The 144,179-nt window shown below is 42.0% G+C and overlaps 1 non-coding gene across 1 annotated transcript; it reads left to right on the plus strand.

Annotated features, from left to right (window-relative positions):
* The first annotated feature begins 141,054 nt into the window (after positions 1 to 141,054).
* On the plus strand, positions 141,055 to 141,128 carry TRNAI-AAU (transfer RNA isoleucine (anticodon AAU)). The gene has a single exon. It is a non-coding gene; the product is annotated as a tRNA-Ile (tRNA).
* The last annotated feature ends 3,051 nt before the right edge of the window (positions 141,129 to 144,179 follow it).

Here is a 144,179-nt window from a genome sequence, read left to right on the forward strand (position 1 = left end):
GGTTAAGATGAAACTTCCTCTAGCCTCAGCACTTCCCTTTTAATGAATAATCTGTCTTGGAACAGATGTATTTTAATATTTTCACTAGGCTCTGGTTAAAAATGGTTAGAATATTCCATTAAAGCCAACAAAATTTGGATATGGAAAAACTGAATGGTCTTGCCAGTCTGGGGGAACAAAGGTGGAGTGAGATTTAGTAGCACAGTATATAAGACATCTAGCACTTGAGACTAAATGAGAAGATTTTTGGCCATAAACTGAGGGCTTACCAGCTAGAGGTGACAAAAATTAAATGAGTAGAGGATACCTGTGACCCATAGTATGATGGGAAAGACTAATGTGGTCCCACAGTCCATGAGACAGAGAGGGAGGTCTTCCAGAGTAGGTCAACAAATCTTGATGCCACTGTATGAGACCCCAGTGGTACTTAGGGCCACCCGAAATATTGGTGGTTCACGTTTGAAAGAGTATCTCAGGCAGGAGCACATGTGAAGAAAGGCCACCAGTATGATCAAAGGAAAAGATGTGATGCACTAATGTGACATGTGGTAATGGGGGATCATAGAGCAAGCCTTCCAAAAGAAATAGTAAAGGCAAGACATCTGCTGGTTTCTCAGATGGATCTTGGTACATTTATGAGTGTGATCATGATATGGCTGCCTGCAATAGCAGGCAACAGACTTGATTTCTCAAAGTCCATTCCGGCCATGTGTTTCTAAGCAACCCAGGCGACAGGGAGGTGAAAGGCCATTGGTGCACAATCAAAGGCAGAGCCTAAATGCACCCTTATTTCGCAGATAAATTTTCCAAAGGTATTATAGCCCACAGACTTGTTGCCACAGACAAAGGCCATTGCCACACATTACCATTACAGACAGCGAAGCTGTAGGAATCGGACACTGCATGATCTAATCTGCAGTTGAAGGCTGGAGAGTTGTCAGCGTCTTTTCCTTTTATGTTCCAGTTTCTGATTATTCAAAATAAAAAGTTCAAACAGACTAGTATCTTAGCCAGCAAAAAAAAAACCAACCCAACAAACACCCAAAGAGCAACCTCCTCTGAGGATGTCAGAACTTTAAATGATAAACCAAAGAGGAACAAGTGCATAAATACTTAAAATAAATCTGAACTGCAGCCAAGTAATGTTCTATAGGTAAGAACATGTCGTACTGTACCAGGACTTCAGCATTTTGTGTTCAGTAGATACCAGTGTTGTTGAATCTTATAAATCATAACGATGTTTTCAGAAAGTTAAACTGTGAGTGAATGTAATTGCAGAGTAAGAACCATTTGGCATTTCCATGTGGTCTTAGAGGTAAGCTTTTGTTGCTACTGCCCTAGATCACAAATATTAAAAAGCAGGTTTCATGAAGGTCATGACCATCCAATTGAAAAGTTTTTAGGTGTTACTAGTACGAAAGGTACAAACTATAATCCTTTTTACCGCAGAAGCCCAGCTTTCTACTGTAATGCAGGTGGAAAGTTCCAAGTAACATAGGTAACAAACTTTATTAATAGCTTTTCCAGATAAGAAGACTAGAGGCAAAGCTTCTGTCCAACACCATCTTTCCCTCTCCCTCTCAATTAGCCATCTATCCAACTCAGAACTCCAAGTTTTTGCTCCTCAAATAGTGCAATTCCCTGATTGTTATCTTTTTTTTTTTTTAACCTCCACTTATCTTTTCCAGAAAACTGATGATAAGGATTATACAGATTAATTTTTCAAAGTACTATGAAAGACTCCTTATGGTGGATTTATTATAGTTGTAGGTAGAAGCACTTGAGGAAGTTGGACATTAATGTACAAAACTTTGTGGTCAGTCATTGTAAGGAGTGGGTCTTCTGCTATCTGCACTCTAAGAAACTGGAATGGAGAAAAATTAAAGGGAAAAACTAACTTTCATGATGATATTGAAGTTTTCATTGCTGTTAACGTAGGTTTTTCAGATGATCAATGTCTCCCTGTAAGGAAAGTTGTTTTCATGCTTGAAGCAATACAGAGCAGACATTGCAGTCTGGAGACTCCAAACTTCGGTATGGGATTGAATGACAATAGCATGAAGGAAGAATCGTTCTGACATACCCCTAACTAATCAGTCTGTGAAATAAAGGGACTGGAGTGTAAATACAGGAAACGGACAATCCTTACTCTCTCATTTGGATCTTAGATCTCTCACTGATGCCACTGGCATCATTCACTGCCTGGTATTCTTTGCTGGGTACAGCAGCGTCTTTCCTTCTAGTCATCCCTGCCAGTAACTGCTCTGAGCTTGGTTACATTCATTCTGAAATCTCTGCAGTAAGAAAGTCTGGAGGAGAAAATTCTGAGGCAATTTGTGTCCTTTACGGTAACAATTATCACTATTGTGTCTCCCTCTCAAGCAACAGCCTCTTTAAAGTCACTTTCCTTTTGGAGTGTTAGGATTGAAGCTTTTCCCTGGCACCATTAAGTAGCACTCAATAACCTACTTCTTCCTTCCTGAAGAAGTACTGGTGTAGTCCTCGTTGAATCCTATGTCTTTCCTGGGCTCCCTCTGTGTACCTTTTTCCTTAGCTAGGATATCTGCACACAGGTCTGCTTGTCTTATGGCTTTGCTCTCCTTCTCTATTCCCTTTATGATGCTTCTCTTCCAGATAAACATTTTTGTCTCTTTTAGGGATGTTCTGTTAGGGGGTCTTGACAATTACATTTCCTCATTCATTTGCAGTTTGTGTATATTCATATTCCTAACAATCCATCTTTGACAGCATGGGGGTTGACAAAGCCCAATGCAACACAATAAAATACATGAGTAAAGGCCACCTCTCTTCTGTTTGTAAGTCCTATGTGGTTGACAGGCTTTTAATAACAAATGCATGCTCTCCTGCTAGCTTTTATGGATCTTCATTGTACTACTTCATACCTACACCAGAAACTAGCTGGCACTCTTATACGAACGTTAGGATATTTTTCAGGCCTGCATAATTTCACAAGATGTTTAACACATGCCTCCTGCACATCTGCTCCACTGGCTGGAACGGTTTCTTTCCCACCACAGCACTGCATGCAATAACATGATGCCATGGAGAGAAACCTAATGTTGGTAACATTACATTTACAGTGGAGCACCTTCAATTAAAGAAGAGCCAGAACTTGACTGAAGTGAATAAACAAGGATTTTGTTCTGAGGCTGGAGAACACAGACAGAATTCAACATTTACTGTGAGCTACTTTGGGTCTCAGATGAACGAAAAGCCAATGAATCGCTGACAAAACTGCATACTGCAGAGAGCCATAAAATCAGGTATGTGATAGTGTCCTGGCTTGTTCTAAACACTACTAAAATTTGGATTAAGTATATAACTTGAGTTCTGTTAGAATACTTTGATGCACATGAATTAACAAAGACAATCATGTAGACAGCCAAGATTTATTGCCAGAGTATGTTGAGTTGTTACAGGTTTGATAGATGGTGGTTGTGTTGGTTTTTTTTTTTTTTTCCCTCCCTGCCCCCCCGCCCCCCCCAGTGCAACAAGCTGTTTCTGAAACTCTATACTTTCCAAAATACTAGATTCAAAAGATTTAAGCTTTAGGAAGTATACAAACTTTACACACCATTCCTGTCATTTTCTTCCTGTATGAATCTTTAATTTCCATGAACGTGTAAAAAGTCTTTGATAAGAAGATAATTGCTTCCAAAGACTTGGTCAAAAGTGATGAAAAGGATAACTGTATAATACAAGGGCATCTGAGATGTATTAATGTTGAGCGAGTATTTACATATTTTAACTGACACAGCCAAGTAGTCCGAAACACGAGTCAAAGATCAGACTCTATAGATTGAAGTCACAAATATTACTCAATAAATGCCAATTAGCACCTTAAGCTAGACCCCCCTCCAAAGCAGATGTCACCTTTGACACTATGCAATGCTCACAGTGACAAAGTCTAAATATTTCGTAACATTTTCAGTAGTTCATAATGCCACCCGCTCACATTTATGACAATTACTATCTGATGAGCTCTCATTTCTGTTCAGAGAGGCAAAGGGCAAGGTCGTGAGAATGGTTAAAACATGGAGGAGAAAAAAAAATCCAAACCCCTTTTACTTTCATCTTGAGGGTGGTTTCTTTGGGGCCAGGTGGAGAGCCAGGTTTTAATGTAACAACTGTAACTGAACCCCAGACCTAGCAGAGTTTTCAGCAGTTACTTTATGTGGGCAAGGTCTCTGTGAATGTACTTGTCCTAGATTGTACATTGCAAGAAAGGCGGCCGAAACCCTGAACTGACAGCACAAGGTGAACCCTGAGCCCTTGCAGATGAAGGTGAAATGGAACCCAGCACTCTGTCAGCAGTCCCTGATGTTCCAGATGAAGGGCACCTTCATGGGAGGGATGGAAGAGATAGGATAAGCCACACACTCAGAGCTGCAATTTTATTTGCCTGTTCTTCTGTCTTGTGATACCTGAGAGTAGAGGCAAGCATTGTTTGTCCTTTGTTTGTTTGACAACAATTTATGTAAAGGCAGTTTCCCTCAATGTTTGTGCAGACCTTTAGTTCAGCAGTGGGGAAGATAACTTACTGCAAAACAAAAAAGGAACAAAGTAGAAGGTGACTGTAAAACTAAAAATATTGGCAGGGGACAGACTTATACCTGAAAGTACTCAGGCTTTTTAAGGTACAGAATTTTGGGCTGATAGTATCTGTATCAGTGTCTCTACAGTAAAATAAAACCATATTATACTTTTTGTGTGGAAAAGAAAAAAAAAAAAAAGCAAAACCAACTTCCATGGAATACCATCCTGACAGGATGGAGTGGAGACCCTTTGGGAGGGCTTGGCACGAAACACAGGCTCTCTGAATGAGCAAGATGACGTTAAATGGCTCTGAAATCTGCATGACACTGAAGTGACAGTGCTGCAGAAAAGGAACTGTGTAGAGTAGCAAGTGAACTGCACACTTTTTCTCCCTCTACACCTCTTTGCTTTGATGACACAGAGAGACTTTTTAGGCTGCCCATGGTTGTTAGGCTCACAAAGAAATTTGCTATGTGGGAACTGCAAATATGTCCTTGTGAGTGGCTAAAAGAAGGTCTGTGCAGTCACTGCAACGGGACCCGAGGACAGGAAAAGCACTTTACCATGCTGTGCAGCCACATACACATAACTGTGCTGTGCCCAGAGTGTGATACAGCTGCCAAGTAAACCAGAACAGTTAAGACAGACCAGGTTGCAAGTCCCACACCTGAGCAAGTATCTTCAGATCAAGCAGATGTGACATAGTAGACCAAAACTCTGTGCTGGAGATTTGGGGAGTGGGGGTACTTGCCTGCAGTCAGTCGCTGCATTTTCCCTTGGCAAGAAGTAGCTAACAGATGAGACATGGTAGCTCTCTAAACTGCTGCCTATCTGGAAGTGCCTCTGGGAGCACCCTTGCAATGCAAAGGCAGACGTTAGTTTTCTGGCTTCCCCTCTCTCCCCTACTCAGAGGTAGGTTGAAGGGTACCCCAGTGAAGATGGCTTGCCCTACGCTGTTTGATAGAAGCAAGTTGGGAACATTTGTGCAATGACTTAATGGCAGGAGTGTACTGCAGGAAGCTACCGATATTTTAGGCATTTCTCCTCTCAGCTGAGGATTGGTACCTGACTGAGATAGTGTGGACTATGAACTGATGGAATAGACATAAATGCTTATAAGGTATGGTGGCAGGCTCTCTATGAGTAAGCTTAGAGTTCAGAGCTCAGTTGTGTAGACACTGTTTTAGAAATGCGGGATGTTGTCAACGAGGCTGTAACAAAATTCCCTGGGAGATATGCTTGTAAAACCTTAAAAATCCTTTGAAGATATGTTGCTAATGGGGAGAATTTTTCATGTACTATGAGAAATTAAACTTTGAGGAGAAGAGTGTAGACTCAGCTTTATTTTCTTTTTCAGTGGAGATTGACAAAAATCTTAATATATTTTACATTATATATACATATAATGTAGGTAATTGGTGGCATAGCAGACTGACATGTGCTGTTTTACCTTGAGCACTGATAACAGAAAGGATGTTACATAGGACATTAACGTTATCTGCTTAGTTCTAGGAAAGAATAGCAGTAGCTTTCTTTGGTGTCTGTACCAACGGCAGTATCTGTGGGAGGTAGGCTGCCAAACACACCACTGAGCACTTCACAGTTTTCATGCCACAGTGGCCAAAAAGGCCACTGCAGGTCTTCTCACACTTTAAGAAGGTTTGCACCTGCTATTTCTGGCCACAAAGTCATGCTTCATTAATTGTTTCTCTGTTTATTTTTCTACTATGAAGGAGGCTATGGGAAGGGGCTTGAACTGTTTAGCTGCTGTCATCTGAACATGAAGGTCTAACTGAGATACATCATTGATATGCAGTTTTGGTTAGGGTAATTTAAAGGATGATTCAGAAGCTCCTGATGTCAACTGCTACACACGTAAACGTCTCTATTAGGTAGACTTTTGACCCAGTCTATCAATCTCAATATCATTCAGAATCTTTAATCTGAAAAAGCCTACTATTTAATAAGCCAAATGATGACAATGCCATAGATGCTTCATGGTGTCATGACTAAACATGTTCGTGTTCAAGAGTATGGAACTGTAGCTACTGCTTCTGTGCTTAACAAAATGTCAAGAAACATAATTATACTGATAAGTGTTGCCATGCCTCCTCAAGCATTTTAGGTCTGGATCAGGCACCTTTTGCCCAACCTTCTCAAAGTGAGCTGTTTGAGAGGCTTTGAAATACATATAGTGAGTTGAGAAGGAGAGGATAGAATTGCTGAAGCCTAAAAGGCCAGATCCATCAATATTTTGAAAGCTTTCTTTACCTTAAGATCAGCTATGAGCTGAAATGGCTACCTGAGATCTGTTGAATGAGAAGTCTTAAATCCCATGTCAGCAGGAAACTTCTTCCTGCCAGCTGATCTGCTATGCTTTGGAGCATGAATATTAGAAGGCCTCAATATGTATCTGCCAGAATAACTTGGCAGTCCATCCTGAGATGCTTTCAGAGGAAAGACTGCCATGTTAACTGCAATCAATTTAGACAGATAGACAGCAAATAAATGTGTTTCCTTGACATTTTTTGTCACAAACATAAACTTTTTATTAAGTGCGTTCAATATAATTGTATAATAGCATGTAGCATGCAGTATCACTCACTCATTGGAGGTAATCTTAGTTCTATTTTTTGGCCTTAAAATAACTATAATATTGTAACTGTAAAGCAAAAGTCAGCTGAGAGTTACTTTTTGTCTGTTGTGGATGTGTAATGAAAACCCTGAGAGCATCAGAAATTGAATGTTGGCAGATGCAAGATTTCATTTTACTCATTGACGATTGGATGCAAATGTGAGCCAAAGCGACTGACACAGTATTGCTCATATCTCACATGCCATTGCTGAAAAATTGTCATAAAAATGAATCACCTCTGCCCTGACATTATTCATGTAGTCTATAATCCCCATGCATACAAAAAATAAAATCAAAATACACAGAAAATGAAACCAAGGGAAAAGACAACATTTCTACTGCTCTGGACTGCTTATCTCTAACACTGGTGTGCAAGAAACTCCTAATAAATGTGATGGGGGTTACCAGAGACCTCAGGAGAGGTGTTATGAAGACTTTCCTGAATGCATGCTAATGTTCCGTGTAATTTTCATCTATGTGCATCTGGGGTTACCTTCGTTCCCCAGCAGGAGTCTTTTAGCGCTAGAGAGAGGAAGTGGAGGGGATAAAGGCTGCCCGTGGACAGCTGAAGTTAAAATACTTCACGTGGCCCATGGTACTATTTCATACTGTGTTTGGATAGGTGTGATTTAAAATACATGTTGGAGCCTGACAAAGGATAATTTTAGGAATAAGGTCTATTCTATTCCAGTGAACTATTTTAACTCTTCCAGGGGTGACTGATGACTTGTGCTGGGTTCCTTCTCCAAAGCACTCTGGAAGGAGTCTGTTTTTCCACACTTACAGTGGACACGTAGAGCTAGTCATCCCTAGACCAAAGTCATCACCCTTTGCGAATGGGCACTGCCGTGTTTATTCCACAATGAAGGGAAGGTACAGTGCAGAAATTGTGAATCATGGAGGAAGGATAAGCATGGGAGGCAAGGGATGCACTGGTGACACTAGCTCAGCTCTGATGCAATCACACTTGTCCCTCAAATTATGAGGAACTCATAAAATAGACCTCCAAACATAAAGGATCTTATTTTTCAGTAGAATTTGTGGCTGATCCGTTCACATGGATACTACACGTTTACTCAAGAGATTAGTTCATGTCTAGAGGCATAATGCTACTCTGTCTCTCTGAGCTCTCAGACAAAATGCTCCTGAAAAGCCACTTGTGCCATGGTTGCAGAGCTGAGTCTTCCACAGCTGGCGGCAGCTCTGCCAGCTGCGAGTGGATGCGATAACAGAGAGACTTGCTTCTGAAGTTGGAACCAAACTGCTCAATTACCCTTTCTTCTTTTGTCTTGCTGTGTTTGGATACCCACTGGTTTGCTCAGCATTGCTAGGAGCCTGGATGTATTAAGCCTGCGGCATGGCTTTCCAAGTTTTGATAAAATCATTTTGGTGTGTCTAACCTTATCTGTCAGGAACTATCTTCAGTGCTGCAGGATGCTGTTCTGTGTGCTGACATACTGCACCAATATTACTGTTCTTTTCCTTGCTGGTAGTTTTAATATGTATGTCTTCAATCTTGCTATTTAGCCTGTCATTGGAAAAAAAAGATCTACCACAATATAACCAGAAATTATTGAATTTTTCCTTTTTGAAGATACATTCATACTTTCCTCAACTCTGTGTAGCCTACATACAATGGAAAACCAATCTGTAGTATCATTACCATGACAGACTCTAATATCTGTTCTTGCATATTAGAATAACTTTTTGAACACGCTGTCAGATTTACTGTTGCAAATTCTAAGTTTATGGCTGCTCATCCGAACACTGTTAGTCTTCCAGCATGTGGCCTAATTCACCCTCCCTGTACAAAAGCTCTACCGCATCATTATCGATTTCACAACCTTTGGCTGTCTAATAGTTTCCTTTCCTAAACTATCAGCATTTTCTTTGCAGGCCAACTGTGCGTTGGTAGTCATTCAAATATTACATCAGAGGCCTTAAATGTCGATTCCAACACTAAGTGAACAACCTTGTCATACACAAACTCTCAGTGTAACTTGACCTTCCTATGATAATCCTTCACTGAATACTGAAAAGTCTACTCAGGCATGCATTGTTAATTCATTAAAGAAACACAACATTTTAAATTATTTAAAATCCTATTTTAGAGCTCTGAATCTGGTCTTTCTCTGCAAATAATGTCATACTGGATTTTTTTTCTTCTAATGTTTAGGATTTTAATCACAAAATTTCTTCTTTTGTTAACTGTCATCAAATTGTAATGGGCTCGGGCTTTTTAAATGCTTAACAGTAATGATAATTGTGGTGAATACAGTCCATTTTCATGTACATTTTTAATGCCAGTAGAGCAGATTTCTTTGCGATAACAGAAATTATTATAATGCCGGCTGAATATGAATGTATTTTCTCTGTCGTGTATGTGCTAATACATTCCTAAAATTAAATTGCAAGCATTTCAGTCTTTAAAAACTTTTAAAAGATTGAAATGTAGTGGATAATACAATATCTCTTATGCATTACAGCATACCAAAAATGCTCAGGCAGTCATATTGCTCAATAAACTGAATTTACTAGCCTTATAGAAAAGCACTATAGAGTTTAATAGAAAATGGTAACCTTTTAACATGCTTTTGAACCTTTCTATATGATGTAGCAAAGAATGAATGCTTGTGGGGGGATGGCTCATAGCTACAGATAGGATGGGATGGTGCCTGGAGTTTTACTCAGCAAAGTGTTTAAGCATGTGCTTGAACTGCTGTGCAAGTTCTCCCGATGAGCTTGGATGGGACACACAGAGCCCGAATGGGAGATGCAGGTGTGTGCATTTCCTATTGGCTTTCAGGAGAGAGGGTCATGATATGCAGTGGAGATGCAGTGCTGCTTCCTACACAGCAAAACTGAGAGAAGAGAATATTCTGGCACTGTGATGAGTTTCATGTGAAAAACTGGGATTTTTGGAAGCTGTAGATTCTCTGCTGTCCCATTCCATGCCCTTTAATTTTCAAGCAGTCTGAATTAGGCTCTTTCCTCTCAATGGCCGCTGAGGGAGCAATCTTGACTCAGTAGTTCTCCTGTGGCCACAGTGATTCCTCTCCATCTGCATCTTATGGTCGCAGAACAATTTAGGTTGGCCTAGTTCAACATCTGGCTTCAAGCAGGGCCAGCTTCAAAGCTGGATCAGATTTCTGGGGGCCCTGAATATTCACTATGAAATGCAAAGTCAAGCTGACAGCATTTTTAGTTCACAGTAGTTGGCACAAAGGGAAAGTCATTGCTGGTGCTTGTTCTCAGACAACTGGAAACTTGCATGAAGGCTGAAAATGATGGATCTAACAGTTTTCCAGTTATTGAATTGGGTTACTAAAGCCTAAGCTTCATAGACTACCAGAGTCTATTTCAAAGAGAGGATTTTCATTCTAAGGAAAACTTGCAGTTCTGTTTAAATGCAGTGTTTGAGGGAAGGCTTTTTGCCAAAACTTATTGCTAGAAAAATGTACTTCAGCAAAGACCTTCTCCCACTGAGACAACCAAATCTTCTGTGGAACTCGCTGTGTGTGTGAATATTTGATCTAATGCTTCCTTGCAGGCTTTCTGGTCCCAGGCCTGGCTATCCTAAAGGTGTGTTAAAAGGATAGCTGGATATCATGTATATTGAAGATGGATAATGGAGGAAAAAAATCTAACCCTGCCTTGCTCAGCTTTTTGTCTGGCTTCTCTCACCCTGCACTTCATCCTACATGCATAACAGCAAATGGCTTGAATGGCACCATGCAAAGTGCCCATCCTTCCAGAAATTTGACCTCGGCTGGGATAGCTGTCATCTGCCTTTTGGAGGAGCTTCTCAGCTGCTTGGAGCCATGGAAGCTGTACAGTAGGACCACACCAGCACGCTCAGTGACGACATCATAGCAGGCACATGTTGTAAATGCAGCGCTGTGGGAAACATGGCACACGTTTGCTTTGAGAAGTCAGTGCTCACTTGTGCGAGGAACTGGTCTCCCTGCTTAATTATGGGACCCAGCACTGGAGGTAGGAAGTGGGGGGAGAGAATACATTTAATTCAGGAAAAGTGCTGGCCAAGTCAGTATCTGTGTAAGTGTTATGCATGGGTGTTTTCTTTCTCCAGTGCTGACCCAGTGTAGACATCTGCCTTCACAATCTTCTATAGAGGGTCTATTGACTAATTTGCTAAAATATAGGTTTAACAATGTTATAATGCACAGTACAGTGTTGTTTACTTATGAAAATATCCACTCCTTCTGCAGCTCATTGTGGAGAGCCACAGCCCAGTGGGAAGGAAGGAAGGATGAAAACAGCAGTGGGCCAGCAAGAGTGAAAGAGGAGCAGCTCTGGCACAGGGGAAGGATTTTTGAAGCAGCCATCACAGAGTAAATCATGCTCCTTTGTCTCCCTGATTCCATGAGTGTTTTTACTTACTGTTTCTCTTGCTGACTTCCTGATCAGAAGGAAGCACATATCTGCCTCTGTCTTGGTGGAGTTTAGCCTCGGGCTTAAAGTTAAGTGCAGGTGCTTAAGTGCTTTCCTGAATTCCATCAGTAGAAGGGCTGATCCAACATCCACTGAAGTCAACAGAAAGGTCTCAGCTCAGTCCCGATGAAGGCAGATTGAGGATGATTAGCAGTCTTAATGGATGCTGCTAACTGAGCATGCAATATTTCAGCTTGTATCCTCACTCATAATGCTGAAAAAGTTATTCCCAGTGGGGAACAAGGTAAACCCAATACTTCTTCCTGTATTTTAGGCATTCAGCTTGCATTAGTTACTGATAAAGATCCTGCATTCTGATGGAAATTCTTCAGAACGGTTTTTAAAAGATTTTTCTAGAGAACACAAACAACTATATTCTTATCTGGCAGCATACCCTGTGTGCAGAAGCCAAAAATAATTGTATTGACTCCTCCTGGCTTCCCTTTTGAAACAAAAAGCAGCAGCCTATTGTCTGTTCTTTCTCAGAAGTCAGTGGGAAAAGTTTTTGAGATGAGGAACACAGTATGCACCAGCACACTGCTGCTCACAACTAACAAACGACAGGATTCTTGCTTTTCAATTTTGTTTCCAGGAGCAATTGCTTTCAGAAGTGCCTTATTTAAATGGGCCCACAGTGGCAAATACAGCATAGATAGCAAGAGCTCGTAATCTTTTAATTTGTCCAACCTTGCAACAGGTGTAGTGTAGATGATAGTCAAGGATTATATGTATGTGAAGCATGTGCATCTCTCAGAGTAACTTTATCGTGCCACAGTTTCAATTATTTTTAGAGCAAACAGTTTTATTCAATTCTACTTCGTAGCTAGTATGTTTATGCTAAATACTCTGAGAAAACAGAAGACTCTATCAGAGCTTTTCTAAGATGCCAAATATTTGCAGTGTTTATAAATATGCTTACTGTGTAAGTATATATATATATATATATATGGAGATGTGTGTGTGAATGGAGATGGGTCTTAAATAGTAGCAAGAAAGCTACTTAATAGTAGCAAGAAAGCCTATTCCTGATTTTCTTACTGGCAAAGAAGAAAGTCCGTCAATTAGCCAGTGTGATGGAGCTCTGCAAGAATACCTTTGAAAATGTAAGCTGCTGCTAATTTCTAGGCTGCCTTCAGAGGCAGGTTTTTAAATGTTCAAAATCCATAATGAAAATGATGTTCCTGCTCCTAGCTCTCCCCTTATCCTTCTTCTCCACTGCTCTCCCTGCAAAGGGAACTACTTTCATGTTTTATTTATTTGTCAAAGAGCCTTATAGTAATGGGTCCTTTGAGTCCCCTCAATGCTGACATCTTTGCATCGCTTCAAAATAGCATGGAAAAATGATAGTGTCCTCTTGGTGCTGGGGCTCAGTGTGAAATTCCTGTCACAGCGTTTGTTGTTGCAGCATTTCTCTGAGCTTAGGGATATCGGCTGTCAGGAGATTTCCTCTCTTAACAGAATTTTTAATTTTGATGCGATTGAGAGGTACACAGACAAGGAGTCCCACTGGTGCCTGCATAAGGAGGAGGGCCTGGCTCAAACTCCAGGCTAGCTCAGCTGCTGCCACCACAAACTTCTCAGGAAACATTCAGTAGTTGGGAGAAAGGGGAGTGGGAAGGAGGAGGAAAGCATACTGTCTTTGCAAAAAAGTTGCTTCCACTGAAGCTTCTCACATGGCTTTCTCATGGTTTATGGGAATTGCTGTGCCTCTGCTTTGGGTCTTCTCTCTTCTCCATCAGTGTTAGCTTCCTGTTCTGCTTGTCGGCATTGGTGAGGAGCTAGCACAGGCAGTGTCATTTAACAGGGAATCCTCTACGCAGCTGGTTTCCAGTGTGCTGAGTAACAAAACACTGTGACAGGCAGTAGGGGTAGGGATTTTAATTTACTTTTATTATGTGCAAGCTTTTCTCCATTGCATCAGGCTGTCCTTCAGGGGTAATTAAGCAAATATATTTCTTATTCTTCTTCTGTTAAAGGAGTACCTTTGAATTTGCTGTCAGGCCTTCGGGATAGGTTTTATGTCTGGAGCCCAGACATTTTCAGCCATCCTCAGAGACCTCCCTTAGTTACACTGGTGTAACACCATTGCATCTGATGCAGTTCCTGGTGATTTACCCAGCATGAGAGGAGTGTGTCCTGGGCTCTCCTCTCTCTCTCTACTGATCTCCAAATGAGTCAAATAAATGCTTTGAAGCAGAAGTAGTAGCCATTTGTTCATCAACAGTGCCTATCAGTTTCTTGCAACAATGCACATGGGTGTTGTTTTTTTTTTCTTTTTTTTTTTTTTTTTTTTTCTTCCCTGAGCAGCCCTAGATCTTCCCATACCAATAAATGTGAGTTATACGTCCATCTAGGATTGGGAGAATATCAAAAGCGCCTGGTTCCTTATTTGCTGTATCTGGCTCTGTTCCAGGCTGCTGATTAATTTTGATGATTCAGAATCTTTGGCAATAGAGCACTGAAAATGTGAAAAAATATACAATAAAATATGTTGAAAGCAACTTGAGATGTAAGGTAGAATCCAGTGGAAATAATGCACCCATCATGGGAGATTAATGGCATTTCTACACAACACTTCACCATTTCTGCATTCTAGATGGGCAAATAACCCATTACTCTCACAATTAATCATGGCTATAGGTATGGATATTCTTTGCATCTGACAACCTCTGCTCTTGTGCTTTTTCCATTGGGGTGTCCCTTTTAATTATTTCCTGGGGTCCTTCGAACTGCCCTTTTACCTTTGGGCATCTCCAGTTTGCCAGTGTCTTTTGCAGGTGACTCTTCCCTTTCTTCAGTCCTTTATTTTGTAGCATGGAACATGCTTATTTCTGAAAGGATTTGTTGGTCAGGCAGGGTTATTAACTTTGACTAGGATGGGAAAGAAATTGTGTTCTTGCCTCACAGCTGAGGTTTTCAACTGGCCTTTATATGAGGGGTACCTTTGACAGAAGAGGAATCAGAGATGATTCCTCCCTGGTATGGTGAGGATGTCAGGCACGGGTGGTTGTGTCATGTCTTCATTTGGTCTTTAAGGCTATCCAAAGGATCAGAAGAAAAGTAGATTATCTCCTTACCAGTGGGTGGACTTTGGTAAAGAAGGTTCTCATGCCAGCCTTGGATGTTTCTTACAGCTGGTGAAAGCGGGCAAGGATTGCTGAGGACTAGCAGACTGGTGTTGGATTAACCTGCAGGTGAATTTCGCTGTGAAGATCCTTGAAAAGCTACAGCATTGTTGACAACAAGTGGTTTTGTCAGAAAATGCCTGAAGAATTTTCTGTTCTTTTCCCTCAGAGATGTGGTCCCTCAGGCCATGGAAGTGTTTCAGACTTGCCATAATGCATACATAATGACCCTCAATATAAGGTAAGATTACATCTGAAACAGCTCTCACGTAAGTGGTGCTAATAATCTGGCTTTATTGGGGAAATGTAGGTCATCCGTAAGAATTGAGCTTGTAGCCTCAAAACCAAACTCCAGGATTTTCTGGTGAGGGACAAAATGATTTTGCCCTTTGCTTTATCAGCTGCTAGTTCAGAAACACTGGTGGGCTTGTATGTGACTGGGGCAAGCAGAGGCAGAGCGAGTGTTGCCCTGCCCTGGTACCTGCTATCAAGCCTACCAGCTGTGACACTGTGCTCTTCAGCAAGCCCATGGGGAGAGCAACTCCCACCTACACTCACCAGGGCACTCAAGTGAAACAGCAAATCCCAAAGAAGAGCTCTACACTGCTTATATGCCACTTTGCAGTGAAATAGGCTCCTCCCTTTCATTTATGTTCCTGCTGTCCCCAGAGCTTCAGAGAAACTTGATCTCCTTTTGCTTTACTTCTTCCTGCTGCCTCTTGCATTTTGGCTCACATTTGCCTTGCTTCCTGTTCCTGTATTTTCCTTTCCCTCACCTATAAATTGTGCTTTTTGCTCATTTTCTTGTCGCTTTCCTTTACTATGTGTGTTACAATATGTACTTGTGGACGGGTGTCCTTTTCTTTTACAGATGTTACTTTGGCTCTGGGGCTTTCCCTGGCTTTAGTGCTCTCCTACTTCTTTCTCTCATCTCTCCTTTTACTTGCTCCTTCTATTCCCAGCAATGTTCACACTATCCTCTCAACATGTTTTTTTCTTTTTTTTCTCCCCAGGTCTCTTCATCCTCCCACCTACAGCTCCATTTCTTCCAGTTTCCTTTACTGGAAACTTCACACAGATATCCCAGAGCCTGCTTTAGTATTTCATTTCCAGGAGAATTTGAGGGTGCTGTCATGTCTTAAGATTTACTGCAGGTCTGAATAGTTTCAAAGAGCAATATTGCTGGATTCTAGCCAAAGCATCAAACCCTTCATTGCACTATGCAGTCTGGGTAGATGAGGAGATGAGCGTCATCACCAGCTCCACATCTCAGTGATGAAGATTGAGCCTGGATTTCCAAAAGCCCCTGGAGAATGTTTTCAGCTGAGACCCAGCCAGAGCGATGCACTAAAACTTGGTAGAGCTGCTAGTGCAGGAACACATCAGGTGTTGGTTCCTCATTTGTCTTTGTGTGAAATGTCGGGCACAAGCAGCCATGCTACTGCAACAGGTCACTGCATGGTGTGCTGCCATTTTGTCCGGCTTCCAGGGTCTTGGCGGTGGGGCAAATCCATTCAAATAATGAAGTACCTTACCCAGGCTCTGCACGTGCTCTGTAGAGGAGGCTGGAACCAGGCCTGTCCTGCTCCCAGGGTAGCTGCTGTACTGTGGAGGACAAGGCAGCTGCCTTTTCCCTCCTCCCTGCTGTGAGCAGCCTGTAATACAGGCTTTCATGTGAGGTTCTCGCTCAGAGAGTCAGAAGGAGTTCGTACAAGCACCGGTGCACTTGCCAACAGATTTTGCAAGAGCAGAGCTCTGCCTGCGGGGAGCCGGGGAAGTGACAAGATGAGAGCTGAGCGCTGCCGTCCGGTGTGCTGTTTTATTAAATACCCGCTTGCCTGTGCAGGGTAGCGGAGGCGGAGGGGAGCCCCCTTCCCACTCCCTCTGGGGATGCCTGGGAAGGAAGGGCAGAGAGGACAGTCTGCTGCTGAGAGATGCTTCTGGCTGAACGACCTGGCATTTGGGAAAGGTGGGGGGAGCGTGAGTTGTATAAGGGTTGTGATGGTTGGTTGACTGCATGTACAGTCAGCTGCTGGAGGGTTTCTGGGAGTGTGTGTTGGGCTTGGGGGCAAGCTACCATGCTCCCTGGACCCTGCAGGCACCCTCCTGTGCTAAGCTGTAGCAACTGGCAAGCTCTGCTCTGTGTCTGCAGCCGCTGCCTTGATTTATCTCTGCTGAAGTCCTGTTAAGCAGTGTGGTTTTAATTGAGCGGGGGCTGGGAGCAGCAAGAGGAAGCTGTGGTGAGGAGCACAGAGGCATGGACCCAGCACGGATCTTTACTTCCCCTCCCAGATGCCCTCCCAAAGCCAAGGCTGTGTCCACTCAGAGAGCACCCTGTGGTGCCCTTGTTCTGTCCTGCTCATACCCACGGACCAATGGGGATCTTGTGCGGGGGGAAGACGAGCACTCACAACCATGGTGTGTGGTGCCTGACCCGGGGGACAAGTCTCCTCAGATTCTTTTCATAAAAAAATAAAAAAAAAATTAAAAAAAAAAAGAAAGAAAAGGCTTTCTCAGAGTCTTCCCTCCCCATTGCCCCCAGCAGGCAGGCAGCTCACCTCCCTCCCCGCCTCTGCAACCCTCTGAGCTGTCTCCTGCACCGCCTCTTTCCCTAATCTCCAAAATTTCTTGCTTTCAGGCCTCCTCATTCCCTCTCTGGGGTTCTTTCTTCAAATATGCTTCTTTCAGAAATCCTTCTGATAGCTTGTTCTCATTATCTTAATGAACAATTAGAGACTGAATCCATCAATGTAATTCCTGTGTTCTTTCTCCTTGTCTTCAAGCAGCATGAGTTTTGCCTCTGCTCTGTGATGAGCTGGGCCAATATTCTGTGGCCGGCCCCAGGTTTCCATGGGAGGGGAAACTGTTCAAAGGCACAGAAAAAACTTCTGTACTTCTGGCTTGGAGACCATTTAATTTTTTTTTAGAGGAAATTATTAAGTCTGGCTGAGGGAGATGTGTCAAATAACAAATGCAAGAAGGAAAAAATAACAGAGCTATTAAACTGGGCTATTTTTTTCTCTTGTAGGAGAAAAGCAACCAGAGGCATTGTGAATGAAAACATTTCCTGATTGCCAGTTGGTAGATAGAGCTTACTGGACGCCTCAGTCCACTGCCAGCAAGGAAAGGATTGGCTGTCCATAAGCTCCATTTCCAGCAGAGCTCTGCTTAACCGAGGCACCAAAACTACCTGTGATGCTAGTGTGCATTGTACAAATGTTTAAAATAGGGTAATGCAGGCTCTGCTGATACCCATTGAGGTTCTGGCTGGGCTGCTTTCCAGTCAGGCTGAAAAGGATGCCACCTTGCACAAAAGGCATAAACCAAATATTTGTATGCAGAGTCTTGGATAGTTCTGCGATGATATTTGAATTTAAGCATTCATTAAAACTGAAATTGCTTCAAGTCAGTGGGTGAGCTGGGAGGGAAAGACAGATAATGCTGCTGTGAATGGGGCCATATAGCGATGCTTTGCTCCCAGCAGATTGCACAGATCCCAGTAATGTTTTCTCTTTATGTGTTTCTCACCTTCTGTCTTACCTCTTTAACTTTCTGGAGGAGTAGGGAAATAATTGAATGCCATGCTGACTTTCTAAGCTGTTGTAAATAGCCACGAGAGCCAGTGTTTCAGGATAGTAAAGTCAATTTCTTGCTACTCTTGCTATCCATTGACATAGGCTCTCAGGAGGCTGAAGTAGACAGCACCACAAGTCCCACACCTTGCTGCCTTGGCTCCCTCTTCCCGTTTTGAAGGTTAAGGTCCTGGAGGGTCAAGAGAGCTACACTTACTGCCTCAAAGCAATCTGGCTGTGTTCAAACCTCACGACAGCAGGAGCCTGCTCAGGTTTCCAGAAGGATTCACTGTTTCATCATTTGCCATCTTCTGGCAGTTTAATAATAGCACCTGGTACCTCTCACTGCCAGCTAGAAGGTGCTATATTTAGAGGGACCAGTATGGTGATCCCTATGTTCATGTCAGTGGGCCATGCTAGAAATAGCACTAAAATAACACACTACATAAAGCAGCGCCAATATTAACAAAAATAGAGAATTTTATTCAGTTACAATAATTACTCAAATTAGAACCTCTTGGCATTTTATGTTTTTATACCAAATTGAATTTATTCTATACCACTCCTACCCCATTTTTCAGTCTGTCTTTTTTTTTTTTTCCCCATAGATATCACCTGTGGAAAATGATGTAGGCAATACAGTAAGAGGGAAGTTGGCGTATCTGAAATTGAAACAATAGAGATAAATTTGTGTCTGAGAAGGAGTAAAAGTAGCTTTCTGGAAGGATCTGACAACCACGGTATTCAGGTATTTCTGCTAAGTGCTGAAGAGTGGAATAACTTTTAGAAGAAATGAGAACATATCCTTTACAGATTCTCAAAACTACCAAATTCCGGAAGACGGAATTTGCAACTTGGAGCTCCCTTTTTTTTTTTTTTTTTTTTTTTTTTTTTTTACTCTAGAACACAAGTAGAATGCAGTGTATTAATTGACATTTCATTTATATTTCTGATATTTTTTACAGCCAGGACTGATAAAGCAACTAATTAAAAATCATTACTATCTGGATGAATAGTATCTGTGGCAAACTGCATTCAAAAAAAAACCAAAAAAACAAAAATTACAAAATACAAAGTCCTCACTAAGCTAGGTAAAAAACCCCACAACAACCCTGTGAAAGTGTCAGTATTTTGGATAGAAATCTGTTTAGAATGACCTGTTAAAAGTATTTTTCAGCAAATTGGCAATGTGAAAAATGTCTCATATGTCACATTGGATTGTAAAAATTTCAAAAAACTTATTTTCAAGGTTCAATTTTTTCATTTTTAAAAGGGAAATTTCATTTCAAAACTGAAAGCCATTCCAAACTCAAGACTGAAATGTTCCATGAAAAAATTCATTGTTTTTAAATGTTTTTAATAAAAATTTTGCTAAGTTGATGGCTTTGCAGAATGTTTTGCTGTGTTCAGTTCTTCATTTTCCAGCAAGGCAAGTTAATGGTGGAAAAACTTTCAAAGGAAGGTAAGGCAGAGCAGCTTCCTACCCAAAATCTTCATTAACCCATGATGACAGCCAGTATTTTTGTGATAGTCTTCAACAAATGTTCCTCATATTCTTTGAACACTTAATGAGCTTCTTGTTTAACTTTAGAGGTTTTGCTTCCACTGTGCATTTCCTGGGTAAGCTGCAGAGTAACCCCAGATCAGAGTTTTGTGCTTGGAGGAAACAGAGACACAGTTTGGGTTTTCTAGGGTATGTGGAGTTGCTTTTCTCCTTCGTTCTCTTGGCAAGGAGAGTGAGAACTTCTCACTTTGTAGGTGGAAAGGTGGAAAAAAACCTTCCTCTGTTGTTGAATCAGCAACAAATTGGATGGGTTTCTGTGGGCTTTTTCAACACTGTTGATACTATTATAGCTCATAAAGAGAAAGAAAGGAAGAAAATCTCCCATGTGTTTCTCATGGAAAACACACTGTGTCTCTTCCTGCTGATCCTCCTGAAACTCTTACAATGGAGCAACCTCCATATGGCCATGGCAGCATGTAAGGTAGAACACCATTTTTCCCCTTGGCCCAATTCCCCAGGTGACCAGGCCAGGCTACTGCCTGAGGCAGGGAACTATATGAGTTACCACCTCCTCACCTGGCACCCTCACTTCCCCCCAGCCCTCTGGCAGTTTCCTCTGGCCGCTCTTCCCTGTTAGGCTGGGTTGTTCCCTCAAGGCAAGTTCCTGCCTGGAGCTTAGGGACAACATCTCTAGCATCTCTGACTCTGTGCTCCCTCTGGCTGGCCCACATCTCCCAACAGGACCTTCTTTTGTCTCAAGCCTGGTGCCTCTAGGCGCTGGCAGAGGAAGACCAAGGCATATATCTAATATGTGCTCCCGACTTCTGCTGGAGAGACAAGGTCGTGGGTAATGGAGTGTGTGCAAGGCTAATGTGACCTCAGAGCACTTTAATGGGCCGTATTCTTTCCTTCCATGCCAAAGGAAGAACTATTGCAGGCAATTTGGCAGGAACTAGCTGGCGATTAATTGAGCAACAATTTCAAATACTGTAAGGCTTTATTGTGAGGGTATTGATAGCAAAGTGATTGATGCCTCTCAGGCTGCAGGTAAATGTGATTCCTGGTGCTGGAGTCAGGCTGACTGAGGGGGACTCAGTAACGACAGAGACAGACTTTTGTAGCAATAAGTAACAGCAATATATAATATATTTTATATATTGTATGTAATATTACACATATCTGTGTGTGTTTCTGGATTTTTAATAAGAAACAGTCCAGGTCAAACCTAGACAGACAGAAGCTGGCTGGCTGTTGATTTTGGCTGCTGATGTTGCTAAAGGCAGCCCAGGTTGGAAATGACTCATCCTTCCCCTTTCTGTGCCTTGGTCACCCTATCTGGAAGTCACTATTAATGTGGGTGGTGTGAGGAGTAACGCTTCTGGGGAGGACTGAGGAGGGAAGCATCCCCTTTTGCTGTGCTGGATATCCCTGTACCTCAGGGCTCCTTAGCAGCCTTGCTTCTCAAGTGGGGCTGGGTCCTCCACAGCCAATTACTGGGAGAAAGACTCCCGAACACGGAAAAGCAGGCTGCAGTGCTTGAGAAAGCTGCCAGGGTACGCTGCTGTGCCTGGCCTCCGTGAGAGCGTGGGATTTGTTCAGCTGTCAGTGCTTGTGCCTCTTCAGTCATGTTACAAGCCTGGGAGGGGGAAAGAGATACACCGAAGCAGACGATGAACATTATTCATTATCCTGATTTTGTGGGAGGGCTCAGCAGTTCAAGTGCTGTGAGGGAGTAATTGAAGTACTAAAAACAAAGAGCTGACTTGTCATGGTTCTTGAGAGAGGAGTGAAAAAATAAATGGGGAGAAGGGAGTTCAAATGTGTGGGAGAATGGCAGTGTGGCTGAAATTTAAGCTTGCTTGAGAAATCGACTCTCTTCTTGTACTACTGTCTCAGCCTGAGAGTGGGGTGCTGCAGCTAACTTTCAAGCTGAGTGAATTTGACAGAAGCACAAAAGGGAGTTTTCCTTGCTCCTGTCCCAACATCTGAGGGGAGGGAGTGTGGGAGACATTGCTCCCATGGAACATGGGAGGTTTCCTGCTGCCTCCAAGGAAATCTTTACTCCTCAGTGGTCGCCTCCTCAGCATGCTATGGTAGAAGCTGTTTGCAGTGTAGCCTCCTAAACTCTGATTCACCTCAGTCCTCTGTTCACCAGATCTAGAGAGTGATTTTGGGATAAAACCTGCTTATTCTCCAGCTCTTTCTCTGGTGATGGGAGTTCACAGGGCACTGTAGTGCGTGGCACTTTGCTTAACCTTCCCACTGGTGGAAGACATGAAGTGGTAAGTTATTCATCTTTCAAATGAGATATAAATCCTAAATCCTTACTAATCCTTGTATCCATAGTACAAAACCATACAAATGACAAGATGTGCAGAGCTTCAGCTCAATAGGAATTATGCAGCCAACTGCAGCTCTGGGTAGTGGTGGGTAAAACTCAGATCTTTTATTTGGTATGGAAAAAATGAGGTTCAGAACTTGTGTTGTCTAATTCCCAAATTTACAGGCCTGCCAAATGTATCAGGGTACTGCTAGAATGAGTGAGTTCTGTTTTTAGCCAGAGTAGATAGTCTCTGTGTTAGCATAATCCTCTCATTTCCAATCCTGGGTGGATTTCGAGTGGGACAAAGAAGAGTTTTAAGATAAGTTGGAAAAATGATAGCAGGAAGGTGAGGAAATGGTATGGTCTCTTCTGGCTTCATAAAACACCCAGTTCCAGATGGATCTGGGCCATGGGTATAATCTAATTCCCATACTCCTGTTTCCTCCTATGTAGTTTCTCTGTATTACTAAATATTTCTGTAAGGCAAATGGCTGTACTAGGTTGGATGGGAGAGATTAAGCACAGTAGAAAAGCAAAGAAAAACTTGATACATTCAGAGCATCTTTCATGGTTTCAGAAGCCTTTCCCTATCCCTTGCTTTGATATTCCTGATGGATGCAGCCTATCTGGAAAATGGACACACTTACGTTACTATATAGAGTGTATTTTGAGTGAGTCCTAAAAGATTTTAACTCATCCATCAATTGATTATATTGTCATTGCTACGTAAGACTGTTCAGCATAGAGGATCTATTACTGGGGCTGTGATTGAAACATTGCCCTTGTTGTGCAGAACTATTTAACTTGGTCTCTTTGAAACAAAATGTGAAATGTTTCTTATCTCACAAAAAGACAGATTTATTCTCAGCCTCTTGAAAAACAGGTACGTGAATCTGAAAACACTTCTTTTAGCCAGGTACAGCTACAGGTGCCGAGTTTTCACCAGTAAGGCTTAATTTCCTCTTCGGCTCCAGTGAAAATACCACACTGAAGTCTGGTGCAATACAAAGTGAAATGCATGTGTCCTTTTCCTAGAAAGTTCCCATTTTGGGGGTTGCTCAAGCATGCCTGAGGGCTATATGGAATAAGCTTGAAGTTTGGATTTTGTAATTTTTTTTTCCCCCTTTCCTGAAAGTTTATTAGAAACTCACAGCTCCCTTAGTTTTTCAGCAGGGGCTCCCATGGCTTTCGGATGCTCAGCCCTCAAGTGCCCAGGCTGGCGTTGACCTCACCATTGGCATTGGCCCCGATGTTGGCCAGGCCACCGCGGGGTGACAGCGCAGCCCTGGAGCACCCAGCCCACTCCCGCCTCTCCCTTGCTCCCTGTGGCTTCTTGCTCATCTCTCCCTCTACTCCAGCTTCTTTTCTTCTCCCTTTTCAAATGCCCTCCCCTTTTGCTTTCCCATTTAAATGCCGGGAAAGTCACTACTTCTGGGCAAGCCGTGGGACTCCCTGCCCAGCCTTTGTGGGCTGTCACAACAGTGCCTGGGTGGCTGTCTGGGTTAAAGCAGAGGCAAGGCAGAGCAAACAGTGAGGACATTGAGCCTGAGCTTCCTCTGCTTGAAGGGTTTGGATGAACCTGGCTCTTCCCTGCGTCTTTGACCTGGAAACTGTGGGGAGGGGAGTGGGGCTGGCAGCAGGAAGGGAAGGCCATGCTCCTGTGAGGTGGCTGCTCTTTTCCATACTGTAATGTGTTTTTTCCATCCTTGCAAAGCACGGTCAGTGCTGACAGGCTGTGTGGGCCCCTGATGGATGCCTCAGGGAAGTATGGTCGTTCTCCTTGCCTCCTTGTGCAGTTCACCTCAGTTGTCCCTTAATGCAAAGCCTCTGAGGCTGGAAACAGCCAAGGCTGGGGACATGATTGATGGGGATGACTCAGACGACCAGGAAAGGATTTAAGCTTTCCAGGTAACCTGGAGCTGTGGCTGTGGGTGCATGCTGCTGCCCTTCAGCAGTGCTGAGCATTTGACTGATTTAGTCCAACACCTCTGGTTTCAGCAGAGGGAGGAACAAGAAGCGCTTCTTTCTGTAAACTGCCTCCCTTTAGGTTGTTTCAAGTTGGACAGTTCAGAAACCAATTGTTGACATCAAAAGGCAAAATTAGAGGCTGTAGATAAGGATTCCTAGAGAGTTTGTGAATCTGACAATGATAGTTTAGTACTACTACAGCGCTTTTTCACCCAGGAACTTCACAGCTACTGCACTGGTGTCCATGAGGCAGAAAAGTACTATCTTCATCTCCAAAATAAAAGTAAATGAGCTGCATGAAAATAAACTGGCCTTCTCAAGTAGCACAGGGAATTCATAGCAGAATAGGAAAAACAAGGCTGAACCCCTAAATCCTGCATGCCACTGGCTACCTAGAGAAATATATAAACATAACCGTTAGCACAGCTGTGTCAAGATATTGCTAGGTGATCTTCTGAAAGTTATTACCTCTAGCCAGTGCTGTGATACTCCTGAAGCTAAGGATCATGAAGCTGCTGTTCAAAAGCACCTCTGCACTCCTGGAAATTTTCCCTCCATCGGATAGTACATTTATTATTTTGTTTTGACCAAATCACACAGCCTGATCAGGGGATCGTGCTCAATGCAAAGTTGTGTTTCTTCTGCAGACTGAAAGCCTGGAGCCTGCTGTCCCTGAAATGGCTGTAAACATCTCCTAATAGTGCAAAGGGCCATAGATGGGCATCAGGAGGAGCCCAGGCTTTATAAAGAAACCTGTCACTGGGGCATCATTTCTCCAGGAGCTGTCAGGAGGACCGTGTCTTTTGAATGGCTCCTGTTCACAAAAGTGAAAAAAACATGTCATTATTTTGTATTCACAGAGAGCCAAAAGGAGGCAGTCCCTCCCCAGGCTGCCTTCAAAAGCAAAGATCCTGTGATCAGCAGCGGCAGTGCTGTGAGAGCTGAAGGGAGACGTGAGGGAGGAAGCAGAGAGCTGTGAATGATGGATGCCACTCAGGTGTAGATTTAAAAAGTGCCAGTGGAAATGCCTCTTGGCGGTACCTGCATGATAGAAGCAGGTGAAATCAGGCACGTTCCTGACAGCGTGAAGTCATCACCTCTGTCTTACGGGCATCCTACTCTGAAGGGGAAAGGGGAAAGGGGAAAGGGTAAGGGGCAGAAAATGTTTAGGCACAGCTACCCAGGCTGGTGTCCTTTCCACGAGGCCACAGGGGCGAGTGTGTGAGGAGGAAGGAAGCTCTTGCAAACCTGATCTGAGCCTCAAGTTTCATCCCTCTCTGGAATAAACAAACAAGCCTCTTTTCAGCTCTCCCTTTTCTTGCCTTGCCCAGTCTGTCTCCAGTGTCTCAGTACACAATATCCTTTTCCAGGAAACACCACATGCACTCAGTGTTAAAAAGCATCAAGTTTCTTCCAGTTAGTACCCAAATAATGCTAATTCTATTTTCCTGCCTAATTCTATTTCCCTGCATTGCCTTTGCTGGCCCTGCTGATTATGAAAATGTTTGTGTGTAAATACAGGTGTTCTCCCCTCTTTTATCATCCTGATTCCTTCAGTGATGCTGTGATCTAGTGCTTGTGACATCACAATTCATCACCGGTGACTGCATTACAGATGCAGCCGGAACCAGGCAGTCTTTAAATCAGGCAGTGGTAGCGGCAGGCGCCTGATAACAGAGCAGAAAGCAGAGGCTTGTGTGTAGGCGACGTGGCGGCTGCTAATCTGCGCGTGGCACCGGGAACGTAAAAACTGTGGGGTGCCTAAAACATAACACCAGGCGAAGTTTGCCTAAGCAACATGGAGTGTATACTGGAAGGTGACCTTGGTTGTCCTATACAGACAGCCCAGTTCCTGAAATGGCCATTGCGTGCCAACTGATCAACTGCTGTCACTTCTTGCACAGGTCCTCTCTCCCATCAGGTTTTCAGGACTGGGATGGGGGTCCCCTGGGAACCCAAGTGGCCCTGAGGTAGGGGGCTTGGCCCTGCGGTGCCCTGCTCTTAGGGTGAGTGCCAAAGTGCTCTGGGGACTGCTTGTCTTTGGCAGCTCTGATGGGGAGCGAGAGGAAAGGATGGCGAGAGACAGAACCTCTAAGACGCTGAACTGCATTGCCATTTTGAACTCTGAAAAGTGAATGTGAATTGTGAATGTTAAACACCGTTTCCCAGTAATGAATATATTTTCCATTTGTGTATCACAATCTGTTAACACCTCAGTACTTACATTCCCTCTTCAGCTCTCTTTTTTGGTTTTTCTGAATTGATGTCTTGCCTTTCCCCCCACCCCCGCCAACCCCCATTTTGTAAGTGTGCCTAAGTAGCTACAATGAGGGGAAATAATGTTTTCAGGTAGGAGAGGAAGTAGAGGGGAGAGACCCCATGTGCATCACTGTGATAACAGTGGCAGCCCTGGTTTATACTTGCAGGTCGTCAAGATCTGAGGTGACGATGAGCACTTGCCTGGATGGAGGAGACTGGAAGCAAGGTGGGTGCTGACTGCGTGTAACGAACCAGTGTTTTGCAGCAGCACCAGGCTACTCGCTAAAGTGGGTGCAAATGTACATGTCTGAGCTGCTTAAACACGCTGGTTGTGTGGCCACTGCCAGGATGCCTTGGGGTGGCAATGGCAATTGCAATGACAACTGCCACCATCAGGACAGAGAGAGACACTGGGCCTGTCCCTCTCTGAAGCAAAGGGCCTCAGCTGCCAGCTTAGTCCTCTCTGCTCCTCTCCTTGTCCCTCTTTGCCCCTAGCAGGAGTTAGTTACCTGCAGCCTCAGTGGCTGTTTTGGAGGTTGCGTGCCATCATAGTTTTGAGCACGAAGCAGTCAGACAGGGAGCAAGCCTGCTTGCACCGGTCATGAGGCTGCCTCTCTCTAGTGCATCCAGGCTTTGTTATGTGCCATCGAGGAAGCAGCCTTTGCCCCACCACCGATCCAATGGCCCCTCACTTTGCACAGGCGAAGGCAGCGCCTCTGGGTGTAACTGCATGGACTGGATGCTCTTTCTGGAGGACATGAGCTATGAAAGCTGTGAGAGATGCAGCTGTTGCTCTTGCAGGGCCTCCTGCCCCAGTGGGAGGATGGGGAGAAGGTAGGGGCCGGTGGGAGGTCTCCCTGGTAGCCAGTGGGTTGCCCTACCATTTCATTTTGACCAGGGTAAATGAGAAACAAAGGGAGAAGAGCCCTCCATGAATGTGTGCATCTGCTGCTACCCTGTCCTTCAGCTGGCACACCTTTAGGAGTTTGTCTTTCCACATAGCACAGTACCAGACAATGAGCTGAGCTCTCCGCTCTATTCCTCTCTTTCTTTCCTGTGCCCCTCAAAAAGAGTAAATGGTAGCTCAAACTTTTTTTTTTTAAAAAAAAACATTTTATTTGGCCTCTAAGAATTTTGGTGATACTTGGGCCATGTTTTTCCAGGTTTGTCAGCAGCTAGAGATTTGTCTCCTTATTGTCAAATGAGGCTGTGCGTTCAGCTTGTGACTCTATAGTTTAGGCTACCGGGAATAGCATCATGAATTGCTGTTGATGAGAATGGCAGGGCTGCAGCCATGGGGCCATTAACTAAAACAGAGGTTTTGCCCAAGACATGTAGAATTTCAACTGCTGAGAAAGAGATTTGAAAATTCCTGGTTATGTCAGATAACCATGGATCTGGTAGTCTCTCGTAAGGACAGACTTCCTTATCACCAGTGTTGTTTTATACATAGCGTGGACCTAGGTTTATTTTTTCAGTCTGGGTAGATGAAGCAGAACTGGGAACGAGCCACCAGTTTGGCTCTGCTGTGGCACTGTGGTGAAAGGGTACATGGCTCATGGGGCTCCTTGTGTTGGAACTTACTCCCAGTCACACATTTTGGCTTGAGGAATAGACATATCTGCAAAAAGAGATTGATTTTTCTCTATTGTTTTCACTGGAGTAAACCTCACATCCCACTAAAGTCAATGCTGTTACATCAACGTGAAAATGAAAAGAAAAAAAAAAAAACACCACCAAAAAAAATCCTACCACAAAGTTGCAAGAAAAAGGAGGCAATGATTTTGACATTTCTTTTTCTGAAAGCTAAAACTCTTTTTTAATCTTTGAAAATGGAAATAGTTCTGTTCATGAGTGTTAAAACTAGGAGCATTCAATGCCTTTTATCAAAGCTTAGAGTTAAAACCAAACCTTTTTTTTTTTTTTTTTAATGGACGTTTGTAGTAAAACAGACTGCAGGGCATGCAAAATGGAATGGCTGGAAATTTTTATTTCCTGGTGACTGTTTTAAGTCACATGGTGATTTGGTCCTTATTCACTGTGCCAAAATGTGCTCACTTCTTAAAACGGTGCAGGGGGGACAGACAAACAGTCAGAGTAAGGGCATTAGTGCAATGTCAGTTTTCCAGCAGAGATACAAAGGTATTAGCTCTATCTATGGATATGAAAAAAATACATTATTGCCTACTGCCTCTTAAAACTAGCCAATTTATTTATATTCTTCATGGGTTAGATGTCTATCGCCAGAATTTATGGCAAACATCTGAACTAAAGGTAGTTGTAGATTTGACAAAAAAAGTGATAAAGAAGCAGTGGAGGGCAATGAAAATTGATGAGGAGAGAGAGTGATGAACAGCAAAAATACCATTATGGTCAAGTGACCGGGTAGAACGGGGAAAAGAAAGAGAAATGGGCTGTTTGCAGTAATTTGTGTACCTTCAAACCACCTTGTTCAGTTGCCTATGAGCGTCTACTTACTTTATTTACTGTTGCACTTTATTTACTGTTGCACTTCTTGCTAATGTCTCTGCAGTTGAGCAAAACATCTTAAGGGCTTATGCTCATGTCCTTTTGTTTGGGAGATGGAATTTTATTCTTTTTTTTTTTTTCCTCACTTTCCCAAGAATAAAAGAAAAATATCCCCAGTGCAAACAAAGCAGGACTGTAACTGCTAGGACAAAGAGCTAAAACTTAATGCCAGCTTTAAACTGAAAAAAAAAAATAATCTCTTTCTGTAGTGAACAGGGCTGATGTGCAAAAAGTGGTCTTGTTTTTGTGGACAGAAGAGGGAAACTGTTTTAGAGGGTAAGTAAGTGGATTGTTCAATACCAGGAGCAAAACTCACAAGAAGGGCTTGCATGTCTATTATTTTAACACCAGAAGAGTGCAGGTGAATTGGTTTCTCGTGTAGTTAATAAAAAAAAAACAGTAAATGTTGTGACCCCTTTGCACACACAGTGCTTTTACTTGTGGCTGCCTCTGATGATAATGCAGTTACCTGTGGAGGCAGCTGGTCTTTGGCAGCTGTAACGTAATCAAAATCCAGCCACTAATAAAAATGAAAGAAGAGGTTAAGAGAGAAAAATATAGCAGCCTCTCATATCACTAGTGAAGTTTTGATGACTTAAAATGTCAAAAAGATTGGATGCAGCATTTAGGAAGAGTTTCTAAAAGCTTTTCCCCCAACCCCCTTGTAGCTTCTGTGCCTGTGCCACTGCTGCCTAGTGCTGGTAGTTGTAATAAAGATGTGAACTGTGTTCTTTACCCAGGTTAAGATATGGAGAGAAAGTGAGCATACGTGGTGCTGGAAAGATAATTAGAGAAACTCCAGAACAGGGAATACTTTAGACTGAGAAATGCTGTTAGATTTGGGAAATTCTGCTAGCTGAAATTCTGTTAAACTCAAAACTCTGGATAGCACCACAAGAAAAGTCTCCTTTTTGCACATTTCCCATTTGATTTGTTTTGATATAAAAATCGCCAGAGAGGTAGGAGGTGGACAGATGCACTCTGTCTGACATAGTGGGAGTGGGTTATGAAACTTACGTGAGTGCTCCTTGTCTGCTTCAGCATAAAGTCAGCCAGCAAATTGAAATCTCCTCCAACAAGGATTTAAATTAAATTGACTGCCTTTGCATTGGGGCAAACCGGGAGCATTCACATAATCAATTAATGTGGCTCAGCTTTGGGGATGGCAATATCCAGTTGAGACAATAATGAACAGATGGGGCTCGTATCTTATTAAATTGCTACCTGCATGGCATCTGTGCCATGGACTAAAATGCAGGTGGGGTCATGTTTTGCATAAATATATTGCATGACCTTGGATGAGTCTTTCAATTGCTTTCTGCCTCAGTTTCTCTTATTTGAGAAAGCATTTAAAGCATGAACTCATTAGTGCCTGTTTAGGAAGACAATTCTCTCCCAGTGGCTCAGATCTACAGTTGGAATTGCTGACAGTAAAATAATGTTGGTTAGATTTGTTTTTTTAATAATGCTTTTATGCTGATGTAAAGCCTTAGTTTAGATGCAGCTGTACAGGAAAAAAAAAATGCGGTTTACTGTTGGTTATCTAAATTCTTTTGAGGAAGTGGTATTTTTTTCCGTGGAAATGAGGGAGTGGTATTGCCTGAGTGATGTGCCAAAAGCAAATGTCGGTGTGCTTTGCCTCAAGCTCCGAAATGGCCAGCAGTGACATGAACAAATGAGCGCCTCGCTAAAACTGGGGCAATAGATATTGCTGAGAGGAAGAATGTATTAGCTGAAGTTTGGCTCTGTGGCCATTCAGCTTATAGATGTGCAGCTGGCAGAGTGAGCTCATATCTACGGCGCATACCATGGGAAGATGTATCTCAGGTCTCAGCTAGAAGGGTTTGCCGGTATAATCACACTTGAAAGTCTCTTCTAGCACAGACTAGGCGTGAACAGATCTCTCATGCTGGCTGCGGTACGTTCCCCATCTCACTTGTGTCTTTTAACTGCTATAATGTAATTGCTGCTATTAATAATAAACTGACAGGCTCTCTTTAAATAACTGTAAGGCTGATAGACTGGTATCGGTTGGATGCTTCAAAGTTTTGACTAACAGCAGGGAGAAGAACAGCTCCATTCTCAGCTCTTCATGCAGAGAAGGGCTGGCATTGGGAAGAGGCAATAGAGGGCTGACACATTGCACCGCGACGCCTCAGGGACTTTCTGCAGAGTATTTGCTGAGTGACTTGCCTGGTCTCTGTAGAAAAAGACACACTTTCATGCTGACAAGTGAAGTTTTGGGCTGTGCTAGAAGTCTTGAAGAAGGATTTCAGCTGGTATAATTTTTTGCTCTCCAATGTCTGACGGGAGGCCAGCAGAGCTGGAGCTGGAGAAGATGCCCAAGTCCAACCTGCCCCTCCATTCCCTCTCCTTCAATGAGCCAGGCTGCCATTCCAATGATGAGACAGTCTGCAGAGATCTTCTGGCAGGTTAAAGGGATGTTGTAATGCCATGAGCAGTACCTAGGGAGCTGTGGTTTAGCCCAGGCCCCTCAACACCTACTGCCAGGATGGCTCAGGGCTGTTGATCCTCCAGATCCAGGGCACTTTCACCTGCCCAGATACCCATTCCTTCCTGATATCAGCTGAGCATCGCTGACATAGTGCACCCCTGAGCCCAAGTTGGCTTTGCCCTCAACTCCCAGGTAGTCTGGGGAACTTCTGGACTGAAGCCTTTCAATTTCTGGAATATCTAGAGGCTTGGGAGGGTGGTGGAGGCTTGCTGCCTGGTACATCATTGCAAAGGGGCCTGGATGTGGTGACCAGGATGGTCCCATTAGTCATCAGCTGGTGATGGAAGGACCCAATTCACCTGCCCAAGCATGGCACATCCACAGTTGCCCTTCAGGATGAGGGCCTTGAAGGCTGTTCTGCCATTTGTATTGGTTTAACCTATTTTAACCCTACATGGAGCATCTTGAAAGTGAACTTAGGCAGAAGATTGGGACCCATGGAGGGGAGACCTATGATCAGAGCAAAGATCTGGAGGAGCAGAGAAGAGAGAGGCCCACGGGGATGCAAGGACACCTGTGCTTTAGTGCCCTGCAGGTCCCTGACTGGCAAAATCCACTCACTCAACAAGGTTATTATGGGGTGGTGGTGGAGAAAATCCAAATCAGACATATCTCCAAGGCTGGGACCTAATGTCTCACTTGCAAGGCTTCAGTGGGAAGTAGTTGTTTCTCCCATTCCCCAACAATGCCAGCTGTAGCGTGCTTCTGCAAACTGAACTTTTTAGTAGAAAGCGTGGCTGCATCAGTGTGTGGACGCAGTGCTCTGATATTCAGTAGGCTCCCCCATCAAACGAGAGGGGGAGAACAAGGAAATGAGCCAAGGAGAGAGAAGCCTGGCATGAGTATAAGCTGTAAAAGAACTCAAGTGTTACCTGTGCATTTTGACCCTAGTAGCTGAATTATTTTTTTGGATGATCTGGCACGTTTATACGAGAACAAAATAAGCTTCTAGCCAGTGTGGACATCTAGAGTCATTCTGAATCCCTTTCAAAGCTTCATTAATATCTGCAATTACAATCATCTACAGTGCACTTGACTCAGTATGCCGGTGTCACCAGGCTAACCTGAATGAATCAAAATTTTTTTATCACAGACTCTTACCCTGCTTTGGCTACAGGCACAGGGAATGAGTAGAAGAATCTTCTACCTTCACCATGCAACCAAATCCACGCAGCAGTGTTATATATGTTCCTCTTAAAATAATTTCTGTTTGCTCATAAATGTCTCTAATACTTAAATGTGATTATGGCATTTCTGCCGTATTTAAATTGTTAAATTAAATGATGGTTTCCGGTGATGAAGACAATTAAGCGCACAGGGTATAATGAAACTTGATAGAGCCTCGGTGGCTGTCCTCCCTATTCGTGTGCACAGCTGCGCATGTGTGTGAGCGTTTGCAGATTAAAGAAGCAATTAATCCGAGCAGGGTGAACGTGAAACTGTTACTTAACACAGCGGCAGATTGTGAGCCTCGGTTTCCGACTTTTTTTTGTTCAGGTCACAACTCAAATTGCAACCATCTATAAGTCTGTTCTTCTCAAATCCCACATTTCTAATAAAATTTAAGAGCTGATACAGGTGAATTACATTCCGGTGTCATAAATCCATTGCCAGAGATTTATGCACCCAGTGTTAACTGACACGATGATTCATATCTGCTACGATTAAGAGCTGAATGGCTCTATAGATCTTGATATAGTTTCCAAGGGGTTAGATTACTAAAACAACAAAATGTCAAGGAGTAACGTTTAATATTTTTGCTCATGAACAAGCCTTGTGTGTTTGGACAAGCTCACAAACAAGTGGTTCTCAAGCATTTGGCACGAACAACACTGATAGCTACAGCAATTGGTGTACATCGCCCATAGTACAGGGACTATGGATTTGCAGAGCGTGTTTGCAGGAACTGTGCCTCGTGCTGTGCAAGCAGGGGCCGCGAGGTCCTTTGAGCACCCTTGTGCTCTGTCTGAGGTGGGAAGGAAGTGGGACACGGAGTTGCCTGTTTAATTTTGTTTCAAAAATCGTATGTTAAAGATGGTGCTATCGATGATCTACCAAATGTACTGACACTTAGAAAGAATGGAGAAAGGTGGTTTATAAATCACCCGATATCCACTTTAGTCTGCTTTTCAATTTTCATTTCTCAGAAACACAAATTGCAGCTGTTCCTTAAGGTGTCTGATCTATCCTCTCAAGAAGCCAATTTCTTTTTTAATTTCCTCTGATGAGACACAGAAGATGCTGGATAAAATACGAGGTGAGTTCTTTTATTTTTTTTTATTTTCAAGGCAGCCTTCTGTGTGAAACACACCATGGTTTTCTTCTTTGCTGCCAAGGAAAGTGCTCCTCTCTTAAAGCATTCTTGACGGAAGCGTTGTCACTGAGGAGGGTAAAGCAAAGAGGGCCTCCACTCTTGCTGGGGTAAAGAATCCAATTAGTAAAATGAGTAATCAAAGCAGGTGCAAGACTTGAAATTAACCAAAACATTTTTAAGGGGAAAGCAATAGTAAAAAGACCTCACCTGCAAAGGTCCTTACTGGCATATTTATTCCACACTGCTAACCTGCAGGTAGAGAGGTTCCAGGTCTAATTCCTAGCATGCTCTATTATAATAAAGGTATTTTATTAAAATATTAGCGACTGGGGAGAAACTTTGCAAAATGCTGTAAGAAAAGCCCTTCCTTCATAAACAGGATTACGTGGAAGTTTTCAGTATGGTAATTCAGTTGGGTTTTTTATTATTTTTTCAGTTGCCATGGGACTTTAAAGCCAGGGATGTAAAAAGAGAAATAAAATTTTTGGAACCAGCAGCTGTATTACACATCACCCGTCATTGCTGTCATGCAAAGCTCTCCTGTCTGCAGTAAAGACAAGGAACTAGAAAAGCAAAATGAGAATTCCTTTACGTGGCAAAAAGAGACATTATTTCCTAATAGTGTACTACAAAAAAAATTGAGGAGGAATCTGATGGCACTCTATATTATTTCCCCATTTTTTTTTGTGCAGAACTTAATGTATGGTGCAGACTATTGATGTTATTATACAAGTTAGTATAGAACTGAATTTACAGAAAGTATGTAGTTGACTTTTGTATAATTTGTTAATTACCTGTACAAATACTCCTTACTCAAAGTGTATTTACTTGAAACTACCTGAGCAGATTTTGAGGATACATTTCTGTTTATGGGTTGTCTGGGAACTATTTGTTTAGAGTTTTCCTTGTTCAGGCATCTTTCTGCTTTTGGCCTGGTGCTTGCATATAAAGTGATCTGCTGCTGCTTCCCCTCTCCAATGGGAGGTTTGACAATTCCTTTAATAAGAAGGGTGTCTAAAATGACCACCCAGACCCTTCCAGGGAAAACCTCCCAAAGACAAGTTTACCACCTTTTCCCTTGCTAGGGATGGTCTTGTGAGTGCAGTGTGTCTCTTTTTGCATGGAAAGGATGTGTAAAGGGTATGTTTGACAGTGTAATAAGGGTTGGGGGTTTTTTTTGGGGTTTGTTTTTTTTTTGGTGGTTGTTTTTTGTTTGGGTTTTTTTTTTGTGTTGTGTTTTTTTTTTTTTTTTTATTTGGCCAAATGCTGCTGCACAGTCTAAATTTTGTCTGTACCAAATATGTTGTCCTCTCCTAGCTCTGGATCGTGTCCTGGGCCCATGTCAGAGCCCAGAAACAACCTGTCATCAGTGACTCTTTATTATTTGCTTGTTGCCGATTCTTAATATCGCTCTGGTTTATGCTTCTTTTCATATATGGGCAATTTTAGCAGCAAGACCAAAGCTTTCAAACTCATTTTCAGAGGAGATGAGGGCAACTGATCTTGTGCTCAGGTTGAAACACAAAATTTGCTGCTTTGACTTAATTTCAGTGCAGACCACAATGAATTACAGAGCAAGAGGTGAAAAGGAGGACAAAAATATAAAGGAGGTGAGGAAATATAAATAAGTAAAGAGGACAGGGAAAGAGATGGGAGAGGAAAACGGGATGAGGAAATAAACTCAACTGCTCAAACCAGCAGAAGAATACTTATGAATGCCTTGGGAAGAAAATTAGTGAGGAAAATGAGCCTCTTGTGATTTTTTTTTTTTTTTTTGGTTACTACTACTGGGAAGGTTTCAGAAACCTTGTAATGATGGATGCTATAAAATAAGCCCTTTCTTCCTGTAAGCTCTTGAAAGGAAATATGTACTTCTTGTTTTAGCACATATACAGGGCAGTTCACATTCATGGACAGTTGTAGATAACCACTGGAAATAAAGTAATGCTTTCTCTAGCTGCTTGGAGGTACCTAATTATCGTCCGTCATTACTGTTGTATCTGTGTACCTTTTTTTAAACAGATTTGCCTTCTGAAGTGCCTGGGGTGGAGTAATTCTGCCTGGAAAGGAAGGTAGAGAAGTGAGGCACTCACCTCCTGGCAATCAGTAGGACTTGTCCATTTTTCCAGAGGAAGTCTGTGGTGTAGCAATTATCCAAAATCAGGTCTTCTAGGCTGGCAACTTGATTACCTACAGCAGTACTTCCCTATGCCTTTTGTACTAGCTTGACATGAGTTCATCACTGTTATGTGTGCCAAAAATGCACACAAAGCTCCTGAGCAAACTTAGTTAGGCTGAATAATGTGGTTTTATAATCATGTTATCAAGGCTTTGGGTTTGTGGCTGTTTAATAGAGAGTGACTTGGGAGTGAGTTGTGGGGAGGTAAGGCTTCAGCTGCAGAATTGATAGTGTTTGACCCTATAACTCTGTGCTCAATTGTGCTGTATGCTTCTGTACATAGTGAAAAGGATAAATATATATAAATGCAGCCATGGCATTCTTAAGGCCAGAATGGCCATGACTCTGGCTTGGAGTCAAGCATTTGAAGTTGTATATAATCAGGCAAGAATGTAGAGCCATCGTGTGGCTTTTCATACAGTGACAGTTCATTGACAGCAAAGACGGGGGGGAAAATAGGCAGTCTCAGTGAAGTGTCTGGTTAACCATATTAGAGTGTGGGGGGTTTTCATGTGGGTGGGAAGCAAATGAAATTCAGTGCCCCAAAAGTTGGAGCCACTGCTGCAGAAAGTTTTGTAACAAGTACCACAGGAGGCAGGGTATTGTGTCTCCCTGTCTATCTATTTCTTCACTTCCCTACTGGGACTTCCAATTAGATCTGGTTCTGATGGTGGCTTTTTGACACTTCTGCTCACTGAGAAATGGGCTCAGACTAGTACTTCATTGCATTTAGGCTTTTAAACAACATCAGAGAGAAAAGACTTTCAGCTACTCTGTCTGAACTGGATGTGAGCCAGCGCTCCACACAGAAATGGAGAGAAGGTCTCAGTTTGACATGACCGTTCCATAGTGCATGACAGGATTTCTGCAAATGTGCCGGGCACCCTCATTTGCCTATATCTAGTAGGAGTGTGTGCATTTCAGATTATTTTAGGCACTGTCTCTATACTTTCAGCATTCATAGACAAAACCTATTAGAGGTGAAAAAGAAAATCAGAAGGGGAAAGGATATGAGATTTTAACTGAAAAGAGTTTAGCATCCAGTTCCCCCTGAAAATGACCTTTGAACAGCTGAATGTCCTTTGTACCTTGTAAATTTGACTTTTGATCCTCACAAAAATGATGCTACTATTGAGACTTTAGGCTAAGTGCCTTTTTCAGACATCAGTTGATGCTTTACATACCTCGGGGCAATCCCAAGCACAAATACAGGCTGGATGGAGAATGGATCCAGAGCAGCCCTGAGGACAAGGACTTGGTGGTACTAGTAAGTGAGAAGCTCAGCATGAGCCAGCAATGTGTACTTGCAGCCCTGCAAGTACATCTGCATCCTGGGCTGCATCAAAAGAAGCGTGGCCAGCAGGTTGAGGAAGGTGATTCTCCCCCTCTACTTTGCCCTTGTGAGACCCCACCTGAAGTACTGCGTCCAACTCTGGAGTCCCCAACATACGAAGGATATGGACCTGTTGGAGTGGGTCCAGAGGAGGGCCACAAAGATGATCAGAGGGCTGGAGGGGAGAGAAGATGATCAGAGGGCTCTGAGAGAGTTGGGGTTGTTCAGCCTGGAGAAGAGACTGCTCCAGGGACACCCTACAGCAGCCTTCCAGCACCCAAAAGGGGCTTGTAAGAAAACTGGGGAGGGACTTTTACCAAGGCCATGTAGTGATAGGACAAGGGGTAATGGCTTTAAACTGAAAGAGGGTATATTTAGATTAGATATAAGGAAGAAATTCTTTACCATGAGGATGGATGGAACACTGGAACGGGCTGCCCAGAGAAGTTGTGGATGCCCCATCCCTGGAAGTGCTCAAGGCCAGGTTGGATGGGGCTCTGAGTGACCTAGTCAAGTGGAAGGTGTCCCTGCCCGTGGCAGGGAGGTTGGGACTAGATGACCTTTAAAGGTCCTTTCCAATCCAAACTATTCTATAATTCTATCATATACCTATACCTGTTTGTATATGCTATGTGTATGTATGCGTGTTTTACATTGTCTGTGCTTTCTGAATGTTGCAATTGTTGAAATATATTGTAGTGAGCCCTAGGATGGGATGTAACCCAGGGATGTTTCTCTTAAAGACTTCCTCTTAGAGTTTTCCAGTTGCTTATCTCACGACTTTCCTTGCACAATTTAAATCCATTTCCTCTTGTCTGATCTCCTGCAGACATAGAGAACAGATTGTTCCTTTTCTCTTTGCGGCCTTCATGAACTTGAAGACTGCTGTCACCCCTCCTTCTTCTACCACAAAGTGTCTTCTTCATTTGGGAGAACAGCCCCACTTTGCTCTGCTTGCAACCTCCCATCAGAGGATAGGTTTTCTAGGCCACTCATGGTACTCTCCTATGTTGTGCCCAGCTGGTCTGTATTTGCCTTCAGGCCAGGGGTTCACAGCAATGCATACAGGCGTCTGGCAAGCTGCAGAAGCCAAAAGTTTTGTCACTGTGCTTATATACCTTGGTATGCACTTTCTTGTGCCAGCCAGACATCATGGACTTGTGCTCTGCTTGTGAGTGGCATGAGCCCCAGCCCATGCTCTGCTGAACTGCCACCAGCAGCTCCTTCCTAGCTGATGTGCTGCTGCCTACGCGTCGTGCTTTGCTTGTTTGTCCCCACTATATCCTTCTCCCTTTTGCAGCATTCCTCCCATTTGTCAGGACAATTCTGAGCTCTCCTTTACAGCACTGGCTCCCTGCTGTGGAGGATGGCGTGGTGCCTCTGTGCTGAGGGCCAGCTCTACTTACGGAGCTCTACTTACGGACCACAGGGAAACATAGCTGATGTTTTTCAGCTGATACGTATGCATGCACATCCACACCGGGCAGTCTCAAAACTCCTGCATTTATATGTAGACTCACTAACGGGATTTCTGCCAAACTAAGAAACTCTTCTATTTACATTTTTAAGATGTCTGTGTGCATCAGATTCCCTCACTTCTTCACTTTCTTCTGTTAACTGAGAATAGTATATTAGTACGTTTGTTTTTTTTTTTTTTAATTTTAGCCTTTTCCAACCTTTCCTTTTCAAAAATTTCCAGTGGCTATAGTGGAGCACATAAAACAAGTGATGCCAAGAGCAGGAGAGAGAAGAGTTAATAGTGTGTGTGAGGAGAAAAGACTTTGATATAGCTGTCTGTATGCTCATTAGCAGGGTTTTTGGACACAGTAATTAATACTGCTATTTGCTTAGCTTATAAACAAACATAGTTTAAATTTTAATTCCAGAATCTTTTTTCACCCTGTTATATAATTTTTAAAGTCACTTGGCTGTAGCAAATGAGCTAAATTGATGTCTGTCATCAAAGGGACGTAGTTTCAGCCTTGGGTGAGGTGGAGATGAGCTGCTCCTGCTGAGGCACTGCACTTCTTATCTTGATATAGAATCATAGAACAGTTTGGGTTGCAAGGGACCTTTAAAGGTCATCTAGTCCAACCCCATTGCAAGAAGCAGAGACATCTTCAGCTACATCAGGTTGCTCAGAGCCCATCCAACCTCGCCTTAAAACTTGGCCCTTCTACTTAGGGACTATGTAATCTTCCAAAAACTTCAGTCGAGATCTGAGTTTTCACTGAATGAATGAAGAACAGGGACTCTAGAAACTGGCAAGGAGGACTATAAGCTTATTGCTTTCCTGTGCATCTGGATGTGTAACTGGAAGCAGTGTAAGCAGAAGGTTTCTAAACTAGGGTGCCAAGAGGATTAGAGAAACCATTTCTAAGTGAGGTGAGAGCTCTCCTTGGCAGTGGTTTTTTTTTTTATTTTGGTGCCACTACCCCCAGTAAGTGGTGATATGCACCAAATCAAACCAAAAAAATCTGTTCGTGGGTTTACACGGTTTCCTTCCTACTAGCTTGTGAGACCTCCAGAGGCCACAGTTCCTGAGAAGCCATGGGAGCGTATCTATATCAGCTGTGAGCGTAAACAGGGATGGGTTGCAAACAGTAGATGTTTGACTCCCACTTCCTTCTGTCATACTACAGCAGGAATGACACAGGCTTTATACATGGGATTTGCCATGGCTTTGGGAAGATTATACTCCATGTCTGTAAAATAAATCCATGTCCTCTCTGAAAGTGCTTATTTTGGCATTGGCTTAAGAGGTTGCATATTCTTGATGAGCAGATCTCCCTCCACAGTCGTGTGCCATCCAAACTTCCATATAGCACTATGGTTCTGGATCAGGGCTGGACATTTGGTTTGGTCTGGTAAATAAAACAAAGGTACTGAGAATGCCTCATCAATAGGGAAATTCTTCAGACTTTTCAATCTCTTGATAGCAGCCAAGTCTGAAAATTAGACATGAACTTTCCTAAAGCTTATTTTTGCTGTCATGAGAGCTGCAACAGAATGACAAACAGCATGCTGCTTTCTTTATTGTTTCAGTTCAAGGACTGTCTACAAAGAGTCAAAGCCTTGTGCTTAGCATTACACAAAACTATTCATTTCCTAGCTATACACAAAAGTGATTATATTGCAGATGATTAACATATGTTGTATTTTCTGTTCTAATGCCTTCCTGTCCTTTCATGGCATACCTTGGTAAATGGCATCTGAACACTTTGCTTTAAAGGGGACGTCTCCCTCAGAAACCTGTTATCAAGGCGATTTCAGAAATGTTGCTCTTGCTTGGTACATCTGGTAGACTGTCTCTAGAAGCCAAACAGATCGTTGCTGCAGCAACTTGACCCCTGCTAGTCAATTTATTCCAGCTCCTAGCTATATTCAAATAAGTTTTTTCAAAGGAATCCTCTCCAGAGTAGATGCAAACCTCGACACTCTAAGCAGTTGTGCTAGGATAAAGAACCCCGTAACACTTTTCCTTTAGAGATGCTTCAGTTTCTTATGACCATATCTCATGAACACACTTGATCATGGTCAACAGTATAGAGATTTTATCATCTTGTGTTTGGCAGTTTAGTATTACTGCTGATGAGCACACAAGTGAGATAGGCTGGTTATACCAGACTGTCATTTAAGTTACCAAATTCTTCTTTGTCTTGTTTCTGCATTGTTATAGAGGCGGGTACATTTAGAGACAGGTGGTGATCTTGAGACTTTTGTTCTGAGACTGAGGCCAAGACTAACTCAAGACATTCAGCACTGCTGAATTTTAGGCATTTTCAGGTATTTTTCAGGTATTTTGCAATGTTAATTGCCTGATCATCAGAACAGCGAATGTCAGCTCATATAAAAGAACAGATGATAGAGCCAGAAGGTAATATTGTAATAATTTTGTCTGAGTTACTGCATGACCTAGGCCTTAGGACTTTTTATATGAACTGGAACAAGAGTTTAAAAAAGACAAAAAATCTGATCTTGATTTAATCATCAGCTGCACAGAATTGTGCAACTAATTGCTGCCACTGTTAAACAAATAATTGCACTGAACTTCATTTCTCTTCTATCCCCTTTCAAACTGGGTTGTTTGGTTTTGTTACACTTTTGTCTGATGAATTTACAAGCACTTTAATAATGTTGCATTCCCTATCTTGGTCCCTAAGAATTGTTATTGAACTTCATCTTTAACTTTCTCCTTGATAAACTAACTACTCCTGAAGTCTCTATCTCTAATGGCAGTTATTTTGTCTTTTATAATTATGATGGCCTTTTTCTCAGCTATTTGTAGATGTTCATCCAGTTCTGGGCTCACCCGTACAAGAGAGAGATGGAGAAAGTCCAGCAAAGAGCCACAAAAATGGTTAAGGTACTGAAGCATATCTCCTTTGAGGAAAGACTGAGCAAGCTGGGACTGTTCAGTCTGGAGAAGAGGAGGCTCAGGGGGATCTCATCAATGTGTACAAATGCCTGAAGGGAAGGTGCAAAGAGGATGCACCCAGGCTCTTTTCAGTGGTGCCCAGGGACAAGACCAGAGGTCATGGGCACAAGATGAAGCACAAGGTGGAGCACAGGGTGCTTCTTCATCTCTGAAGATTCGGAAACACTTTTTTTTCCTGTGAGGGTGACTGAGCACTGGCATAGGTTGCCCAGAGAGATTCTGGAGTCTCCCTCCTTGGAGATATTCAGAATGCATCTGAATGTGGTCCTCGGTGACTGGCTCTGGGTGGCCCTGCTTGAGTAGGGAGGGTGGACCATATGACCTCCAGAGGTCCCTTACAACCTCAATCCTTCTGTAATTCTGTGATTCAGAGTCTTTCTTACATGGTAGACAGCAAGATTTAGCACAGTATTCTGGTAGGAGGTGCACCAGGGCTAAATACCACAAACACAATTAATACCACAAACACAATTAATACCACAGCAGACATAGGAAATGAAGGCAAAGAGGGGTGAGTTGAGTCACAGAGGAAAGCGGTGTCAGAACCAGGGTAGGACCTGCTGCAGTACTCCTTACTCTGGCCCCATTGTGTATGCACAGGGCTATGTTTCTAAACAGGTGGGAATCTGAAGCAGAAGAAGGTAGAGTGACTTACATGATGTCATCCAGCAGCCCAGCCACATACCTGGCTACAGACCTTGGCTTTTTAGAAAACCAGACGTAAAGTTTCATCCATTTTCCCACCCCTGCAATGCAGGAGCAGGCTTACAGAACAGCAAACTGTATTTACAGAAGTACTTCTGAGTTGGGTTGAAACCAATCTGGACTGGATGCAGAAAAATTCCTCCAAACTCAAAGGACAATGATGGGAAATGAGAGAAAAAGAACTTTAAAGGGACTTAGGGTTCACATTTAACTGAGATACTTTTCTGTGCTTGTCAGTGTATTTTGTTGCAGGTTACTTTTTAGGTAGGTGAGTGGTTTGTACGTATCTAGTTAAATAAGTGGCAAAGTTTTGCTCTGAATGCAATGCTTCAACAAACCTCCAGATTTATGCTGATATAAACCTCTTGGAAACTGTGCTTTCTCTGCAGACCTAACAGAGGTTACAAACAGTACTTCTGAAATCAGCATTTAAATAACATTTCAAAACCGCTAGAAACCTCATTATCCTGAATATATAGTTTTAGCAGTCATACAAGCAGTGAAAACAGTGGCAAACAAATGTGCGACTTGTAACTGGGGAAAAAACAATAGTGCTGCTTAAATACTGCATTAATAAACATCCAAATAGCCACTAGGTACCTTTACATAACAGTGCGTTTGCAGAAACTTGGGAAGGTAAGAGCAATCCAGAAGTAAGTATCCATCTTGTTGTACAGGGATTTGTTTCTGAACTTGCCACAGATTGTGATAAATACAGCCTTTAACAGCACAAGAGAAGACATCTTGTGGTTACCCAGGTTTATTTAGGAATGTAGAGCAAAACATGTGACCATCATTAAATGGAGTCACATTTTTTCCATTTTAATTCTGGAAATGTAATTTTCAATCCCTGTGAGACTGGAATGCATGTCCTTATGCACATGTGCATATATTGCTTTCCCACATTCCCCCTGACCACAGGTATGCCAATCAACTCTGAAAACAATTCTTTTTATGCATATTTTGAAATACTGCTGTCTGCCTATTCCTCATGAAGAAAAGCAAAGTGTGGGGGGCTGTAGCCTGGCCTGGGGCAGGGAAGGGACCTGTAGCACTTCTTCCTCATGAGTCCTGTCCATCCCAGTGTGGGGACATCCTGAACCATATGGCAGTGATGTGGCCATGTCCCTGGAGAGCCTCCACCCTCTTCTCCCTGCCTTCACCATGTGACGGCATTATACCAGCACATCTGCCATCAATGAAACCTGTTCATGGAAACATAGGAACACACAGTACTCTGGTGGACCTGATGGTGATACTTAATGGTGTGCACCCCCACATCTGCCAGGTACAGAGGTTTGTTGGATGGCACTGTGCAGGTAGCGATGTAGACAGGGTGGAAAGCATGCCTCCACATCACCGCTGAATAGAGCAATATGGTCCTTTAAACCAGTGAAAGTGTGGAGCTAAGGTGTGAGGTGGGCTGGAGTTTGCATCAAGGTTGCTAAAGCATGGGCACACTCTCCTTCTCCCAGTGTGTCTTGTGCAGATAACAAGGAGCTGGCAGGGATCATGATTTTTGCAGTGCTCTTGGTCAGTGAAGTACTCTAACTCCAAACACATCACTCCCAGCGAGGCAGGGCTCCTTGCCTAAATGAAACTGTGCCTGCCCCTGGGTGATCACACATTTTAGTGAGGTATCTCCCACCTGTCCTTCCCACTTCTTTGAAAAGACACTTGCATGTTTTATAATTGATGTTTTTATAAATTTGATCAATTTATAAATTGATGTTTATAATTGATGTTTTCTGTGCCATTTTCTTGTTTTTCAGGGACAGATGGTGACCCATGACCTATCTCTTCTTACCTACCTTAGTGACTCTGTGACTCTCTGGCATCAGGGGAAACAGCTTCTGTGAGAAGACATTCTGTAAAGTTGATGAGCTCCCATAGACTTGGCAAAAGTGTTTAAATCTTCTTTGTTGCCATTTTTATTTCTTTATCCTCCCTCCTAGGTGTTTTACTGATTCTTTGCTTTCTCCATCTCTTTTACTAGCAGTTTCTGTAGGTTGTGGGGGTTTTTTTTGTTTGTTTTTTTTTTTTTTCTTTCACCTTCTGTGTAAAGCAGTGTGATTCACTTTGTAGCTCCTGCTTATTGACCTCTCCTGGTTCCTCACCTCATGTTCTCCACTGATCAGACCCAGTGGTGATTAGATGCTCAGCAGAGGTGATTGCACATCCTTTGACACCTTGCATGCCCTGCTGCCTGGATATCAAAGAGATAATCAGTCCCAGGGACCTGCCACTGACCCTTTGCTCAAACTTTTGTCTTTCACCTTTTACTGTCTCTTTTCTTAAAGAGCTTGAAGTATCTGGATTCTTCTGCTATGGAAAAAAAAGGATACATGCACTGAAATCTTAATTATTTTACCATTCTTTCAGAGTACTTTCACCCAAAATGATGTTGGATCCTACCTCTCTGTCACATCTTTAATACCTTTTGGAGTGAAATCTTCAGCTCCTGTTCAGACATCCCATTTTTGTTCACTCAGAAACATGGGGACAGTCAGTGAGATGAAGAGGTGGTTTAGTTGAATACCTGTCCTTTTTAACTTGGTACTTACTGGCAGTGGCAAGTGGAGTGAGCCTCATTGCCAGACAGTGTGATTTGTTTTCAAAATTCAACAAAAATTCAAAAGGACTTGGGTGCAGACAATTAAGGTATTCACAGTGTTAGCTGTGAACAACCAAAACAAACATGAAGCTGAGAAGGAAGTTGGAGCTCTCCGCCAACCTCTGACTCAGAGATCAGGAGGAAACTTTTTTCCTGGTATGATATATGGCTTCTTCAACTGAAATGTCTGATGCTGACCATGAACTCTAGGCTACTATTTGGAGGCAGTCTAGCTATCTTTTGCCATGAATTACTATAACATCCAGCCATAAAGACTGAGAAAATATTTTTGCACATTTAGCACACTTTATTTTAATCCTTATGAACAATAAAAAAGCAGCTAAGACTAAGGAAACATTAGTCCTATTTAGATTACTTAAATGGCCATGCTTTCTTCAGAGAATTAAAATTGTGCATCAAAAATCCTAAAGGCTATGTTAAATCAATTGCAAACACAGAGAAAATTGACTTTTAATAGTATAAAAGCAAAAAGTCCTATAACTCCCCCAAAGCCCCCTGATATGTCTTTGATGAATCCATCTGAGAAAAGAGCTGAAAATTGATTTCCAAAAGCATAATGTACTTTTTTTTTTTCATTTTTGCTTCAATAAATGATACATTTGAAATATTTCCTTTGGGTTTCACAGTAAATAAACGAAGTAATGATGTTGCTATTTTTTTTTTTTTTTTAAATCTCTTGGAGTAAAGCAACTTCTGGATTATCTTAAATGCACTGGCAAAGTAAGTAGCAACAGTCTTCCAGATGCAAAACCCTCTGTGGAATATGTTAAATAGTAAGCAAAACTTGGGTGCTGAGATGTATGAAAGGTGTAAGAAAATGAAATTCTGCTGCTTTGGTGACAACATGGCTGTTTACATTTTAAATCCAAGGCTGGCTGCACTATTTTTAGTGAATTTAACCTCTCTTCCCCCCCCCTCCCCCCCCCACTCCTCTTCAAAATCCTTCACAAACTGTGGTATTTGTACCTTCATTCATTATTTGTAATTGTGCTGGGAATCATTTGTCTAAAAAACCTGCATCTTTTGGATTTGCTATAAATCAAACGTTGTCTGTTATTTTTTTCCACCTGGTCACCTGAGTTACGTGATGCTCTTCCTCTTCTTCAGTTGGATGAAAAACTTTATGAACTGTTGACTGACGAACTGTAAGCCTCAGATAAATTCTCATGTTTGAGGTACAAATGTACAAAGATCAGAACAGATACGGAGCAGCTGTACAAGTGCAGTAGTCTTTGTATCTGCTGAATAAAATGGGAGTGAGAGTCAACTAATGCATTTGTATAGATATGATTTTATGTTAAGACTCCTTAACCTACATTGAGAGCTTTTTGCAACAAGAAGCCTTTTCTAGTCTATAACAGTTTCATCAGATGTGCATATGAAGAGCTATATACAGTATGGACTGCTAGATAACTGTATACCTATTAATTAAACATGTACCTCCTTAGCCATGATTCTCTTATTTAAAAAGAAAGAAAGGGGCTGGTGAGAGGTTTTTTCCTGCTCTAGAAATCCTCAGAAATTTAGAACAGAGGAAGCCCAGGCTGTGTTGCTCAGAGCTCAGCAAAGCAATGCTGTTGCACTGACTCGCAGGGAGGTGAATGATGGACTGGGAGTCCCACGGCAGCAGTATGCCCTCCTAAGGCTTCAGGCCAACTTCTTCTTGTAGGCTTATCTGTATCCTGGGTCTGACTGGGGCAATGACTTGAAAGTGGGTTAGTCAGGCTAGTATAATGTTGTGCACAGCCTTGGAAGAAGCACTACTGTGAAATCTTTGTCTTACAATATCTTGCCATTATCAGTCCTTGGTGAAAAATCAAATGGATTGTGTTCAAGTCTAATGATGGGCAAGAAGGGCTGGTAATCTCAACTTGGTTCAGATATCCCAGAGGTATGCGCATCCATCTCTGTAAATCACACAATTTTGCCTGGGAATTCTGCTGTAAGGTACCCCCTCTTGCAGAGGTTCAGGGAAGGTCAGGAAGAAGTATCTTCTGGCAGGCATAGCAGCGCTCACAGAGCTACTGTGAGCTCAGCTGCAGTTAAGAGGAAGATGAACTCAATGGTGAGCTCAATGGATTGGCTATAGTCTAGTGATCTAGGTACTTAAGCTCCCTGCCTTTTTCTACTATGAACACTATGTGTGTCTTTTAGCAAGTTGTTCAATCTCCCCACCTGCAGAATGGGTGTATAAATGTTTATATTCTTGGTAGAGATGTTGCGAAGAAGAGGCTCATCATAAACCAAGCCAAGATTTTGAGACAGTGAGAATGTGGAGCTGCTACAGCCTGCAGCCAAGGAGCAGCAGTGGGATGTAGGAGAAAATAAGGACTTTAATTCTGACTTGTTTTTTAATCATGGGAAAGTTGGTCTGTAAAATGAGAATAGCTTTTGTTTCTTGTGACCTGGGGTCTATGCCATTCTCAAGTTTACATCACAAGTCTTGAAAGGCAGGTTAAATGGTATCTTTGGTTTTGGGGAAAGCCATATAATGTTTTCCTCCTTTTTGGATTCACCAGTACTCATTAACACATACAGAGTGTGCCATATTATGCTTACCTGTAGAAAACCCTTCAGCATCTCATTGGTGCAAGGGAGTGGTGGTCTCAAGGTACACCAGGCTTCTGTAGCTAGTGGTGCAGCAGGCACTGAAATTGCTAACCAGATGGTAGTTTCCAAGGAGTGCGGGAGGCTACAGGCTCTGGTCCTTCAGTGGCAACCTGACGCACACACACAGCCAGGGCCAGAGGACTCCCTGATGGCTGCACAGCCTCCTCTGTCACACTGGACCACAATGTGGGCAACACAGGTGTCTTTGTTTGTTTGGCAGCTAGCCAAGGAGGAGGAGAAAGCCATGTACATCTGTACAGAGCAGCAGTAAATTTTGGCACAAGAGCAGAGCAGAGACTCATACCCACACCTCTGAAGCCATAAAGAGGTACCCTAATTGCTGTGTCTCGTGCTATTATACAACATCTGGTCTGTATTTTTCAAATATGTGGCATACAAATGAAGAGGCAGGAGAACTAAAAGTAACATTGATGTACTTCTCAGGGGGTTTGAAGACCTGTGAATAGACTTGAAATACCATGCTTTTGTGCTTGCACACAGGCATAAATCCTGGTGTTGCCTCAGACTGAGCAGGAGGTGCAAATGGAGCCATATAAGCCTCGTGGAAGACAAACCCCTCAGCTGGAAGTCGCTAAGCACTGGGTGGTTCTGGGACAGGCGAAATACAGAATGTATTTTAATGTAAGCTGGATAATACAATAATCTGAATTCAACAGAGTGCAGATGGAAATGGAGAGGAAATTAGAAAAAACATATAATCCTTTCCCCATACAAAGCTTGATTCAAGGTAGATTTGGTGAAGTCCCTCTCGCCATCCTCAATTAATGTCTCCTGGGCAGGCCCCCCACTTCCAAATCATGTAGTGTTATGATAACCATCTGCTGTTTCAAGTCACAGAAAGAATATAAAACTACTGCTGTCTTTGAAGTTAACAACCAGAGAATCATGGTTACTAAAGACTATTAATTATATCAGCAGTCAAACTATGCTAGGTGAAACTCCACTATGAATGGCAGGCAGCAAGTCTGATGTTATACCACAACGTTTCCTCAGAATAATTTCTACAAATCAAGAACAAAAACTGTGTGCAAGCTCTAATCTCATTGAAACAGCCTGCAGAGATACATATATAAATCAAGGGTTAAGCAGGAATGTGTTTTTCTGAAGAAAGTAAAGGCACTTTCGGTGTTTAATTAACAGAATGATAATTGAGTAAATGAGGGAGAATTAAAAGGGAAATACAGAGCATCTGTAAGAGACTGGTGGTGAAGCTGTTAGAGCTGAATATTTGACCTATGAATAGAAATTGTAAGTCAAGAGGAAACCCTCAATTTGAGAGTTGTAACGGACACAAAGATGTTCAGAAAATCTAGATTCCTGAGAATGAACATGCTTGGACAAAAATGGGCTAGTTTAGTCAAATATATGTGAATGCTTTGTATGGATTGATCTCCTTGCACTGACTGCATATTTACACCTCATAATTCCGTGAGTAGTATATTTTTTTTCCATGTGGCTCTGATGCGTTAGAGCTGAGAGCAGAGAGGGAAAGGAAGACAAAGAATAAGTTTTTGCTCATGGGCAGTCACATTCTAAGATGTTTGGGAAGGTCTTTATTCATAAGAAATGGGACCACGCATTTCACCATGGTTACCAGAAGTGTAATTTAAAAGCTTGCAGCCCCTGGGCACCACAGGCGGGGGTGTGATAAGTCTCAGTGCAGCCTACAGAGAAGGAAAAATAAAAAATCTCTGAGTCCATGGTCATATTTGGCACACTGCTCCTGGGGTGATGCTCTTTGGCGGTTTAAGCACACTGTCAAGGCAGCGATGAAAGCACTGCAACTCCTCACAGCAGCACTGGGCTCTCCGAGTGCTGTGTGTGTGCCGCTCTGAGTGAGCGCCGCTTGGCACAGGAGCTCCGGGCTGGTGGAGAGGTTTTGCAGACTGAGAAGTCTATCCTGTGATGATGTATTGACAGCCCTTGCTCAATGGCCATAAAACCCAGAAGACCACGTCCTTTTTTTGTGACTCTGCAGAGGGAAACGGCTTGAGGCAGTCAAAGCAGCAGCCAAGCAGAGAAAAAACAGTCAGTGTTACAAGAGGTCTTCCAAAGCACTTGCAAAGTTAAATAAGCAGAAAACGATTCCACTCATGTGCAAAACTCATTTAGGTTATAGCTGGAAACAAGGCTCTGTGACGCACTTCATTCAGTCTCCTCTTTCGTATGTACATTATTTTAAGGACTGGAAAGAGGCAAACTGATAAACACTGAACAGAGGTCCTCTGGCTCTTTAGAAGAGGAAGACAAACCATACATCAGAGCAGTCCTTCATCTTAAGAAATTGACAGCAGGCTTGAGGTGTCTTTATAGCAGTGATCTGTGTCTGATATATATGTATATACATGTATCTTCTTTAAAAACACATTCTTCAAAATTAATCTCTTGGCCGAGAATTTGGTTTTGGACTGCATATATTTTATTTCTTGGTGTATGCCAGATACTTCTCTGGAATTCTCTGGTTCAGTCGGCCTCCAGCAGCAGCATTGAGAAGCTTCATGACTGAGCTGATGCCTGTGAAATTAATCAGTCTTATTCAGTTGGCCTAGGGTGGCCCTGGCAGCAACGTGTGCATTGTGAAGGCCAGTAGGCTGACAAGCACTGGGCTGTAGCCCACATTTACCCATCTGAGCTTCATTGCTTCAGTCAGTCCCATGACAAAATCCAGTTGTATTGTTTTGTGTAATAATGCATTGTTTCTTCTCCTACTACTAGTGACAACAGTTTTGGTTTTTTTTCCTGTGTCAAAGTCATGGCCCTTGGACTAAAATTGAACATGTTCCTCAAGCTTTAATGAGTGGTCAGAGCCAATTAATTGCATTGGCATCCAGTACATTTGATGAGTCTCAGGATCTTGGATTCATGCATTGTTTTGTCAGAGGCTGAAATTGATGTTTAGTGTATTATTGAGCAAATTTTCTCTGATGTGACTTGGGACAAATTATTGCTACCGTATCACTTCGAAGCTTTGAGTACATGAATAAATACCAGGTTTTGCGCAAGGAAATTAAACAGGGTATGAAATCTTGTTAGTGTGCATGAGTCACTAATTGTATGTTAGATTTGGGTATGATTGATTAGATGGATTGTACATCTGTGCATATCTTGAAAATTCACTTAGTTTTTATTTCAAGGCTTGTATTTTTTTTTCAGTAAAATTGATCAAGGAATTTGATTTTTGAGGTAAATTATGGTTATGAGTTGGTTGAGCTGGCATATCGCTATTTTCACTCCAGAGATTACTATGATTTTCTTAAACTGCAGAGAAAAAAAAAACAAACCCCTAACCACCCAAAGTCAAATGCAGCTGCATTTCTTTTAGATGTTGCAGGATCATATTTTGAGAAGGTATAGAACCAGCCAGTTGTAATTGGAAAAATAATATTTAACTGAATGAGATAACATACTTGGTTACTGTGTCCTGCCTCCCGCAGCTGGCAGATGCCGGTGAGGTGTTTGCACCTGTAGAGAGCTGTGTTTTCAAGGGCTGCGTGCCAGCATAGCATCTGAATGCTTCTTCAGTGGCCTTGTCTACCCTCAAGATGAAAAACATCTAAGCTGGCCGTGGCTGCACCCCAGCTGGCTCTGTTTGTGTCATACTGCACCACAGCAAAGAAGATTCCCCAAAGTCCTGTGAACCATTGTGCCAAGTCACCCAAGATGGTCTGTAGGCACCAGTCTAGAACCAGAGGTAAGAAGCCTGGTTGGGCATAAGCTGACTCCAAGAGAAGCTGGAGGGATCCCGCTGTCCTTTGCTCCCCATTGTTTCCAATTCCAGTTCAGCATTTAGCAAATAGATGCTTGGGCTAGCTTTCCCTGGAGCAGCTCCAATCAGACAAGGCTTCCTGAAACCTCTTCCATGTCTTCAGAAAGTGAGCAGGCTGTTACCAGAGCTGGAGCTGGTCCTTATAAGCACGGTGTTAGGCACAGGCTAATGAGCTCCACTGAGCTTGCACAAGTCTGTCTCTGTGTGTATGGTGTGGTCCATCCTCAAGCAGAGGTTGAAGGACCATGTTGGTATAGTTTCCCTTTACAAGACGGGATTTGAGGAAAAGGGATATGAAAAAGACAGGTTGACATTGAATAGAGATATGGATGGCAACCCATTCAAGAAGCTTTCACCAGCCAGAAAAAGTATTTTGTGCGTTGCCATTTCGGTTCCACTGAAAGCCATAGATCTCTTCATTTTCAGGCAGACCCTTTTCTCCCTTGTGAGTGCCCTTGGCTCTGGATGCTTAGTGAGAGCCAGAGAAAGATCAATCACACGACCCAGCTCCAGTGGGCCTGGTCCAGCACTGCTGGCAGCAAAGCCCAGCAGTCAGGCTCAACCGTACACAACCCCAGCTGAAACTGTGGCTGTGCTGATGTCTATTTCCATGCAGCTTCACTGGATTAAACCTGATTCCAGTTTGCCTACATGTACTGAAACCATGTTTCTGACTGCATTGTAGGAGGACCCTGCATACCATTTCAGGTCCACACCAAAAATCTGTGCTAGGGCAGGGAAACTTGAGCTCACTTGTGTTCAAAGTATGTGGTTCATCCTTTGTCTTAGAGTAAGTATATACATCATTATCAGAAACATGCATATAGAGACAATCTCGAAGCAAAAAGCAAAAAAAAAAAAAAAAAACCCAAAAAACAAACCTGTAATTCCCTGAACAAGAATATAGGAGAGAAAATATTTTCTTCCTGAGATCTCATTTTGTTGCAGGACTGGAGGACAATTGTTCTTTGCTGCTAAGCACCCTTGTTGGCTCCTACAATATTGATTAATTATTCAGGACAGTAACTGATAGTTTGGGTTGTAGTTTTCCTTCAAAGAATATGGTGGATTTCCAGGCATTGTGGAGTCCCCTGAGGTACTCAGGAGCTGCTGTTCTGGCTTCCCTCCTCAATAGCAGGAGCATTGACAGTATAGTGCTAATTGCAGTCTTTTAATAAAAAAAAAAAAGCCCCAAACTGTGAGGAATGTTTTAAAATGCAGCTATAAAAACTTACTGGTTAGAGTTTTGGCATGTCTTTATGTGTTGGCTTCAGTTCTTGGTTTGTTGCCATTTTCCCTAAGGCCTAGATTTTCTCTGCAAGTTTCTGACACATAAGAAGCAAGTCCCTGCAGACAAAGTTGCTTGAGAAACTGAGAAATTTCCTGTGCAGTAGATCAGGTCATCCACTTTCAAAATAGATCCTTGTTTATCATACATGGTGTGTGTGAGTGAGCAATGCCACCAAGGTGAAGTACCAGAGTAATTGATTTTGAGATGGTTTAGGTCCAACCTGGGTGAAAGGCGTGTGCGAAGTGGTGATATGCACTAGCTTGCTCTGAGATCAGAGAGATTTGACTCTCTCAGAGATCTGACTTTCTAGATGTAGTGAAGAAACTCATGTGGCTCTTAATTTAAAGTAAAATAAAATCTAAAGCAGCAGCAGGAGGAATCCAAGAATGAGTCAGGCCACCAAGGCATTTTTCAGCTGCCTGCAATCTTTCCTTTGGTAGCGGCATGCTTTTCAGCTGATGGCCCTGGAACTTGTTTAATGTGAGATGTTACAGGAAAATAATTGGAAAATAGGTCAAAACAGAATTAAAAGAAACCTGAGAGGTTAGAGAAAAATGCTGAATTTGCTAAAATCCTTACCTTGAATTCATCAAACCTGTGAAGGCAGTTCATATGGGATAAGAAAGCCATACCAGGCCACATCAATGTGCATTTTGCCAGCATACTGGTTTATCAAAGTCACCAAAAAGTCCTTCAGGGTTTTCCTTCATGTTGATGAGGAGGATTTTGTGATCCAGTGACTTCATTAATAGTGCTCTGTCCCTTTTCTTGACTCAGTGAAGTTTCACTGGCATACAGGCTCACTTGGTTAATGAGATACGACACTTGGCATGCTTCTAATAAGAAAGAGAAATGGGAAGAAATGTATGCATTACTTCTGAAATGTTGCTGCAGGCCCCTTTTCTGTACATCTGGTACATATTTCTAATCTTTTGTTTTGCAGAGTAAGGTGCCAGAAATGTGGGAGTCATCAGCAGTTAGTTCTTTTCATAAAGGAGAAGATGCTGAAAATCTATGTAATTACAGACCCATTTCAATTTTATTCTCGGCAGTTAAATTATTTCAATGTCTTTTTTTTATAGTCAAAATGAACAAGTTTAGTTTACAAATATTTTATTACCATTAGGGTAACTTGATTTCCATTATCATCATTTTACAACTGTAGTATTATTAAAAGTGACAAATGACTCTGTAGTCAATTGCTCTTCTGAATAAATATCGTTTTGTGTGCTGGTTTATCTCTGCTGCCAACCTTTGATCTAATGAGAGGCAGCAGATTTTATTTGGCCTTCTTTTCTTTCCTTTGGCTTGCGATAGCTTTGCCTTAGTGACAGAAAACAATTCATTTTAAAGTGAGGCAGCTGGAAATTTTTCTGTAATGAAAGATTTGGCACTTGGCATGGCAACATTCAGGGATCCTCCAGGAGGCTTTAACAATTTCCTTGTCTGTATGCTTCTGCATTTAAGGAGTCTTTAGCAACAACAGCTTTTGCCCATTTTCTCCTGTAGGTCTGTGAAGGGCTAGCCTGAAAGTCTGGGGAATTTTGCACTTCATGCTTTTGCTGACTCCTAACTACACTGGGTCTGTGACCAAGGCTTTTAGAGCAGTGCTGTCCAGTGAAGGGAACTACAGCAGCTTCAGTTTTAGGTACGGACCTCCCAACATGCTCCCCAAACTCACCCCACCGCCATTTGTACTCTGCCCCCAGGGTTCATGCTGATTGCTACCTCTGTGGTGTTTCGGGCAGGTATTGATGCTGATTGTGTGCACCAGCTGCTCCCTCTCCCAGGGCCAATGGCGGGACTGCTGATGGTGGGTTCATTTGCCAGCAGATCTCCTTGCCTTCATACAGATGAGGATGTGGTCTGTCCCTGCTTCCCTCACCTTGAAGTGACCATGTTGGTGTGAGTCAGCTGGGAAAGTCCCACCATGGGGACAAATATCTCACTGCTGTCTCATGTATTGCCAGTAGAGAAAGGTGTTGACACTGGTCTTTAAGGCATTTCAGTGTTAATATTGTTACTCCATTAATTAAACAATGCTAATTGTTATGTGCAACCCTGCTGCAAATGTAGTGGGAACTTGCTGATTCAGAGCTCAAGAGGGTGAAAGGAACTTGGTGGTTTTTACTTTTTAACTGTAATCAATACTGAGTTGAAGCTGGACTTGAAGAGTTGGCTGAGGCTGGTTGTTCGTGATGAATGTTTTCCTCAGCCTGACTGCTCGCACGTGCTGGGAACAGCTGGAGTTTCCCACTTGAAGTCGCTGGGAGTGAGCCTAGCCCTGAAGTCACTCCCCAGAGGGTGACGTGACTTAATTGTCCTCAGAGGGCAGGTTGCTGTGTGGGCTTCACTCAGCTGAACTGATGGGACTCCTGTTACAAGCCACACTTGTGTTTCTTCCTTATGTAAGTGGAATAATAGCAAAACCCTGGGATAACTACTGCCCTATCAGTCAATGTCAGATAGCACTTACACTTTAAGATCATAAGGCCAATATAGATCTGAAACACCAAAAATGTCATGTGCAAGAGAAGTGGTAAGACTTTTCCACTTGCTGCTGTGAATAGCTGGCGTCAATTGCAAGACCAGCTGAAGGATATTTTCTGATTTTGGACAGTTCACAGTTTGAGCTCTTTGACAGCTGTGTTAACTCATTTCTCTCTCTTTAAAACATTAAGTAGGAATGGTTGGGGACTTTTTTTAGTGAAAACTGGTGGCATTAACTTTCTAAAAATGAACTCAGCTGAATCTATTTTGGGATCAGTTTATTTAGCTTGAGATTATATGTTTTTAAAAATTTTGACTGCCTGAAAATTTTGTAGCTTAAAAACAGTGGAGAAAAGAAAGCAGAAAGACAATCATGAGTGGAGAGAGAAAATAGCAGGGTTTGGTAAAATATTCCTAGGTGTCTTCTCACCATTGATCAGGCTAGTGTCAGTCATGGCTCTGCCATGGTGGCAGACTTGCAGTGAGGAGATTTGGGGATATACCAAGCCCATGGTACTTTCCTAATGTGCATTGTCAGCCCTTGGTGAATGTTTGCATGGCAGCTGTGATTGTCACCAGATTTGGAGATTCTGGAAATCCTGGGCAGGGTGCTTTGTGCGGAGAGGTGGTAGGGAGGAGAGCAGAGGCAGCTGGTGCCCCACCTCTCTGTCAGCAGCAGGAGCAGTGGTCCCCAGTGATGGACAGTGAGACAGGGGCAGTGCGTCCCCAGCTAAAACTGCAGTCCCACAATACCTGAACATGGAGAGTCTCAGGTCGGCCAAGAGCCCAGGCTGCCAGGTGAGTCCATAGCATGGAGGCAGGTTCAAGGTCAAGCTGAGAAGGCTGGTCCCCAGGCTGGGGTCCCAATTGGTGCAGGACACGGCTGGGCACAGGCTCAGCTGTAACGTGGCTCAGGCGAGGAGCAGTGGTAAGTGCCTGAGATTAAATGAGATATATTAGCCCTAGCAGGAGAAACGCTTGCATGTGATGTACTACACTTTGAGCCCAGCATGGGCTACATGTGAGGACTTAGGATACATGGTTTGATTGAGGATAACAGTCTGGAAGTTTGGGCAATTGTATTGTCATTGCATTAATTTTTTTAGTATTTCTTGCAATGAAGCACAATTTTTTCTCCTACCCTTCTGAGATCTTCTTGTAAAGAAAACACTTTTTTTTTTTTTTAATCAAAGGGTAATTCCTTTGCCTCCCTCTGCAAAGCAAAATCTGTTTCTCTGATTTCAAGGTGGAAATGTGTCCGTTACTGTTTGTTTTATGCTGACATTTTTATTCTGTTCCTGGAGTCAGAGATCTTCTCTGATTTAGCCTTTGCTATTACACACATATCCCCGATTTAGATCTAGCGGAAGAGCTAAAGAGACTTTTCCCTCCTCTTTTTAGCAGCAGATACACTGTGGGCTCCAGCATTATATGGTGGTGTTATATGGCTGCATGGCTGTGCACTAGGTCAGGACTCTGTTCACCTCTCTGCTTTAGCAGTAGACGGCTCTGAATGAATCCATGTGAAAATAATTCTCCTATAACTGGGGTGGCTTACCTGCTGGGAGGGTGATTTGTAAGTCTAACCAGCTCTGCCCCATCCGCTCTTGACCCTGTAAACACTGTTCCTGTGTGTGCTCCTGCAGAGCTCAGTGGGTAATCACAAAAGTGATCATGCTTTTGCAAGAGCTCAGCTTTGGAGCTGGTTAATTGCATTGTGTGCAAGTGTTAAAATTTTGGCAGCGGGTTTTTTTTTTTCCGCCACCAAACAATTGTTCACAAATGTTTCTGTTATTCAGCCATCTGTACTGTGTGCCTATCGAAGAAAGAGCAGTCCTATTAATAATTACTGTCAGCCGTGTGCAGTGATGCAGTCATTTTGTAGCATTCACTCTTGGTGTAATTCCAGTCAAATGGTGTATTTCAAATGTCAGCTTGATGCTCCTGTTGTAAAGAGGAATGTTTTATTACAGGAAAATAAAATTTACTTGTAATCCAGGTCTATGATCTGAGGCAATGTAGGAGGACTGGGACTTTAAATTCTGCCTTAGTTTTTGCTAGACTTATTTTTCCCCCCCTTTTTCAGGTCCCTGCGTAGGCTGGGATGGTTTCTCCATTTGTGGGACTAGCCCAGCCCAGCAACATGATTTGAAAGCCACTCAAGTAAAGATAGGGTTTAGCTATGAGATTATTTGCCATAGGAGCAAATAAGACCCAGCTGCTCCTCATAATACTGTTAGACAAAGGTGGTGAAAGCACAGAGATTAATGTGACCTTTTTCCTCCGTGTTTGTGGTTTCATGGGTAGGTGGCTCCTGGGAGGGCAGGTCTCTGAGACAGGGGATACTGCCTTATCTGTGCAAGTTCCTAATCTACACCAGATTTTTTAAATTTGTCTTTGGTAGCTCCCTTCTTCATGTGCTTCTCCCCGACGGGAGAAGCATCCTTCATCCTGAAACAGGGTGCATCCAACAAGATTTCTGCCCTGTGAGATGTGGCCGCTTTCCTGCCCTCCCCAGGCTGCTGGTGCCTGCCCCTGCCCTAGGAAGTGAAGGGACGGGGCAAGGGGATGAGAGGTCTGGGGCAGCCTCCCAACTAGGGGATGGGGCAGGGGGCTGCCAGTGCTGTGATGCTGTGGCTGGTGGGGAGATCCATGTTAAGGTTAAGGAGTTGTTCCCGAAAGCTTGGCAACACCAAACCCAGGAGAAGCTTCTGTTTTAGTGGCAGTGATGTTCAAATTTTATGCAAGGCTTTGCATTACATTACTGAGCCTCGCAGACCCCTGAGGATAGATGTTACAAGCTGAGGGATGAAAACCTGCTAGGAAAGGATTAAGCACCGTTCTCTGCACTCTAGAGGGGACCTGTTCCTGAGTTGGGATCAGCTTGTTCAAATTTCTAAGCCCCTTGTCCTGTGGCTGGGTTTCCTGGGTTGCATAATTAATGCTGTATTTGGGGTAGCATCTGCAGACACCCTCACTGTTGATATGGGCAGACACAAGGACCAAGGTGCACTAGCGTCATGTTATTTGCAGCTCAGATACTTCAAAGCGAGAGGGCGCTGCTATGATGACTTTTATTTAGCACTCCCCTGAATAATGCTGGCTGTAGAGTCTTGCCAGTGCTTTTGGTTCTAAGCCCGAATAGCAGTAAAACCTATCGCTGCTAAAACTTAGTTATAACTACATCTGCAAGAACGGTTTGTTAAATCCGCTTTATTTGGGTTGAGTAATTCTGAATGTTTCTTGCAGTGACAGAAGTGTCATTTTTGCATTTGGCATCTTCTTTATGTTTTTTCATTTGTTGGTTTATTTGCCTAATAAATATCACAGTTTTATCCAGCAATGTCTCATATTGCCAGTTCTGTGAGCCGGGTAACAAAATTCACCTATTCTTGGATTTGTTTCCATAGTACGTCTTGGTAAAACTGCAGGGCAGAGGTTCTTTGGGCTGCTGTGGAATGAGCCTGAATAACTTTGACAGACCTTGAAATGTATCTATGTGGATTAGATTGCCTCGGAAGTATGAGAAAATTTATATTTATTGGAAGGTACTGGCCTTTTCTTAATACTTCTGCTAGCACTGAGAAAAATGTTAAGGATAGCACTTTGGAAAGTATATAATTAATATTACAGGGACACTCTCAGGGCTGAGAGATCACAAAACTGGCATGCTGTATAACTTACAGTAAAATCCCACTTTGAGAAGTCACCATTTAAAAATGCTCTTACTCGACACATCTGCTGCCTCTGCGCATAGTCGTATCTGCTGACTTCAGTCACAAAAATAAGTTCTTAGCTACTTTTTTATTCCCATCAGTCCTGCAGAGTTGACGCAGCTACGGGACTGCAGGTTGGCTCTGGAGGACTGACAGACAAATTAAATTCCCCCTGCAGGTGCTCTGATCCAGGCTCACCAAAGCCAGAGGAGTCAAACTGGCAGAGAGTGGTTGAGAGCAGACCAGGTCTGTGGAAGAGGTGGTGGGCAGAAGAGGAGAGATTAAAGCAGCCGCTTCAAATCTGAGGTTCCAGGCTAAGATAAAAAAGCCCAGAAATGTAGGGGAGAGAAAAGGGGATTGCTTCCAGGGCAAAACCATTTGTGTCTTGCAGTTCAGTTGTAAGTAGTTTTTTTTTTTTTTCCTTCGTATTTAAATGCTGTGGGAGTGTTATATGGAGGAAAAGTTAGTGTTAAGTGATGTTAGTGCTCCTCTTTCCTTATACCAGTCTATTTAAGAAATCTCACCTTAGTGACATTTGGAAGTCAGCAGTGCTTGTTTATACTCCAATATTCCTGTAGTTTTTCCCATTTTTGGACCTAAAACATATATAGTTTCTTGCTTTTATTTCTCTCATGAATATTTGTGAAATGTTGACATCAGCATTGTGGTTTTGGGCAGTATTGTCAAACTGAGGTACTAAAAAAATCATGAGCAAATCCTCCATAAACCCACTGAGACTTGCTTCGAAATTGTAATATATTTATTCTTTATTTCTGGTTTCAGAACTTTGGGGATATACTTATCTCAGGTTTTTGAGACTTTTCTCTATCACTAAAATATTACTGTGGGATTTTTTTTAAGTTATACCTGTGTCACCAGTACTCACCACTTTTAACTGAATGTTCAAGTTAACAAAAAGTTCAATGGCTGGCAATGGTGAACAGACACGTGGAGATGCTTAGGCTCGTGGATGTGCTCAGGACAAGAGGACTTGCTGAGGCCACAGGACAGCAACTCATTGACTCAGTGAAGGTTTTCTGCTGACTTCAGTAATCCAGTATTTCATTTGTGGTGTTTGGAGTGTTGCCTTCCAGTCAGCATTTAGGGGCTGTGCTTTAATTTAAATGAGTTTATGGACGCCTGGTATATGGCATCTCATAAGACATGGCTTTTCCCAAAGGAGGGGTCCCAAGAGACATGGCGTGGCCAGAAAGTAACACAGGCTTTAATGGAAAGGCAGCAGATATTGAAAATAATTCCCATGCTTTTTTTTTTTTGCTTTTTTTTTTCTTTTTTCCTTCTCATTCAGAGGACACCTCAGAAAGGATGCTGTGAGACAGCCACATCAGATTCCCCCCAAACTGAGCTGAAGCACCACTGCTGACAGAAGATAAGAAAAAAACCCCTCCCTGCACAGGGTAATTCCTATATTCCCACGGGCTCCATCTCCCTTTTCTTGGCCCTGCTGGGGGACCCCCTGACTAGAGAGGGCTCCCATGAGAGAAAGGAAAATTGCCTGGTCAGAACAATGGTAGCCCAGGATTCAGGGCACCGGGATGCAAATCTCTGCCCCAACTGTCCTGCAGCCCCAGGGCTTGTTGGATTCCCGAGTCCGTAGATACATATACATGTGTGTGTGTACATATATATGTATGTATATTAATATCTGTACATTTTATCTCAAGTGTGTTTGTTTTCAAAACCTCACCTGTGAGTGTCTGAAAATTGGCTGTGGATAAGGCTGCACTTTCTGCTCCCAGCAGCCGGCTCCAGGTGCCCAGCTCTCCTGCTGCCATCCCCAGGCTCCAGTGGCAGCTGTCCTAAAGGCATGCACTTTTGGGAACCGGCTGACAAAAACCTGCGCACATTGAGCTCCGATGCAAAGTGATTGCAGGGTATGATGGGCCTATTATATTTACGAACAGACCTTTAAGGGATATGCGAACTAAACCTTTTTTGATCTCCTATCTCTTCAGAACACTTCGTGGCATTGCCTCTGTCTCTTCACACAAATTCTGGGTTGTTTTTTTTTTTTTTATTCACCTGCCACGTGCATGGCATATTTAAAAAAAAATAATGTTGAGGACCATTCTTCCAGAACGGGTTAGTGATGGGGAGAGAGAGTGAAGGAAGGAGCTGTTGTGTAAGGCACATGTATGCATGTGAGTTAATGTTTTTGTAGCAGCATAGTACCCAATTTTTCACGCACTGCTTCAGATGTTGAAGACAAGTGCAAATGTAAGACTCTGAGTGCTGTAGCAGAGAAAGTATGGTCAAGCCACAGTCTGAAAACAGAAGACAAATAAAAGAAAGAGATTCCCATAGGTATTATTTAGAAAGTGAGCCAATACCAAACTTATGATTCCACAGACCACCACCTGCTTATTTTTCTTGCTCTTTTTTTTTCTTTTCTCTGATGGTAAAAGCTGTAATTTCTCCCTGACCCAGCAATAAAATTATATTTTGATCTTGCGCGTGATTCCAGACAGAAATAGGAATCTGCCCAAGGGGCGCTTGACAGGATTGGTGCCTCTGAAATGACTTTTGTTGGGCCCTTATCCTAATTTCTGCTCTGAGTAGGATGGCACTGTGTCGTGCAGGACGTATAAACTACAAAGCTGTGAGGCTCCCCTGTGTCTTAGCATAATTTGCAATCCATTTTTCAGTAGTCACATTTCAGAAGAGTCCTCTTTTGATGAGCTGAAGGGAAGAGGACTGACCCTGGATTGTGATGTTTTTATTGTAGAGAGCAAAAATTAGGATATGCCCTCAAAATAGACAATAATAAATTTATATTATTATCTCTCCTTGATATTTTGTTATAAGTAAGCTACTGCATACAATGTAGCCTTTCAGGGATCCCTTTTCTATGGCAGAGTGGGTAAACTTGATAGTACCCAGGAGAAATTGCAAGAAGCTGTGTAAAACCACTTCTAGTTTGGCACTGTATAGAGCAATAGGGCTGTGAGCATGGAAACTAATGAAGCCTGGCTCCCTATGGGCGTGCATCTCATGGCTGAGAGACTTTTTAATTGAGTATTATCCTAAAGCAGCAGTATGAGGTCACCCCTTTCAGACACCAGAGAGTCTGCTCAGGAGAACACTGTGAGGAGAGATGTTCAGACAGAGAAATTCCCATTTGGGAGCAAAACTAGGGCCATGCAGTGGGTTTTCTGGCACCCAATAAGGCACAAAACGTGGCTGAAGCTGTTTGCAGAGCTGGGGCGTCTGCAGCAGTTCTCTCCATGGACTCCCCACCTCAGCGTGCCCCTCGAGGGACATGAATTAGAATTGTAGAACAGTTTGGGTTGGAAGGAACCTTTAAAAGTCATCTAGTCCAACCCTCCTGCAAGGAGCAGGGACATCTCCGACTAGATCAGAGTTATGTCTCTCTCTTATTTCCACAACATTTTAAGGAACAGAGTAGCTTTGAAACTTTAACCCATTATGAGTTTGGAAACTGTCAGCCTTTGGGATCAAAAATCTTCATAATGGGGTGCAAGATTCATGTGCTAAAAGCCATGGGAGTTTTATGGGTTTGCTGGTGCTTTGCGCCGTTTGTGCATCCTGTGATTCTCCTTCCCACCCTCCTCTGGGGCTTATCACCAGAAGGCAGTGGTAGTAACAAGATCCTCAAAGCTCTGCAGTGAAGTATTTAGCACTGGGGAACACCATGAGGATGGTAACTTTTAAAATCATAAGCATTCTTTTTTCCCATCACATGCTCTAATTGCTCCTGCCTGGTGTCTGTCACCTGTGGCAGTGTGGGGGATGCTAAGGAGGCCACTGGGCTGTGATTAGAGGGAAGCTGGGGATCAAACACCGGGTACTAGAGAGCCACATGCACTGTGGGGGAGATGTGCTGTGTTTGAAAGCTGTGAGCAGAAGAAACCTGGGGGTGGGGGGAAATGTGCTGGGCTCCAGCCGCTCAAGAAGGCTGTGCAGTCCGATTTGGTCTCTGCAAAATTGGAAACCTGTTCTGGCCATTTGGGTCTCTGCTCTTGCCCTGGCTCTTAGAGAGAAATTGTGTCACTGAAGGTGGCTGCAAGGCGCTTCAGCCACAGGAGGGTGATTTAAGGGGGGGAGCGGGAGCCTTAACTCAAGGCTTCCTTGCTCCTGTCAGCTCACAACACTGCCTTTAAGTTATTTTTATGTCATCTTTACATACTTTATTATTCACAATAGTGTTCAGTTTAATGTAGGGTGACCAGAGGCCCTAGCGTGACTCAAACAGTCTTTGTCCTTAATTAAATGTCCTCTATGCATTCGTTGTTTTTTTTTCTTTTGCTGGTTTCTGAAGCCCCAGGAATTCAATAGAGTTTTCACTTTCCTGTTATTAGCAAACATTGTTTCATATCTGGCTTTACAGTTTTATTATACAGTCAGCTGTAGAGCTTAAAATTGCATTATAAGGCTCCCTTGAATACTCTGGCTTTCAATATATGTTCCCTTCTGTAGCGCTGTGTTTCTAAAACTTGTGCTATTACACAGTGATAATGCACAATTTTATATTTTACAATCATCAACTGTAAAAATGAGACAGTAAAAGTTTTTAATTTACAGGGCTATAAATGACATCTGCAGATCTTACGGGTTGAAAGACGTATTGGTTCAGTTTCACGTATATATCAGAATCTATTAAGTTCTGCATATATACAGCATATTGCTTCCATTTACACTTGATGCTGTCATGTCTTTGAGGGAGAGCATAAAAAAAAGAAGAGGGGAAAAATAGTCCTATGGACTCTGGTAACTACAGCAGATATTTTCTAAATATACAGCAAGTCATACAGGCTCAATATGAAACATGAAATGGCAGCAGAAACAGGCCAAAATCTTGAAAGTACATATGGATGTGCTTTAAATTTACACATCTGAATAGCTGTGTTGATTTTAATGGAAATGTTCATGAATGTCATGCTAAGGATGTGCATGAGAGTTTGCAGGGCTGGATGGTAAAGAATAGTTTATCTTAAGGACAGAAATTAATTGCACATATATGTGGGCAACCATGAGCTGGTCTAAGAATTGCTTGCAAAATTGTTCAGGCAGTCTAGCAAAATCATGTGTACGATCAGAAGAGCAGGCTATCCTCAAAAACTCACTTTGAACTAGCCAAAGAGGGGTAGGAAATGTGCAGACAGAAAAATATGGCAAAGCCTGTGGCTGCCAAAGTATGTAGTTGATCCATCCTCTAGACTCAGTTGTGCCATTGGAGAAGGTTGTTACTCCCATGCAGTTAGCCAAGATCACTTGTTTACATGGTTCATATGGAGCCAGCTGGTGTAGCCACAGTGAACAGGGAGGACCTGAGCTGTCCAGCCGGCGGGGTGAGCTGCTCTCCCCAGCGGGACCTGCTGAGGCTGGGCTTGGGTAAGAGTGCCAGCCCCAAGCTGGTGATGTGTGATGGGACAGAGCTTCTGGAGGATGAGGAATGCCCATGCTTCACCCACTGTAAAAATGGATGAGAAAGTACAGCATTTGCTCAGCCAGTGATGTTTTGAGAAAGCTAATCTCAAGGCAGCTACTCAGCAATAACTTGCAGGGGATGACACAGTCTTCATTTCATAGAAATGGACTACCAGAAAAGGAGGAAGGGAAATGTCCTGTGGTGTAGCTACCACAGTGCCCAGCTGCTGAATCCCAAGCAGTAAAGCAGCCTTTTGAGGATAATAGTATATGTAACGGTAACTGTGAACTTCCATGCTCCAGAAAATGATTTCTGAGATGAATGTTCTTAATATTTCTTTAACCATGGAAGCAAGGACCAAGATGAAAGCTGCTATGGGAGACCCATCTAACTGTTGGCAGGTGAAGAAGATGATTGACTATATAATTTGTTCAGATCAACGTTACTATAGACACATTGTAATTTGAAAGGGAAAAAACCAAACTAAAACAAAACAAAACCAAAAACCTCCTCTTGTTTTAAACTAGAGGTGAAGATGTTTCAGAAAGGTGGATCTTGGTATACAACAGCAAAACACTGCTGTATTGGTGGGAGCATGTTTGGAGAAAAGGCAGGGAAGTCTTGGGGTGTAAAATCAATGAAGAACTGTGATTTCACTGAGATTATTTTGCACTCAGTCCTAAGTGCACATTTCCAGTCTAAAAAAAGGTCTGATATCTGATCAGCAAAGGTTGGAGATTAGTATGGATTTTCAAACATTCTTGGAAGAAATACCTTTTTCCAAACACCTATGGTAGTTCAAATAAAAATATTCTGGACAGAGCATTTGATTAAAAAGACATCAATTTTTCATTTTTCCAGTTTTAAAAATCACCATATTTCCACTAGTAAATGTCTCTGTATACCAGGACAGTGTAATTGATTTGGCACGTGTTCATCTAAGCCAGAATACTTAATTTCAAACCTATTTATTGTCCTACAAAGCAACCTCATTGTAACATGTTTTGGTTTTTTTTTTTTTTCTCTCCTGCACTCTCCTGGGCTGTGGGACATAGTGCTGTTCAAACAATAGACCCATTTATTTAACTGGGTAGGTGCTTGCAACTAAATATATGGCATCATTATCATTAGCTTCAGTTCCATCAACAGGGTGTCATTATCGCATTTAACTTAATTAGTATGGAAGCTCTCTTAAAAGAATGCTTCATACAGAGGGATGTTGTAAATATATTCTTGACTTCTAATAACTAAACCAATAGGCTACTGCACAGTGAAGAATTTATAAAGCAGCTGCTGGAGTGGAAGGCAGGCAAAGTAACACGTGTGTTCATGCTTAGGGCAAGGAGCTAGCAGGAGAGTGGCAGAGAGAAGCTCATCTTGCAGCTGCTTATCATGAATGTATTATGGCTTGACATTATCTTTTCAGGTGTGCTCTGGAGATGTGTAGCTTCAGGAGGACGGGCGGACAGGCCAGGCATTCGCACATCCAGCTATGAAATTTGGATGCCTTTGCTTGTAAGTGCACTTATTCTGTTGCACTTCTCAGGGTGGGAAGGCAGTAGCTATTTCTGAACTGCTGCAGTGTGTGCTAAGGAGTTACTTGCACTGTTTACTCTTATTGGATTTTTGTAACCTAAACAACTCATCTACAGCTATGGAAAACATAAAAGGATCTATTTCAGCATATTGGCCTCCCTGGTAGATCAATATACCCTCCTCCCATCCCCGCTCCACTCCTGAGATCGTGTCTTAGGGCTCCATGAGGAGTTACTGCTGTGCGGCACGCCCATCTGCTTGTGACATACTTTGGATGTTTTAGTTTTGGTTTTTTTTTTTTCATTGCAAGTATACACAGATGAGCTGTCTAATGAGCAATTAAAAAGATAGTCAAAGACTAGAAATTAATTTTTTTGCTTACCCAACTGAACAGGCATGTATCCCCTTTCACCCAATACCGTCCTTTCTTTCTCAGAGACAATAGGAGAGACTATTTGAATTTTTCCTTGCATTTTTCAAAATGCCACATTTGAATGCCAGCCTCATCTACTCCAAGTTAGGCACAGGCACTCATAATACTCAAAAGAAATGGAGCAGCTCCCTTTTTTAGCTTGCTTTTCAAAGGAGAGGAAGGTAGTATGGTCATGTTCTGGGTTGGTAAGAATTTGTGTGGCTCTTTGTCCTTTCCTTTCCTCCATAATAATTGATTGATTAGGTTTCACAGAGATGCTGAGGTGTTTAACTTCCTGCAACTTGCAAGGCAATGAGTAGATGGAAAGGCTCAATCTGAACTCAACCCTAATTAGACTCCAGGGAGTGAATGGACCAGGGGAAGAAGAAGGGAGAAAGAGGACAAGTGTCACAAATGTGGGAAAAGCTTCAACTGGAGTTTGTATGAGAATGGGTCTGTAGGAACACTGGCTTTGCTAATTCGGCAGGTCAACTAACTAAACTGCCTCCTGTTGTTTGGGTGCTTACAGTTCATACGAGTACCAGCTTTCCAGCTTTTCCTTTTAATAGTCTGATCTAGAATTGTCTTTTTTTCTTTTCCCTTTTTTTTTTTTTTTTTGGTCAGAGATCAGCTATTCTTTCTTAATCATGAAAAGCCTAAAGAAAACAAGTAAGACAGCCACGATAAAAGTGTGAGCTGACATCTCTGACAATGAAAGTTAATGAAATGAAAAATTTCCCTGCACGTATCCTCAGCTACAGGGCCCCCTCAGATTTCCTCTTCCCTTATTTTGTTGAGTATCAATGGTTAAACATCCTCCAAAGGGGCCTTGAAACCACTTCAAAAGGATAAAAAGATTACAATCTATCTTTCTTCCAACAGAGGCAGTATTGTAATATCTGTTTGATCGTGGGACTCAATTTGAGTCCAGCAGGACTGCTGTGGACAACAGCTGCTGCTGCTGGCTTTTCATGGTGGGATCCAGCCCTTAGTGCTCACTTTGAGTACACACCTGGGCAGCTGCATCAGCGGTGTGGACTGAGCAGCTACAGATGCACCTTGGGAGAGGGCAGCAACTCCAGGAATGACAGTTCAGTCTATTACCTAAGGTATGGTGAAGATTTTCTGAAGCAAAAAGACAAATGAAGCAGGAGAAAAAGTAATTGAAGTGAATCTGGATCCATTAAAGATTATTATTAGTAGTAGTACTATTTTTTTTTTTTTTAGTGCATTTTACATCTTCCAGACAGCGGAAGATAAATTGTCAGCTTTCACAGCAGCGGGAGGTCCAGGACTCACTGGATGTAACAGCAAAGGTATAAGCAAGCATTGGACATGGCTCATGTCTGATTGACTGTAGTGGACAATATATCAGAACACTTCTGCTTGAGATTGCAAGAAGCTGGGAGAAAAACTGGGGACATTAGGTCAAACCATTGCTAAAATAAAAATCCAATGAGAAGTAGAAGAAACATCTGAAACACTTGAAACTAAATGTTTTAAACCTTTAAGATAGATCAGGAAATGCATCAGAAGGTGCTGAAATTTTTCTTTATCATTTTGATCAGGGGTAACAAGAGGGAACCTTTTTACTTTGTCATCCTCACAGCTGTCAGAACTCCCAGCTCCTAAGACTGTTTTTACTGTTAAGTTGTATTTTACAGACCACATTTTCATGAAAAGCAAACTGTCAAAGTAGGTATTGAACAAAAGAACAGGTCCTTGGGTAAATCAGGCATGAGCCTTTGGCATAGCTAAGATAAGTACAGCTGAAGTATTTGAGATAGTAAGCCCCTGATGAGGCACAGGCGGACTACAGAAGACTGATAACTATCTGGGGAACTCGAACAGTTTCTGAAAGAGTCTGCGGCTAAGCTACCTTCACCACAGGTAAATGGCAATTCTTCTGTGAGATCAGTATGGATTTGCTTTATTGAGACTGATCCTGAATCCTTAACCCTGAATTGTTTGCCCAAAGCCCTTAGGTCCAGGGGCAGATAGGTTAAACCAACTTGAAAAAGAAGATGCATGCTGTTTCTGATGTGAAAATTAATGAAATTATTTTGAACACAATGTGAGCAAGTTTCAGTGGTTGTTTTTTTCTGATTAAGTTTAGTGCCTTAGGATTCATGGAGGAACATACAGTCAGAATGCCAGTGGAATAAATAGTGAGTATGTTTTTTAAGCTTGTATCCAAATGCACTACTGGAACTTGATTTGGAGTAGGCATTTTGTCCGTCGTACAGCTCTACACTGGGAGCCATGGAGTTTACAGGTGTTACATTAGCTATGGTAGGACATGTCCTTGTTTCTCAGTTTCGAAACAAGCACATTGAATGTGATGAGGAGAAACAATTTGTTTCAAAACTGTGTAAAAGAGGGCTTCAGAGTTCAAAGAAATTATCTTCCCCTATTCCTGTTGAGGTCTGCAAGCGTGCTGGATTCCTGGCAGACCTCAGTTAATCTGCTGCTTGTTTTTGCTGCCCTGAAAATGAGAATCAGCCTGCGTGTTACCTCTCAGTCACTCCTGCAAACAGATCACGGGCTGGATAGCAGCTCTGTGTGCTTGTGTGGGTTTGTGTGCATGTGCATACCGTGTAAACTGAGATTAGCCAGTAATGGTGGGTCTTGTCAGGTGGTCCCTGATCCAGCGATGCTCCCTTATGGAAAATGAGCATTTCTTGTCTTTATACATAATTGTCTGTTGATATAAATGTGAACCTTGTAAAGGAGCATCAGCATTGTCCAACTCTGCTGCCATTGTACCTATGACACATTGTAAGGCACCTCCCTATGCTTAAAATAGTAAATAACTGCCAAGTGTTGCACTTTGGTAAGTGTTTAATGCTGATTTTTCTCTTTATTTCTGCAAAAGCTAAAGGCTTCTTTGGCTCTTCTTACTACTCCAGAAAGTATGATTTGCTAGATCAGCTGGATTAAGCTGGCATGCATCTGGACCAGACTGCATTAAAGCATTTTTTCTCTTCTCGTTACCTGAACTCATTCGTTCACAGTGTGGTACTGAGAGTGCTGTTCTGAATACACATTATTGGGGTCATTCTCCCCTCAGCCCTCTGAGGTAAGGAGGGAAGAGTTTTAGATTTACAATTCACCTTTTCAATTTACCATTTCACAGCCAGAAATAAAATTCAAGGGGTAATAAATGGCTAACCCAGAGCTGCACGTAAAGACAGAGAAAAGAAACAAATAAATCCCTTTATTTTGGGAAAGAATTAACAGCAATTTTTCCTTTACATCATGCAGAGCTCCATGCATCCTACCTCTCTCCTTTTCACTGGCAAAGGAGAAAACACCTATTGTGTCCACAGTCTAGTAGGAAGGGTTCCTCAAATGTGTTTACACTGAAGTGGGCAATTGCTGCACAGGTTAGTTTTATAGGAACAGCAAGTGCTGCATCGACCAAAATTATGCAAACTGTGTGTGACATCCACAGCTTCATTGCCAGTGAACTAAAAAAATACATAAGTTAAATCTACAGTATGTCCATTTTACAAATGCACAAAAGTCAAACCATTTAGTAATAAAACAGGGCCGTGCACATGTTGAGGGGGTGGGTCTTAAACGAATTTCAGTAACTAATTCAATCAAGGAAACATATATGCCCTAAGGGAAAATGTATTAGCGAATTAATTCATTGTGATGAAGTAATCTTCCCTGTGAAAAGAAAAATGAAAATGAGCACAATGTTATTCCTTATGCATGTGGTATCTTTCCTGTATTTATATTTGGGTTTGTAGAATGCACGCAAATTACGTCGAAAAGCACACACGGCAGCAGTGTGCAAAATGGCTGGTCACCCAGCATTGCTGAGAGGCTCAGCCTCCCAGGCAAAAATGTATGGTAGGTTTCTTAATATGCCTTGTGACCTGAAGAACCTGTTCAACATCTGAAAGTTTTGTAAGAGAAAGCTGCAAACTGAGCTCTTCCAGTAAGACCCCCACGGGCAACTTCCAGGCTCTCAAGTCTGATGACTGTCTCTGGTACGAAGGAGAGCTCGCATACAAATATTTGAGAGCTTTATAGAGCAGCGTCTACAGCCTCAGATGACTTCTGAGATGAAAAGAGAGCTAAAGAAGATTTTGGAAGACTGATGCAGTGTGCTCTCCACTGCTCCTGCCTCCCAGGAGGGATGTGTGTGCCGCACCTGCCTGAGCCTCGGAGCTGTCTGTGAGGGTTGCTGCACACGAACTGTACTACAACACCACTCCTCATGGCATTGCGAGAGTGACTACCTACTGCTGTGCAAAGCTCTGCTAAACATAAAGAGGTTTCCCCTGGCCACCCATTCTAATGCTGTTCTGAAGAAATGAGGTGAGAGAAGTAGGCAAGGATACTGGTGGAGGTCCTTCCAGTCAACTCACTACGCAGTCATATGAAAATCTAATAAAGAGATGGTCTTTGTATGAGGTTTGTTCTCTACTATTTCCCTTTGTTCCTCTTGCAGAACCTTGGTAAAACATAAGCCGTTTTTATACAGTGAAAAATATCTTGCTTCAGCTAAAAGACCCTTGCCATTAGTTTGTGTTTATTTTTTAAAAAAGCACTCCCTGCTGGGAATGACTAATACTGGCTACTGCAGGAACATATGGACACTTCTTATGGCTCTATTTGTTATTAACTTTTATGAAGTGACAAAGCGGCGACTTCACTGAATTTCTTTAGAAGTGTAATAAAACTGTGCCCAACAAGACTTAAGATTAGCTGGCCAGCTCTGTTAGAGACTAATACATAGTCAATTTTATGAGCAAATATGTTTCAAGCACAGAAGAGTAACAATCACTCATATTATGGAAAGACTGGAGATGAATTTTCTGGTCTGTAGATGCAGAGTTCTTGGAGGAAGGAGTTATAGTGACCCACTGTGGGTGAAGATTTAAATTTTCAGGCCTGACTATGAAATTTAGGAGGGTACTGTTCCAGCAAATATTGTTGGAGATCATGTTTTTGCACGGGTATCTAGATGTGTGGCAAATACAGTAGAATATACAGAACATTTGTGGAAGCCTTGATCCAAAGATGAAATATTAGTATCTTTCGGTTTCTCCTCGAGTTGCCTTCTGTGCAATATTATTTGCCATTAAATTATTCCAAAAAATAAGCAGGGACTGTTACTTGTCTGATTTGAGCTCCAATTTGCAACCTTTCTGGAAAACACTTTAAGCAGGTTATGGTACTGAATTTATCCCAGTTGCTACCATGCTCTAAATCAGAAGGTACTATCATTTAATAGTGGGGGAGAGAGGCAACATCTTTTGACATATTGCAGTGAGGTCAGTTGGCAGATGTTTGCGGTACTGGTGATAGCTATGGAAGTCTGGTGCATTTGCTAGTATTTGGTGGCAAGAGACTTTTCTTGCCACATATCTGCCAAAGTGCTAATTAACCTTACTGTGTTAAACAAGACTTAGAAATGCCCATAGTGCAGCTGGCTGAGAACAGCTTGTTAATGCTACCGAGATACAAGAAGATGGTGAAGAGGAGCCAGTCGTGAAGATGGAGAAGCTTCTGCAATAAGTCACCACTAGAACTCACCAAGCTGGGAGAGAAAACCAGCTGAATATCATGCTTGGTACAGTTGGACCTGAAGAAGGCAATACACCCACTGCAGCTTCACCCACTGCTGGGGCAGTGCTGGCTCACAGGGAATGCAAGTCCTGGGCTGGGAGGCAGGTGGAGGTTTTCCCAGCATGGTCAAAGTGATTGCAGGTGTAGTGATGTAGGGTAGGATTTGGTGCCACCTCGATGGAGGCACCACCCTTTAAGTGGAAGGTCCAGCACTGGGAGAGTGCAGGTAATGCATGGAGCCAGCAGTGGGCACTGGCTCGCGTTGTAGGAGAGGTTGGGAACTGCACCTCTTGGCTCAGCTCTGTGGGACTCTCCAGCAAATGGCAGGGAAGCCAGGGCACTCATCCAGCCATCCCCACTGTGGGCTTTCTTAGCCCCAGTGCTGCTTTGTCTCATTGTGGTGGGCCAAAACCTTGGGCCATGGGTTAGAACTTTGTGTTTTCCCTCCTCATTTTCCCTTCCTCCTGTCAGCTGATCCATTTCCTAAACCCAGATGGACTTGGGCGATCCCTCTGCCACTTCTTGGGCAACTTATTCCCCAGAAAACAGGAGAATATGTCTTTTACCTGGGATGGAGAGAGATGATGGCCATTGTTTCCTGGCTCCTTAGGGGTCTTAGGGTCTTCACTTGGCATGGACTGTCTAGTTAGCAACCTGCTTCTCTCTCCTTTGTGGCCATAGCAGAAGAGGAGAGGATGGCAATTCAGCACTGATGGTTGTCATGGCTCTTGCAATGTCCTCAACGCCACACAGGATATGAAGACCTGCCTGTCCTTGGTAGCCTGAGATACAGGTGATCTCTGCCCCTTTTGGACCTACCTGCAGCCTGGCATGGTGTTGATCAAGATCTTATGTTAATTTAATGGTAGGCCTCTTTTTTTTTTCAGGGATATTTGCTAGGAGGATGTAGTTGGACAAAATGCTTATCTTTCCCAGAAGAACAGCTCTCATCTCACCACAGGTTTCACTCCCCTTTCCAGCAGCTAGCGGGAGTTCTTGTAGGAAGAACAAGGGAAAATGGCTTGTGGCCCACAAAGGATCTGGCACTGAGCAGGAGCACAATCTAACAGCAAGGTGCTATTGTACTTGACACAATGACACTCTGTACCTGAAAATATTCACCAAAAGACTGGTCCAGCAGAAAGCCTATTAACCCAAACAGGTCACTGTGCTCTCTCTGACTTAAGTATTACACTTGCCTGCTTTGCAAATAACTTTATTGCCTAGCATCTTGAGGAAAGTTAAGGCAACCTGTAAAAAGCAGAAAGCAATCAAAGCACCCACTCTTCACTGTAAAGTGGGCAAAAATATCCTCTCTAATGCTGCCTCTGCTCTTATGAGCTTGACAGCAACTTTTGTGTTCTGTACAACTTTGTCCTATTTCCATCAGGACATCAGCCCTCACCCCCTGCCATCAGTGCGCTTTACTGCAGGGCAGAAAGCAACATGGCTCTTTTTGTTTTTGTATCAACAGCACTCTCGCTGTAAACCGAAGCAGCGAACTAACAAGGTTTAATTGACTAGTGTTGGATTTTCACTGCAGACGCCCTAGGGGACACCAGCTCTGGTCCTGATGGCAGCCTTTTGTGCCATTGATTTTAAGTGTAAGATGGTGGCACAGCATGCAGGATATTGGAACAGCATTGACAGAGTTAATTTACACGCTGGTTGGTCTTGATCTCCTGCAAGTGAAGGGTAAAATCATCATGAGGCCATGGATGCGTATGCGGGGTGGGGGGCAGATCTATACTATTTGAGCCAGCAGTATCCCAGGAGACTTTCAAATAAACATATCGGCTTCAGGTTCCAATTAGGAAGTTCTAGGCTGGTAAAAATTACTTGATACATTAAATTTCAGTAAGAAAGATAAAATGTTCCTCTTACCTGTGCTTGCACAAATCTAGAGCATCTCCTGTGGCTGGGAAGGATTTACCCTTGTGCTACAATTCAGACTGAAAAGCAATATGAGCATTTGTACTTTAGGGAAGAAACAAAAGAGTGGGGCAAAACTGCTGGTTTGGATTACTGGGAGGGGTGCAAAGTGACAGAATTGGCACCTATAGATATTTACAGACTAATTTTTTAGGAGATTTTTACTAGATACTGTGGGATCTGGGACTCGTCTGTGCCAGGTTTTATGTGCCGTGTGACCAGCCTATAGCATTTTGGCAGTGGTTTAGCTGGCCCTGCTCCAGCAGTGCCTTGAGGGGTTTTTTGTGCATCTATGTTTGTACCAGGTGGCCTGAAGTGTCCACCATGATCTCATCCCACCTTCTCTGCTCTTTGTGTCAGAGTACAATCAAGGAGACCCGCAAGTTTCCGGATGGTTAGAGTGCACCACTTCACATCTCTGTCCAGAGCCTTGACCTAGATGTGGTTTCTCCCCATGCTTTGAGCAGGTTGTATCTGCATCCTTGTTGGCATCTCCTGGCAGTGGCAAGAGTGTAGCAGACCAGACCAGCTGCAGCATAGAATTCCCAATGCATTTTGAGAGAGAGGCAAGCGAGAAGTGAAGCAGAGAAAAGAGGATGAATGAAGAAAATAGTCACCTTGAGACAAATGTGATATGATGGGCAAGATTAACTTATGTAAAGGGGCTGACTAAGGTAATAATAGCAGGTGCCAAGCAAGATGTTTTTAATGTGGTGCACAAACCCATTAATCAGACTAAAATGTTGTTTGTGTAACATTCTGTGCCCTACACAGTATGCAAGGTCTATAAATCTATCTGATTTATATAGAAAATTTGTGGGTCAGGATAGGCAGAGAATGCGACATTGAATAGGAAAAAGAGATGGCCAGTAAAATCAGTGACTGAGAAGTATTGAAACAAACACATGAAGACTGCTGGAAATGACAGCTTTGAAATGCTTGCACAGTGGGCTTCTTTTTGAGGCATGCAGTTATAAAATATACTGTTTCCTTATCAAAGCATTATAGCTGAGCAGCTTTGATATTATGGATTGCAAGTTATTGTCTGTTTCTCAAGCTCGCTTCTTGTTGTTAGTTACGAAACACTCTAAGTTACAGGATAATTAAATGAAAGGACCATTTCAAAGAATTATCTGGATAATTAGTTGTGATAAATATTATTTTGCTTTAGAGTACTGAAAAAATAGAAGTCACTGAGTTGAGACAGGGAATCATATGGGACACCTTTCATGTGAACATATTTATTATCTGTTTTAGCAAACAGATAATTAGCAAACTAAGTCATAAATGTGTGATGTAGAAGTACTTGTCTGGGGTTTCTTTTTGTTAAATGACTTAATTTCTGCAAGTCCGTTATGCTGGACTTCATATATACATCTTTTTATGGCTACCTCAGTGGCAGGGTTTTACAAAAGGACTCAAAGTGAATTTTGGAGAGGCATTAACATTTTGAACTAAGTCGGATTTTTTGGTCTGTTGAGTTCTGCATTTGAAAGGTTTTGTGTATATTTGACCTAATTCTAGTGGCTGGAGCGCTTAGACTATTAAAGTACACAAAAGCTACTACAAACAACATTAATTCTGTGATTGAAACTCACCAAAGCAAGAAAAGTCTGACTAAGGTTGAAATGCTTTTCTTAACTGTCTCTCTTACACCTATCCCTGATGCATGTGCAGAGCATGAAAATGCACGCTGTTCTGTGGCCCCACGAAGTTTCATAACAGGAATTTCTGAAGACCTTCCATGAGCAAGAATAACCACAGAAGTTGATCAATGTTGGCCTTTCTTACTGGAATTTTACGAGTTTTGCATTTCCTTCAGATCTCAACTTACAGTTCTTCGGATCAAAAAACAAGGAAAAAAATTTCTTGCAGTAAAATATTCCATTTTCACCTAGAAATCAGTCTTTCAAAACTTACTGTTTCTGGCTATATTCTAGGTATATCAAATATGCATTCTTTGTTACTGTTGGAGAGGATTTTTGGAGGCATTGGAGAAATTACTTGATTCAATAGTCAAGACTGCATGGAAAATCAGGATCCAAGGGAAGTTCAGAGCTGAGGAATTTCTCAGTAATGCCCATTTTGCACATAGGCAGACAGTATTGGTCTTCAGAGGTTTAGGCATAATTTTCATCAGTGAGGCACGAGGGTAAGTTTAAATAAGCAATTAAACACTGTTGTTTAGACAAGTTGCCTGGCACTGAGTGCCTATTCCCTGTGCTAGCATAGTGGAATAATAACAAAGAAAAAATTCCTAATTGTTATCTTCAAATTGTATTGGCGGTATTCATAAATCCTAAGCAAGGTTGACATTCCAGTCTGTCAGATACTGACAGTCCATGGTAGGAGAATGTCTTCGATTTTGAAAACTTCCTGGCTGAGTGAACAGAACAAGGAAAGGACAGAAGATGAAGCAGAGCCTCAGAGATTAAGTGATCCTGTGGTATGCCAGAAGTAAAGAGCTATACCAGATGTGACCAAAGCAGTGAATACTTAAACAAAATTTATATGAACCGGGTAAATTCAGGGTGAATTAGCAGGTGAAAATTGTGGTATATCCTCATATTTTCACAGATTACAAACACCTCAATCTGGATGTTGCACCATAATGCATGTAAATGTAGTGTCACCATAATCTCCACAATTCAGCTGTTCTGAGTGAAGAAATTAATCTTTCTTTTTTTTTTTTTTTTAAGACCTCCTGTCTGATTGTTTCCATGTCTGCCTCCTAGCTCTGCCATGTGAGGGTGATCCCTCCCTTTCCTCCTCCAAAGCATTGGTGATTTTGTAGGTGTCCCTCAGACATCCTTCTCCTTTGCACTAAGAACAGAATTAGTGTTTAAGGGTCTTGAGTTTTACTGGACTTCCCAAGTCCATTCAGCTGTCTGTACAGTGTTCATCTACATTTTAGTGTGGGCATCCATGAGCAGAAGTGTTTGTACTGCCATTTCAGCAGAGACTTGTGTGCTGTAAGTTGACTCCTAACTGAAAACAAGAAAAGCTTGGGTGAACATCACACTTAGCTTGCCCCACTGAGGAGGGCCCACCCAGCAGCACATGGAGTGTCTTGCACAAATCTTTACAGTAAGAGTCTCCTTTTCTGGGCAGGCAGCCAGAAGTAAGCTCCCTTCCCACTTGTCTTAGGTTGCATTTTAAGAACTTATGAGATACATTGACCCTGTATCATTGTTCTACTCAGCAGTGAGTTTTACCTTTTCATGCAGGACTTGACTAAGTTTCTGGTCATTCCTAAAGCCTTGTACCTATCATGCAGACATGATTTTCATTGTGAATTTTCAGGTTTGCTTGAGTTCCATCTCAAAGTGAAATAGAATTTCACAGCCTTTCTAAGAGTCATAACGAGGTCTGTGTCAGTCCTTTGAAAATAGAGTTTATTCTTTGGCAAAGAGAAGTTTCAAAAGCTATATAGTTTTGCAAAATATGTAATATATATCACTTGTTTTTTGCACAGATGGAAAAATTATTTTACTCTTTTTCATGTATTTGCATGTGCATTTTCAGAAATAAATTATTTGTTAAAAAGAGATAGGGTTTGGAATCTGGAAGCTTGAGGTCTGGTACTTTATTAATACACTGTTTCCCCTTTGGGCAAATTATCTTCCTTTTCCCATGTCCCTATTTGTAATGTAGTAAAGGACTTAAAGTTATCGCCTTGGCAAAGTGCTGAGTAGAAAATATATTTCAGGTATTACTATTTTCTCACTAAAATATATTTTTTGTCAAAAGATCATCTGACAACTAATAAACTGTTAACTTTTAAAAAATGTGTTACTTCCAAAGAGTTGTATCTCAAACACATTACTGCAAATTTAGTGAACTATTTCATAAAACTTTATCAAAATGAAGAGACTTTTTAGCAGTTGAAATTTTTGTAACGTTTCACAGATATTTAGTTTTTTTTTCATTATAAGCAGTGTTTTTCATGAAGTCATTTGAGGAACAAAAAAGGGTCAAAACCATACCTTAAGAGATAGAAAAAAATTCTAGAACTATTTCCTAATGGGTTTGGGTTTTATACTTGACCAGTTCTAATTGTTGCAAAGTATGTTTGTGTATGGTCTGTCTTCCTCTGGAAGTACTTGTTAATTTAAAGGCACTGTAAGGCAAGAGATCCTATTTTTGCAGATTTTTGTTTAGGTAGTAATCACAGAATAGGAATGTCAGGACTTAACTTGATGAGATTATGAAAATATTTTCTTTTATCTTCTTTTTTTTTTTCTTTTAATACATGTGCATAGGCAGCTTTTTGACCCAGTTTGGTAAGTTATTGCTGCATCAGACTGCATGTGCAGTGTCACCAATATACATGTTGCTACAGGTTTTTGGAAAACTTACAGTGCAAGGGTCTTGACAATTATTAGAGGAAAGTTCCATGTTACAGTTTTCTCGTATTTATCTTGCTATCACAGCAGAGTCCTGAAGGTCCTCTCAGGATGGTTGATTGTGCCTCACACTGTGTGCGTTAGAAGTGATGAACACAACTGATTTACACATGCATGTTCAGCCTACTCGAGAGAGACCTCTCTATTTTTTTATGAGACACAGGATTGAAAGGATTTCTCTGTCTCACTGAATTAAATCCCCCTGCAGCCCCAGGCAGCCACCTTACACGTTACCTCTACAAGCCAATAAAACTTCACTGTAAAATACCTATATACGGTTAGAAATCACACTCCCAGCCTAACCTTATTTATGTCCAGCTTCTACCTTTTTGTTCTTGTGCCAATGCTGGCCTTTAACTTAAATAGTTCTTCTCCTTCTCTGGTGTTTACCTCTTTGATATGTTTACAGAGAACAATTATATTCCCTCTCAGCCTTCATTTGTTAAACAGTTTCTCTTCTTCTCAGATGAGCTTTCTATTTCCCTGATCATCAGAGAAGCTGTTCAGTGCACCTGCTTCAGTTTAAATAGCTTAAATTCATAATTTCTTAGAATGTGGATGACCAGAGTTGCCCACAGAGCTCCAAAGGACTTCCAAAGCGTTCCCCATGCCGTCTTGTGCAATTACCTTTGCTCAATATCACTTGTGATAAGATAGCTCACTCATGTCTTGCTTCTCAAACTGAAGCCCTCGAATCTTCTGCCTGCATTTCCCATCCACCGCACACTACTCCTGCCCTCCAGTGCAGTGTTTCATCCCTTTTCTCCAACCTCCTTGTAATTATCAGTGGTTTATCATTTGACAATGCTCACAAGCCTTGTCTCATCAGCCTATTGCCTAACTGCCTTCATACTGTTTTGCTGAGTCCACTAATACAAATATTGCTGAATAAGATTGACTATGAAATCAATCTTTGAGAATGCTCATATTTACCTCCTTTCAGCCCCTTGCTAAGTAGCTGGTGCTAAGTCATATTGTGTGGGTCATGCAGTGCTGTAACAGTTGTTCTTCCAGAGCCCAAATAACAGTGTAGAAAGTAAGTTGTCAGGTTGGTCCAACCTATTTCTTATTAATCTATTTCAGATTCTATTTTATCATTTTCCCTTATTTCTGTATCTTTGATTATTGCCTCTTTCAAAATTGATTCAGATATTTCACTGGAATTTATTACTATTATTTATTACTGTTTCTTAAGTGCAGGTAGTATATTTGCTATTGCTATCACAGTATATTTTATACGACACTTGTCCTAGAGTTTTTGGATAGATATGATTTCGACACATCAATCGCATGAGTTAAGGACCTTTGACCTTTTGTCCTGCCTCATTTTAGCCTCTGTTTTACAGTGAACCTATTTTTGTGCTTTTATTCTACATAATCTGAGTATTCTGTACCGCTGTCTTTAGTGAAAATATGCTGAAGTGCTTGTTTAGTTTATGGGCCCTACCAAGATTATGTTTAATATTGATTCCATCTTCAGTGTCTAAAGACCTTGCTCTTTTCTTTGCTATTTATGTATCAAAATAAATAAAGGTTTACTGTGCATCTGCTTTTCCTTTGAATACTTTCTACTTGCATTATGATAGTTCTTGATTTATCCTTTATATGTCCCTCCAGTAACTGTCATCATGTCTTCTCTCCATCTTTTTTTTTATTTTTGGTTCATTCACTCTTTCTGTGGAGGTCAGATATTTTAAACCTCTAACCATCCCAGTTCTCCTTGGATTCTGGTCCGTATCTTTCTTAGAGTATCCAAAGAAGACACAACACTAAAGCAAAGACTTTACACAGCACTGAGAGAGAAAGTACTACTTCATATATTTCACAGACTGTCCTGATTATACCTTGTGGTGCCCCGTGTATTTGTCTTTTGTATTAGCCCCACATTGCTGAACTGTACTTATTTTATAATCCCCTATAATCCTCACATTCTTTCATGCTGAATTGCTACTTAACTAGTTGTTCCCCATCTTGTATTCATGCAAACTGATTACTCTGCCTAAGTGTTGTGTCTCACGCTTGTCCTCCCAGTTGAATTGAATCCAATTTTTGCAAGCTGTTTGTCCATTTTGCCAATGCAATTTGATTTTCAGTCCTATCCTCCATTGTTCTCACAGCTTTAGTTGTTGTCTGTAAACTTAATAAGCACATACTGTATTCCATCATCTGCATCATTAATGAAAACATTGAATGGTTTTGGACTGAGGACAAAGTTGCAGGACTGCACAAAATACATCCTTCCATTTTTATAGTAACCTATTCATTGCTGATGTCTTAGTATAAAGTGAAGAGGTGGTTTTCTTCAGCGGTTTGTCTTCATCTCTTTCACGTAGGCATCTTCACTATTATTTTTAATGCAGATGTCTATCCATCAGGGTCTATGAAGTTTTTCCTTTCTCCATGTTCAGAATGTATATACCAGATTTTATTTCATCCATTTGACTTGGATGCTACAACAGGTATTGAGCCAATTGCTGATTTTTAACATCTTCTCTGGCATTCCCTGGTGAAAATTACTACATGCTGTAGGTACAGTCATTGGTTTGGCATTTGGGTTGCTTTTTGCTGTGATTGGGTGTAAGTGGGTCATGAGGATGCTCAGGCCTGGCTGCAGGGTCTGAGCTGGGTGTGCTGGGGCACTCCAGGGACTGGGGAATAAAGCAGGGAGGGAAACACCCTTTTCAGCTGTGTGCTTGCTCTTGAAGCCCAGATAGATTTAAAAGCAACTGCCGTATTCTGGCATTTAGCAGTCACTTTGGGCTCACCTGTAACTGCTGGGCATTGCTGCCCTGGCAGGGCTCAGGAAGAGATGCAAATCTCAAGTTAGACAGTGATCTGTCAGGTCTTATTTGCTTTTAAGACTACACCATAATTTATATTAGGAATATTGCTTCTTTTCCAATTTAGAACCTTTCTTTCTCCTCTCCCACCAACTTCCATCACTAGAAAAAAGTGGAAGGATTAATACACCTACAGTAATGATGATCAGCATTTTTGTTGACATAGCCAACTTTTTGTGCACCTTGCAGCCATCGTGAAGAGGCAATGAAACTTGCCTATTGCAAATTATCTGGAGTGTGAAATGGGACTTCATTAGATGACAGACACTTATCCATTGATTTAATTTGTCTTTGGTTTTTTGTTTTGTTTTTTTTTGGGTTTTTTTGTTTTTTAAATCAGATGCAAGGATACCCAGATATCTGAAATTCCCTTTTACTGAGGAATTGATGGCTAACACTTTGATTTTGCTTGGACTTGTATTAAATGAAAACTCAATGGCTTGTATTTACATGAATTAGATATTTTTTGAAAAGGAAAGCTCAGCTTTTGTCTTTTGTGTGTATCAGATCCGATTCCTTGCTTTCTTTTTTCAGCTCTGTGAGCACTAAAGATTTACATGTTCTCTGCTATGTATCTGAAAATTAGCTAGAGATCCTGCTAGATTTTCATGTAGGCTTTGTGCTGTTTGCAAGATTTTCTTGGAAGCAATCAAAGATATCACATTTTTTCATTAGTTTTTAATATATATACTTTCAGTATCTCCAGATATATTCCTTGGCTTTTGGAGATATGAGGCCATTATAATTCTATTTAAAATTTTCTAAATGCAAGATCCTCCAAGATTTTCAGAACAAAGCATGCTCAGCTGTGACCCTTGGATTGGTGAGCAATAATGCAGCCAGAGTATTGAAATGTCATACAAAAAGAAGATATATTGTAAGCTTATTTTCTTTTATGTGTTACTAGCAAATTTAATAACATTGTTCCTGCTAAAATGTCACTTCTTTAACAGGTCAGATTACGGACTATTATGAAACACCTATTTTTAGGAGGAGGAGAAAACTAATATAAAGCAAAATCAAGCTGAAATAGACGTTGGTCCAGGCTTTTTTCCTGGGATGCTACTTGGTGCTTGTGAATTCTGACTCTTCTCCTGGCTGTAATGTGACGCTTTTCTGTGGTGTGACAGCTTCAGCGTTCTGCCTGAATGATTGCATCACACATACACACAGAGTCAAAAATGAAAAAAAGAAAACTCTCATATTGCTTATCTGTCTGTCTTCTTGGTGAGAAGAAACTCATAATGTCTGTGCAGAACTTGAGACATTAAAAATGCTATATAAATGCTTGGCATTATTAAGACAAACAGAGAGAAGGCTGAGAATGGGATATGATTGCTATCTATAAATACATTAGGGAGGTAAATTCTACAAAGGAAAAAAGATATTTAAGGTAGAGGACAATGCTGGTGCAAAAGGAAACAGACGTAAGAGGGCCATGAACAAATAAAGGCTGGAAATGGGAAGAGGGTTTCTATTAGGGCAACGCAGCAGCCTTCAAGACAGCCACAAGGTCAAAATCTTTCCTGATTTTAAGATGGAGTTTGAGATATTAGAATCGTATGCTGTGGTTGCTTGCCCAGTGGGAAACTGAAAGTTTGGGAATCTTTTCCATTGCTCACCTGGCTGACTAGAGAAATCTTTGGCTACAATTAGATATCCTTCAGGCAGTCTCACCCCTCCCAGTATGGCCACAGCCTGAACTTTTCCTCCTTCTGAAAGAAAACAAAGAAATAGTGAGAACTGGTTTTGTTTCCCCAAAGAAAACCTGTTCATCCTTGTTTTAACTGACTCATACCTTATATCCAAGGATAGTAACTCTTTACATCATCTTATCCACAAGTATCCTGCAAGAGCAAGGTATAGCTGGCTGGAGGTAGGGTAAGGAAACATTAGGGAAGTGCAATTTATGCATCAGTGCAATTTGTTGCTAAAGCACTCATTCCTATGATCCTAAAACTCCTTGCTTGTGCAGGCAGGGAAATGGAGAAGGGAGGTTATGCAAATGGTAGACAAATTTAGATGCGGTTTGGCTAAATATTCGAGTGAAAGCAGTCGCTCTGCCTCTAAGTGAAGAGCGAGGATGCTGTTCTCCATGAGAACCAGCTCAGATGACTTGGATTTTTGCATGGGGACTTGAGCTTCTCTGGCCTACAGGAAAAATACAACACTGTGAACAAAAAGAGCCACATAGCGGTCAGCAGGATATTCCAATTGGCCGACTTGAGTTATCCAGTGCAAGCAGCAGAGTGGAGAGGTCTTTCATGAATGGAAGGAAAACTTTATCCAGAGGCATTTCACAGCAGGAAAGTAACTCCAGCTTCCACTGCTGTAAAAATAGCCCCGTGGGACTACCTAGCCAGGCTGCAGACATAATAAGGCAGAGAAGAAACACCTCAGAATTTTTCATTTGGAAATCTTCAACTTTGATGAAACTCAACTAAAAACAATTCCAGTATGTGGAAGTCTTTGCCGTCTGCCATTAGAAAAGGTCTTGAACATTAAAATTGGGAGTCATTTGCTACAAACTTCACAGGTAAGCACCATTCTGGGCAGCTGGATTAGGGTTGTGTGCTGCATAATATTTGTGCAGAAAGGAACAAAATTGCTATTTGTGGAAACATAAACTTGCTGATAATTGCACTCACTCTATGCAATTAATTAGACGCTAAATAATTATATTGTTGTTGCCATGGACAACTGAGTCTGCAATCTTGTTTTTTTGGATACTAGTATTAGGAAACAGAAGTCTGTTCCCCATTTGCCATGGTATGGCAAAGGCAGAAAAACTTTGAGGCTTGCAGTGCAAAAAAAAAAATGTAATGTGCAAAGAACTATGTGTTCATGTTGGCCTCTAAATTTATATTCATCTACTAAAAAGGCCCTGGTGGATAATTTGCCTCCAAAAGGCAGTTAGTATTGTCACCTTGCACTAGAGGGAGATCAAAATAGCACTGCACTGATCTGCAGAGGCTGTAGGCTAGTGCTCAGAGCTTGGTTTTGAGGTGAAAGCTAAATTCTAGGATTCCAGTTCAAGGGTGATGAGTTTGAACAGTTCATGTGAGACTTGTGCTATAACTCAAAGGAAATATTTCTGGCTGCCATCCTCATTTTTTGACCATGAAAATGGCAGGCTATGTTTGTTTCTCGGGTGATAAACCCAGCCTAATGCTTTGTGTTGCTAATGTGGTGCAAAGCAGCTGCAATGCTCTGTGGATTTGGGGTAGCATTTCTTGGTGGGAATTGGGCTACCTAAGAGAAGCCTGGGCCCTCACAGGTCATTTAAAACATGGACAGTAGATGTCTGTTATCCACAGCCTGCTCTCCTATGTTCCAGCATTTCACTACAGGAAGCAGCTGCTAAAAGTTATTTTGGAATAACATGCATGGGTTAGGGAAGGGTGGATTTTCTGGTAATACAGGAGCAACTTCACGATGTGAGGTTAGAAAAATAATTGAATTTTGTCATTCTAAATTGATTTGATCTTTGTCAAACAGAACCATCTCCTACAAAATTATTTAATTCTGCAAAAGAAATGATGCTGTATTCATTTTCGTATTTCGTCCTCATCCTGAAAGCTTAAGCATTTTTATTTATGGCTTTTGCATTTCACGTATTTTTGGTAAAATTTCAGATCACAGCTGAATTACTGCTGCCTGCATCAATAATGGTGATGATTTCTGCGGAACAATACCTCCCAGACCTGTTAAACATCCCTAACGTACGTTTGCCAAAACACTTTTCTATGTTTATATAACTGCTTAGGTCATTAAAGAATTGAGAGAGGATTAAAAAAGAAAGGAAAAAACCCACTCTTTCTGCATCTACAATTGCAGTTGTGCTTTGACTGGGAAGCACTTGAGCACTGTCTCAATTGGGCAATCTCCTCTCAGTGCATCATAAACAGTCTTTGCCTAATACATCACTCCTGCTGGTTTCATGTACATGAATAACACAGACATCAGTGGACTGAGAAAGACCCTAGTAAATTGGACAAAAGTAATGCAATGTGTCTATATTAGAATACAGAAACCCAGAGAGGCTAGCACTCAGCTCCCCACTTTTTTTTTTCATATAGTATCAAGTACAAATTAAACTACAGTGTATTTCTAGATGTGGAGTCCTCTGGATATTATGGATTATTAGCTTTGGGGGATATGTCTACATAAAAAAATGGCAGTGTGGGAAGCACACTTTGCTGGTATTGATTAAACTGAAGTGCATGTACCCCCAGTCCCTGGCAGGATTGCTGCAGTCCCGCTGGAGTCCATGATGCCACATCTTCACATTTCTGTGACTTACACTAGCTAGATTAAATCTACCACAGAACACTTTTGTAGCCTGTACCTCAAGCCTGTTTTTGCCAGCTGTATAGAGGTGCTGTGAATGTAATCCAGGAGGAAACCTCCTACCAGAAGCAAGTGTGTGTTCACCTGCATCGCTGCTCTCATAGACTCACTCCTTGCCAGGTTTAAGGGTTTGTGTACCAAGGTGGTGACAGCAACACATCACAGCCATCTGTGGACCTGCGGGGTCTGGCACTGCCTCCCCTACTCTGCACTGCTCTTTTTAAGTGGCAGATTTGGATTACTGCTTCTGTTAAAGGTAATATACAGGACTGGAAAGGAGATTTCATAGTTAATTGAGTGCCATCCCTGGCTAGTGGCAGCACTGTATCACATGATCTCCTTCACTGTAAAACTATATGTTAAAACCAGTTTTCTTGTCCCTGTTATTCCCACCAAACTAATCTAATTCTTGAGTCCATATTTCTCAAGCCCAGGCAATCCAGTTTAAAGCTTGTACTCATTCCTGGGTGAACTCTGATTTTAGCCTAAATAATTTAGTGGATAACAATCGTGTTCCTTTCAGCCTTCCTATCTCAAGTTTCTTCTAGACTTTTCACCAAAAAATAGGTTCTTCATTCATTTGATTATCCCTGTAGTTCTTCCGTGTGCCTCCTCCATTAAAAAATTTATTTCTCCAAATAGCAAGCATCCTTCCCTACCTCTACAGAAATAGCTCTTGTTTACATGTGCTATGATAGCATTTGTTTTTTTCACACAGTAGTGGCTCATAGCCTTCCCACATATCAGCAAGTGGGAACAAGTCCCTCTTCACCTTAGCCATTTCCAAGGGAGAAGCATTCAGTCTATAGGAGAATTTCTTGCTGTTAGTCACAAAGATTGTGATCCTTCAGTTTCTACATTGAGATTTCTTCCCATTTCATTAACCTAGTCTTCAGTGTTGTACTGTAGTCCGGTTTTTCCCTGCACTGAAAGCACTTACCATTTGCAAGTTATTTGAGTTTTTATTTTTTCATCAGTGTTTTCCTAATGTTTCTTCCCTGATCATTAGTGACTTTTATAAAGTTATATAAAGTGAGGTCAAAACTGATTCTTGAGGAACCTCATTTACAACCTCCTTTCAGCCATAAACCTTCCCTTTCAAAAAGTACACTTTGTGTCTGACTTGAAATAGCTTCTCATCCTCACAATTTCTCCGCTAATCCCCATCTCTTCCTGTTTTACTAATAATTCCCTGTGTATTATCATAGACTTCACTAAAGTTAAGACAGATGGGATCAATCACATATCCTTTGTCTAGAATGTAGGTTATCTTGTCAAAGAAATGTATGAGGTTAATCTGGTACAATCTACTTTTGTTAAGGCCATGCTGTATTTTATGCCATATTCATTTGACTTCCATGTCTTTAATTATCTTTTCCCTTGAAAGCTATTCTGAAGCTTTGCATACCACTGAAGTCAGAATTCAAGGACTGTGGTTACCCACATTCCTTCTCTCCTGCTGGCTAACCCCTTCCTAAATACAGGCACTATATTTTATAAATATCTTCGTTATGTTACTTGGTAGTTTTATTAAAAAATATTGCCAGATGACCAAGAAGTTGCAGGGTGCAGTGGTGCATTTCTGATTCAAGCCCTTTACACATTTGCCTTAGGATGTGCTGACGTTTATTGGGAATTCTTGCACAAAGGAAAACAACCCACATAAGTAAGTAAGTCTTGCGTACGCATAAGTGCAATGAACAGGGGACCACAAATAGGATAGTTTTCATGCACTTTGGCTGAGAAAGGTAGGGGGGAAAAAAAATGGAACCGGTCCCTGGAAAGCGAATTAGACTGATGCACCTCAGCTAGGCCAGATCTTTGTTGTTAACTCTCTTAACAAGGGAGAAATTGAATCAATGTAAGCTTCCACCCATGCTACCGTGGAGGATGCCCTTCAGCAAGGGATATCACTGGGCTGCTAGCACTGTTAGTTAAAAGCACAGAATATTTAAAGTAGAACCTGGAGAAGATCTCTCAGGTATGGGACTAATACCACCCCCAGCGGATCTCCAAAAAGACCAGAAAGTCACAAAGAACAGGGAACGCAAGTCAGGCTGATCAGACCTCAGCTGACTGACATGAGAATGAGCAGTGACATCTCCAAATCTGCAGCTAATACTAGGGTTGTTTCAGTTAGACAAATACTCTCCTGATGGTGAGGAACTCCAGAAAGTGTTCCCATAAAAGTCAGTGGGTAAAAAAAAAGTGGCAGAGGAGCTTCACTGCAGATAACTGTAGGGTGATGCAGTTAGAGAAAAAAATAATCTAAATCATGCTTATGTAATACTGAGGGTGACTTTCGAAAGGGTCTGCAGGCATCTTCCAGAGAGGTAATTTCTGTTCTAGTGGGAACCCCTGGATATTGCCTAATCCACTATTAGCATGTTTTTCTTGACTTTTTTTTTCCCAGCTAAGGCTCTGTATTTGACCCTGGCTGGAGATCAGAGCTGCCCCTTACCCAGCTTTTCAACCTGCATGGTCTAGCCCTCTCACAAAGAAGAAAAATAAACATAATAAAAAAAATAATATATATATGCACATATACATACAAGCACACATAAGAAAGTCTAGAAGTGTGTTTATTGAAACTAAACAGTTTTGGTCCACTTTGCTTCGGGGTGTGTATAAAGGCAGTAATTTATTTGATTGAAATCCTCATTAACTCCTCATAAGCCCTCCCTCTTAGTGTCTCACTTTATAAACTCCATTAACTTTATATGTTTTGGGTAGTGTGGAATGTTTGTGGGGATAGAGAAATTATAGGTTATTTTCCATTTCCTTTCAATTTTTTTTTTTTCACATGAACGAGAATCTACCACTATGTGGCCCAGTAAAAAAAGATACAACTGTAGCATGCAAGCCATTTTCAAGATAACAAGGGATTTTGTGTCTTACTTTTGTCTAACCTCACTACTGGTCTTTTCTGGTTTGTCCTTCAAAAATATCTGTCCATATGAATGCAGAGGGCTGACGTGGTGTCAGTTACAAGACAGCATGCAGAGGCATTGCTTCTGAAACAGGTGATGCTGGGAGGTAAACTGAGAGAGATTGGACATGCTGATGCAATTACACTGCAAGATTTTAAGGTTAGGGATCACATTTGTACTCCTGTGTATATTATAAAAAAAAAAAGACTTCACAAGTCTTTGGTCTTGGGAGGAGATGGAGCCTTTAAGGAAAAAGAAAAACAGACTGAACTGAAAAAGGAAGGAGAAGGATACTTTTGAAGCTGTAGCTCAGAATAAGTGTAAAAACAGAATGGGAATTCTAATAGACCTAGATAAATAAGATTTAGATCCAATTTAAATAACACAAAACATTAAATAGCAGCTAAGACATTTCCAGTTTTAAGAAGCAGAGGAATGCAAATGTTCTAAATTGAACAAGATGATAAAGGACATTATATTACTCTCTCACGGAAAGAGTCAACATCTTCTTTCCCAGGAAGAAGATGGCTTTCAGTGGAACATTCTGCTGTAGATGGGAGCTTGTAGCAGTCACTCAGCCCCCTCCAGGCTTCACTGGCAGCCTAACGTGCTGAGACAATGAACGCAAGAGACAACATGCCTCTCTGGAAGACAACAGTTGTGAGTATTTGTCTTTTTGAAGTCAATGATCTCATGAGCCTCAGAGTATGGAAAACCTGCAAAGAGAATTGGGGAAGAGGAGTGCTTTGGGCTCAGCTGATGACTGAATCATGCCTTTGGCTTCAAAACCACACAACAAAGGGGCCTTGCTGTGTCTTGCAAGTGGTGACCCAGAGCTGAATGCCTCTCTGTCCTTTATTCAGTGCCCAGGCTACCATATACTGCAAAGTACCAAGTATTTCAAACTCAGGGATTTACTTTCATAACTGTATTTGTGGGTTACATACTCTCTTTAAATAAAGGTTCCTGTAGTGTGCGGAAGATAACTTTCTGACACAGCTAGTGAGTGAGCCAACTAGGGAAGGTGTGTCACTGGACCTGTTGTTTGTGAACAGAGAAGGACTTGCAGATGATGGTTGAAGGCCGTCTCGGGTATAGTGATCACAAAATGATAAAGCTTTAGATTCTCAGAGAAGTAAGGAGGCGGATCAGCAGAACTGCTACCTTGGACTTCTGGACTTGGGCCTGTTTAGGAGATTGGTTGACAGAGTCCTTTGGGAAGCAGTCCTGCAGAGCAGCACATTCCTTCCAGGCTGGGCATTCTTCAAGAAGGAAATCTTAAAAGCGCAGGAGCAGGCAGTCCCCATGTCCTGAAAGATGAGCCGGCAGAGAAGACGACTAGCCTGGCTGAACAGAGAGCTTTGTCTGGAACTCAGGAAAAAAAGGAGAGTTTATGACCTTTGGAAGAAGTGGCAGACTCCTCAGGAGAACTACAAGGATGCTGTGAAGTTGTGCAGGGAGAAAATTAGAAGGGCCAAAGCCCAGCTAGAACTTAATCTGGCTACTGTCACAAAAGACAACAGAAAATGTTTCTATAAATACATAGCAACAAAAGGAGGGCTAAGAAGAATCTCCATCTTTTATTGGATGCAGGGGGAAAGAGTGACAAAGGCTGAAGAAAAGACTGAGGTACTTAATGCCTTCTTTGCCTCAGCCTTTAATAGTAACACCAGTTGTTCTCCAGATACCCAGCTTCCTGAACTGGAAGACAGTGGGGAGCAGAATGAAGCCCCAATATTCCAAGGAGAAATTGTTAACCACCTGCTACACCACATAGACACACATAAGTCTATGGGGCCGGATGGAATACACCTAAGGGTACTGAGAGAGCTGGTGGAAGTGCTCACCAGGCCACTTTCAATCATTTACCAGCCGTCCTCGCTAACCAGGGTCTCAGTTAACTGGAAGTTAGCAAATGTGGCACCTATCTACAAGAAGGGCTGGAAGGAGGATCTGGGGAACTACAGGCCTGTTGGTCTGGCCTCAGTGCCGGGGAAGGTTATGGAGTAGATCATCTTGACTGCCATCACACAGCACATACAGGACAATTAGGTGATCAGGCCCAGTCAGCGTCGGTTTATGAAAGGCAGGTCCTGCTTGACTAACCTGGTCTCCTGATATGACAAGGTGACCCACTTGGTGGATGAGGGAAAGGCTGTGCATTTTGTCTACCTAGACTTTAGTGAAGCCTTTGACACCGTTCCCCATAGTATTCTTCTGGAGAAACTGGCTGCTTATGGCTTGGACAAGTGTTACCTTCCCTGTGTAAAAATCTGGCTGGATGGCTGAGCCCAAAGAGTTGTGATGAATGGAATTAAATCCAGTTGGCAGCCAGTCACAAGTGATGTTCCCCAGGGTTCAGTACTGAGATCAGTTCTGTTTAATATCTTTATCAATGATCTGGATGAGGGGATTGAGTGCACCCTCAGTAAGTTTGCAGATGACACCAAGCTGGGCCAGAGTGTTGATCTGATCGAGGGTAGGAAGGCTTTGCAGAGGGATCTGGACAGGCTGGATCCATGGGCTGGGGCTGATTATAAGAGATTCAACAAGGCCAAATGCCAGGTCCTGCACTTGGGTCACAACAACCCCATGCAATGCTGCAGGCTTTGGGAAGAAGGGCTGGAAAGCTGCCCGGCAGAAAGGGACCTGGGGGTATTGGTCAACAGCCAGTATGAGCCATTAGTGTGCCCAGGTGGCCAAGAAGGCCAATAGCATCCTGGCTTGTATCAGGAACAATGTGCCCAGCAGGAGTAGGGAAGTGATCATCCTCCTGTACTTGGCACTGGTGAGGCTGCACTTTGAATACTGTGTGCAGTTTTGGGCTGTTCTGGTTTTGGCTTGGATGAAGATAGTTTTCTTCTCAGTAGCTGCTTTGTTTTGGATTTAGTATGGGATTTGTTAGGTGAAGAATGTCAGTAATACACTGACGTTATAGTTGCTGCTAAGAGATCAAGGACACTTTTCAGCTTCCTAGATATTGCTAATGTGCAGGTGCAGGAAGCCAGGAGGGGTACAGCCAACACAGCTGACCCAAACTGGCCAAAGAGAGTATTCCATGCCATAGACGTTATGCTCAGTATATAAGTAGAGGTTGCTCGTCATAATCAGTATATAGGTTGTGAGCTGGCTAGTGTTTTCTCTCATTGTTCAGAATAATTCCGGGATCATTTTCAGGATTTTTTTTCATTTCATGATTGCTGTTCGGGACAAGCTGTATCAGTTGTCGGGTGGTGAGAAATTGTACATTGTTAATTTTGTATATTTTATTATTTCTGTTGTTGTTGTTGTTATTATTATTGTTATATATGTAATATTGTCCTTTGCTGTCCTAGTAAACTGTCTTTATCTCAACCCATGAGGTTTTTTTTCTTCTCAGTTTTCTCCCCCGTCCCCTGGAGAGGGGGAGGAGTAGCAAGCAGCTGCATGGTACTTGATTGCTGACTGAGTTGAAGCCACAACAGCCTCTCACTACAAGAACAACGAGGTGCTGGAGTGTGTCCAAAGAAGAACAATAAAGCTGTGAAGAGTCTAGAGCACAAGTCTTATGAGGAGGCAGCTCAGGGAACTGGAGTTGCTCAGTCTGGAGAAGAGGCGGCTGAGGGGAGATCTTATTGCTCTCCACAACTACCTGAAAGGAGATTGTAGTGAGGTGGGTGTTGTTCTTTTCTCCCAAGTAACAGTGATAAGATGAGAGGAATGACCTCAAGTTGCACCAGGGGAGGTTCAGATTGGATATTATGAAAAATATCTTAATCAAAAGGGTTATTAAGCACTGGAACAGGCTGCCCAGGGAAGCAATGGAGTCACCATCCCTGGAGGTATTTAAGAGATGTGTAAATGTGATGCTTAGGGACATGATTTGCTTCAGAGACCAGCTTCAAGCAGGTAAAACTGCACTGAGGAAGGAAACTGAAGTGAAGAAAAGCGACCAGAAAAGCTCTTTTTTTAGAGTTTTTTTTTGAGCCAGCAGCAGTGCTGTGCCTGGGCTCTCAGCTTGTGGGAGGGCTCCTGACTCACCAGGGGTGGAGCTGACACTGCCTGCTCTTTATCTCTGGTAATTGACCTTGACCCATTTGCTGTGTGGATAAAGAGAGACCTGGGAGACACAACGCAACACAGAAGGTGTGGAAAGCCTTTCTGAGCACCTAGAGTGGAGGTAGTCAGTATCTGAGGGCTGCCTGCACTGCCTATTCAATTAGGTGGCAGTGGCAGTGGGAGTGGAGGCTGTGTCTTGTATCAGCACGGGTGAGTGCTCTTGTCTTTTCTCAGGTAACTTGCTCTCTGGTTGACAGGCCCCGACACCAACACTTCAAACATGGTCCTCACCAGGAAATGGGCTTCCCACGCGAAGACTGTGGCAACTCAGAAAGAGGGTCTGCTCCATAATGTGGCAGTTCAGGTTTCTGGCTGCCGGGAGTGCCTCAGACTGCTGCTGCCAGGGGAGAATGGGAAGGATATGACTTGCGTGCGGTGTGAGCAGCTAGACGAGCTGCTCAGCCTTGTAGTGGAGCTTAGGGAGGAGGTAGATAGACTGTGGACCATCAGAGAATGCGAGCCGGAGATTAACTGGTGGAGTGACTCTCTGCGAGAAAGGCGCAGAGATTGCACTTCCCAGACTGGGGGAGTATTGGGAGTAATGGCCCCTCTCTCTCACCATAGTCAAGCAGGGAGAGACAGCTCGAGAGGAGAGGAGGAATGGCAGCAGGTCTCAGTCCGGCATCGCAGGCAACCCCCATCCCGACCTACCTCGGTTCCCCTGGTCCCTCTCTGTAACAGGTATGAAGCCCTGAAACCAGAGGGAGAGGTGAGTGATGATGACATGGGAGCGCTGCCGCCAAGCTTGCCCAAGGTGAGGCGGACGGCTCCACATTTGAAGACTGCCTCCTCCAAGAAAGAAAGGAGGGCGACTCTCTTCTGAGAGGAACAGAGGGTCCAATATGTCGGCCTGACCCTACCCATAGGGAGGTGTGCTGCCTTCCTGCGGCCCAGGTCAGGGATATTTCTAGAAAACTCCCCAGCCTTATCCGCCCCTCTGATTATTACCCTTTATTGATAGTTCAGGCTGGCAGCGATGGGATTGCTGATAGAAGCCTGAGGATTATAAAACATGATTTTAGGAGGCTGGTGAAGTTAGTTGATGGAGCGGGCATACAAGTAGTGTTTGCCAGTATTCCTTTGGTGGCAGGGACAAACACTGGGATAAGCAGAAAAAGCCATCTTATAAATGCATGGCTGAGAGGCTGGTGCAAACGCAAAAATTTTGGATCCTTTGATCACGGGGCGGTCTACTCGGCACCTGGCCTGAGGTCGGCTGATGGGAATTGCCTGTCTCCAAAAGGGAAACGGATACTTGCCCAGGAGCTGGCGGGACTTATAGAGAGAGCTTTAAACTAGATGGGAAGGGGATAAAGCCAGGCCTGCTAGAGATCGGCCTGGGGAAGTGGTATTGGGATTAGGAGAGAGGCGAGGGGCTCAGCTGAGGTGCGTCTACACTAATGCATGCAGCATGGGGAACAAGCAAGAAGAGTTGGAAACCATAGTGCGGCAGGCAAACTATGACCTAGTTGCCATAACAGAAACGTGGTGGGATTGCTCCCATGACTGGAGCACTGCAATGGATGGCTACAAACTCTTCAGGAGGGACAGGCAAGGAAGGAGGGGTGGTGGTGTGGCTCTTTACGTTAGGGAATCCTTTTCTGCTACTGAGATTGTGACTGGGGATGATAACATTGAATCCCTATGGGTAAAGATCAGAGGAAGGGCTGACAAGGCAGACATTCTGGTGGGCGTCTGTTATAGACCGCCAAACCAGGATGAAGAGACAGATGAGGTATTCTACAAGCAGCTGGCATGAGCTGCACGGTCGTCAGCCCTTGTCCTCATGGGGGACTTCAACTTCCCTGACATATGCTGGGAGTACAGCACAGAAGAAGCAGTCTAGGAGGTTTTTGGAGTGCGTAGAGGATGCCTTCCTAATGCAGTTGGTCAGAGAGCCCACGAGAGGAACTGCCCCGCAAGACCTGCTGTTCGCAAACAGGGAAGGTCTGGTGGGAGATGTGGAGGTTGGGGGCTGCCTTAGACAGAGTGACCATGAAATGATAAATTTCTCAATTCATGGTGGAGCTTGGAGGGGGAATAGTAAAACTGCTACCTTGGACTTCCGGAGGGTGGACTTTGAATTGTTCAAGAGACTAGTAGGGGGAGTCCCCTGGCATTCAGTCTTAGCGAACAAAGGGGTCCAAGAGAGCTGGTTGCTCTTCAAGAAGGGAGTCTTAAGGGCGCAGGAGCAGGCGGTCCCACTGAGCCGCAAAATGAGCCGGCGGGGAAGAAGACCAGCGTGGATGAATAGGGAGCTATTCTTGAGGCTCTGGGAGAAAAAGAGAATCTACCGCCTGTGGAAGGAGGGACGGGCAACTGAGAATGAATACAAGGAAGTCGTTAGGATGTGTAGAGGTGAAATCAGAAAGGCAAAAGCCCAGCTTGAATTTAACCTGGCCACTGGGGTGAAAAGGAATAAGAAACTCTTTTATAAATACATTAACAGTAAGAGGAGGACAAAGGAGAATATCCACTCTTTGCTGGATGAGGCTGGGAATGTGACCACTGAGGATAAGGAAAAGGCGGAGGTTCTGAATGCCTTCTTTACGTCTGTCTTTAAAGGTCAGACCAGTTATCCTCAGGGTACTCCTTTCTCTGACCTGGTAGTCTCGGCTGGGGAGCACGCTAACCCCCCTGTGATTCTGGAAGAAATGGTCAGAGACTTACTACTCCAACTGGACTGCCACAAGTCCATGGGGCTGGATGAGATCCACCCAAGAGTGCTGAGGGACCTGGCGGAGGTGATAGCCAAGCCGCTTTCCATCATCTATCAGCGCTCCTTGTTGACTGGTGAGGTCCCGGAAGACTGGAGGATTGCCAACATGACTCCCATTTACAAGAAAGGTTGTAAGGAGGATCCGGGGAACTACAGGCCTGTTAGCCTGACCTCGGTTACAGGGAAGGTTATGGAACAGATAGTCTTGAGGGAGATCATGCGGCATGTGCGGGATGGCCGGGGGATCAGGCCTAGCCAGCATGGGTTCATGAAGGGCAGGTCCTGTTTGACCAACCTGATCTCCTTTTATGATCAAGTGACCCATCTGCTGGATGAGGGAAAGGCTGTTGATGTGGTCTACCTAGACTTCAGCAAAGCCTTTGACACTGTCTCCCACAGTATTCTCCTGCAGAAGCTGGCAGCCCATGGCTTGGATGGGTACACTCTTGGCTGGGTAAGGAGCTGGCTGGAGGGCCGGGCTCAGAGAGTGGTGGTGAATGGAGTTAAATCCAGCTGGCTACCGGTCACAAGTGGTGTTCCCCAGGGGTCGGTGCTGGGGCCTGACCTCTTCAATATCTTTATTGATGATCTGGATGAGGGTATTGAGTGCACCCTCAGTAAGTTCGCAGATGACACCAAATTGGCTGGGAGTGTGGATCTGCCTGGGGGTAGCGAGGCCCTCCAGAGGGATCTGGACAGGCTGGAGAGCTGGGCTGAAGCCAATGGGATGAGGTTCAACAAGACCAAGTGCCGAGTCCTGCACTTTGGCCACAACAACCCCAGGCAGCGCCATAGGCTTGGGGCGGAGTGGCTGGAGGACTGTGTGGAGGAAACGGACCTGGAGGTACTGATTGATGCTCGGCTGAGCATGAGCCGACAGTGTGCCCGGGTGGCCAAGAAGGCCAACGGCATCCTGGCTTGCATCAAAAACAGTGTTACTAGCAGGAACAGGGAGGTAATTGTCCCCCTGTACTTGGCACTGGTGAGGCCGCACCTCGAGTACTGTGTTCAGTTTTGGGCCCCTCACTGCAAGAAAGACATTGAGGCCCTGGAACGCGTTCAGAGGAGGGCTACGAAGCTGGTGAGGGGTCTGGAGCACAGGCCTTATGAGGAGCGGCTGAGGGAGCTGGGATTGTTCAGTCTGGAGAAGAGGAGGCTCAGGGGAGACCTTATAGCTCTCTATAACTTCCTGAAGGGAGGTTGTAGTGAGCTAGGGGTCGGCCTTTTCTCTCGTGTAGACAGTGATAGAACTAGAGGCAATGGTTTCAAGCTGCGCCAGCGGAGATTCAGGCTGGACGTTAGGAAATATTACTTCTCGGAAGGGGTAGTCAGGCACTGGAATGCACTGCCCAGGGAGGCGGTGGAGTCACCTACCATGGGGGTGTTCAAGAAAGGTTTGGATGTTGTGTTGAGGGATATGATTTAGCTGAGAAGTATTGGTGATGGTTGGACTGGATGATCTTTTAGGTCTTTTCCAATCTTGATAATTCTGTGAAATTCTATGATTTAGTGGTGGATATGGCAGTGCTAGGTTAATGGTTGGACTTGACGATCTCAAAGGTCTCTTCCAACCTAGAAGATTCTATGATTCTAAAGCACTTATTAAGACACTTTCTTCAACCCTTTGTAGTTACAAAATATCCCCAACATCTTCAATACAAAGTAAGCAGAACACCTTGTAATTTAAGATCAAAACATACATAAATAAGATGAGTATTTTACAAAAATAACTCAAAATTACCCAGCTTTGCTATATTGTAAATTGCAGTATTTGGCACCATTACTTCAGTGCTTTGTTAAAACGATGAAAGGCTTAGAAGATCAGAACATGGTGATTGATATGGAATTCAGTTTATCTGCCTTAGAAGATGTGATGAAATGAAGATTTGTATGCATACAACTTCTGATTTATCTTTGAAATTGGAGGCTGTCCCATGCGTATCAGGGTTACATGATAGACTGGTCTGAATGCAGCATTCTTAATTTTGCTGTTGGTCCAGTTGTCTTCTACGTCTGTGTTGAATTAAACTGCAAAAAGTGGTGTGTGTGCATAAGTCTGGCAGTAAGATAGATTTGCCTCATTTGCTCCTGGGAAACAGGCTTCACATTTTCCCTCCTACCCCCTTGAGAAATTATTTAGTAGATCCCTGAGAATATTGCTGAATTATATGGACTTCTAGTAAGGATTTGTTATCTCGTGGTTCCCAATCAATACGTCTTTGCGGCGGGGTTCTGGAAGATGGTGAAAAAAAAAAAGACAGAAGTTATGTCATTCTGGGGACTTTTTTCCTCCTTTTCTTTTATACAAGAACAAGATGGAAGCATTACCTTTTGTGGTGGCAGTGAGGCAGAGAGGAATATGAATACAGTTGTATGTACCCCAAAAAGAGAGTGAGTTGGAGAGAGGTGCTTATTAGTCTCCCAGTGATCTTGCATGAAGCACAGGTGGTGTGGTGGTCTTTTTACAGCTCCTTGGCACACCTTTCAAATTCTCTCTGCACCCCACCTCTGATGTGCCTTGGAAGAATTGAATTCTAGTTCACAATATCCATACAACTACAGATCTGGGAAAGAGGTACTTTGCAAGTTAATACTGGGTCAGAGGAAGGGAGGGGGATGCACAGAGTGTGTAACACTCTGTCCCCTGTTGAAGCCGTAGTGCTCACTGCTGTGGTACTCTCTCCATCGGGAAGAGCTCAGCCAGATCTGTGACACAAAGCATTTCTCAAACGTTCAGCATTTGAAGGTGACTTTCCAGGATTTTATGACTTTCCATCTGCAGTTTAATCTATTGAATCAGTTGGTCCCTTATAATCAAATTTCCCTCCATCTTCAAAGTATGGAAACAGTGACACATGAAGATATGTCTGCATCAGAAGGCAGCATGGTGCAACAGGAGCAGATCTGTAGAGCCAGACAGCTGCTCCTGGGTGCCCAAGGTCTGCACGACTTCTCTGTTGGTGGCTTTAACCTCAGACTAGCTCCAGGCTGCCTGTCAACCCAATATGCATTCATAGCTGGACCACACCAGGTGTACCTCAGGGATACAGCTTTTGGTTTGACCTCATCTGAAGGGAACCCAGTTTGCAGCCTAGAGACCTTTGCAATATGAACTCAAGTGCAAGAAAGAGAAATATTAGGAAAGTAACTTCAAAGCTGCTTTCCTGAGCTGAACTAAAAACTATCACCAGGTCTGCTTTGAGTAGAAAGCCCAGTGCCCATTCTGCTTTTCCCTGGAGGGTATGCATGCTCTTTGAACCATGCAGTATAGCTAGAACATTTCAAAAGAAGAAATGGGGAGTGCAGTAGAGGCAAAGAATTGCTAATTAAATGACTGTCATAAATAAAACATAAGAACAAGCTACTGTATTTAAATCTACACTATTATTTTTCTTCCTGTTAGGAGTCTGGAATGAACTCTGCCAAAATATTAGAATTTCTGACTGATTTGTCACTCCCCCTCAACCATCTTTAAAATGGGTCAAAATGTAAATGCAGTGTCTTGTACATGTAACAGTCTTCTTCCAGCAGCTGATTCACTGACAGGAAAAATCTATCTTTTAGTTACTGCTACAAGATTATTTTTAAGTTTCAAGGTGGAAATATGTGCTTTTTGGTGCCAAAGACCCCGAGTTTGACTCTCGATGTCTACAACACTGCAAGAGTACAAGTTTCAAGATCTAATTTTCTGCTGTATAAGCTGGTGCCACTGTACTGATTGACACCAGCTGAGGATAAGTGTCATAGGATGGTATCATGTTTTGTCAGAAATTGAGATGTGGGGCTAACCTCTGAGGCAATGTTGGGGAGCTGCTGTTGTCACAGTTCATTTAGCTGTGCTGCCATTTTGACTTGCAGGTCTCTGAGGAAGAAACCTGCAGTGATTATGAATTTTGGTCAGATGGGTAGCAAACTTCTCAGCTGCTGGTTGCACTTACCTTATGGCATCTTTGAGGAAAGGATTCTGACCACAAGGCTATGGCTAGTGAGTAGATGAAATAGAATCATAGAAGAATTAGGGTTGGAAGGGACCTTTAATAAAGGTCATCTAGTCCAACCTTCCTGCAAGGAACAGGGACATCTTCAACTAGATCAGGTTGCTCAGAGCCCCGTCCAACATGTCCTTGAATGTTTCCAGGGATGGGGTGTCCAGAGAAAATACAGGGAACCAGCTTTGAAGAGGTCAGTGTGCTTAGCCTGTCTCAGCACAGTAGACAAACTGCATGGCAGAAGCTTAATATTCAGTACTGGTTTTTCTCCCAAACCCAGAATTTTAGTGTTTTAGAGAAATATTTGCAATTTAAAGGGTTTGTTTTTTTTTTTTTTTCCTTTTTGAAAGCTGATCATTGAAGACATAGCTTTGATGGGAACTAGCTAATGCAGTGCAACTTAATTAAACAGGAATATCTCTGAGTATCATCAAGGGTGTCATTCTTTGTATCAGCTGAAACAAATATCTCCAATGTAGCTGGAAATGTACCACTTCACGTTAAATCTTTCTTTAGGTACTCGGTTTTGCACTGATGTTTTACTCAATATTCTAAAGATTCAAATAGACTTAAGCATCTTCTAGAAATTGGAGCTTCTGATTTTTAGCCATAAACAACTAAAATCCCTTTTCTTCTTCTCTAACCCACAAATGACAGGATTTCCTCCCTCCCCTTTTTCTCTTTTGAGTCATATTAGCACATTAGGCAGAACCTCTGTCCTGTGTAGCCCCTCTAGCAGAGCTAGGTGACTTACCTCTCTGTACAAGCTTTTTTTCAGCAGGCTTAAGATTGATGAGGTCACATCTTTGATTTAATAAGGACTCTACAGTGCATCTGGGAAACTCGAGGCTAGTATCAATCCCACCTTGCCTTCAAAATTAATTGAAAAAGCACTTCACCAGTAGCTCGATGACTACCTCAGAACCCACAGCCTAAATTGAAAGAGCCTGGTTTTCACTCCAGATAGTCTCTGCCCATAGCTCCCACAAAATTTATGGATAGTAGTCTCAAAAAAGATACCCTTCCCTAACCAACATTCGCCTGTCCCTCGACATAATTTTAGCACATCTTTCTCTCAAAGTATCTTTACATTCAGATGTTTGCTGACACACTAATGACAATCTTTCTATATGCACACAGGCTGGTAATGGCTTTTGAGAATGTATTATTGAAGGATATGTTAAAAATTGCTCATGGCCAGAAAGCATAAGGTATAAGTGAAACATAAACAGCCAGTTAGAGACTTCTGGAGCTGATAAATAACCTGTTTGGGTCATTTTAAAATATTCACTAAGCAATGGCTTCTTCTCATAAACTCTAACTATGCTAAAACCCAAAATGTCATCTGAATAAAATATTGTATATGGCCATCCTATTAGGTTAATTATTGCCTTTAAGGAAGCCACATACTTAATGGATCTAATTGCTCAAAGAGCTTTAGAAAATTCCATTTTTTTTCAAAATATGTTAGCTCATTTTGAAGCAAAAATAGTTTAGTGATTAATATTCTCTCTTTCTAATTCTAGAGACGAAATCTGAGGTGAGCATTGAAATAGTCTGCTGAAATTGTAAATAGCGTGCATGTTGGGAAAAGATAGCAGGTTTGTGCTAAGTGGTACTTCTAAAATATTACAAAAATAATGTTCTGGGCATAATTGTATTCCATTAGAGTGGATAGGCGCCTGGCAACAAAGCTGAACAAATGTATACATACTGAAAAAAAAGTATCTTGATGGAGAAGGCTCTTGTCATTTAGCTCAATCTGTGTATGCACAGACTTTGCTGGTAAACACAATGGGAGATGCTGAAGCTGAAACAAATTAAACTAGTTTACAAGGAATACATTTACGGAAGCTGGGGGCAAGATGCTTGCCTTTCCAGAAGGTCCTGACGCTCCCCTCAGCAAAAGCAGCCAAATACATGTTCGTGAGAAAGCATTATATGAAAACCACTGAAAAAATGAGTGATGCTTTGGTATTTTGATGCCTACTGGAAACATATTAGACAGTATTGAGAGAGGGGGAAAGTGTAGGGTTTTGGTTTGGTTTCGAGGTTTTTTGAGGCATTACTTTCCCTTTCCTCCAAAGCATGAAATAAATCTGCCTGAACTGCATGAGCTAAACAGGCACATGATGTTTCATTTTGGGCTCTAAAAAATGAAAGCAGTCCTGAAACAGCTGACAGTACAGTTGTCATCCACTGTGGCATGAGGCTGGCTATTTTAACATGTATAACTTGAAATACGTACAAGGGCAAAACCCACATACGTGCAGGCAAGGTGCCAGCTCAACACCAGAGTCAATTCCCATGTCTGCTATAAATATATTGCCAAGTTCATGGTATGCAGCATAGGAGCTACGTGCTGTTCTGTGTAACAGGTTACAGGTATCTGTTGCCAGTCTACCATCTTGTGTCCAGCCAACCTGTTGTCAGCTTTAACGCTGATGGGGAATGAGGCTGTGACAAAATGCTCTGTATGAATTGTAAGGACTTCACACTGCAACCCCAAAGGTCGTGTGTGCTCAAGTGGGAAATAAGATACATAAGCTGTTAAAAATGTCCCTGTCATGTGAAGTGCTCATGACCACAAACTGGGGTTTGCTGTGGAGACTAGTGCTAGGGTCCCAGATCTGTGGTGCAGCTGGAGGAGCAGTGATGGGCTGGGGAGGGACTCCCCTAAGGACAGTGCCAGGTCCGTCAGCAGTCACTTGGCTTTAAACAGATGAGTAACCCTCTTCATTTCAATGCTTACAAGTTTAAAGCCAAGTACGTGCTTAATATTGTGTTTAATTAGGGGCTTAAAAGTGCAGCTGTCTGCCTGGTGCATATTTGTGCACACAGAGCATCTTTCTTAGCTGTTTAACTTGTGCAGTCAGTAGCACACTAGCCTGAACAGCTTGGTGATACCATCGGAGGGATGTACATTCCTCTGGGGCATGCAAACACACAGTTACATGGAGAAACGTATCACTGCTTTCCAGGCATCTGTTCTTCAATACTGAGATTCTGAATTCTTGTAAATCGTTTCAGATTTGGATGTGAGGGAGCAGAATGTTTAAAAACATTGGCTACGTTTCCTTTCAGAGGGGCCTTTGTTGTCTGCACTGAGTAGAGGGACAGTGTGCTGTATTTCCTCTGAGGATTATACAGCATACTTCTTCCTCTGGGGCTTTTTTGCTTATGCTTGAAAAGTCATTTTACCTACCACTGCCATGAGTTACCTCAGATTCAAAAGGAAATGCACAACTGAAGCACAGCTTGCTGCTGAACATCTACCTCTTTTTGTGTAATTACAGTTTTGTTGTCACTGGATGGTAGAAGATATAGAGGATCAATTCTGTGATGTCCCTACCTACTTCTTCCGAGTTAGACCAGAGGAAACAGGAAAAAAATTCCAAAGCCCAGTCTTCTGGCAGTAGAAAGTCAGCAGAGTTTAGGCTGAATCAAGCAGCAAATGCCATTAACATGAAATTTTAGCATCTACCACAGAAACTTAGCATATCATCCAGCCTTTCAAAGGTATTGACTGTGGCTTGGTGACCTCCAGAAATATTTCCCTCCTTCTCTTCATGAGATGTACACAACTGCCCATGGCCAGCTTCACAGCTCTAAGCTTGTTTTACATTTCTAGCCAGGAGAAATGGGCAAACATGAGCCAGAATACTCTCTGGAACAATGCTGCAACCATGCCAAGCGCAGAGCACCATGCTTCAGTAATGCTGGAGTCCAGCCGAATGGCAGGGGTCTGGGAGGTAAGGGTCCTAATGCTTCTTCTGAAAAGCGATGGCAAGAGGAACAGCTCCTGGGAAGTGAAAACAAGAGGTGAGGTCAAATACAGGATATTTTGTGGATAATTACAAACAGCTGAGTTTCAGAGTGTCGTCACCCTACCCCTGCCCCTCATCTATGACTCTCCACCCGGGTTTGTTTTATTGAAATGGCTGGGGAATTGCTCTTCTTGTGAGCAAAATTACTTCTGAAGGGGTTCAATGTTTGTTCTCTAGTATTTTTTATGTGACCAGTTGCACACCAAGAAGACCAAATAACACATTTTCAAAGCAAAGATGTTGCAAATGTTTCAAAGACTGGAATAAGTTTGTGGAAATGCCTGTAAATAAGATATACTGTCACAGTACTTGGATTGGTTCACAAATGATTTGCAAGCAGGAGGGAAAAGAAAGAATGAATATCATCACATAGTTTATTTGTAAAATAAATAAATAAAGGAAATAAATCATTTGACCAGCTCTGTTTTTTAACATAAGAGCTCAATGGAAATGAAAGAGGACTCTGTAGTTCTCGCTGCTGAACTACAACAATTTTTTGAGCTTGACTGTAAAAAGAAAAAGTGAATGCTTAGATGTTGCTTGACCAGCAGCTGATGAATGCATTCTTTAAAATATAAATAGTTTTTTTCCAACAACCAAAAATATATAAAATGTGAATAGACTTTATTTGCAAATTGATTAGACTCCTACTTCGTCTTATAGGGTATGGGGAGACACAATTAAACTAATACAGTAATTGGATTCCCCCACACACACCCCCCTCATAGCTTACGTAAAGCCTATTTCACAGTGATACCTTTTGAAACTACAAAGATAAGAGGGAAATCATATTTGCTCATGAAGTAGTTGATGACAATTTGAAAGACCAGGCATGCAGCAATAAAAAGCCCCCCAGGTCTACAAGAAATATACAGCCAGTCAGTTTCTCAGTTCCCTGTGAAAGTAAACATTTTAAACATAATTTCCTTTAAATAAAATTCTTTTTATCACAAATATAAACTGGAATAAAGATCAACTACAGACTAAATCTCCTGGAAAGATTTAGACATTTGATAATGCTCTAGCATACCTTGTCCAGCAGTCATTGATTGTGAGCATTAGCCAGAGGTATATAAACACTTATAAATATTGTATGCAGAAGGCTAGCTGCACTTAGATTGATGATTAATAGGTCTGCTGTTGGTAATCTATGGCATCTCTTTTGCATGAAGAAAGCAATTAGAAACACATTTCCGAATATCCCAGACAGACCTTAGATGATACATAGCATAAAATTGAAATCTTGAAGTACTGGCATGCAAGAGTCTAAATTAAATGTACAGATACGAACCTAACATTCCCTGTTGTAGTTATTAGGAAACTATCAAAGTTCTTAGGCTGAAAATGCAATTTATTTTTCTCTTATCTTTCTGCATGATCCCTAATTTTTTTTCTTTCTTTTTTCTTTTTTAATTTTGTTTCGTTTAATTATAATACCCTTTGTTAAAAAATTAGAACAAAATCTATGGCACTTGTCTAGCATTTGTAAGCAGCAATGCAATTATAAACTAGTTATTGTGTGGAACTAATGAGAACAGCATCAGTTAGGAAATGAACAAGAATTAAACCAGCAGCCTTTAAATGGGTGAAACTCATCACTGAGTGATGTTTTCCCTGTGTCCCCACTGGTGTGGTCTGTGGCAATGGGCAGCATTCTCTCAGCTCACCCCAAGGTGACCACTTGGGAAGTAAAGGTACTTCTTTATCTGGTGGGGCGTTGCAGTTTATTTCACACTTGACTATGCGATAGTGGCAGGGCTGGGAGGAATGTAAGGCCCCCAGATGTGAAAGTAATTTGAGAGGGAAGGTTAAATCTGGCAAGGACTCATATGACTGGGTAAGTAACATGGAGTTAAGTAGTGTGGAGCTGATGTTAGGGAATAATTTCCTCTTTTAGAAGCCTTCTTAAACCTCTGGTTTTCTGAGGCAGTGAAGATCAGTGGACTACTGTCTGTGAATACATCTGTTAGCCATCCTCCCACTCTCAAGCTATCTTGCTTAATTTCAATTAAATTTGTCAGACAGGTGGAGATCACAAAGGCCCACAAGATGCATGGTCTAGGGGTCACATGGAGCCTGTGGGACCCTCAGGTTCCCCAGACAGCAAGCAGCCCAAGAGGCTCACATGGGACATGTGTGGATTCATCCCTCCATGCTTCCCCTGGGCAGATCCATGAGGAAGAGTGGAGATGGGAGGGAGCTGAGAGCAGCATAGTGTGAGCTCAGGCAGTACTGAAGGACTGAAAGAAACAGAAGTACTTGCAGTAGTGGGAACCAGAGAGCGAGGAAGATGATGATATTGGGAATACATATCCGAAGTAAACAAGGCTTTGTTATTTTCTCACTCACAGAGGTTCCTGACTGTGTAAAAGAATTATTTCCTATTCTATGTTACACCACATTGGTTTTTTTATTTTGGGAAATAGGTGTTCAGGTAGTTTTTTTTTATTATTTTAAATTTCTGTTAGCTTATCTGTAATTTTGTAAAAGAAATTATGAATGCGCTGTAATGGCATACTCAGAGATACCATCTGATATTACAGTTTTACCTGAGGGAGAATAATTAATAATGTGATTTAATTATTTTTTTAATAGGGAATTAACTCTTTTGTAACTCCTCCTATGAAGTTTTGAGAACGAAAACATATCTAATTATGAGTTTCTCCATTTAGTTTGTTAGAAAATAATGGAGTGCTTGATTAAACTGTGATTTTATATTCAACTCCAGTTTTGGAATCCTTTTTTAAAGTAGGAAGGAAAAATGCCTTCTTCTGTCCTAAAATTTCTCCTGCTGATTCCCAGGCAAGGGGAGACTTTTTCAATCTTCTTACAGTTTGGTTGTAAAGACTTTGTATTTCTGCATTAACCACCACAGCATGCTGTCGATAAGGGGTCTTTCTTCGCTTTGTCTTGATACTTTTAAAACACAGGAACATTTGAACTCAAAAAGTCTCCAAACTTGGCTAAAGATCTGAATTCAACCTTAAAGCACAAGATAATTCATGTCCGGTTTAAAGTCATATCCTTAATCTATTGTACCTACAAATTGAAAGGGTCACCAAACCACCAGGAGATCTTTCGTAGCTACATTAGGTGCCCCAAGCCCTCAATGCAAACAGTAGGCAAAAGTCTGATGTTAGATACAGAGAGAGGTTCAAACTTTTCTCTGAATTTCTTTACTTCTGTGCATCCGAGGTCAGAACCTTAATGTTATCTGAATATATCGTGTTTTGTGATTTAATAAAGCAATGTTAGAGGCTAAAGGTCTGCCTACTGAGTGAGTTATTTTTAAAATGGCCTTCAACTTTACAAGACTCTTGAGGATAGAGTAACTTTTTTCTATGAGTGGTGTCATCAGGGAGAGTGCTGGTCAGGGGGTGATAAAACTTATGGTAGCAGCTATTCACCCATTTTAATTTTGCTGATGTTCACAACTGATGAGTTTCCTATACAGCTGTATGTAAATTAAACCTTGTGTGTGTTGTTCAGCAACTAATCAGAGACAGAAGAGCCTACAGAGCCCTGCCTCACTTGAACCATCCTGGGTAGCCAAACTTGGTGGAAACATCTGTGCAACATGGCAACTGGCTCCTTCTAGAGTCTCTGAAAGCAGTGTTCTCTCCTTTTCCTTTCCCCTTTTCTCTTTTTGCTTTCTGCAGCTACTATTAAAAAATACATCAAGTAACACACACTTGATTATTAATGCCATCCAGTTAGGCTCTTAAAGACCCAGGGCTATAACAGTGGCCTGGAAATCTCTCATGAATCAGTGTACCACCATTTGTGAGGTTATAAGCCCATTTTTTCAAGTTCTGTCCTGTCTTGGGAGCTCAACTTCCAGTTTTAGGTGTCCCCTCATGTAAGAAGACTGACTGCATTCTCTTTATCTCCATTTTATAGCGCACCATTGTACTTTACTGCACTATTTATTGCAAGTCTCACCTATTCCTTTTGGTCTAACGAGAGTGATAACCTCTTACAGCTGCTGTTACCACCTATGCTGTCTCTAGTTATGACTGCACTGGTCTCTTGGTATGTCAGCTCATTCACAGTTTCCTGTTGGACAGAAGCTGATCCAAGCCAGTATGTGTGGATCCACACCTTTTCATGCCATCCTGCAATTCAGTAGTGGTAAGCAGAGACCAGAATCGGAGTCTGTATTTCCTATTTAGTGCATCCTTCAGTATTTTGATGTGTTTTTGCATGTAGTTGAGGATAACAGGAATGGCAGGGGACAAAGGTTCTATCTTTCAACTTATGCTACACTGTTCAAACTGCTGCCCATTGAATTGTGGCCCATGACCAGAGATTACTTTCTGAGTCATAACAAGTGGGAGTTTTCCTATTTAATTTTAGCCATCTGAAAATGAAGCATCTCATCAAAGGTAAATGTTTATCTGTAGTCAATAGAGATAAAATTAAGATCAATTGCTACAGAGAGCAATTAATTCTACCATCTTAGATAACAATCCTAGAATGACAGGAAAATTATGAATCATCTCAAAGTACCTCATTTTCTTCACTTACTACATAACTAGCTTAGACTAGGTACTCACTTTTGGATAGCTAAAATTAAATTATGTAAATCCCACTACTGGGTATAATGGAAATAGGATTTGACAAGAAACTCCTTATTTTTCGAATCTTTTAGAGGGGCTGAGTTGGAAATGAGAATTATTGTCTAGGATAGTTGTTTTCCTGTTTTTCAAGCATCCACATGTCTGTGTCTGCTATGATCCAGGACATCAGTTATTCCCCTGCCACCATGAATAACTCAATTGGTTGACCTTGCAAAACACCTGTCTCCATCTCTCTCTTTTCTGAAGGTCTGCATCTCCATTATTTCAGTCTGATTTTTTTTTTTTATCAGAATATGATGATAATATTGGTAATTTTTTCCTGTAGGTACAAAGGTACCTTTGGAAGATGACCTGGCAGTTCACACTCCTTTTGAAATTAAACTGAAAGAAAAGAAATGGCAAGTGACTTGTATGCACTGCAAGTTTAAACTCAGCTCCTTAGATATTTGTCAAAGGTGAAGTGTCTGTGCCTTTAACTATTAAATCTTTTTCAAGTTTGCATGACTTTTATAATTCATACATTGCAGAAAGAAAAAATAATCTTCCTGTTTGCTGAGCCAATTCTGACAGACATTAAATAATTTATAGTTGTTTCAGTTCATCTGGACTTTATGTAATGACTTAAAATTTTACATATGTGGACAAAGTCCCAGTGACCTTCTGTACTTCAGTGTAGGTCTGCTGTTCAACCTGTGAGATGTAAATCAGTAGTCTGTGGGTTTGACCTTGTCATTTGAGGAAGACTGTGACACTTCCTTGCTTGAAAGCATTTGTGGGAAACTTATTTCCTAGGCTTATGGGACCTTAGATTTACTATTTTATGAAAGTATTGTGTGGAATTCTATGTGCTAAGTTTCTGAATTTTTACTCTGAGTCGTGCATGCCATTCTCTTTCTGTCATTTTTACGTTCTCTGTAGTGGCTTTATCATCAAACTCTTTGGACATTCCCTGGCATCAACCTGAAGTAAATAAATGCCTTTGTATGATATATTATCTTTTTATTTATTTGGTTTTTTCTTATTATTATTTTAAGTTAGGAGTTAATCCCAAAATTCTAGTAATCTGTTTCTCTGGGTATTTTTTCTGAGTTGTAATCACCATCTGGTCTCTTATCACAAGCTCAATTACTGTGATTGCTAACTACAATTGCAAGATTAGCTCTTTAACCTTAAATCAGTCACAAACTCTTCTGGATTTTCACCTTCTGTTTGTTTAAGACTTCTCTCTGAATTATTTCACTTTTATGAGTAGTAACATCCTTCTCAAATTAGCCTCATTTGCCTGAGTTAACTGAAAACTATTACAATTTTTTTTTTTTTTTAGAACCAGCTATTACCACAATTTTTCTTCTGGCTGTCATCTTTGACTGATGCACTCTGCTTGCATGTAGAGAGGGAGCAGTGATTTAATACATTCCTATAACTCCGGAAGACATTTAATTGTTTTTTACCAAGTGGAGGCCAAAATTGTCCCTGTGTTGCTTGAAGTGGCCTTACGACATATGAGCCCTTTTTGAGAGCCGTACTGAAGCATAGTCTATTCACAGACTTGTAGCCTTTGCTCTAACAATTGAATGTGATTTTTCATAGTGCAAGAAGAGCGCTATGCTTAGCTGGTCAGCTTCACTGTTGCATGCATGACAACTACATTACTTTTTCTCTCTGAGGTAGGTGGGGAAGCATCATGTTGCAGCATGTTTTGAAAAACAGGCAGAAGCCCCCAAAACACCCCAGTACTGAAATCCAGATAAGAAACTAAACATCTGGCTTCAACCATCAGCTACGCTGCATGTTTATGCATTCCTCTCTTTCACCACCTTTAGAGACCTGTTTCTATCTGTCCTTTCTTTTTAAATCGGCCTTGGTCTCTTAACCTCCCTTCTTGGCCATCCAGCAACTAATCAGTGCAATTAGCCTCTGCCTCACTATGCTAATTGCTAATATTGTCTAGTTGATTTCCGCAAAGATACCTGAGGAACCTGCACAGGGGAAAAATAAAATAAAAATCAAAGATCACAGCGACAGTGAGGTACAAAAAATAGGACTATGGAAAGACAGGACCGGATATTTTTCACCACCTGATTATCCATGTATCTGTGTGTAACATGCAATCCTTTTCTACAGGCAATGGAGCAATCTGGCACAGAGCAAGTAGAAAACTGAAAGCTTGGGATTGGCTCAAAATCCTGGTGAAGGATTTATCATTATTTTAAGAACTTTTAGTGATATAATAGCACAAAGATTTCTCCCTAAAAAAACTTCTCTACAATGGTGTATGTTTCATTGGCATATCTCCTTTCTATGAGATAAAAAGTATGAGACGTATAATGAAACAGCACATATATCTGGGAGATAAAGTGTAAGACTATATTACTTCCATTTAGTGCTCCATGAAACCAAACTCTTACACTTTGAGGACCTTAGGCTTGCAAGCTGCAGGCAGGAGCAAATTTACCATTACACTGATGCACAATTGTTTTAATTTTCCTTGAAAGTAAAAATTACAGTGAAGACAGACAGACAAACCCTTTCAAGACCAACTAGGTTGAGTCAAGGTGAAAAAATCCGAAGGAGATTAATTCAGCTGGAGAAGAACTACCCACCAAAACCAAAATATCATAGAAATTGTCTCAGAAAAGCACAATTGTTGTATTCATTTGCTTAAATCGTATGCATCCTGTTCCAGAAGTTCTTCAGTAGTATTTATATTTGAAACACTTGTATTGCTTTTTACCTGCTTCCTCTACATCTTTTTTTTTTTTTTTTTTCCATGGAAGTGACAGTATTTTCTTTGTCAAACTTCAAGCAAAATATCTTAGCATCTGCTGAGAGAAAATTTACATCAAGGGGCACCAATTCTTTCAAGAGTAGAGATAGGGTTTTTTTATTTTCTGTAGCTGATTTATTTTCCTTGTTGCTTATAAAATTTTAATATAGACAGAAAAAAATTTCTGCAATAATTCAGAACAAACATCAAACAGTTTGCCAAGTTTCCACATTAACTCCCGATCCTGATCCCTCCTCCAGCTTTGACATCAGGTTGTTATCTTCTATTTCTCCACCTTTCTCTTTCCTTACTACCTCTCAAAGGTAGTGGTTTGTCAAGCAGTAGTGCCTTCTGGTTTAGGGGCCTGATGCAAAGCATTGAGCACAGTGACTCAGTGCTTCGTAAGTTCAGTGGAAGAAGTAGTAACACAAGAAGACGCACAGGTGGCTCTGTTGCTATTTTAGGGGACCAGAGAAAATTTCCTGTCTTGGATTTCTACTAATATCTGAATGAAAAGTCAATACCTAAACTCCTTGTAGGGTGAAATGAATGGAAAATAAACAATACAGAGTCTACTATGAACTACTCATTCAGCAAGGTGTGTGCATTGCTGGATGTTGTATTTATGTACTTAGTTTTCCAAAGTCTCCCAGAAGGGGAACAGAATCATAAAGTCTCTAAAAGGATGCACTGGAGCACAAAGAAATAAAGTGGTTGTTTGGCTGCATCTTCTCATGTCTTATGCACAGGGTATTAATTGGACAGGTCTTTGTTGGGGTTGGGGATAAGTGAGGAAAAAGACCAACCAGCTAACACAGAGAATAGAAAACCATCAAAATGCTACAACCACTTCCCGCTCTGTGTTCATATACCCTGTGGAAGGAACTACAATTTGCTGTTGCTTTCAGGTATGTGTTGCTAATGCCTTGAGGGCACTAATAAGCCTCAATGGCCCCAAACTGCCTCACCTGGGGCCTCCACCCACACCCATGAGTTCAGGAGCTCTATTTAAGCCGAGCTTTGGGGCTTTGCTTTCTGTTTGAGCTTTGTTGGGAAAAAAATGATGCTATGTCTATGCCTGTGGAGTTTCTTGATTTGGACCTTAATTCCTAGACTGACTTCTTGGCTTGACTTTGTCCCTCACTGCAGACCAGCTTGGCAATTACTGGACCTGATCCTAATGCTGACCTGTGGATTTGTTTCCTGTTTGACATCAGATTTGCCTTATTGCTATGAGAGTGCCTTATGATCTAGACATCTGGTTGGATTTGGCTACTGCTAGACCTTCTTTTGTTGGACACTGTGGAGCTGGGCCTTGGCTGGTTAGGCCCTCTTCTTTTTGCTGTCGGATCCCCTCAGTGGCCTAGCCTGCTTTTGCTATACCCTGACATGTGTGGAGATTACTGCAAGGCTTCCAAGCAGCGTGGAGGACACCTTGTTGAAGGTAAGCCTGTGGTGTAGTGCCAGGGAACCATGCAGCCAGGCAGCAGCGAGAGTGCTGATGAAGACCATGTAGTTCTTCCTCACAGACTACCTCCTCTAGTGAGAACAGCTAGGCTTTCATTTGGCTCCTTCATGTACTTGTTTGCCTTCAGCAAAACACCTGGCTGCTGACACAATGAACCAACCCCCTACACCTCTTTCAGGCCCTAAAGTAAAGAGTGGGAGCAGCTGGAGGTAAATGTCTGCTGTTCTTGGAGCAAACAATGAATGTTTTCCAAGTGTGGCTACCATCAGCTGAGGTGTGTGGGGCTGGTGTGCTCTGCTCTCTGCTGAATGTTTGACTTCATTTGGAAGTGGTGTTTGAGTTGTAATGCTTCAGACCCATCTTGTGAGGGGAGCATTGCTGAGGTAAGATAACTCCCCACCTGATGGTGAGTGAACTGGTAGATAGAAGAGTGACTCCCAGCTAACTGGAGGCACTAGATGTCCATCGAAATAGGATTGAGAGGCTTCTAAAACAGGAGGCAGAGAAAGTGCACTCCATTCAAAATCCATTAACAGGAGCTTCAGCCAACCTCAAGGAAGGTAAAAGTGCTGAGCTTTATTGCTTTTACTGATAGGACTGTACTTTTCAAAGCAGTATGCTATGCATATTTAAACGCTTGCATGTCTATTTACAAATACAAATTCTACTGATGCCTCTCAAACATATTAGAAAGATACTTTGTGTGTCTGCATGCCCTAGTGTTACTCAGTGAGGATTGCTATGACTACCAGGTACTAAAAGCCCTTCAGAAAAGACTTAACGGGAAATGAAAGGATGCGAAAGGCAAATATTCGGATAATAATCAAACTTTCTACATATCTTAATAACAGAACAAATATTGCTGTGTGTGCACACACCTATATATTACTGCAAACGCTTTCTGGGCTTGGCTTGGAAAAGATGTCTTTGTACAGATGGTGTTTGTCATCCCAGTAGAGCTGTGCATCTGTCAGAGCTGTGTGAGCTTGTGGTGCAGGTATTGCTCCATCTCCTTCAACCTGGTGAGGTTTCTGTTACCTTGCTTCAGGGAAAGGAGCAGTGAATGGATCTTTTTGTCTGGGAGGTAGCAGCTCTGTCTAACCCTGCCTCCACGCTGGCTAGGGCAGAGATGCCTTATGGAAAGGAAGCGTATCTGTGTGGTGGCAATGGCTGCATGGATAAAAGAGGGTGCTTGAGACTATATAACGGTGACACAGGATTTTTATATAGAAAGTCTTCTTGTTAATACATATACGATGTATTTAAAAAGCATGTCTTGTGATTAGTACAGCTGTATGTGGAGCTAGCCTTTGTTAGGTTAGGCTATTTTGTACTCTTGTGTTGGTTCTAGGTCCCTTGAATCTTCTGTCAGGTTGACTTTTGGCTCAGGTTATTGGGGTTATTCAGGAGTCGGAGCTCTCCGTGGGACTGACTGCTAGCATATTGTTTTTCTGCTTGTAAGAGTTTATGCTCTCAAAGTAAACATGACGTGTACGTTGTGTCATATGTCCACCTTCCAGAATAAAGATACAGTAGCAGCCTAATAATTTAGAAAGAGAGAGAGGAAAACCCTACCCAAGTCATAGCTATTTCTAGGTATGGGTCTAACTGAGCATGTGATCAGAACTGAACCATTTACCAAGCTTATTCTCTTTTTTTAATGCATAAAATGGTCAGAAACAGACTGCAATTTTCTTGAATTTACTATTTGTTCAAGACTTTTACACAACTCAGTTTTCTCTCCCTTTTTTTTTTCTTTAATCTACAGAGGGGAGCTGAGCAGTTTCCTTGACATTCAGCTTCTAAGCTGCATTTTTCCTTATCAGGAAAAAGCCTTTAAATCAGTTGCAGACTAGCAGAAGATAAACAACTATAGGGATTTTTTTATACTTAACTGTTGTACGTGTAACTTGGAAAGTTTGTGATCTCATGTTCTTAGGGACCTGCTTATCTGAGTGGAGGTGGCCATTTTTTCCTTGCTTCATGGAGAGGTTCCCTTAGGGTGGAAAGAGGGAAATTCTAATGTGCTACAAAATTATATCTCTAAATTCTTGATTATTTTTAATATTGAGTATGTGGTATCTTGTAGAGTTGTTAATCTTATTTTCTTTGCTTGACTTTTCTAGGTTGTCTTTGACGATAAAGAGCAGAGGTAGAGTTTTTGAGAGATGTTATGTTAAACTGTTGGGCACTTGCATTTCATAGATCTGAGTTAGCTGACTACATACTGGCTGTCTGGTTTCTCCCAGAGGGCAATGCCATGAAACACAGTATGTTCTGAAAAGTGTATGTGTAGGACGCATGGGTTTTGATGGCTGCTGCAGCAGAGGAGTATTCATTGTTTCTGTAGAAGTGTGTTGCTGTATTTTATACTTACTTTAGTGTAGCAGGTTGGATGCTTGGAATAAGATTTTATCAAACCTGGAGAGACAGATGTGCAAGTTCTGAGAAAAATGCCTGTTGTGGTTTTGTTTAGTGAGGGGGGGCCTAAGGTGGTAGCTTCTGTAGGAAACTGCTAGAAGTTGCTCTCCTTTGTTCAGTGGACTTGGCTGGGCCTAGGGCGGACCTGCTGCTGGCCAAGGCCGAGCCGACTGGTAGCAGAATGTTCCGTGATAACACCTCTGCGATAACGTATTTAAGAAGGGGAAAACAGGAGAAAAAAAAAAAAAAAAAGAAGATGTGAAGAAGCTGAGCGGGGGCAGAGGTGCAGAGGGGGAGGCACGGGCCTTCCTCTGGCCTCTTGCCAGGCAGCCGACTGGGCCCAACTCAGCCCGGCCCGGCTGCAAGAAATGGAGAGGAGATGAGCTGGATGATGTGAAGAGATTGAGAGGCGTCTGCCAGTCTGTTGTGAAGAACTTTTCTTGTGAGAGAGGAAGGCTGCAGATGCCAAGGTCAGTGAAGAAGGAGGGGGAGGAGTAATGCGGCTCCTGGCCAAGATTCCCCTGCAGCCTGTGGTGCAGCCCATGGTGGAGCAGGTTGTCCCCTGCAGCTCATGGAGGTCCACAGAGGAGCAGAGATCCACTTGGAGCCCATGAAGGACCCCACACCGGGGGAGGTGAATGCCTGAAGGTGGCTGTGGCCCGTGGAGGTCCCGCTGGGGCAGCCATTCTGGAGAGACTGCACTCTGTGGAAGAGATGACTCAAACCGGAGCAGTTTCAGGAAGGGCTGTGGCGTATGGCTGGGACCCCACAACAGAGCAGGGGAGGAATGTGAGGAGTTCTTCCCCCAATCATGAAGCAGCGGCATGAAACAACGCGTGATGAACTGACCGCAACTCTCGTTCCCTCTTCCCCCCTGTGCCGTTCCCGGGGTGGGGGCGGGCGGGGGGAGGGAAGGTAGTAGAGATAATGTTAAGCTTGGGAAGAGGGAGGGGTGGGGGGAGGTTACCTTGTTCTCTGTCTCATTATCCTGCTGTTTGTAGTAATAAATGAATAGTTTTCCCCAAGTCGAGTCCGTTTTGCCCGTAACGGTAACTTTAAGGATTTTCTCCCTGTCCTTATCTCAAACCTTGAGCTGTTTTTCCTTATATTTTCTCTCCCTGTTCTCTCGGAGGGTAGGGGAAGTGAGAGAGAGACTGCCTAGTCTGGTCCTGATCAGGGCTGAACTACGACAATGCCTTTCAAGGCAGAACCTCATGGGTGACACCTGTTAAGTCACCTTCTGTACTGGTCTTGGATCAGGATAGTGTGATGGCCAGGGCTTCTATGCATGAGCTTTCTAGGATATAATATGCTTCCGTCTGTGCTGTCCTGGCAATATGTGCTTCTACTTTGTTTCTTAAAATCTTAAATATCCAAAAGAGCACCTTTTTTTTTTTGTTCCCCTCCCCCCCCCCCAAGCTATTCTGGGTGATTACATAAAAGCTATTACCACTCTTCACCTGTCTTACCTCTAAATGTTTACACCATCATGGCCACAGGGCTACTATAAAACTTACTCCCTTTCTTTCATGCCAGCTTCTTCATGTTGGAGGAGGAGGTACTGCCCAAGAGCCCATATTAAATCTATGCTAGTGCACAAAGCACTGTCTGAACTGCTCAAACTAGTTGCAGAAACTGAAAGTCACGAGCCCTCTCCAGGGATACTTAATCAAATCTGCCTCAAGTAAACTGTGGTAGAAAAACAATGACAGTGATAGCTTAACCTTTTTCAAGGCTAAATAAGTCTTATTGAGAAATGCTTCTGCCACATATGCCGTGATGGTTAGGGTTACATAGTGCTGGGGAGTGAGCAAGATGAGGAATTATTGGATTCCCAGATCTTCTGACACAAGGAGGACCCTTGCTTATCACATTCTAATGTCTGACTTTGCGCTCGTCTTGTCCACTTGAATTCCCTTTAATAGCATTTCTACCACGGTCACCAATAGCTTGTTTGAGGGGAAAATTGTACCGTGATGGGTTTTGAGATGTACAGATAGCTTTAAGTTTTGGTCACTGTCAAATGAAATAAATAAATCAGTCTATTTATTTATGCATCATTCTTTCCACAAGGAGTCTAATTAGATCCTTGTCTAGTTAATTTAAGTACTTGTGTGCCAAGGCTTTGGTGAGAAATGGGGAGGGAGGAGGTTCTTTCTATATATCAGACAGTGGCGTTTAACATAAAACCTGCTATTTTGGTATGAATATTGGAGGCAGCAATCTTCAAATATGCTTTCAGATGACATTTATGAGCTAAACTCAATCATTTATATTTATGGAAAGCTGACATTGAAGGAACTTGTCTTTAAACCAGAGTGGATACTTGGGAAACTTTTTTACATTAGAATATCTCTATTTATAAGATGGATTTAGATGGGGAACCTGGCAAGCTGCCCCAACAGCACAAATCACTGAAACTTTGGTCCTTTTGCACATATCTTATCACTTTAACATCCCATCCACAAGATATTGACTGTAACAGGAGCTCTGGTTATTTATAAATGTATAGCTAAATTGCAGGGGGAAAGGTTTATTTTTTTTATTGAAGAAGCAAAGCACAGAAAGTTAGTCTGATTTATGTGTAATTATGCGTGTAGCCAGATCTTGGTATGAACTGGGGAAAAATGTTTTATTTGAACTTTCTAGTGCTTATATTCAAATTTTTAATTAACTTTTTCTGTTGTAATTCTTAATATGTTTCTATTGTAATTCTCAATATGTTTTGATAGCATTCAGGAAACAAAAGGTAAGGCTTACTGTGGCTAATTTGGCACCTGTAAATTCCTGCAGATGAGCAAGTAAAGAATGCATAGCCTTTTGGGAGGGAGGGGGGAAAACATAGGCCTTACGTTATAAAAGCAGTAGTTCAAATGCTGTTTAGATTGAGTCATTAATTAGAAGTTCTATTTTCCATCTGTGCAATTATAAACAGATTAATTTGTATCACTTTATGCAAATAAAATATAAAATGCAAAACACTTCGAAGTTTATTAAATCAGTTTTTTTAAAAAGTGAATTAGACCTGTGGCCAAAACATCAGGCCAGGATTATTTCCGCACTTGTTCCATGTTCTTGACCCCACACTTTGTTTGGAGGATGGAAGAATTCTTTTATCTCTGGCCTTAAAAGAATCACATATAAGAGACTTGTTCAGTAAGGAGCTGCAGCTGATCCATAATCTTAAATTTATGCACAGTTTCAATGTCTTATTGAATATTTACTGTCCCATTATGCACAACATGGTGTATGAATTTCAAGTTAGTGAACCAAAATTGAATCATGTAGAAACTTGTGCAGAAGCCAGCATTTATACTATCCAGTTTGAGATTTTTAATTCTCATGGATTGTGCCTTGAAACTGATCTAAGAATGCTTGGAACAAAACATAGATAATTTCATTTTAAAGCCATAAATGCTCAAGAGAAGAAAAACTTGAAATTTAAATTCTAGTATGTGCATGATGAGGAATAGACTCTAGAAAGCTTGTAAGAACTTAATAAGGATTAGCTCTTAAACTCAGAAGTGGTTAAATAATGCAAAACCACAAAAGGTTAAATGACACTGATCTTTCAGCACTGCAAGAATTTCCCTAGACTTAATTTAATGTAGGTACAAGTGAAGAAGCTGAACATCAAGAGACAAAAGAGTAAAAGGAAGCAGTCGGGAAGTGAGTTCAGGAGGATTTTAGGGAGATATGACAGAACTGAGCTGCATAATGTTGTCTCTGTGCCCAAGGTCACATGTAATTGGTATATAATATTTGACAAGTTGCACGTTTTGTACTCTTACGGAATTTCCTGATTGTGACTTTTGTTTTAAAATTGGCAGGTCACTAATTCATACTGCTGCTGTCCCACACTGAAAAGACATTTGCTGATGTTATGCAGAGGTGAGACCTACTGGAATTACTGGTGGTAGATTGCAGTAGGATTATAATTTTATAGTCTTGCTTTTAGGAAAAAAAGGAATGTGGACCCAACACAGTAACAACAGAGGTGCTAGAACTGAGAGAGCATTCTGCAGCAACCTGAGAGTTTCTGATGTGCAATTGGCTCCCAAACTTAATTATTTTTTTGACTTTGATGTTGGGTAAGAACCTGTGCTGCCTCAAGATGAAACCCCCTACTCTCTGTGCCTCCTGAACTGCAAAGAAAGCTTCTGATATCTTTATTATAGTGGTTTTTAAAAGGGATTCTAAATGTGAGTAATTACATATGTATTATCCAAAAAATGTAAGACTGCTCCTTTCTGAAAGCCTGGCATTTATTGTGCCTTTACTGCTTTCTTTACGCTTTTATCTTCCTGTTATTCACATACCTGCCTTGAGAAGAGAAGGTAAATTTATTGACTTCTGAAGTCAAGGTATATGGCCTTAGAACATGTTTAAGGTGTCATCTTGGTATTCCCTCTTAAGCAACTTTCATCTAATAATATTTTAAGTTCCTGGCTGTAACTCTGTCCCTTCAGCTGATTTATCTTGACTCTCCTGAGCATGCCATGGGTAGAAAAGCTCTTAATGTATGCTTTTGCTGCAGGCATCTTTACATGGATATATATGGGCACAACCACATTCCTCTGCACACATCAGGAACATCAGCTGTGAGCCCGTTCCAGCTGGCAGGTGTATCACGATGGCACTGGCACAGTGCTCATCTTGGCAAGGTCTGCCACCTTGATTCTAGGGCTGCGTAAATGGTTCATACAGCTATCAGGCTAGAGTTGACGTACAAGTCATGGTGAGCATAGGAGTTCAGGTCTTCTCATGCTCCTTTGGGCAGCTGTTAATGCTGAGGAAAACCAAATAAACTCATTTTTGAGCAGTGTTTTCAAAACAGACATTCTTTTACACTTAAGTGTTAAAAAATCGTGTGGTTAGAGGTGGTCGTGTGGAGTGCCAAATACACTTGAATTTCAAAAAAGCTTCTCCTCAGTCTCTTGCACATACTGAATGACATTCTAAGAAGTCAAGCACAAAATGGAATTCATAACAATGTTTTTTTTTTTGGTTGACGACAACAAAATTCTATTTCTTATTACTTTCAGCGTTCTTACAACTATCATTTCTCAAAAAATAGGCAAGGTGTTTTCAGAATTCCTGCCCTGAACAATGAACTTGGTGTTACTTAAGGCAGCATGGAGTGGAAAATTTTCTATTGACACAGGCATTATTCTTCAAGATTATTCTGACACTTTTACTGCTTTTTAAATGTGGGAAGTGTAGGAGAAAGTGGAGAGCTCAGGGTGTGCACGTGTGTATGTATGCACGCACAAGGCTCTGTGTGACTAAAGTTAGCTTTTTATGAGCCTCCAGAAATTTCAGCTCTTATTTTGAACAAAGGTTTAGGAAGGTTCATAATTCTTATGAATTGCTCATCTAAATCATTCACCTAACCTTTTTTAATTAACAAGAAGAGGGCTCCACAGTGTGTAAATCAGAAGACTGAGTCTTGTTTCTGCCAATTACTTGCATGTGACTTGGGGATGCTGTGTATTTTAATTTTTGTCTTGCTGTAATACTGCCTTGATTCTCCAGAAGCATGCTGACTAATTGTGGTAAGGAAAAAGTACTAGGTGTCAGGTGGGCGTAGAAACAGTTGCGACTAGGCTTCTCTGCCAGAACACCAAAATAATTCTGGTTAAAATGAGACAAGCATCTTTTAAAGTATTTTCCATATTAAAAGGAAAAAAATTCATAGGCGAAGTTTCATAGTGCAAATGATGTACACTGTAAAACTTGTCTTTTCTGTGCTTTGACTTCTGTTCATTGTGATTTTTCAAAGTAAAATTTAATTAATTTACAAATCCAAACCTGTGCTGTTCTATTCTGCACACTGTATATGTTTAAAGTAAATATTGTCTGTGGCTCATTACCCTGTAGGTTTAACAGTCCTGGAATTGATTGTGATGGCTCAGAAAAAAAATTTGCCTTTTCCCGGCCCTCTGAGCCCTGTGCTGCAGCAGGTGCTCTAAGGTAGTGAAGGGACCTTTGTGGGGAGGGTGATGCAGATGATGCAGCTTTGGGGGTTTTGGTGCCAGATAGAGACTACTCCTCAGCCAGAGACGACTCAGCTGCTTGTGAGAGCAGTGCCTGCCTCATTTCAGTTGAAGTTCAGTCTGGATTAAATAGCAGAAAAAAAAAGTTTGCTAATCCAGCTTCTGAGCAGTTGAGTGGGAAGCCTGGGGCAGAAATGTTTTCCTCTAGTTTTTAACATTGAGCTCTTTTTTTTTTTTTTTTTTTTTTTTTTTTTTTTTTTTTTTTTAAAGCCAAAATTCACACCACCACCACTGGCCTCCCTGGAGGCAGACCTTGCATTGGTACTTGCCCATTCCTGATGTGCTTGGCCAAGGCAGACCATGCTCTGGCCATGACTGCATGGCTGCTATTCCCATGTGTGGTGGCAACTCCCCTTGCCTTGGGGCTGGCCCTGATGCCTACAGGGAACAGCTGGCCCCCCTTGCTGCTTGTGGGAGGAATTAATGCCATGAACTTGGGTTGGGTAGGCCAGAGATCCCCGGCTGCTGGGCCTCCCAGCCCAATGTTGGGGTAATAGTGCAGGTTAAATCCTCTTCACAGCGGGTGTGAGGTTCACATGCCTTGCTGAGGGTTATTTGTTGTGAAACACTGACTCTTGTAAACAAGTTTAATTTATTCTAATTTTTTGTTATTTCAATTTTGTGAGGTTTTGACAGGCAGAATGCAGTGCACGCTGCTTCTAATTCTTTGAAAGTTTTGATCTCATTCATGCCTTTAGGTCACTGTTGTAAATATTCTTCCTTGAACCACAAAAACTCCCCGTTTGCAGCTCTGTTATTCCAGATTGTCCTAAACTCCATTTTTGGTACTAAGGCATATGCCATGTTCTGTTTTTGCATCTACAATGTATAGCTTTAATGTGAATTACTCAGCAGTCCCAAGGTGCTCATACTCATTCATTAGCGCCATAAAAACCTTGAGATTTATTTAATATGTCTTGATATGCAGAATATTTTACTTTAATTTTAAACTGAATTGTGCCAAGGCCTTTTGGAAATTATATCTGTCTAAAACTTAGTAGCTATCAGCTTTAGAACTGTGTTTAAAATAACTTTGTCAAGGCATATTTGGGTTTTTATTGCTGCATTAAACCAGTTTTTATTGTGTCATAAAATGCATAGGCAGTATTTACACTTCCAAATATTTTGAATATGTAGCCAAGCCCTTTAGAAAAGATGAGATATTGGCATCACTCACTTCAGTGAGGTCTTGCTTTGCGAGACTGCTGCAGTGTGTCATCCTCTCATTATTGTATGGATGTGTTCACTGGAGTACACGTAACATCTTGGTTAATGTATCTTGTGTGGGTAGAGAACTTATCTGATAAGCAGCCCTAGAGCTTGCCATGTATTGCTGCTGTGGAGAGGCACTGCTGGCCTCAGTGGGCTGAGCAATTGGAAATCAGGAGAGCAGGAGTCTATCCTCAGGGCTATTGTTGAGCTATTGTTGCCTGCCCTTGAATATTCTTGAGCAAATCACTTAACTACTCTGAGTTACTGTGCATTATTTTGAGAAAACAGACAATGAGTTACTTGAAATAATTACTTTTCGAAAAGTGTTTAGATACCTGTAGCTGAAAGATTCTGGCAACATATGCTGTTACTGTGTATACTATGTTTCTGTGTAATTCAAATGTCCTTTGCATCAAAGAGGATATTTTTGACCATTCTTTTTCCATTAGGCATTGCTTATTGAAAATAATTCTGGGTATGTTCCTTAGCAGTGCATAGAAATCTTTTGCATGCTGAGAATGAGGTGATTGTTTTGCTTGAGTGCTTGTGACTTGCTTTGGCAGAAGTACTACTTCATATTTTAAAAATATTTATTCCACATTGCCCTATTAATGTATCTTAGCACTATTCTTCAGGGACTTGTTCTAGCACTGATGGGTAATAGCCAAATTTCTGTGCTATTGCAATCTCTTGCATCAGGTGAGGCTGTACTATTTCTACAACAGGCTTTTGACCTTTAAAAACTGCCCTTGGATCACTTAGCTGCTTCACATTCATCCCAAAATAGCTATTACACTTTAATGGGGATGAACCTGATGTTCAGGTTTCATTGTGAAGCCTATTTGGAAGTGGAATGTAAGGTGCAAGTTGTCTGCAACTAAACATTGGACTCTAAGCTTTTGTCTGGGCTTGCCTATTGTTTTAGCGCACATTTTTCTTGGACCTTTGTGGGTAGGTCAATAACAAAAAATATAAGTGTACTTTTAGCAGAATTGTCATCTAGGTTAATTGTTGGACCCAAACTTGGTCAGGAAGCTTTAGCTTTTTGGGTTTGTTTTTGTTGGAAAGCCAAGCTGAGTTTTGAAACATATCAAATAGCCATCTCTCCCTCTATCCCTCCAAACCTGTTGGGGATCATAAAAGGTTTTCTGTTGGAGTTGGAATTAAGTGATGAGTTTTCATTCTTGTATTCTGTAAATTATTTTGTGCACACCTCAAATTGTGGAAGAAAACAGTGAAAGTTTCAAATTTTTTTTTAATGTAAAAGTAAACCAAAACATTTTAATGTTGTGAAATTTACATTTTCCCCATATAAAATACACTCCTTTTTTTTTTTTTTTGAAAAAAGATATTTTTGATAGAACTGTGGTTTTGACTATCTAGGGATTTCTGTGTCATTCACATTGCAAGACAGTGACTGATCTGAACACAGGTTATCCTGAAAAACCATACTTCAGATCAGCAGCTCTCCACACTTCCACACAGACACAATGTCTGTCATAAGGGGGATTCTGTTTCCCAAATAAGGGGGGAAAAAAAAAAAAACCAACCACAAAAAACCACAATGACCAAACACCTACCTCCTGTCAAGTTCCTAAGACAGAGATCAAGGGCTTTTTCTAAACTAAGATTCTGAATGAGAAATGAATTTCACAGGCTTCCTTTGGAGATTACTGGAACGCAGATTGAAGACATCACATTTGGAGATAAAGCTTTAAGAAGTTCAGATTGTATGTTTGACAAATGCTTTTTGTGTAAATGAGCAAAGTAAGTATCAAACTAAAAATGGTGGAGAATTAAAAAAGAAAAACAAAAAAACCGCAGCCCTCAAAACATGAAAGCAAGACATGCTTTTTTTAAGAGTGTACTAACATCTGTTACATTTCTGTGTTGTCATATGTAACATCCTCTGGGCTGCCCCATCCTCTGCACAACTAATTTAGTCTTTTATCAAAGTCCACTCATTCATGCAAGGGCAGGAGAGTTTTATAGGTGAACAGTGTATCTGTATCAAAGATCTGGGGTAAATGTGGCATAGAGACTTCATGAAAGCTTCCAGTTTTGTAACCATCGCATGAGTTTAATAATACCTGGGTCCTCTGTAGCACACTCCGTCATCTGCTGTTAGAGTCTCTTAAAGGAGGAAGCTCTGATGCAGTTGTATCAATACTTGAGTATTGAGACATAATCACCTGCCCAAGGCCTAGAGCCCAGGTCTGTGTCTACAGCTTTGTCAATATAGCTGCACAGCTTCCACTAATGGTATGAATGCTTACTGCTTGCATGGAAACATTCTACCAGGTTCAGAGAAAAAAACTGATTGAATCAGGTTTGAGATTAAAATGTATGATTGTGTGAGTTCCCAATAAGTGCCCATGCTCAGGTGAGGAGGAGAGATTTGCTGTGTGAGCTACATGCCAATCAAAACAGCTGAAACTCCCAACACTGAATAAGAACAACTATCTATTCCGGCAGAAGGTATAAGTAAATAGTAATTGATGGAGATGATTCCATAGATAATTTCTGAATAACAAAATTTATCTGAAAATCATGAGCTGTTCCTGCTCCATTCTGGCAGAAGGTGGGGAGGAATTAAATGAGTTACATTATTTATGACTTATTCATACAGCTCAGCCTGTGTTTCTAATATATATATGTTCTGCATCTTTTATAGATGAAGGACTTCTTTCTGCAGGGCTGTGTATTGAGAAACTTTAAAAGCTGCTGAATTTAATTTAGGATAAATTTAATTTAGGAATCAGGCGTATATCTGTGACCTCCTTTGTCTCTTTAGTCTCCATTAACGTAGGCTTGCTTCCTTTTTTTTTTTCTTTTTTTTTTTTATTGCATTGATCGAACTTTTTCACATAACGGGACAAAATCTGAAGTCCTCTAGAATAATAAATCTTGAACAAAATCTGATCTTGTTAAAACAGCTGATTAGAGGTGTTCCTCCAATGATGTTCTGGCAGTATTTGGCTCTGCTTTTTCCTTTGTTTTTTGCTTGAGAAATGAATTCATAATAACTCTTGCTGCATGTCCTAGTGTACAGCACCGGAGATGCTGTGAAAAAGATGGGCTAAGTCACAAAAGTGAAGGAGAGGAGTGGTAGCTGTGGTGTTAGCAATAATCTTTGCCATCCTGCAGTCACTCAAGCAGTCTCTGGTAATAAGATGCAAATTTACTTAGTGGACTGGAAAAGTGGTTGGCTACAAAAGTTGAGGGGATGGGGGGAAAAGCATTTGCAGATGCATACAATCCCGTTTTTAATTTATTCTTATTTGTCCATCCAGGCAGTTTTTTGGTTTGGACGTATCACGTATTTTATTTCTAGTGCTGGTAATAATAACACTGTTTTAGCAGTTCATTCAATTGCCTGCTTTGTTTTTGTGCACCTACGTCTTTGAGCATGTTGCAGTCTGACTTCCTTCAGCAGTGACTCATGGTGTATTTTTTGTTTAAAAGGCTGTTCAGCTGCTTAAGCTTTGGCCTAGAAGATCAGGTGGGCCTGGAATACTAAAACCAGAATATTTGAGTCTTTGTTCTTGTAGGATTAATGTATTTTTCTGTATATCTCTATCTGGCAGGGAAGGTGCTCAAGTTCCTCCTCTTACCCTGTGTTCACTTTCCCTGTGTTTGTGTTGTGGTTTAACCCCAGCCAGCAACCAAGTACCATGTACCAAGTACCATTCTCGCTTGCTCACCTCTCTGCCAAGTGGGATGAGGGAAGGAATTGTTAAGAAAGGAAAACGCATGGGTTAGGGTAAAGACAGTTTACCAGGACAGTGAAGGAAAAGATAATAATAATATCTATAAATAATAAAATATAATGATGATAGAATACACAAAATGAATGACGCACAACTTCTCACCACCTGACGACCAGTGCAGCCCATCCTGAGCAGTGATCATGGAATGGAGCCAAGAGTGAGCTCAGAACAATCTCGAGAGAGAGTTGCCCACTGGCCAACCTCCACATATATACTGAGCATGACACCTATGGTATGGAATATTTCCTTTGGCCAGTTTGAGTGAACTGTATTGGCTATACCCCTTCCAGCTTCCTGCACCTGCACACTAGTGAAACTTGGGAAGCTGAAAAACATCCTTGGACTCTTTAGCAACAGCTAATAACAGTAGTGTATTATCTGTGATCGTCACATACCATATCCAAAACGCAGCAGCTATGGCGGAGAAAATTAGCTTCGTCCCAGCTGAAACCAGGACAGTTTGGCATGTTTAATGCTGATGACAGGAGCTATGACCAGTTCTCCTGCTGTTGCTTCTACATTGATACCTTGCAGTTGCTCTTTTAGTCCATCCTAGGCATGTGTATCTTGCACCTCTGCAGGTTAGTCCTGACTCTGGTTGGACAGTCTGTAACTTACTGGCTATATTTATCAACCTGTTGATTTAAAAGTAAACATGCCTCCCCCAATAGATATCTTACCTTCAGATATGTCCTTATGATACTTGCTTCTTAATATGTTTTCTTTCATGCAGACATACGCTTTTGTATTTTTTGGAAATATTGCCATTTTCTCTTTAAAACTTCTTACGATTATCACCATTCAGAATGATGACAAGTCATGGATATGGATGTGGTTAATATGCGGAAAGTTTTTGAAGCTGTATTTAGTTTTATCTTGAAAAAAAATAATAAAGTTCAATTTGCATTCTTTTTCAATCCATCAGATGAGTGGATTGCCTGTGACTGTCCTTAAAGTGTCTGTGTTTATGATGATCAGTTTTTCTAAGAGATGATTTGGGAAACAGTGGACACAGAATATTATGGCTGGGATCTACTAGAATTTTGGGATAGGGATGCTTTATGTACATTAGAATCTGGATACTCATGTGCCTAATACTGCAAGTGCAACTTAGGGACAGTTCTGACAGAAACTTTATTAACTATGATTGCAGTGAGAACATTCAAACAGCATCCCCTCCTCTGCTCCCCTGTTTTCTGCCAAGTGAATGCACAGACCAGGCCTAAATACTCTTTCAGAAAAAAAAAAAAGAAAGGTGAGGAAAATCAATCATTTCAACGTTAAAGCCAGCCATCCATGGTAGAGATGGACTCCTTAAGCATCTTGCTAGCTGTCACAGGCCTAGCAAGGAATCAAAGAGTGAAGTGACAGTATGGAGAGGTGGCTTCCGGCAGAGCTTACAGGAGTGGCACACCCAGTACTACCTTAGCTCAGCAGTGGGGGATTGGAAACAATCAGAGCTTTTAGTTATGGTAAACTTCTTAGTCAGACCTCTCAGATCTTAAATAGTAATAACTTTGTTGCCACATGGAAGACTTAAGAATTGAAAAACTTTTACAGAAAAAGAAGTCTAAGACTTACGATTCTGAGGCCTTAGGAAAAAGTAGGTAAAAGTAGAGCAGGATCAGAATGAAGAGAGCTGGAGTTTGTCAGAGTTTTTACCAGGGATGTGGCTAACAGGGTGCAGAGAGGGATACGATCATCAGCTGCTTCAGACAATCTGGTTTGTTTTGTAACCAGAGAGAGTCTTCTCAAGTTCTTGATCCTGGTGCATTTGAGGGAGACCCACTATGGATGTGCCTTATTGAATGATTTCCACTTCATATATCACCCTAAACAAGAGGCTCTGTTCTATAGTTACCACACAGGGAAAATGGCCAGCAATGAACAACCAGAACAAATCTGTCCGGGAAGAGGTGAGCATCTCTTGCTTCTGGTGTGGTCAGTGTTAAGTGCTGAAAGCTGATGAACAAGTGTGCAGCTAATATGGTATGAGCCACATCCAACCAACTTCATCTTTTTTTCAGTGGGGAAAACAACACTTTAGCTGGATTTATCTCTTTACGGTGGAATATTAAAACTAGATGTTCATTCCCACATTAGTGCACATTATGGGCTTTCAAACTTTGCTATCATTAACACTTTTATCAGCTTATGGTCAGTTCAGTATACTTTAGCCTATTTCTATTCAAAAGGCTAAAACAGCAATGAAAACCTTAACATTTTGACACTTGGTTGTGAAACAGCATGTTTTTCTTGTTCTTAAGCAGCTTTTTTCAAACTGACAATTATATACCTTCTACATATGATGATGGAAAATGAGTGTTTTTCTGCTTATATCTCTCATCAGTATGTGCATATGTGGACTGAACAAAGGCAGGAATTTGCATGTCTACTTACTGCTGTGCAGCTGTTACCCTTTTCATGATGCACATGATTATTTTAAAAACATGAGTTCTCTCACAAGTACATCAAAGTTCTCCACCAGGAAATGGTCACTTCTCCATCTGCAATTAAATCAAGCCCGCTGACACCTCTATCTTTATTCTTTACAAAATTATCCACATCTATTATGTTCATATAGATTACTTCCTATAAGATGCTTGCTTTCCCACTTTAAATCACAGATTTGATTGAATTGTAACTAAAATTAAAATGCCTGTGATCAATCAATCACTAGATTCTCTGAGAGGAACCACTTGCACCTCTCACTGCACGGAGCTTGTGGTTTTATCAGCATCTCCTCTTGTTAATAGATCTCAGTGTCTACTGTTTAATTTTTTTGTTTCCTTATTTTTTTCCTGTACCCTTTGTTTCCTGTACATCACTGAATGTCAGAACATGTCTTGTCTCTTCTTTGCTCCATTTTTAAACTCAAATCTTGCTGTGATAATGCTAGCCTCTAGAAGCTGCCACTTCTACTTCTTAAAAATATGTTCTTAAGAGCCTTCAGGCACCACTTGTTTAAGAGTTATGGGGTTTTTTTTTTTGAGGTTTTTGTTCTTGTAAACTTACAAGCTCTTGTAAACTTACAAGTGTGTGGAGTTGTTCTTGTTTTCTGATGGTCTTTTAAGCAAAACCTGAGTCTCTAAAAGAAAAGGCAACCAGAGAAACAATGAGATGGAATCCAGCAGAGACAAGCTCAACTTAAAGATTTGTGGCCATGTACCTCTGGGAACAAGGTGTTTCCACTGTGGGTTTATGTGGAAATTATGTAGTTCACCTCTCTACTTCAAAATCTTCTGACAGTTTTTACCTCAATTGCAATCTCTCTATAGCTGTGTGACTACTCTTGGTATCTGAGTAGCTCCCAGTATTCATTCTCATGTTCTTGGTGATGGGGATGAGACATGAGGAAGGCAAACTACTTAACAAACATCATAGAGGAAACTGGTGATGTGTCCAGTGCAATGTAGCCTTACACTCTTATTGTACTATCTTTAATTTTCTCTAAGTTTGACTCCACTTTTTGTTTAATCCTGTGTCATTGGAGGCAGTTATGTCAGCCACAAATTCCCTCCCGGTGGATGCAAACTCTGAGATAAGTCTAATGATGTGGGCACAAGCTTTGACTAAACATGAGCACTGCAGATACTGAAATATGTATGACTATCTACTCTAGTGTGTTAGACTGGATGAAGATGGCACTTCTGCCACTGTCTCCCAGTTGTCCCTGTTGGAGAATCTATTCGGAAAAAGTGAACCAGACTCCTGCAAGATGAAACTAAGCAAAGAAGTCAGCAAAGTACCTAAAGCAATTCAAAAGCTAATGACTGCGCACTCTGCAGAACCACACTCGACCTAGCACAAAGAAAAGGGTCCTGGAATGGTTATGGAGTGGACACTGCCCTTGAAACCTGCTGCCTGGTCTGTAGATCTGCCTCTGCTGAGCTGAGTACTCACCCATGTAAATGTGTGTTAGATCTGTCAAACCCTACAGGAGGCTGCTTTAAAAGTGCTCTCATTCTGATTTACTAATGTTTCTGCAATGTTTCTGAGTAAGCCTGGGTTACATGTGCATATTTCTGTTCTTTGTGAGCACTAAGATAAACTCCAGATTTTGGTTGTTTTGCATAGGGTCTTGAAGAATTTGTTGCTCACTGTGGTTGGACTACATTAATGGTCACTATTTTGGTGCCTTTTATTTGGATGCATTTAGCTAGAAGTTCTTACCGTGTGGAGGAAGGGTTAGTACATGCTAGCTCTTCACAACATGGTCATCCAAGCTGCATGGTATGATTTAAATGTTGTTCTCCCTCTTTGTCTTCCCATTTCCAGCTGGGTAACAGAAATATTAAAAAAAAAACAAACACAACAAATAATTGTCACTAGAAAAAGCTATTTAGGGCTCTACCAAAACTTGTAAGAACTGGGGTTTTCAGACACTGCCCAGCATGTCTGGCACAAATGTAAATGTGAATAACAAATCACTGAGTTGTATTGAATGAATTCTTGTTAATAAGCAGTGTTGGTTTGTTTTTCTAATAAAACTTAGCTTTACAGATACAATTTTGCTAAAATGTAGGCAAAAGGGAGGGAAACACTTTCAAGATAAATTTTAGAGCCGTCTCTGCAGGATGCTGCTAGGTACTGGGAAGTTTTAAAATCCCTTCCATTACCTCTCTCCCTCAAATAACTTCTAAAAGAGAAATACTTCCAAATAACAGGGCTGCAGAATAAGGAAAGATACTAGTTATTGTCATGTTATTATTTGGAGGAAAAGGGAGGTTTTTTTTTTCCTCTTATACCTGTCTGATACTGCATATCATTAATTTCTGTTGGAAGAAGAAACCGGCAGGTGTCCAGCTCACACCCATCTTTTGCTTTAAATGAATTTGATCTGTCTTTAATTCCATTTCATTGGGTTATTTTCTCCCTGCTTTTTCCATTAAATTCTTTGCTGCCATCAGCGGGAGCAAGCAGGACACCCAGAGGACTACGGAATTCAGAGAAAGTATCTATAAAACCCAGGGTGTAGCAGAGCAGCATTGGTGTTTTGCTTCATGGCAGCTGAGGAGATGGTAAGATGCACAGAACTGGCATGAGCAGAGTACCTTGTGCAAAGGGTCCCTTGGGAACTGGCATCTTGGAATGAGACTTGCATGCAAAGTTTCCCTCTCCACACTCTCCTGTCCTAGGGCAAAGATCATGCTAAGCCTTATCTTTGTGACTAGTGCACTCCAATGTTATAATACTAGGGTTAGAATAACCTGTATACACCAAGACATAAGCTTTTGCCAGTGTCTGTTTTCCAAATTTCTTTCACACCAACTGCCTTGGGCTTTTAAGTATTTTAAAACTTTACACTCTGCCTTGATTCTTTACCCGGTGAATATGCACCTACAGTGTGTGGCAATTCACCTGGAGGGTTTATATAAACATGATGGCTATTCATGCATAAAAAGGGAGGTTAAGGAGCATGCTGCCTGAAGAAACAGGATAGCAAGGGGCAGTCTCTGGCTATTGGGGTGAGTGAGGCTTTCTTTCCAGGGAGATGAAAGCTCTGGGAACAAGAATATAGAAAAACTTGGTCACTGGCAAGGATGTCAATCCTTCCTCTGGGTAAAAGTCAGGGAAAAAATTATTTTGTTTACTGATTATTTATCAGTATATGTCAAGATGTGCTGAGTCTAAAACTACCTGTGCAAGAATTTAATGCCTGAGGGAAAGGGAAGTAGGGCAGAAATAAAACAAAACAAAAAAAACCCCTAACCCTGGATTAAGCCCCTAGAGACCTTCTTTACTTGGAACTTGATTAGTATAATTAAGTTTTTTATCATTCATTGCTTTATACTTGCACTGACCTGCTTTGCTGAATCAGGGGCTAGTTAAGAGATTTTAGCTTATATCTAGCTCTAAGCCAGTGGGCCTAGTGGTGAAGTTGAGGATTATTAACAAAAGCAGAACACTTGCAGTTCTATGCTGTCGTGGTTTTGTTAGTGAGGGGGGGCCTAAGGTGGCAGCTTCTGTAGGAAACTGCTAGAAGTTGCTCCCCTTTGTTTAGTGGACTCGGCCGGGCCTAGGGCGGACCCGCTGCTGGCCAAGGCCAAGCCAATTGGTAGCAGAATGTCCCCTGATAACGCCTCTGCGATAACGTATTTAAGAAGGGGAAAACAGGAAAAAAAAAAGGAGAGATGTGAAGCAGCTGAGCGGGGGGCAGAGAGGGGGAGGCGCGAGCCTCATGGGCCTTGCAGGCCTCACCCTCTGGCCTCCCGCGGGGCAGCCGACTAGGCCCAACTCGGCTCAGCCTGGCTGCAAGAAGTGGAGAGGAGATGAGAAGTGAATAAGATGTAAAAAGGATCCTGAGACGTCTGCCAGCCTGTTGTGAGGAACGGCTGCAGACGCCAAGGTCAGTGAAGAAGGAGGGGGAGGAGTAACATGGCTCCTGGCCAAGATTCCTCTGCAACTCGTGGTGAAGACCATGGTGGAGCGGGTTGTCCCCCTGCAGCCCGTGGAGGCCCACGGAGGGGCAGAGATCCATCTGCAGCCCGTGAAGGACCCCATGCCGGAGCAGGTGGAGGCCTGAAGGAGGCTGTGGCCCGTAGAGGGCCCGCTGGGACAGCTGTTCTAGAGGGGCTGCACCCCGTGGAAGAGATGACCCACACCGGAGCAGTTTCACGAAGGACTGTGGCCCGTGGGAGGGACCCCACGCTGGAGCAGAGGAGGAATGCGAGGAGTTCTTCCCCCGACGATGATACAGTGGCGTAAAACAACGCGTGATGAACTGACCGTGACCCCCATTCCCTTCCCCCCCACCCCGTGCTGCTCGGGAGGGGAAGGTAGTAGAGATAATGTTAAGCCTGGGAAGAGGGAGCGGTCGGGGGAGGTTATCTTGTTCCCTGTCTCATTCTCCTGCTAATTTTAGAAATAAATGAATAGTTTTCCCCAAGTCGAGTCTGTTTTGCCCGTGACGGTAACTTTAAGGATTTCTCCCCGTCCTTATCTCAAACCTTGAGCTGTTTTTCTTATATCATCTCCTCCTATTCTCTCGGAGGGTGGGGGGAGTGAGAGACAGACTGCGTAGTCTGGTCCTGATCGGGGCTGAACTACGACATATGCCTTTAAAATAAAGTTAAAACCAGCTCCCAACCTTGAAATAGGCTGATTTTTTTTTTTTCTTAGACTTTGCATGTGTCTCAATACCATGTTTTAAAAATAGTTTGTCACTGTATTCAGCAACTGTAGCTGTGCCTGGGGCTGGAAGTGAATATACCAGTGTGCAGGGATCCATAATGCTGGCTGCTGAGTCTGGAGAGCAGTGCAGCACTTGTTTCTTGGCAAGAAATCATGTAAGTAATCAGCAGAGTCCCAAAGGTTGCCCTCCTCCACGTGTTGCCTAAAAGGCTTTTTGCTCTTTTCCTTTCCTCTGTTTGAATTGATCCTGTCCAGCGTCATCTGGCTTTGTACGTAAATCCTTGCTAAGCTCTCATTCTGCACATTGGCTCTGCTAAGTTGCCTCATACTTCTTGCTGTACAAAACTCCAAGGATATTCCTGGTTGGACAATGCTGATATTTATAGAGCTGTGCCCTGAAAACGGACTGCTCCAATGCTGTACCAACCACCGTGTCTGTAACATCTGGTTCAGGCTCCTGTCTTACTATGCTGTATTGCTCCAGAATGGGGGCTGGAGTAGCTTAGCAGCACAGAGGACATGGGTGAAACTTGTGCCTCTAAATTAGTTGGTCACAGCTGAGAAAACTCACTCCATTCCCAGTGTCAAGTAACGTGAAGAGATGGGCTGCTCTGAGCTTCTGCTAAAGCCTTTTCTTCTATGTAGAGAAGTAGATTAAACTCTTTTTCTACTTCCAGAAACTGAAGTGTCATCCTTAAAATTAACCTATTTGGCAAGATGCTGGATCTCAATATCATGCTATGATGGAAAAGAACATCTAGGGAACTAGTTCAACTCTGAGTTTCTCAGATCTGTACAATCTGGTATGCAACAAGTTGTTCTGTGACCAACAGAACTCAGGAAATCCTTTTTCCTTTCTCTGTCCTATTAAGAAATCTTGTCTTGGGGTTTGCCAACGTCTAACTGAGACTCTGACCTTCATTTACAAAGATAAGGGATAAGATGTCTTTCTTCTACCTACTGATGAGTTTCCCAATGCATGTAAGAAACTAACAACTCTCAGACCTCTATTCTTTTGTTAATTTCATTGAAACACAGATGATTTTTTAATTTGATCAAAAGTGAATTCATAGACAGTGTGGTTATAGATATGCTTGTCAGGTAATTAAAAAAATCCTTACATTAAGAATCTTTAATGTTTGATATAGGATTAATAAATGTACTAAGCTTCCCCTTTCATTTGACTGAAGAACATTACAGTATGTGAAGGAGGAGGAACTGTCCATATACTTAAGGACACCGTTTTTGTTGATAGGGCTGTTAAGAAAAGTGAAAGCTCTCTCATGGGTAACATATGAATGGTTGGATCCAGAAAGCCCTGGGACAACAGGTAGACATGTGAAATTCAGTATATAGCATGATTCTACAACTTGTGTTCCCAGGCTCGGGGTGATGAAGTGATGTATATGTTTAGGTTAATGCAAAAAAAAAAAAGTCTTTTGTCTTTTTTTTTCGTACTTCAAGGAGCAGTATTTCAAATAACATCCTGCAACTTAAAGCATTGTGTCCTCTCTGGACATGCTGGTTTCTAACTCTGAAATGAGCCAGAAACAGCTAGGTGCAGCACTGGGCGATCAAAATTGCTTTTGACTTTGGTCAGAGTAGGCTTTCACAGGATAAATGAGTGTTTGACCTAATAGCACTGGACCAAGCCTTCCTTTATTTGGGAACTGACGTGGCAACTTTCATATCTGCTCAGATTAGACAGACACTTTTATTCCAGGGTCACATTACAAAGGCATATACAGACTAAACTATGTGTAGCTCAATTTATCTGTATCAGGAGGACAGAAAAGGAAGCTGACCCTGCTAGAACTTAATCAAGTTGTGCTTTCACGCACAGGTACTGCTCTTCTGGTAATGAGACCACTGTGCTCCTCGGGATAATGTGTGTCAGTGTGATTCTTCTCAAACATGTTCCCAAATGCTTTTTAGTGGTTGGCTAGACCTGCATCAGGATGTGAACTGTGGAGTGACAGCGTTTTGCCTTGCTAGAATCCCCAATGTTTTCTGAATACTTCGACTGCTTCATCTGCATAAACAGAAATAGGAGATGTTGATGCACATGGTGGTTGCAAAAATTAAATGGTACTATACGTAAACATGAAAAGAGCCAAGTGAGTGCTGAGCGTGACAATGACGTAGACTTTGTGAAGGGAGCTGAAAGAGGATGTTAGGTTAAAAAAAAACCCAAAAAACCCCCAAAAGCAAAACAACAAAAACCTGAGGCTAAACAGTATATGCTGTTGCATCTTTCATGGTTAGAGCAAGACATTAAGAAAAAACAACACAAAGAATAGAAATATTATGGTAGCTCTTTGTAAACACATGTGAACTGTTCTAGCATCCAGAAACCTGGCTTCATAAACACTAGGTCTCTGAAACTAGTAAGAAACCCACCAAAATGTTCAAATATCACCTATGGCAAGAACCATGTGCAATGTCTTAGTAATATACAGACATTTTGTATGCCTGTGTTTCTTATTTGAAAACAACTGTATTCAGGGAGCACAGACACAGCAACTTGAGAGTAATGTTGGTTTTTGGACTGTTTTTAGCAGGTTTGTTGGTTTTGGTGTGCATCTTTCTTATCTATATGAATGAAAACTGAAATTCTTGTCCAGGTCTGGAATGATGTCCTTCTGTTGTATTAACAAATGTCAGCCTGATGGAGTGATAAATAATTTATGAACTTGGGATATTGATTTTTTTCTTCAGTGCTTATAGGAAATTATATGCTTGTGGCTTCAAGAAATAATTGGTCCAATTTAATCACATAAAAATTATAGTCCTTTTTAATTCTTTTCAAATGGAACTTTAATGACCACTGAGTGTGTTACAGAATGGAGCAGAAGAGAGTGTCTGCATGGACTGAAGAAATAGGAGGGCCAGAAATAGCAGGTTTTACAGGTCTAACAAAAATTACCACTATAGCAGTGATTTTGAACGAAGGCTAATGGACATTTGTCTGATCACAAATCAGCATTTCCATGGGGAAATATTGCAAATTCTAATAAAACCACTTTGTAGTACAATGCAAATTAGAGGTACAGAGTGCCTGGCATATTAGGAAAAAATGTTCCATTTGTAGAGCTTCACAGAATAGAAGGTGGGTTTTGTTCTAATACAATGCAATTTTCTTTTTAGTGTACTGCTCTGCATCTGGGAGGAGGGAGGAAGAACTAAAGTAAGGGAAGGAAGCAATTTCAGTAACTTCACCAAAAATAAGCCTGAATTTGTCTTTTTCAGGGAAGGAAAAACACCTTACTTCTTGGTCAGAATATTCCATTATGTTTCTGGCTGATTCTAATTGAAATACAAGTACCTTGTGAAACACACCTTCTTGAATATTCAAGTTTAAAAGAACTGCATTGACCAGCTTCCCCAGAATATAAAAAGAAATTTTAAGGTTTTTCTTCTCTCTCTTCTTTAAGAAAAAAAAAAAAAAAAAAGAAAAACAAGATACTCATCTGCAAGCAGATGTTAACGAAATCACACAGTACTCTGGCTTCTTACCATCCTAAGTTTTTCAGAAAGCCATCAGGAAACTGACTTTTTAAAACAAATATTCTAGAATGAGGTTTCAAATCACTCTGGAGCAATAGTTAAATTCCATCTTCAAACTCTAAATGTAAATTACTCCAAAATATAAAAGGATGAGTATTGATTGATCTGATTTAAACTTACAATTCTTTTTTTGAGTAAAAATGGGGAAAATCAAACTCTCATTTCTATCTGCAGAAGAGTATTTCTTGACCTGGATATGAAGCTGGTGTAGCCTAATCTGTTCTGCCCATTCATAGCAGGAACAAGCTAAATAGTCAAGGTTTTAAAATGGAAAAGCTGCCAACAATTTCAGCACTAATAAGGAGATGGTATTCGTAAGTCATACTGGTGATCCCTGTAATGCTAACTGTAGGCTTAATGTGGCACGTTAAACAGTAAATTGATGCCTGGTGTTATCTTGAGGCTGAGAGTTGCAGAGCATCTCAAAACATTTTCCAGAGGAATAAACCAGATCCAGGAACTGTGACACAGGCAAACAAGAAAAACTGTCTTTATGTTGTATCTTCTACCACCAGCCTGGGCACTAAAACAATACTACAACGATTTCAATCCAAAGTGCTGCCTGCTTTGGAGGTTAGCTGTATGTGCATAGCTACACTATCTGAGGTGCATAGCTTGGTAAGGGGATGTGTTGGATGCGGGCATTTTCTACCCATATGTCATACAGAATGCTCAAGTCTTCTGAGAAATGTGTGGGACTTCTGGTGTCCTTTGGACAGCTTACACCTAGGTCAGTTTTGTGGTAAATTTGGCCTCAAATAAGCATAGAGATGATACGCAGGCATTGCAAGGCCAGCTTTCATAGTTGATGATTCATGTTAGATAGTTGAAGGGAGGGGTTTTTCCTTCTTCCTAGGACTCTGGAGTTGTCTTTACCTGTTGCTGGCCAACACAGAGAAGCTGTGAAATAAGTTTTGGATGTTCTGTTCAGAGCATGACACTGTCACTACTGCTGGAAGTACTGTGGTGGTTATTCTGGACATAATGTCCTGTTTCTAGATGAGATTCTTGAATCTGCAGGATTCTGGTTCAAAACACTGATAATGGCTGGACAAGAACAGTTCTCTTGACCATTTTATTAAAAAAAACTCACATAGCTGTTATTAAAAATGTTATAAATGTAGAATGCATATACATGTTACACTTCAACACACATTTTATGACCACCAAACAGTTACTTTATGATTAGGGTAATAATGATTTTATTAAATATTGCATTAGGGGTCTTTATCCTGTTTTGATGCACAGACATATGCAAATAACTTGCATTAGCATTTTTATGAGTGAGATTTCAGTAGCAAGCTTATTAATAAATCCCTGAGTAGTGTTCGGGCTGATAACACTAGTTCCCTGTACCCTTTTATTTGGGCAGCTAATGAATTTTTTTCCCTAGTTGTCCATTCTGAATTGATGAGAGATTAGGAACAAACAGGACACGGCTGCGAAATGCCTAAAGCTATACTTTGTTGTTAAATTGCCAGTTCAGATCCATTTGGGGCTGGGTAGTGCGCAGTGACCGAAGATTACATTGTCAGATGCCTTACTGATCTATGCAAAATAAGATCTTAATGTGTCCTGCAGCACAGGCACTCGGGAAGGGGCAGAGGGAAGCCCATGAGTGTGCTCTATTCTACTTTCTGCCAAAATATCTTGTTTCTTCTGGAAGATGGTTTTGCTTTCCAACACAGGCAGGGTTCACCATGGCAGGGCCTGTGGCAGCGCGTCGTATGCAATACATGCTGGAGCACAGTGTGTGTGGGAAGTTGAAATAGGTATAATTTGGCAATTTATTGCCCATAAAAAGGAAAATAAGTTACTTCCTTGGGCAAAGAGGTGGGCCTGTCTTTGTAATACTGAACAGCACTCAGCCTGAGGAAAGCATAGCTTTCCTCTGTGGGCAACTTACCAAGGCACAGCTCCTGGGACTGCAGCTCCAAGCACAGCTGGTGCGGGTTGTGCCGGGGGACAGCCAAGAGCACCGAGCTGGGGCTGTGCTCAGCACACCACTGGCTGCCCATGCTGGTAATTCCGCTGTGGATGGCGGGGGAGCGGGAGAGGTCAGGGGCAGCGGTGCAGAGGGAGTGGATGCTGGGTGACTCATGGCAGGGAGGGAACAGGCAACTGAGGAGGAGATCTGAGACAGAGCTCAGGAACCTGAACCTTGTTCTTTCTTCAGTCTCCTGCTGTCTGTGCCCCTGGTTGTTTAAATATAAATGCTTCAGAGTCTTTGAAAATACTCTACATAATCGTAAGGTTATGAGTGGAATGTAATATCAAATCTTCTAAGATTGATATTCTTCTACTATGAAGTCACTGAGATATCTAGCTGAGGCCCTGAATTATCAAAATGCATACAGCTGAGATTCTATTTAATAAAGCGCTTTTGAACACAGTTCACTAACATCAATGGTGCTGAAAAATCCTTGCAAACACTTTGTATGTACAATCTATAAATTGCATAATGTTACAGATATCCACTATATTGCCTGGTTGCTGTTTTTCATTATAGACTGGTTTGTTTCTTTGCTTGAAAGTATGGATGCCACACACTGGAGAGAAATCAGAGTTTACTGTTCAGTTAGAAAATTTTGTTTTCTTGGAGACAGCATTGATCTCCTGGACTGTTATGTTATCTGTCACTGTCTAATCACAGAAAATCTGTTGCTTGTACAGCAGAGCCTGAATGAGTCTCTCCTAAAAAGGTAGGATGCTATTTGTGTGTGTGGAAGAAGGTTTCAGAACAACAGGGGTTGGCATTTGGTGTTTGATTATGCTTTGAGGAAAAAGACAAGTCTGCTTAGTCTAGCTAAGAGGCAGTAGAAAGAAACAGCCAAAGGGTATAGAGGTTTTAGCATTTCATAATTGGACTAGATTTGATTACAAAACAATGGTGGACAGCTGTGAATTAAGAGGCAGTATATTACTGCTTTGAGCTACTTCTGGTGATATTCTGGATAGAAAGGTCAGAAAGATGATTAATCCTTATCCACGCTCCCTTGTTCTCTGTGGAGTAATTGGCCAAAAAAAAAGAATTGGCTGCTTCTTACCAAAAACTAGGCTCAGAATTTGTGTGCTAGACATACAAATGAAGGTCTACTATTCCCATACCTGCCACTTATGCTCTCAGTCTGGAGACTCTCCAGATCCCATACACAGGCCCATCCTGCAGCTTGCTTGGGAATACTTTTCCTTTCTGCCCTTTCACTTTTCAGCTTTGTCTTAAGATTCCAGATGTAGCCTTGCTGTTGAATGTTTGAGTAGTTTTGCCTAACACAGTGACATTTCCTAGAAAATATAGCTGGTTGTCAAGATCCCAGAACATATGCATTTCCTGGCAGTGGCTGGTTGTTACTTCATGGAGATCAAATAGAAAAGAGGAAGGAGAAATGACAGTTTGGAGTCTCCCCCTTTCCCACATCCCATCCTGCTCCTTCCTCTGCTTGTTTAAGAGCCCCAGACAGCCTGCAGAAAGTGTCCTGGGCTGATGAAAGAAGACCCTCGAGTGAAAGAGATGGCATATACTTTGTGGGAGTCTTTGGAAGAGGTTAGCTCTTGAACAGCAAAGCTAGTCATCTACTACTTGGCTACTGGTGTGTATGTACATGGAGCCTGATTTTTTTTTTTTTTTCTTAATAAAACTGACTGCTGCTGTTCTGTGGAGGGGCAAAGAGAAAGATGTCCAAGGTGGATAAAAGGTGATGGTGTAAACAAGAGGTTCAATTAGACAAGGAGCAGCAGCCGCAGTATCAAGGGATGGTGTTCAGGTATGGTAATAACTCTGTGTATGCTGTAGCAAAAGCCAATGGCAGCTGCAGTTACTGGGAGAAGGGTGCAGAGATGAAAGAGCGGATGCTCATCTGTACAGACCTGAGAGGTGACTGAGTGGACGTGGATTAACAGTGCTGAGGAAGATGGCAGGACTGGGAGGCAGTGATGTGAGGGTTTGGACAGCTGAAGAGGAATAGAATGTAAAGATTTGATCAGTTGGCTCCTCAGGATGACAGATTTTGTGGCAAAGTTGGGCAAAACGAGATTTGGGGAATTTGGTGGCTCAGAGGAAAGTGCTGGTAGCAATTGGGCTAACAGCAATAAAGGAGAACTGATGGTGTGAGTAAGGCAAAGGAAGTTGCCGGGTTGAACGGGGCTTTGAGCAACCTGTTCTGGCTGAAAATGTCCCTGCTTCTTGCAGGGACATTGGACTGGATGGTCTTTAAAGGTTCCTTCCAACCCAAACTATTCTACTATTCTATGATTCTAAGTATGTGTGGGGGAGGCACTGGCCACTAGGATGACTATGGTCTAGAAAAAACAGAGTGTTGTCAATCCAGTGGTCCTGAGTCAGTCTCTCATCTCAAGCTGTGAAATAGATATTCCTTGGTCTTTTCCTCTATGAGCTCTGCCAAGAAGACCAAGGACTTAGAAAACTTGATTTTTATTACAAATGTAATAAAAATAATAAGCCAGGGAAAAAAAAAAAAAACAAAACAAAACATTTTGTAACAAAAATTTTTGTTATGTCAGACAAAATAGGGATAAGAAGGGATTGTGAATACCTCTTCCCTGTGTCGCTGCAACCTTCCAGGGAAGGTATTGGCTTGCAGGCTCACTTCCTTTCAACTCTACTGCTGGGTGAATTTCAGCAGGTGCTGAGCAACCCTGCCTGGTCCCTAGTTCATCAGAAGCCAGGTATGGGTCTGTTCTTAGTCTCACTCCTGCTGCAGGCTGTGCTGAGCTTTGCTCCAGCCATGGGATAATTCAGGCAGGAAGGGGTCCTGGAAGGTGTCTCGCCCAAATTCCCTGCTCAGAGCAGCAGTGAGGGCAGGCCTGGAGGCTGCTCAGGGCTTGGCCCAGGTGTCTGGAAAACCTCCAAGGACAGATCCAGGACGACCTTGCTCTGCAGCCTGCTCTGTTGCCTCTCTGCTGTCACTGGCAAAACGTTTTGTGCTCCTGTCCCAGCCTGGAGGCTCCGCTCACCCCAGGCAGCAGAGACATCGCTTCTCACACACGGCTCTGTGGGACTTTGCGAAGAAGCATAGCTGAGGAACAGTTGTCCTACCGTCCCCCTTTCATGGGGATGGGGCACTTTTCGAAAAGGCTGTTCCCGGCAGGCCGGTTAGCTCAGTTGGTTAGAGCGTGGTGCTAATAACGCCAAGGTCGCGGGTTCGATCCCCGTACGGGCCACTCTTCTTTTTCCGCGGTGTGGACGCAGGCCTGGGAGGAGGTGCGGAGGGAGGGGAGGGGAGGGGAGGGTTTGTTTTCCGGTTCGGTGAAGGGGAGGGGCAGCGGCTTAAGCCGGTCTCCACGGCCCATCTTGGGGTGGAAAGGTGACCTCGGGGAAAGGAGGCAACTGCGAGCGGTGGCAATAGTGAAAATGTAGCGCCAGAGGGTAGGGAACAAAGGGAAGGGATTTGCAGGGAGGAGGAAGGTGAAATGATCAAAAATGCAATATAAAAAAAAAAAAAAAGTAAGTAGAAGGTGCACTCAGCAAGATTTTAAATCTTGGCATGGAACACCACCAAATGTTCAGTATCTTTTACCTCAGAGCATCTTCTCGTCTTGTTTTTCTGTTAATTAGCATTAGGCCTGAAGAAAGTTTGCAGGACTTCAGCTGGTCCTCACTTTCCCTTCACAATCACAGGTAACTAAAAATTCCATATCAGGTCTTTAGCTCATTGCATGAGCACAGCTCTTTTATAGTTCTCTACTGTCAGAGGCTGGAACCAGTGGTACTGAAGTGAGTGAGTTTTATTTCTTTTTTTATTTCTTTTTTTTTTTTTTTTCTTTCTTTCTTCAGAGCTGGAGGACAAGCAGATCTCCCTCGACAGCCTGGTTTTTCAGAGAATGTTCTAAGCTCTATATAGGAGACATCCAGACTTGATAGGCATACTCTACAATCTGAGTCTTAATTTTTATTGATGTACTATTTATTCAAGAAAAAAAAAAAAACAAAACGGGCCAAAATGAGATGTTCTAAAAGAGTGGTATGTCTGCAAGAGTGGCTGAGATGGATCCCTGCTGACTCAACTGGCCTGTAGAAGAGTGATTTGTCTCTCAGAAACTTCTCTTAGAAGCTCAAGACAAATATTATTTTTGTCCTATCTATCTTTGAACTGAAATGAGATTTCTCCAGAGGAGGGAAACTTTCTGGTGCAATCATTTTCCTTGTAGAAACCAGTGGTTTCATTATTGGAGCTGCATACAGACAGGCCATAGCTTCTTCGGGAAAACATCTAGAGTTAACAGCATTCTATTGATTTCCTTCACTCTCTAGGCCTGTTGCTTAAGGCTTCTTCCAGCTGCAGTGTGTGATTCAAAATAAGTAGCAATAATAAAAAAGAGAAAAAGAAGGAAGAAAAGCAGGTGACACTCATGTCAAAGTCCATGTTTTGATATTTGCTCTTCCCTACGGAGTCACCGGGGTACAAGGGCACATGAGAAGTGTCATTCCAAAGTCACAATGTAATTTTTAAATCATACAATGAATATTCATGTTATCTAGCGTCCAAACTGCTGTGTTGACTCCATCAGATGTCAAGGGAGAGTGACGTGGCGCTGGTTTGATGACCTTCTGTCTTGCTACTCCACTCAGTTGTCCTCCTCAATTCCTTTGGGTCCCATTACAGTGGGCTGGACTTGACTGCATAGAATGACATCCATTTGAAATTTAATGAAGAGAAACAGCATGGTGTTTCATATTAAAAAAAAAATCTGGGAATAATATTGCTTTGGTTTATGCTTACCACATTAGGAATCAGAATTTTATTGCAGCTATGTTGTTGTGTAGCAAAGTCCTTGCTATAAACAAAGGTGATGCAATGGCTCCTTGGCCAATATTTCAGTTTGGTTTGAATTGCTTATAGTCAGTGTAGTTTTTTTTTTTTTTTTTGTGGCCAGGATTGTATGGGCATATTTTCCCTAAATTTAATTTCAGCAGATGGTTGTCAGATTGTGAGGGTCAGCCATTGTCCCTAGGGGAGTCATTCCAGAGCCCATTCTTCAACCTTAAAACCTAGTTGGAGAATAAAAAGAGATTAAACAAACAAACCCGTACAGTGGAATAATGCTCTCGTGAGGACAGCAGAGGAATTTCCATTCTGAATGATCTGCAGTGGCAGATGCTGGGGCATATTCTGGGGTTACTGTTTGGTGTTTCACTTAACCTGTAACTGGATTGCATAGCACTGAGCCTGGAAGGCACATTGGTTGCTGTGTGCTTCAAAAGCGTGGTGTGAAACACAGCTCTTCTGCCCACAGCAGACAAGGATGGAGAGGATGAACCTTTCTTATTGCCTGTGACAATGCTGAACATTGACAACTGAGGAGGAACTTTCTGTTCAGTCTAGTCAAACATCTTCTATTACCATTTCAGATATTCACTATTGCATTTTAGAGTTACACAGACAAAATAAACCAATTTGTCTCATACTCTTCACTGAGAGGACTGCATTTTCTTTGATGTGTGAAACACTACTAGGAGGACTCTTAAATTCAAATAGCTGAAGCTACCCAGAAAGTGGCTTTAGACCATATTAAATTTGGTAGATGTGTATTCATTCACTCAGCAATGTTCTGAAGCATTTTATTTTCTGGCCACATCACAGCTTAATTTTATAATTTTTTATATTGTGTTTATTACCAAAGTGTCTATGTGTCTTGTGATCAGGGTGGTTTATTCATTGAGTTTTCCATTAAGGGTCTTAATTATGGTGAAAATCTGAGCAGCAAGCATTCATCTGGTACCAATAGAGTAGTACACAGATACAATCCAGAAACAACATTATTGAAACCAAAGGCAGGATGTGGTGGAAGGAGTTTTTCTTTAGATTAATTTATGTGTGACTATGTGTAAGTGTTAGTGCTATTATCGCAGATGAAGCTTAATCTTTGCTTGAAACTGGCAAGTGTCGTGTTTACCTTCTCTGCACTAGAAAAAAATGGCAGCTCCGGCAAAATGCCCAAGTCTGTCAACTCCAAACAAAGGTTTTCATTTAAGGTTGTTGTGAGCAGAGATGCAGTTTGGAGGAGGATGAGGAAACGCCATAGAAACAGACGCAGGAAGGAGCTGCCAGCCAAGAATGTGGCTGAATGTGCATGGGCAGCCCAGTGCTGCTGAATCCAGGAGCTGGCTAAGAGGAGCTGGGAGCTGTAAGCAAAAGCCCAACAACCAGCCCTCTGTTTTGGTCCTCTAGTGTCTCAGACACAGGGTTTATTCAGGAAAAGGGACTGCATGAG

This window comes from Chlamydotis macqueenii, chromosome 1 (assembly GCF_036417535.1).
Source record: "Chlamydotis macqueenii isolate bChlMac1 chromosome 1, bChlMac1.mat, whole genome shotgun sequence".
Taxonomy (NCBI): Eukaryota; Metazoa; Chordata; class Aves; order Otidiformes; family Otididae; genus Chlamydotis; species Chlamydotis macqueenii.